Consider the following 121,896-nt stretch of genomic DNA (forward strand, 5'->3'; position numbering starts at 1 on the left):
ACACCCACATTTACATGTGTCGCTTTTGACAGACATAAACAAAGGATAGGCTTTGAGCAGGTTTCCAGAGCTGACTTGTTGTTTTTATTTCCTTTTGTTAACCTCTCCTGTAGATGACAACGGAGCTAAGTCTTATTCGTGGATACGGGGATAGTCTTACAGTATGATGAAATAATTCAGATCAGTGTATAATTTTTCTACACACTGATTATTTTTCTGCTTTTATAACACCAAGTTATATGAATCCCCATTCTGGGTTTGAGGTGTATAGGAAAGCATGAAAAAAAATCCAAAAGAAAGAACATAGGAAACTTTAGATACGGCTTTTAGTTCTGGATGAAGAGTGTCATTTTGTGGCACAGAGCAAAGGTTCTCCCAAACACCTGCTTGTAGCCTATTCATCAATTCATGAGCTGCAACAGAGTGAAGTGTAGATTGAACATGCCTAGCATGAACCCGTTTCCTTTGTCTTACTTGGACAGAAGAAAGAGAATACACTTTGGGTTTGGAAAACCACAAGAGCTTTACAACCTCCATATATAAATATCACCCAGCATAAGCTTCAAGTTAACTGGATCCTCAAAATAGTTTACACGTTTTCCTTGGCATTGGCATCTTGTTCTGCATAGCCATTTATAATCAAATGCAGCAGTTCACATTTAGAAAACATATGCTCATTCCCTCCCCAGAAACTATATTTTATATTGTATTTAAATAAGGTACATTGTTCTTTTGAGATCTAAATCCAGATTCCTGTTAATAATAACCCAAAATATACCTTGGAGTAATAGAATGGAAAACTGTTTTTTAAAAAATCGCAATAAACCATTGAGAATTTTTATATGCCAATTTTCTTAAACACTTACTATCTCTTTTTAAAAATATTGGTGTTTGAATTTAGATATTAAATTAGAGATGACAGGTGCCCTTTCCAGATTATGTCTTTCCATTAATAAAATATTGCTCAAAACTTGTTCTTTTTCCCTACTGAACTAATTGGCAATTTGATCCATAAAGTCTTATCTAAAAATCAAAAGAAAACATGGCAGTGATTCAGGGTTAAACACTGCTTAAGGTTTTAAGGTTCATAAAATCTGTGTTGGGGTCTTAAGTCAACAATAATGACTTTAATACCAAATGAAAAATGCCAATTTTTATGATATTGCTATAGGCTACTATACTAACAATGACTATCCCCCAAAATAAGTTAAAAATAATTTCATTCCCCCCCTCTTTTGGGGGGATGAAATTCCCTTGCATAAATGGTTCAGAGATTTAAACTCACTCTTTTAGAAGCTATATTGAGCTTACTTTTACTATTATGACATGTTAGGATAACATAACAATAATAATATTTTAAAAGACCTGCAACTTTAGCCTATTATAATGGCTTAGCATTACCAGGAAGCATTGAATTAAGACATGGCAAATTAGAAAATAAAACAGCAATTACAAAAGCCTACAGCTGAATTTCAAGCCTATCTGGCACAGGATGCATGTCCCCAATGCATCCTAAAAACAAACATTCATTTTCCATTACAATTCCCAGAAAGCAGGCAAACAAACAAAGAAGAAATAATGGAGTAAAAAGAACACATCCCTTCTTTCTTTGAATCTTAAATGAGGCATTGCAAAGCTCAAACTGGATGAGTTGCAACAGGAAGTTTTGAAAACTAGAAGGTCAAAATACAGGTGTGGATGCTAAAATCAGGAGCTTAAAAGTCAAAGGACGAGCTCATATTGGCCCCTATCCTGAGTTAGACTACTATGGGCAAACAGAAGTTTAAACCCTTTTATCCCAGCTACAGTATTTATTTTCCAAGTCCCCTGCTTTGTTATTCTTCAGTACATATTAAACAAACCACTTGTGCTGAAACAGTTAAAACTTTCAGTAGTAAAAATTCACAGAAAGGAGAAATGCACAAATAGCTATGGACTATTTCTTGTAGTTAACAAGCAGTTAACGAACTGGTACAGGTGGCCTTGAATAATAGCCACAATTGAGCCCAAAATGTATGTTGCTAAGTGAAACATTTGTTAAGTGAGTTTGCCCCATTTTACCACCTTTCTTGCCACAGTTGTCAAATGAATGGTTGTATTTGTTAAGTTAGTCACACGGTTGTTAAGTGAAACTGGCTTCTCCGTTGACTTTGGTTGTCAGGAGGTCACAAAAGCTGGTCACGTGACCTCAGGACACTGCAACCATCATAAATATGAATCACTTGCCAAGCATCTGAATTTTGATCATGTGACCATGGGGGCGTGCTGCAATGGTCCTAAATGTGAAAAGTAGTCATGTCACTTTTGTCAATGCAATTGTAACTTTGAATGGTCACTAAATGAACTGTTGTAAGTCAAGGACTACTTGCATTTTAACATTTTCAAAATATTTTGCTCTGAGTCTTGTTTCAAGAATAGGTGTTTCTTTGTGCAATTGTTTTGTCTTTCTTACTACAGCAAATACATCTCTCTCTCTCTCTCTCTCTCTCTCTCTCTCTCTCTCTCTCTCTCTCTCTTTCTCACTCACTCTCACACACACAAACACACACACTCACTCTCTCTCACACACACTCTCTCTCACACACACTCTCACTCACTCTCTCTCTCACTCAATTCAATTCAATTCAATTCAATTTATTGAGTTTGTATGCCGCCCTATTCCCGAGATACTCAGGGCGGCTCACAATAAAAAAGGGAGGGGATACAAAAAATAAAATAAAAACAACAATCTCACTATCACTCTCTCTCACTCTCTTTCTCTCTCTCTCTCTCCCACTTTATAAGTTCTCAAAAGTTCTTCCAGCTCAGAGTCTTATATACAATTCAAAAACTTGTATTAAACTTTTGGAATTAGTAAAAAAAAAAGTGTCAAAAAACAGTATGCCTGGAAAAGTTTCAAAGTTTCAAAGTTTAATAACACTTGTATGCCGCCCAATCCTGTAGGACTCCGGGCGGCTCACAATAGAAATAAATCAAAAGGCATAGAGAAAAAGAAAAGATAGACTTAAAAACACACCATGCACTCCATTCCAAGTGGGGCTGGACCATATTTTGGGGTCAACAGCCCCAGGCCTGCCGGAACAGCCAGGTTTTAGTGGCCTTATGGAAGGCCGAGAGAGTGTGAAGGGTCCGGATCTCTGTGGGGAGATCATTCCACGGGGCCGGAGCAGCTACAGAGAAAGACCTCCCCCGAGTAGTCGCCAACCGGCATTGCCCGGTCAACGGTACCCGAAGAAGGCCCAGTCTGTGGGATCTTATAGGTCATTGGGAGGTATGTGGCAGGAGGCGGTCCCGTAGGTATCCAGGTCCTAAGCCATGTAGGGCTTTAAAGGTAACGACCAGCACCTTGAAGCGCATTCGGAGACTGATGGGAAGCCAGTGCAGCTCGCGGAGGATAGGTGTAACATGGTTGTACCTAGGTACACCCAATATCGCTCATGCAGCTGCATTCTGGACCAATTGTAGTCTCTGAACACTCTTCAGGGGCAGCCCCAAGTAAAGTGCATTACAGTAATCAAGCCTAGAGGTGACGAGAGCATGAGTGACCATTTGAAGTGCCTCCCGGTCCAGGTAGGGCCGCAACTGGTGCACCAGGCGAACCTGGGCAAAAGCCCCCCTGGTCACAGCCGACAAATGGTATTCTAATGTCAGCTGAGGGTCCAGGAGGACACCCAAGTTGCGGACCCTCTCTGAGGGGTGAAGGGTTTCGCCCCCCAGGCTAAGAGATGGAATATCTGGTCCATTCATGGGGGGCAACATCAAGAGCCATTCGGTCTTGTCAGGATTGAGTGCCAGCTTGTTTACTCGCATCCAGACCCTGACAGCCTCCAGGCACTGGCACATCACTTCTACCACTTCGCTGAGTTGGCACGGGGCGGACAGATACAACTGGGTATCGTCCGCATATTGATGATATTTGATCCCATGCCGACGAATGATCTCACCCAGCGGCTTCATGTAGATGTTAAATAGGACGGGTGACAGGACCAAGCCCTGAGGCACCCCGTATTTTAGGGGCCTAGGGGTCAACCTCTGTCCTCCAACCAACACCAACTGCGACCTATTTGAGAGGTAAGAGGAGAACCACCATAACACAGTGCCTCCCACTCCCACCTCCCCCAGTTGTCGCAGAAGGATACTATGGTCGATGGTATCGAAGGCTGCTGAGAGGTCAAGAAGCACCAGGATAGAGGAATGTCCTCTATCCCTGGCCCGCCAGAGATCATCGGTCAGCGCAACCAAAGCAGTTTCCATGGAGTAACCAGGCCTGAAGCCTGACTGAAAGGGATCTAGATAATCAGCTTCATCAAAGGTCTGTCGGAGTTGGAAGGCCACCACCTTCTCAACAACCTTCCCAACAAAGGGGAGGTTGGACACTGGATGATAGTTGTTAAGAATAGCTGGGTCCAGAGAAGGCTTCTTAAGGAGGGGTCTTACCACCACGTCCTTTAGGGGCAGCGGGAAAGATCCCTCCTGAAGAGAGGTATTAACAATCCTCTGGAGCCAGCCTCGTGTGACCTGCCTGCTGGTCGGAACCAGCCAGGAGGGACACGGGTCCAGTAAACAGGTGGAGGTACTTACAGCTCCCATGGCTTTGTCCACTTCCTCAGGAGTGGCAAGCTGGAACTCGCTCCAGGAAATCCGATCAAGGCCCACTCTCGGCATCTCAGCAGGTACTGTCCAAGTGGAGTCCAGGTCCATCCGAATCTGAGCGACTTTGTCCGACAGAAACTGAACAAATTCCTCGGCTCTTCCCTGCAAGGGTTCACCCGCATCCCTCCCTTTCAGGAGGGAGTGGGCTATCCTAAACAGGGCAGCCAGGCGTGATTCTGAGGATGCAATGAGAGTGGAGAAATGTGAACATTTAGCCACCCAAATCGCCATTAGATAAGTCCTAATGAAGGCTCTTAATTGTGTTCGGCCAGGTTCGGATTTACTGGCCCTCCAGCATCGCTCTAGGCATCTCTTTTGGCACTTCATCTCCCGGAGTTCCTCGGTAAACCAAGGAGCCCTCCTGGATCCACTGCCACGGAGAGGCTGCAAATGCGCAATCTGATCAAGAGCCCTAGCCGCCGCCTTGTTCCAAGCAGCGACCAAGGACTCCGTCGGACTGTGGGCAAGGGAGTCAGGTAATTCCCCAAGCTTCGTCTGAAATCAGGCGCCTGGGACGGAACCATTTAATCGGTTCCCCCTCCCTGCAGTGGGAGAGTAGTTTCAGAAAATCAAGCCTCAGTAGGAAGTGATCTGACCATGACAAGGGCAAGGTCTTTATGCCCTTCAATTCCAGATCACCTCCCAACTGCTCCGAGAGAAACACAAGGTCAAGAGTGTGTCCCGCTGTATAAGTCGGACCCTGAATTACCTGGGTCAAGTCCATGGCTGTCATGGAAGCCATGAACTCCTGCACCCCATCAGAGCGTTCGCCGAGAGATGGCAGTACTATAAGTCTGGGGAACTCAACTGCCAAACCGGCTACTGACTCCAGGAGTGAAGGCAGGGTTGTTGCAACGCAGCTGGGAGGTAGGTACGTTAACAACAAGGCCACTTGACCCTCAAGGTCCAGCTTCACCAGCAGGGACTCACACCTGACAGTCTCTGAAGCAGGGATCCTACGAGATGCTAATGACTTTTGGATGACAACAGCCACTCCCCCACCCCTTTCTTGGTGTCGTGGTTGGTGCAGCACCTGAAACCCTTCTGGGCACATTTCAGAGAGGGGGACTCCTCCCTCATGGCCCAGCCAGGTCTCAGTAATACATGCCAGGTCTGCCCCCTCGTCTAATATTAAGTCCCGGACGAGGAGAGCTTTCTGAATCACAGACCTGGCATTTAGCAGCAGAAACCTGAGGCCAGGGCCCTGGCATCTCTTGCCACCTGGTCCTAGGGTTGAGTTTTCAGGGCCATAACGAGGGATCCCTGTAACATAGCAAGCCCTCCTTCCCAGGTAATGGCCCGCCCTGAAACTCCCATCATACCTGCCTCTCCCAACTATGACCGGAATGTTCCGGCCCGTCCCCGTAGCCATAGACCCCCCCTCCCCTCCCACGGCCCCTGTTCTACCCAGCAGGCCATTCATATCATACACTTTGGGATGAGAGGCGGAACCGGGCCCCCATCCACTTCTGCTTCTGCACTCAGTGGAGGGGGCTCCGGGCCGCACTCTTGATCCCCTCATGCATACCGACCAGACATTCTCCGCACACATACCCCACTAATAATAATAAAATATTAAAATATACAATGATACAGAATAGAAATGGAAAATTTAAAAATTTAAGTTTAAAAACATGTGGGAACATTCTCTCAGCCATCCATACCTACAAACACAACTTCACTCAGCAACAAAATGGGCGCCGTTCTGGAACTGCCAAGCGGTTGAGTGCAGTTTTTAAATAGATAAAGTTCGTAATATAAGAGAAGAATGTCTTTACACTCAGAAAGTTTTCCTCTGCGAGATCTAATAGGAAATACAAAGCTCTAAAGTTTAAAGCGGGTGGGGGGTTGATGCCAGACGGAGGGGAGGGGGACAAACTCCCTACCCAGGTCTTCTTTGTCCTCCGCTTTCCCTTTCTGTGAAGATTGTAAACACAGGGTGGCATTCAGAACTCTCAGCGGAAATGGGAAGAAGGTGGGGCTTAGCAGTGAGAAGACGGAGTTTCAGGCTATTCCTGAAATTCCCCTATTCCGAAGGAATTTTTGGACGGGTCAAAGACCCTAGCTGTCCCGTAGAGACAGTGAAAGGTGAGGGGAGATCCAGTGACCTCAGAGACGATCGCAAAGTCTCTGGGGGGCGTGGAATTAACCCCTCCTGCCAACTCCTTTCTGGATTAGCTGTATGCTAACCGAAACTGCAGGTTGCCCCTAAGAATGGTATGAGTGGATTCAACTGGTAAGCTGATTTTATTACTCAAAGAGAGACGGTCCGCACTAAAATTTAAGCTAATTGGAACCAAAGAACAGAAGAATCTAGCGGCGAATTGGTCTTTTTTTAATGGATTTATGGCTGGTGGTTACCCTATTTCTTAAACGCTTTAAGGAATTCTTCAACTTTTCCCCCTGACTCTTTCTAAGTGGGTTGTAAAACTAACGATCTGACACTTTTATTGCTTGGCTGTGTTGGTCTAAGATCAGATAAGATCGCACAGCTCCCAGCGTGTTTTTACTTGCAAATATCTTAGAGTCTCTAACTACGACACAACATGGCGTCGAATTATATTTCCAAGGGCTCGCTTCATACACTTTTTTCTGCATTTCGAAAACTGTTTGATTCTTATCAAAGATTTGAAAAAAAAATTGGATTATTTGACATTAAAACTTGAAGGAAAAGGTGAGAATGCTGAATGTTTGAATGTTCCTGAAATACAAATGAAAAATGTGAGAAATGACGTCTGTTCTATCTCGGAGGAAGGAAGAAATGCTATGCTGGAAAGGGGGGGAGCTAAAAAAACTACACTTTATGAAACATCATTGGCAGATTCCATAATTCCACCTTCGAGAATTAAAGTCAATTTGAAAAGTTTAACAAGCCTGGGACAACATTATCTCATCAGAGACATTCTGAGCAAAAAGGTGCGAAGATATCCCTGTTTGGACTTGCTTATAAAAACATTTGGTAAATCTATTCAATGAATGGCAATAGGACTGAAAAGGTTTTGTTATTGGAGAGACATAGGCTGACAGATGGAAGAATACAACTTAAAATTAGCTAAATCTAATTACTCTTATTTGTAATAGATATAGCTGAATAATAACTGATATTGATAGTAATGTATATAATGTGGAGTTGATATGATAAATAATAATTGGATATGAGAAAGGAAGGTTAGAAATACTTTTGGACTATATATAAAGGTTATTAATTACAATAATTACCACTATTAAAAAATAAAATAAAATATATACAGTTAAATATTAATTAATATGGGGAAAATGTTATGATATATGATATAACTACATAAAGAAGGGAGAATGATAATAAACTATACTGCATGGAAGATGGACTTTTTGGTATTAAATATTATGGATGCTCAGCTAAAATAGGATATGAGGATTTGATGTTAATAGAGGATTTTACAAATAAGTAAATGAAATGTCAGCATGTGGTTATGGACTAAATCTTTGGCATAGTTAAGGTTAAAGGATGTTTGAATAACTGTAGTTAACTAAAAGTGGAGGTATAATGATTTCAATATGGTAAACATTTGAGTTAAGATATTTGAATTAATATGAATTAATGGAAGAGATGCACCAAAACATGTTGTAACCAGCTGATACACTTTTTTTATATATATAATATATATCTGTGTTGTTTTTTCTTTTTTTGTTTTTTGTTTTTTCTTTTTTCTTCCCTGCCTTGTCCTTTGTTCTTTTTGTCTTTTTTGTTTTCTTTTGTTGTTGTTGTTGTTTTTGTTTTTTTTCCCCACTGGTGTGGGCATGTATTGTTTAAGAGTATTATTATTATTATTATTATTATTATTATTATTAATATTTTAAAATAATAATTACAGTCAAATGAAAATGGATATATGACGATGGTGATATGTATGAATATCTAAGTTAAAACACTTGAGTTAACATGAGTTATGTTTGTTGACTGTAGAGGAGATGTACGAAAGTTTATTTGTGACCGACTGATACACTTTCTATAGCATGTAAAGAAGGATGTTGTACTTGTTTTAAATTAAAAATTTAAAAAAATTTAATAAAAAAAAAAAGAACTCTCAGCGGAAACGGAGGTCTAAGGATTCCATGGCCAAACCGCAGCAGGCTGAAATGGTGAGGGGAAAACCCCCATGTCCGCGTTGTTAAATTAAGGGTTTATGGCGAGGGAAAGGCGACAAGCGGATTAATCTCACCCGTCCAGTTCTTTCAAAAATGGTGGTCTCAGAGGCGAAAGTGGGAACGGTCAAGATGGAAGACCGTCAGGGGCAGTGTCGTCCAAAAAGGCATGCCTGGGGTTAATCAGGGATGGCAGCAGCAATAACAGCGAGAGTCGGGAGGGCCAGCCACAGAAGCCGGAATCCCAGCAGTCAATCCGCAGCAATGGTGGTCAGAGCCCAAGTCAGGAAAGCCGTGATGGAAAGGGTGGGGGGGTGCGCTTGGGTTAGTGCTTGACTCACCAACCCCCACAAGGCGGCAGCAGGGCTCAACGGCGTCTCGCCAAGAAGAAAAGCAGGCCATAGCAATCCGAGTACAATCAAAGTTCAAGCTGAGAATGCAGTCAGTTGGGAAATTTGCCGTCCACAGGAAAAAGAGGGGGGGCGCTGCTCAAAGGCCACACGACACCGCCCGACACCGCCAGAAACAAACAGGTGTATCATTCTTAGCCCCATGTATATCTTGAATTTATGTATAAGTTTCAGGAGCATTTTTATGTATAAAAATTATCTGAGATTTTAAGTCACAAATGGAAAATGAGACAAAATCTAAACCAGTCAACCAAAAAATGAATTCTCTGGGCATTTGATCAAATATAAAATGAATTCTTTGAAATTTTAGTTATTCTTTGCATATGAAGGCTTCAACCAAAACAGCCTCCAGTGCCTCAAAAAGAAATCCCTCAAAGACCATCTATAGAATTCAGTGGGATTTGTGGGTTTCACATCTGAAGTCAGTGTCTGAAATTGCTATAACAGATGAACACACAAGCTTAGCGAAAATAGAATTTCCAAGAAACTGAGCATGGGGAAAATAAGTTAATGGAATCCTTGTAAAACTGAATTGATGGCAACATGCGTGCAAATTATATTCATCTACAGATAGACTTTTAAGTTAATATGGATTGAATCTGCATTTATCAGTAGTGAAGTGATTTCTGCCACAGTTTGTCTAAATATTATGCTATGAATAATATTTGTTTGTTTCTTTATTGATCAAATGTGTATGACCAGCTGTTTAATCATTGGAAGTCTAGGTGGGCAGATACAGTTTTCCATTTAATATTGTAGTTATTTGCACCATTTGGAGATCATAACAACAATTCTGTGTTAACCAGAAAACTACAAACACCTGGAAGGAGGGTATATATTACAATCTGGGAGCTGAAATGGCAGAACACCCCTCCAAAATAAACCCAGAAATCTATCCCAAAAAAGATGCATAACAGCAATTAAATTGCTGGATTCACACATTGTGCTAAATAAAAGCACGGCATGTTTAGTTTGGTTTTAATATGTTATTTGGTTCCATTGGTTCCTTTACTTTCTCTCAAGTGTCAAGTGTTAGATTGTAAGGCAGAAAAGACCATCCAAGGCACTTCATAAAAGGCAATCTATGGCAATGGTATAGAGTTAAAAAACAGCAAATTTTAAGAGGAGGAGAACATGAGATACTATTTCACCCTGAGAAAATAAGTATGCTTGAACAAATGTCAATTCCTCCATCTTACTTTTCACAGATGACTATCTTTTTATATCTTACCATTTCATTTTATTTATTTTATTTATTTATTTGGTTTGTCAAACATGTACAAGATAACAGGTATAAGTATAAACATGGACATGAACAAAGGAAATGAGTACAAATAAATGGGGACGGTAGGACAGGGATGGTAGGCACTCTGGTGTGCTTATGCACACCCCCTTTACGGACTTCTTCGGAATGTGATGACGTCCACGGTAGATAGTTTGAGGTTGAAGCTGTGGGGGTTAGAGGATATAACAATGGAGTCAGGTAGAGCATTCCAGGCATTGACAACTCTGTTGCTGAAGTCGTATTTTCTGCAATCGAGTTTGGAACTGTTTACTTTGAGTTTGTATCAATTATTTGTGTATGTATTATTGAGGTGAAGCTGAAGTACTTGTTGACAGGTAGGACCTTATAGCAGACAATTTTGTGTACTATGCTTAGGGATGGTGGTGGTGGTGGTGGTGGTGATGATGATGATGATGATGATGATGATGATGATGATGATGATATATTCTCTGAGAATAAAAACCTGCATAAATTTAATTCAAATTTTAATCCACCATAGTCTTTGGTTCCCCCTCCCCCAACATTGAAACACTAGTGTTTGGCTTGTTGGAAGAGAACAGCCCTAGAGACACATACTCTACATATAAACTATTCATTTCAGGTTTACAGAGCTAAGGGGCGTGAATATGCTGGAATTTTTATATGGATTATGTTCTCACATTGTGGTGGAATACTTCTAGAAACATGGCAATTTAACAAAAAATGAGTAAATTGAGCAGTCTGTCATTTTAAATAAACTCAGTCATATGGTAGGGATAAATCTTCCAAATGCTGGACTTTTTATAAACTGGCTCTTTTGACTTCATTTTTTAAACACCTGAAATAGACTTCCTTGCTGGTGAATGGGGCTATTGTGTATGTTAATCCTCTGTAGCTTTCTTTAAATAATCTAATTGTTTATTAACATTGGCTGTAAAATGACTTGAGGGTCCAGGAATAAGCTCATGAGATAATAATATACAAATAAATGTATTCACAGAACATAGAAGCATAACATTTGAAGAAACCATTTAGGCCATGAAATCCACCCCACTGCTCATGTAAGAATTTAAATTAAAACATCCCAGATAGATGGCTATCTAGTTTCTGGTTGAACCCATCCAGTAAGGGGAATATGTTACCTCTCTCAGTAACTGATTTCATTGTTAAATTGCTTCTTTCTTTCTTTCTTTCTTTCTTTCTTTCTTTCTTTCTTTCTGTCTTTCTTTCTTTCTTTCTTTCTTTCTTTGTTTTATTCTATTCTATTCTCTTCTATTCTATTCTTCAAGTGGTATTTACCTTTCTATAACTTTATATATGTTTCTGAATTAAATGATCAAGAGCCCATGGTTTCTGAATGAAATGATCAAGAGCCCACTGCTGGAAAATAGTTCAACTTTTATAGTTTTAGAATTTAAGTATCTATTCATGTCTTTCCCAACCTAGATTCTTCCTGATTTTTTCCTGTTTTTTTCATTAGCTTCAGCTATCATGACTAAATGTCAGGGATCATGAAAGTTACAAACCAAAACATCTGTATAAACTATGAAGGTACCATCACTTACTATATTACATGCCTGACTTTAGATACTTTCTTACTAAAGGTAAAGATAAAGGTTTTCCTTTCCAGTCATTTTTGACTCTAAAGGGTTGGTGTGCATCTCCATTTCTTAGCTGAGGGATCCAATATTGTCCAAAAACATTTCTCTGGTCATGTGGTCAGTATGACTAGATGCCAAGGGGCATGAAACTAGTGCAGACTAAAATTACTTCTATGATCATGGGGGTACCTAGGTGCTCCCATGTTACACCCCCTTTTTGGCGGCCTGCACTGGTTGCCTGTTGTCTTCATGGTGCAATTCAAGGTACTAATTATGGCCTTTAAAGTGCTCCATGACTTAGGCCCAGGATACCTGCGAGACCACCTACTGCCACCAGTAGCATCCCACCGATCCCACAGAGTTGGCCTCCTCAGGGTGCCGTCGGCCAGACAGTGTCGGCTAGCGACCCCCAGAGGGAGCCTTCTCTGTGGAATGAGCTGCCCCCAGAGCTTCGCATAATCCCTGACCTCCGGTCCTTCTGACATGCCCTAAAAAGTTGGTTTTTCCAGCAAGCCGGCTTGGCCTGAATAGAATAAAATATAGGATTAATTTGGTTGTTAATTTTAATTTAATTTTAAAATTTTTATTGTAAATATCAATTGGGGTTTTTTTGGGATACTTTATTTGATGTCCCTTTTAATTTTTGTAATATGTGTTTTCTTTTATGTTGTACACCGCCCTGAGTCCTTGGGAGAAGGGCGGCATATAAATCCAATAAACCTAGACCTAAACTTAAACCATGAATCATACTATCATCCATTTTAATTAAGAATTTTATTTTCCACAGAATCACCAACAAGGTTCACAGATAAACCATGATGTAATTTCCTTCGTCTAATTTTATGGATGAATTTTGGTGGGAACATGTTGCATCTGACTTGCTCATCCTGGTTCTTGTTGATCTCTTGGTGGTATTCTTATATACAATACAATACAATAGCAGAGTTGGAAGGGACCTTGGGAGTCTTCTAGTCCAACCCCCTGCCTAAGCAAGAAACCCTATACCATTTCAGACAAATGCCTATCTAACATCTTCTTAAATACCATTGATCATGTATCTCTTTGAACTGCCTTCAGAGAATAGGAGTGGAAAGCAGTTTTATGCTGGTTCTTTCTCCAGGACAGTTATGAGATCTGTGTCTATATAATTGATTGACTAATTGAATGAATCAATCTGTTCTTCATTAGGCTAGCAGGAAGGATGAAAACAGCAGCAATTATTGCTTTTGGTTATCCCCTAACAAAAGTGGTACCAAATGTTTATTGATATACAGGTAGTCCTCGCCTTATGACAACAATTGAGCCCAACATTCTGTTACTAGGTGAGACATTTGATAAGTGAATTTGTCCCATTTTATGACCTTTCTTGCCACAGTTGTTAAGTGAATCATTGCAGCTGTAAAGTTAGTGTCATGGTTGTTAAGTGAATCTGGCTTCCCAATTGGCTTTGCTTGTAAAAAAAGTCACAGAAGGTGATCACATGACCCTGGACACTGCAATCATTATAACTATGAGTCAGTTGCCAAGCACCTGCATTTTGATCTCATGACCATGGGGATAGTGCAATGGTTGTGAAGCCTGAAAAATAGTCATAAGTCACTCTTTTCAGTGCTGTTGTAACATTGAATATTCACAAAATGAACTGTTGTAACTTGAGGACTACCTGTATAGAAAGTTAAGGCAGAATTAGTCCCTACTTTAGAAAATGCAATGGAGGATGATTAGGCTAAGAATGCAAAATCATCTGAGCATTACTAATTATTACCTTTAAAAGCCCACGGACTGGGAGTTAAAAACACATTTATATTCATTAATATTTTCTGAAAAATTTCAGTCAAAACCTGCAACAAGAAAATATAACATTGGAAAACTTCTCTCTCCTCACACCCTCCTCCCAATATCTGTTTGGCTGCTAATAATGTAGCTCCCATTTGGCACCCCCATTAGACAATTTAACCCACATAGATTATGTTATCTGTTCACAGCCCACTTTTTAAAAAATATTCTCATTGGACTTAGGATCAAATCCAATTTTAACAAAGTCATTACTGAATTGTGTGCAATGCTTGGATGAGAAAACGCGATAGGTCTTTCAATTCTTACATGTTTTATGATGGCCTCCATTGTTCACAATGCCTGTTAGTAAGATCTCAAATTAAGCTTAATAACATGTTTTGCTCTTTAAAATAAGTTTAAGTTTAGAATAAGAAAGTGACATATATAGCTGGGACCGCTAGGTTTATTTTTCTTCTCCTTAGCTCGGGCCCATAAGAGGCCAAAACTTTATCTGAGCTTAACAACTCAGAGCCTACATTACATCCCTGCACATTCTACTTCTTAGTGTGACAGAATTTCTTAATGCATACATTTGTTAACTGAATTTATGGATGTAGAATCATAGGGAGAAATGAAAGCTACAAACAAAAATAATACATCCTTACTTCCCCCCCCCCCCCTGGTAAGCCCCAATTATATATATATGTTATATTTGTGCTAATAAATAAATAAAGGGAGACTAGTATAGATCTATTTCAAGCTATTTAGCTCTCATCAGCTAGCCATACCCTTACTGGGAATCGAACCTGTGCTGTATTGCCTCTTAGGCAGATGTGTTAACCACTGAGCTACAGAGCTCGACTCCTTATCAGCCAAGCCAGGGTGAAAGGTATATATTTAAAGTCACAACCCTTGGTATGCCCAAATATGGAAGGAAGATCACTACTTCCATTCTCTGTCCTTCGGCTCGTCACAAGAGACCATCCAGACAGAAACCCAATATTTTTTACTGTTGCCTTTTTGTTACATTTGTTATATTTGTGCTGATAAATAAATAAAGGGAGACTAGTATAGGTCTATTTCAAGCTATTTAGCTCTCATCAGCTAGCCATACCCTTACTGGGAATCGAACCTGTGCTGTATTGCCTCTTAGGCAGATGTGTTAACCACTGAGCTACAGAGCTCGACTCCTTATCAGCCAAGCCAGGGTGAAAGGTATATATTTAAAGTCACAACCCCTGGTATGCCCAAATATGGGAGGAAGATCACTACTTCCATTCTCTGTCCTTCGGCTCGTCACAAGAGACCATCCAGACAGAAACCCAATATTTTTTACTGTTGCCTTTTTGTTACATTTGTTATATTTGTGCTGATAAATATATAAAGAATATATGTATGTATGTATGTATGTATGTATGTATGTATGTATGTATGTATGTATGTATATATTTTCATTCTGATCCCCCCTCTGTACGATGAGGCATGCTGACACAAGATTACTGCTGGACAATTTATTCAGTAAATTAACACACCAACAAGACTTTGGCAGCAACCCAGACTTCCAAGATAAGAAATACACCCGAGAGCTTCTCCAGCATTAGTATATTAGTTGAATTCTGCAAACAGCCTCCTCTCAAAGTCTCTCCTTATATACTCTCCTGGGAGGGATCTAATCACAACCACTTGGGTCCAATTATCTCCTTTGTCTCCTTAATTGCTGCCGGCGGTTTATCCGCCCGCCTCTGCTGAGCGTCTGGGACCAATTCCCTCTAAACCTCATCACTGCTCAAAGGCCTGACGTCATGGGCACACTTCCTTTGGCTTTCACTGCTGCTCCATGCCTCAGGTGCCTCCTGGTGACCAACCAGGCTCTCTGGACCCTGCTCAGAGTCTGAACCCTGTCCAGGGTCCTCCACATCTTCCAGAGCCGACTCATAGGGCCCCTTTCTGTCGGAGTCTGTTTGCAGCTCCAACGGCTGCTCCTGGGCCACAACATGTGTGTGTGTGTGTGTGTGTGTGTGTGTGTGTTTGTGTGTGTGTGTTTGTATTACATGATATATTTATCCTCCACCTAAGCTAATGATTCAGTACAATGCTTAATTATCTTTATAATGGCTTTTGAAATGAGTTAAGCTTCAGGGTCAGCCTTCATTACTCATTCTACTTTTGATGAATGTCATATCAGGATATATATTTTTAGAACTCTGCCTCTGTATCTATTTTGGTGAAAATTCTTTATTTATTATGGTATAAAAGCATATCATTTTTCTCTGAAGCGAACACCCATCAAGCCGGAAAGCTCACATTTTGCTGAGACAGTCATAAATATACTGGTGCTTATTTTTGCAAAGATTCTTTTGTTCAAATTTTCCTTCCTGGGCAACTAGAGTAACAATTAACACATTGAAGAAGATATGCTAAATTATTTTCTTCTATATAATCTACCAGTAAGCTTCCGGCACTGGTCTTTTATTTTTTATTATACTTCTAAGCATAAAATAATAATATTTAACACAGTCAAATTATCATTCTGAACTCAGTTGTATCAAGACTTTCACAGGATAATCCCACCACAATAATAGTTGTAGTACTAACTATAACTTCACCAAACATACATTAAGGAAAGAAGGAACTGCATGAATAATTATCTTTTGGAAATTTTATGATCCTTTTTATTTTTTTTCAAACTGAGCACTACCTTATTTATTTATTTAAAGCATTTACATAGACATTCATCTCATAACCAACTCTGGTCAGCTCCCAATTTTAACAGCATAAAAACCCTGTTAAAACTATAAAACTAAACACATTTAAAAACAACAAAAGTCTGGTGCCAAGTCAAACTTCTGATGTGCACTTATCTAATCTTATCCCAGTACTTGAGGAAAAAGCCAGGTCTTCAAAGCTTTACGGAAAGCCAGCAGGATAGAATTTCAGGAGGAAGAATATTTTATATGGCAGGGGATGCCATGGAGAAGGCATGTTTCCTAGCTCATTGAGCCATGGTGGTACAGTAGTTAGAATGCAATACTGCAGGCTACTTCTGCTGACTGCTGGCTGCTTGCAGTTTCGCAGTTCGATCCTGATCAGTTCGAGATTGACTCAGCCTTCCACCCTTCTGAGATTGGTAAAATGAGGACCCAGCTTGTTGGGGACAATATGCTGACTCTGTAAACTGCTTAAGGGAGGGCTGTAAAGCACTGTGAAGTGGTATATGTCTAAGTGCTATTGCTATTATTTAGAGATGTAATCTGCGGCTATCTTAAATTTGTTAGAAACATTTTGCTATTTTTATTACTGACAGTCTTGCTACCACTCTCAAGAAAAACAATTTGATATGGCTTTCCTTCCCAGAGACGTATTCCTTCTTTTAGACCTGCAACATACTTAAACTTTCTCAGTTTCTTCTCTTTTTAAAGAAAATTCCCTGTATTGCTAAATTATGCTCATGAGGTACCAGAGCTATAAATTTATCACACATTTTGTTGTATTGTTTGTTTCATAGGGCTATTAGTCCTAGTTTTTTGTTTGTTTGTTAATTCATAGAATTAATGTATGCCCACTCATCTCAAATTTGATGGCTAGGAACAATTCAAAACTGTATTTAAAAACAAGAAAAAATATTTAAAAAAAACCCATAAACATACAATTAATTAATGGGACTCATCATAATTGGTCAAGGCAATCCCTTATATAATCCAGCCCAATGCCCATCAATGCCCATCAAGAGCTTTATCAGTCATCATCCCTTTGAATTGAAGCACACTGGCAACCAATGCAGAGAAGCAATGTAATATTCATTGATCTAGAGTGCACATAATTCTCTGCACTACTGCATTCTATAGCACATGTAGCTTCCAGATGTTCTTCAATATGAATCACATTGTAGTAGGCCATTTGGGGGGGGGGTGATTGAAGCATGAATAGTTGAGAGCAGAGGCTTCCAGTCAAGGTAGGCACAACAGGTGCACAACATGAAGTTAGCTTCACTTGGTAAAATATCCAGCTTGTACACATTTATTCTACATCAAATTCTTTTCTCTGATTGTTTTCTCCAATTCTATTTTCATCTATGTCTATATTTATCTATATCAATATCTATATTTATACATATCTATCTATCTACACATACACACACACACAAACACATACATATGCTGATAAATGCATCTTTAAAGTTTGACGTGATACCTTGTCTTTAACTTCCACACAACCTATTACTTAAAATGTTTTAAAATATGTCTGTAGATTGCTTTTCATGACAACTGTAGAAGTCTTTTTTCATCCTTTTGACTGGATTTATAACTGAGGCTAAATGGTTTGTTGATAGAGCCATAATGGCCTGCCACATAATCAATAAGCTATAAATCATGGCACAATGGCTAGTTTCATAACCTGCCAAAACCAAAGAAATAATAATAGGATAAGTAATATGAGTAAATCATATTTACAATGTTCTATTGTAATAATCTCTATCTCTAGACCAATTAGACTTAGATTTAGGCTTAGGCTTAGATTTAGACTAGACAGACTAAAATATCTTTACTGTCACTTTAAATGTACACTAATCAGCATACATTAAAATTAAATTTAGTTGCATACAGTTCACAAAGGGTCACCACCTCCAATGTATACTACATAAACATGACAAATAAATTAATAAATAGGTATATACCCACATACAGCATATTATAAGACACAGAGAAACAACATAGTTTAGTTCAGATTTATACATGTACATGGCAAGAAAATTTAATCTTGTGAGTTTACCAGACGGATGGCATAGGGAACAAAGATGTTACAAAGATGTAACCCTGCTAGAAATACTTTGAAACATCCTCCCTGAGGGGAGCAACAGAAACAGACCATAAAGTGGGTGTATGAGGTCTCTAACAATGCTTTGAGCTCTAAACACATAGCGCTTATAGCAGTATCCTGCTTATATATTCCTGGTGGTCCTTACCACTCTCTGTACGGACTTTCTATCTGAGGCACTGCTGCCACCAAACCAAACAGTGATGCAGTTTGTTAAAACACTTTCAATTATGCCTCTGTAAAAAATGGCCAGGACAGAAGGAGAAAGATGTGCTCTCCTCATCTGATACAAGAAATGCAGAAATTGGTTTGCATGATTCACTAAGGATGAAGTGTGGAGAGACCAATTTAGACTGTTAGTTATCTGCATCCCCACATACTTAATATTGTTGGCCACCTCTACTGCTGCATCCTTGATACTGACTATGCCGTCTCTTTCTAAAATCTACAATGATCTCCTTTGTTTTATTGACATTTAGAACCAGGTTACTTTTACTGCACTAGTCCACCAGAGCCTTCCCTATATGCGTGTTTTGGTAGAACTTCAGCAATTATATATTTATTCCACATATCCTTTTTTTTTAATGCAGCTTTAATAGATCATGTTCAAAAAGACTATTCATAATTTCATTGCATCAGCCAGTCCTGCATGCTAGCTTTCCAGGGAAAAAGGCTACGTGCAGGCTGTCTTTGCAAATTAATTACAACTCCTGAGCACATTGTTGACAAAAGATGGTTAAGTGACAATGTCCTAATTTAAGGCAGAAATGCAGATAACAAACTAGTAGAAACCTGGAGGCATTAACCCTGTTCAAGCCAAAAGTTCAAAAAATGAAAAACCCTTTGGCTAGATCCCCTGTTGTGCATTGTGGCAAATGCCCCTAATATGTTTTCATAGTTATGTCTGCATGCAGGCATAACTGGAGTGTTCTGACAGTAATCCCCCTTAAGCACATATATGCCATAGGTTCACAAATCAAATACTGCAACTCCAAACAGGAAGAGGCAACCACAGAGAAAATGTAACATTTTCCTCAACCTCTTCCCCCTCCTTCATCCCCCAGCGATATTTTGCAGTGGGTAAGACTATGTGTACATTGATGTTGAATTATATTGAAATTTAAGACATAAAAATTGTTGATATGTGGTATCCAAATACTCACTAATTGCTGCATTGCACACTATCTCTATCTTTTATAGCCACAGCACTTATATACAGGTGTAATGAACAGAGTTCATTTATTTCCGTAATGCAACTTAAAAGGTGAAACTAATATATGAGATATACATATTACATGCAAAGCAAGATAGTTCAAGCCGTGATTTGTCATAATTGTGATGATTATGGCTTACAGCTCATGAAAATCCCAAATCCACAATCTCAGAAAATTAGAATATTGTGAAAAGGTGCAATATTCTAGGCTCAAAGTGTCCCACTCTAATCAGCTAATTAAGCCATAACACCTGCAAAGGGTTCCTGAGCCTTTAAATGGTCTCTCAGTCTGATTCAGTGGGAATCACAATCATGGGGAAAACTGCTGACCTGACAGTTGTGCAGAAAACAATCATTGACACTCTCCATAAGGAGGGAAAGTCTCAAAAGGTAATTGCAAAAGAAATTGGTTGTTCCCAAAGTGCTGTATCAAAGTACATTAATAGAAAGTTATATGGAAGGGAAAGTGTGGAAGAAAATGGTGCACAAGTAGCAGGGATGACCGCAGCCTGGAGAGGATTGTCAGGAAAAGGCCATTCAAAAGTGTTGGGGACTTTCATAAGGAGTGGACTGAGGCTGCAGTCAGTGCATCAAGAGCCACCACACACAGATGGATCCTGGACTTCAAAGGTCGTATTCCTCTTGTCAAGCCACTCCTGAACAACAAACAACATCAGAAGCGTCTTACCTGGGCTAAAGAAAAACAGACCTGGTCTGTTGCTCAGTGGTCCAAAGTCCTCTTTTCTTATGAGAGCAACTTTTGTATCTCATTTGGAAACCAAGGACCCAGAGTATGGAGGAAGAATGAAGAGGCACACACTGCAAGATGGTTTGAAGTCCAGTGTGGTTTGAAGTCCAGTGTGAAGTTTCCACAGTCTGTGTTGATTTGGGGAGCCATGTCATCTGCTGGTGTTGGTCCACTGTGCTTCATTAAGTCCAGGGTCAACGCAGCCGTCTACCAGGAGATTTTGGAGCACTTCATGCTTCCTTCCACAGACGAGCTTTATGGGGATGCTGACGTTATTTTCCAGCAGGACCTGGCACCTGCCCACACTGCCAAAAGGACCAAAACCTGGTTCAATGACTGTGGGATTACTGTACTCGCCTGACCTGAATCCCATAGAGAATCTATGGGGCATTGCCAAGAGAAAGATGAGAGACATGAGGCCGAACAATTCAGAAGAGCTGGAGGCCACTATTGAAGCATCCCGGTCTTCCATAATACCTCAGCAGTGCCACAGGCTAATAGCTTCCAGGTAGTAATTGCTGCAAAAGGGGCCCAAACCAAGTACTGAGATATATGCATGCTTATGCTTTTCAGAGGTTTGATATTGTTCTATGTATAATCCTTGTTTTATTGATTGCATGTAATATTCTAATTTTCTGAGATTGTGGATTTGGGGTTTTCATGAGCTGTAAGCCATATTCATCACAATTATGACAAATTACAGCTTGAACTATCTTGCTTTGCATGTAATGTGTCTATGTTATATATTAGTTTCACCTTTTAAGTTGCATTACTGAAATAAATGAACTTTTTCACAATATTCTAATTTTTCAAGTTTCACCTGTATACTGCCCTAGTGCTTTTTGCACTTTCTGGGTAGTTTACAAATGGCACCACATTGTCCCCAACAATCTGGGTTCTCTGTTTACTGACCTTGATAGAATGGAAGGCTGAATCAGCCTTAACATGGTCAAGATCGAACTCCAGGCTATGAATAAAGTTTACCTGCAATACTGCATTCTAAATACTGTGCCACCATGATTCCTATGTTTTTGTTTTTGGTGTACTAATTCTTTTGTTAAGTTCTCAGCAGAAAGTGAGAAAATATGTATTAACTGAAATAAGCTATTAGGCTGGAGGCCTGTGTTTACTTGTATCTAAACATAAACACAGTTAGCTCTGTTGTGAGGTTAACAAACTACCAAGATGACTTCTAACGTATACCTGTTTTATGTTTCATATTAATATAAAGCAGGTATACATTTAATTTTTCTCCTAATTATTTATAGTTGTCTAGCAGTCCTTTTGCTTTAGATTAATGCACCTATGGTGTATTAAATCATTACTAGTAGATCTGCTGATCTACAAAATATTCAATACTTTGTTGGACAAAAAAGAAACAAGCATGGATCCTCTGGAGTAAATGTGGAAAAACAAAGGGAAAAATAGCTATTATGGTCTCTGTATAAATAAAGTCCTAAGAGCTTGTAATTTATAGCAAGTTAATCCACTAGCTTTAACTTCTCCATTTCTGTTTCATATTATTGAAGTTCTAAAGATTGATAATTGCAGTGTAATGTAGAATTGGCAGAGATTCAGCTCAACTAGGATTTTATCAGGTTTTCCATTATAAGTATCTGTTTTGAAAAGTGTACACTGTTATTTAGTGGAAATGAAATCCTTAGAGGAATACAGGATTTGGAATTTACATCCATAAATACAAGGCTTTTGCTTGTAGGATATGAAATCTCTTCACCCCGGATCTGTGCAAGTTAGAATTATTGCCTCCACTATGTGTATTACTGGGAGAAATATCAATAACTTCAGATATGCAGATGAGGTTCTGCCACTCTAATGGCAGAAAGTGAAGAGAAACTAAAGATCCTCTTGATGCGGGTGAAGAAGGAGATTGCAAGAGTTGGCCTGAAACTCAACATTAAGAAAACTAAGATCATAGCATCTGGCCCTCTAAATTCCTGGCAGATAGATGGGGAAGAAATGAAGATAGTGACAGATTTTATTTTCCTGGGCTCCAAGATCAACACAAATGGGCAGTAGAGCCAAAAAATTAAAAGACACTTGCTCCTGGGGAGGAATGCTTGGGCAAATCTAGACAGCATACTAAAAACCAGAGACATCACCCTGCCAACAAAAGTGTGTATAGTCAAGACTATGGTTTTCCCAGTTGCAATGTATGACTGTGAAAGTTGAACCATAAGAAAAGGCTGAGCACCCAAGAATTTAGGGCTTTGAACTATGGTGCTGGAGAAGATTCCCACAAGTCTCTTGGACTGCAAGGTGATCAAACCAATCAATCCTACTGTCTTCTCTTTAGAAGGCCAGATCCTGAAGATGAAACTCAAGTTCTTTGACCACCTAATGAGAAGGAAGGACTCACTGAAGAAGAGCCTAATGCTGGGAAAGACTGAAGGCAAAAGAAGAAGGGGACGACAGAGAATGAGGTGGTTGGATGGAATCAGCAAAGCAGTAGACGTGAGCTTAAATGGACTCTGGGGGATGGTAGAAACAGAAAGGCCTGGAGGAACATTGTCCATGGGATTGCGATGGGTCATACACAATTTTGCACCTAACAACAACTATGTGTCTATGAAAATGAGATACTTTTGATGTCTGGTAATTAAACATTTTCATCTGGAAAAATGCACTACTGGTAGGAATAAGGTTACATTGTGGTCGCTGTTTGGTTTTGTAAACCCTATTTATTAGAGCTTTATTCTACTCTCCTTTTTAAAAGCCTACAAAAAATTTTTTGTTTCTTTGGAACAATATTAACACACATGTACTTATTTCAAGTACATGTGTGTTAATATTGTTCCAAAGAAAGGCAGGCAGGAAGAAAGTGTGCTACCATTGTTTCCTGTATGCTTCTGTTTTCATTAATATCCTTTCTTTCCAGTCCTTCGCACTGAATCAAGAATTGCTATTTAATGCCAATTGAGAGTATCAGAATGTAGTAACTATACTGATTAATTTATCAAGAGTTAAGTCTAATTATTTATGTGCAGAGGTGGTATTCAGCAAGTTCTGACCAGTTCTGGAGAACCGGTAGTGGAAATTTTGAGTAGTTCAGAGAACCGATAAATACCACCTCTGACTGGCCCCACCCCCATCTATTCTCTGTCTCCGAGTCCCATCTGATCAGGAGGCAATGGGGATTTTGCAGTAGCCTTCCCCTGCCATGCCCACCAAGCCATGCCCACCAAGCCACCCCCACAGAACAGATAGTAAAATAATTTGAATCCTACCACTGTTTATGTGGACATTCTGAAGCTATTACCCAAACTCAAGAAAATATACTTTTCAGGCCATCAGGCAGAGGACTTCATTGCTAGGCAAAAAACCCATAGATTCTATTCATCTGTTATTATCAGAACTCCAATAGACATCTGGAAAGGTGGTGTTTCAGGGGTATGAAAATAAATCTTAGATTCACTGAAGCCCCATGGATACAGTAAGTATAGATTTAATTGTACATTCTCCTCCATTCCTATGATTAAGGAGGGGGACAACGAGGAAGCAGAAGCAAAAGAAGAATGAAAAAACTGCCTCACTCCCACAAATACAAATAGAATGTCTATTCTGGTTGATAAAAGCTTTATATTTTAAGAAATGCTTATAGAATCATAGAAACATAGAATCACACACCCCCTTGGTTTCTATGCAGAGATAGACCTCAGCAAAAATATTTATTATTTATTATTTAAATTATAGAGCAGGAAGGAACTTTGACAATTTTATAATTGGTCAAGGCGGGAGTCTTATAACATTTTAATCCAATGGCTGTCTGGTCTGTTTTTAAGCAGACGGGGATGGAGCATTCCACAACCCCAGGAGGCAAACTATTTCATTGATCAATTGTTCTCACTGTCAGAAAATGTCTCCTTACTTCTAGTTTGTGTCTCTCTTTGAAAAGCTTACACCCATTATTTCTTTCCTACCCTCTAGTGCCCTAGAGAATGAATCAACTGCCAATTACTTCCACATGACCTATTAGATCTCATCTATTAGGCCTCCTCCGAGTTCCATCTGCTGGTCAATGCGGACTGGCAACCACGCGGAGGAGAGCCTTCTCGGTGGTAGCTCCGACCCTATGGAACGATCTCCCCGTGGAGATTCATACCCTCACCACCCTCCAGACCTTCCGCACAGCCCTCAGAATCTGGCTATCCCGTCAGGCCTGGGGCTAAGATTGTAACCCGCCCGAATGGTATGAATGTTGTGTTTTAATTATGTATTGTCTTATATGTAAAAAGTCTGTTTCCCCCCTTTCCTTTTGGATTGTGAGCCGCCCTGAGTCCCCCCAGGGAAAAGGGCGGCATATAAATAAACCTTCTAAATCTAAATCTAAATCAATCCCATCTTCTTGTGACAGCCCTTCAAGAACTGGAAGATTGCTATCATGATCTCACTACTCCTTCTGATAGGCTAGACATATCTAACTCCCTTAACCATTCACCGTATGATTTTGCCTATGGACCTTTTACCATCTTTGTTGATCGTTTCTTTACACTTTCCAGGGTCTCAACATCTTCTTTTGTATCCTGGAGTACAGAACAGGATGCAGAGTGGTCCTACCAGCATTAGTGGACACTCACTTAAATATGAGCCAGCAATATGGTGCAGTTGCCAAAAAAAAGCCAACACAGTACTAGGCTGCATTAACAGAGGGATAGAATCAAGATTACATGAAATGTTAATACCACTTAATAATGCCTTGTTAAAATCACACTTGGAATATTGCATCCAGTTTTGGTTGCTATGATATACAAAAGAGGTTGAGAAAGAGTGCAGAGAAGCGCAACAAAGATAATTGGGTCCTGAAGGCTAAAATATATGAAGAACAGTTGCAGGAATTGGATATGTCTAGTTTAATGAAAAGAAGGAGTAGGGGTGACATGATAGTAGTGTTCCAATATCTAAGGGGCTGCCACAATGAGGTGGTCAAAATGTTCTCCAAAACACTTGAAGGCAGGACAAGAAGCAATGGATGGAAACTAATCAAGAAGAACTAATCTAAAACTAAGAAGAAATTTCCAGAAACTAATCAGCGGAATGACTTGCCTTCAGAAGTTGCTCCAACAGTGCTCTAATACTGGAGGTTTTTAAAAAGAGATTGGACAACCATTTGTTATATGTATAAGGTTTCTTGCTTGAGCAGGGGGTTGGTTTAGAACATGGTTCCATCCACCTCTGTTACTGTGTTATACATTGTCTTGATGCTATTTTCTGTTTGTGCAGCCTAGGACTGCATTGGCTTTTTGGCAGCACACTGTTGGCTCATACTTAAGTGGTGGTCCACTAGGACACCTAGATCCCTCGCATGATTACTATTATTGAGCTAGGTACCAAATTTTCTATACTTATGCATTTCATTTTTCCTGCCAAGAACAGAACCTTACCTTTTTCACCACTTCTCTTAAATTACCTTTCTCACCACTGAACTGCATCTTGTTGTATAGGACGCAATGCTCAAGTCTGTCAAGATCCTTCTGGATTTTGAGCTTATCTTCTAAAGTATTGGTTATCCTCCCAGCTTAGTTTCATCTGCAAATTTGTTGAGTTCCTCTTCTTTTTCCCTCATCCAGATCATTTGTGAAGATGTTAAAAAACATGGGCCCAAGACTTAACCTTGAGGTATCCAACTGCATGCTTCTCCCCATGTAGATGTAATTCCATTGATGAGTATCACTGAGTGTGGTTAGTCAATTGTGAATCGATTTGGTGGTGGTACTATCCATCCCATATTCTAGGAAGTAGGTTGTGGTCTACTTTGTGAGATGCTTCACTGAAGTCCAATACAATGTCCAAAGCCTTTAGCTAATCCTTCAATTTAATTACATTGTCAAAAAAGGAAATAAGGTTTGTCTTGCATGATCTGTTTTTAACAAACCCATGCTAGTTTGGGATCTTGTTTGGGATCCTTTGTCGCTAAAGAAGCTTATATAAATAGTGAAATTTCAATAATCAAACATATAATGGTAGTTACATATCAATTTTATTATTTCAAGTGCTCTAATGATGAAATGCAGTAATGTCCTAATCAAGTTGAAGTTCTTTATTAAATGGGGAACGTATGCTACTATGAAGATCTCATATATATGCACTTAAATATTAAAATCCATGCTTCTTTTGGGTCATTTAGACAAAATAGATTAAGGAAGTTACAACTGGAAACTATTTGTTATTATCTTTCCAGGGAAAATATTTGAGATGGAGACATATATCGTGGCAAAATCTGCAACATTTTCATTGTGTATTTGTTATAATTCTCAGACAATTCCAAATGTCACTAGGTACAAGGCAGAATTACATATTATGAAACACTAGTAATATTCCATAACTTGATCCCAATGACCATTCCTGGAGTGTTAATAGCAATATCATTTTAAAACATAATTAATTCCCAAGAAGGTTTAATTTTCAGCTACTTGTTTCCCCTGTGCTGATTATCCCAGGTTGCAGAGCAGAGGTGGGTTGCTCCCAGTTCAGCCTCAATCAGGCGAACCAGTAGTAGCAGCGGCAGAAGGGTTCGCCCACCTGCCCGGACGCTTCTGCACATGAACCCAAACTGGTAGTAAAAAAATTGGCAACCCACCACTGTTGCTGACCAATAATTTCAAATCCTACCCAATTATTTGACTGTGCTATATTTTTTCTTGCTCTTTTTTGTTAGGGCATATCAATCATCCAAATCATTTCAGTTTGCTAGTAAGAGTATAATTAAATTTACCTGTAGCAGAACATAAGGAAATGATAGCTAAGCCAAATGCATTGTCTATAAATTACTTGCTCAAGACCAACAGATATATGTAAAACCCAATGGCTGAGTTCCATTGAGAATATCCAAAATAGCTTAATTCTCCTTGCACTGTATTTGCAGTTTACTCAAGCCATCCACCATGCAATTAATTTCTGTGCATCCACAGAGCCATTATTATGTATAATGTGTGTAAAAGTGGGACATAAAGTGTTGGTTACATTCATGGAGAAAAGCTGTATGCTTTCATATCCTTCCACATCCAGACCAGGGAAAACAAATCATCCTCTTTAGTAATAAAGTTTATAATTTCTCCCTAAATTGTATTTTCATTTACTTTAGACTAACAGTTGGCCACCAACCACTATGAGGATTTTCTTATTTCTTTAATTTACTTCTTTACCTTCTTTAAACTGCTTTCTAATTTCTTTAAATTTATTCATTACATATCAAGAATAATTTAGTATCCCTGACGGATAAAACCAGACACAGTAATTTAAAGAATTCCCAAATATGTTGCTGGATTCTTCTCAGATTAGAATAGATATGGCCTGGATGCTAATTTGTTTTTCAACTATGTACATTCTCTGAATAAAATATAACAATAGACCATAACCACAATGTGGTTGAATTTCCATTTTCAAAGACAGAGTGCTCCTGTATAAGGTCTTCTGCCAAATCTTAATAGCTTTTTATCCAGTGGAACTTGAGTTGCATTCTAAAACTCTTAGTATAAATGAAGGGATGAAATATCTCCATTCCAGGATTTAACTGGAAGGCATCTGGCAAATATGCTTTTAAAAGTATCAACTCAATGGTAATTCCCAGGCTTCTAAAATATGTATTTCAAAGTAACATATAAAATAAATCTATTTTGCTCCAATATTGCACTTTATGGCATGGTTAGAAAAATGGAAGAAAAAAAAAACCACCATGTAATCTAAGAGTACACAATTTGTATTAACTGCACTTAAAAAGAAAAAAAAATGCCAGAAATGTAACTGCTTCCCAACTTTAAGTAAAACATGCTAGACAGATCTCTATGTAGCAGAAGCACATTGCCATGGGGTAAAAGTGATATATTTCTATGGAAATGTTTGTGTGTGAGAGAGAGGGGGGAGGGAGGGGGAGAGGGGGAGGGGGAGAGGAGGAGGGGGAGAGGGGGAGGGAGGGAAGGAGGGAGGGAGGGAGGGAGGGAGGGAGAGAGAGAGAGAGAGAGAGAGAGAGAGAGAGAGAGAGAGAGAGAGAGAGAGAGAGAGAGAGAGCTTTCTATGGTCAACTTTTCCCCCCATGAGATATTTTTCCCTGAATGTTACTACATGCGGCCCCACCTCATCCCTCCTGCTCCCTGCCCAGCCACTCCTTGTCACGCCCATCCTCACCTCGCCCAGCTTCTCCTCGACTTATGACCACAATTGAGCCCAACATTTATGTTGCTAAGTGAGAAATGTATTAAGTGAATGCCGCATTTCATGACTTTTTTTGCCACATGTGTTAAGTGAATCACTGCAGTTGTTAAGTTAGTAACATGGCTGTTAAATGAATCTGGCCTCCCCATTGACTTTGCCTGTCAGAAGGTTGCAAAAGGGGATCACGTGACCCTGGGAGACTGCAACTGTTATAAATACAAGTCAGTTGTCATCTTAATTTTGATCATGTTGGGATGCTGCAATGGTCGTAAGTGTAAAAAATGGTCATAAGACTTTTTTCAGTGCCATTGTAACTTTGAATAGTCACTAATGAACTGTTGTAAGTCAAGGATTACCTGTAGTAAAATAGTAACTGTCAGAATAGTTTCCTTTCAATCAGCAATACCTGAAACCTGGAGTTACAAATCAGGAGGGTGCCAGAGCACCTTGAGGAATTAAAATAGTTAAAATGCAACAATAACTATCAGCAGCCAACTCTTGCTCATAAAGTGAAACCCTTCACCAGAGAGGTCATTTAAGCTCTCCAGAAAGTGGGTGGGCATATTTGGGCTACAAAATGCTGAGCTGAAGAGACAAATTAATAAAGTACATAGGGGACCCAGGTTCAAGTCTCTGCCAAGCTTATCAGGATCACAATCAAATTAGTACATGCCACAGATATCTAAATAAATTTGAAGTTGTTTAGGTGCCACCGTATTATACTACTACCATATTTTTCAGAGTATAAGATGCCCACTTTTTCCTCAAAAAAGAGGCAGAAAATCTGGGTGCGTCTTATACATCGAATACAGCATTTTTTGCCTCCAAACCCACGCCCTCTTCACCAAAATAGCCATGCATACTCTTATGGAGGCTTTCAGAGAGCTCCTGGGGACTGGGAAGGGCAGAAATGAGCAAAAAATGGGTCGTTTCCCCCACCACACAAGCCCAGCAGCATTCGATAAGCTTCCATAAGGGTATGCATGCAATTTTTTTGACAAAAAATGGGCACATTTTTGCCCCCCCAGGAGCACTCTGCAAGCCCCCTAAGGCTATTCATGCCTTTTTTTAAAAACGGGCCTGTTTTCGCGAAAAACGGGCCATTTTGGGGAGGTTTCCAGAGGGCAAAAGGTTTTTTTTCCTTTTGGAAAGCTCTTTAACTGATTGATGAGAATGAAATTGTTCAAGTACTGTGCCAGCAAAAACAAAGTCTTAGGTGCTGCAAATTGTCAGTGATTTCCTTCTCTAGCAGGAAATACATCTGGAAACATCTACCTACCTACCTACCTTCTCTCTCTCTCTCTCTCTCTCTCTCTCTCTCTCTCTGTGTGTGTGTGTGTATATATATATATATATACACTTTATTTATTTATCAGCACAAGTACAACAACATACACACGCACACATATACATATACATATACATATACATATACATATACATATACATATACATATACATATACATATACATATACATATACATATACATATACATATATATATATATATCCCTCTATCCACCTACCTACCTACCTACCTATTCTCTCTCTCTCTCTCTCTCTCCATCTACCTATCTATTGTATTTCTCTCTCTCTCTCCTCCTCTACCTACGTACCTACCTACTCTCTCTCTCCCTATACCTATTTACTGTATTTCTCTCTATTTCTCTCTCTTTATCCCTCTACCTACCAACATACATATTTTCTCTCACTCTCTCTCTCTCACTACCTATCTACTGTATTTCTCTCTCTCTTTCTATTTCTCTCTCTATCCCTTTCCCTACCTACCTACTGTATTTCTCTATATATATATATTTCTCTCTCCAGTTGGACCTCGGGGGTCGTGGGTTTGTTACTAATGTACCTACCTCCCAACTGCGTTACAACAGCCCTGCCTGTGCTCCTCGAGTCAGTAGCCGAGCTGGCGGTCGAGTTCCCCAAACTTATAGTGCTGGGGGATTTCAACCTGCCATAGCTTGGCAAACCCTCTGATGGAGCACAGGAGTTCATGGCTTCCATGACAGCCATGGACTTGACCCAGGTAATTCAGGGTCTGACTCATACAGCTGGTCACACGCTCGACCTCGTGTTTCTCTCGGAGCAGTGGAGACGTGATCTAGATTTGAAGGGCATTAAGATCTTGCCCTTGTCATGGTCAGATAACTTCCTATTGAGGCTTGACTTTCGGAAACCAATCCCCCACTGTAGGGAGGTGGAACCGATTAGGTGGTTCCGCCCCAGGCACCTGATGGACCCTATGGGATTTGAGACGGCACTTGGTGGGATACCTGACTCTCTGGCCCACAGTCCGGCGGAGTCCTTGGTCGCTGCTTGGAATACAGCAGCGGCGGAGGCTCTAAACCGGATTGCGCCTTTACGGCCTCTCCACAGCAGTGGATCCAGGAGGGCTCCTTGGTTCACCGAGGAACTCTGGGAGATGAAGCGCCAAAAGAGACGCCTAGAGCAACATTGGACGGCTAGTAACTCTATATCCGACCGAACACAATTAAGAGCCTTTAAGAGGACTTATCTAGTGGCAATACGGGCGGCAAAATGTGCGCATTTTTCCGCTCTTATTGCATCCGCAGAATCGCACCCAGCCGCCCTGTTTAGGATAGCCCACTCCCTCTTGAAAGGGAGGGATGCGGATGAGCCTCTACAGGGTAGAGCTGAGGAATTTGTTCAGTTTCTGTCAGATAAAATGGCTCGGATTCGGACGGACCTGGACTCCACTTGGACGGTACCAGCCGAGTTGCCGAGGGAAGGTCTTGATCGGATTTTATGGAGCGAGTTTCAACTTGTTGTTCCTGAGGAAGTGGACAAGGCCATGGGAGCGGTGAGTGCCTCCACCTGTTAACTAGACCCGTGTCCCTCCTGGCTGGTCTACATGGGGCTGCCCCGAAGAGTGTTCGAAGACTACAGTTGGCAGCTGCGCGAGCGATAATGGGTGTACCTAGATACACCCATGTTACATCTATCCTCCGCGAGCTACACTGGCTCCCCATTGATCTCCGGACCCGCTTCAAGGTGCTAGTCGTTACTTTTAAAGCCCTACATGGTATAGGACCTGGCTACCTGAGAGACCACCTCCTGCCATTCACCTCCCAATGACCAATAAGAGTGCACAGGTGGGGCCTCCTCCGGGTGCCATCGATGGGACAATGCCGGCTGGCGGCCCCACAAAGGAGGGCCTTCTCTGTAGCTGCACCGGCCCTGTGGAATGAGCTACCCGCAGAGATCCGGACCCTTACCACTCTCCCGGCCTTCCGTAAAGCGACCAAGACCTGGCTGTTCCGGCAGGCCTGGGGCTGTTGATTAATATCCAGCTCCACTTGATTGAATGGATGATGTATTAATTTTAATAATTGTATCTTTTTAAATTTCTTTAAATGCTTTTATTTTTGCTTGTGAGCCGCCCAGAGTCCCAAGGGAGTGGGCGGTATACAAATTTTCATGACCCGTCAAAACCACGGTCCACTAAAGCGCGCCCGATTAAAGCGCGTACGTGACGTCATCAGCAGCGTGACAAATAAAATTAAAAATAAATAAAATTAAAATTAAAATTAAATTAAAGCAAGCCGATTCACATAAAGGTAAGGGTTAGGTTTAGGGTTAGGGTTAGGGTTAGGTTAAGGGTTAGGGTTAGGGTTAGGTTTAGGGTTACATTAAGCGTTAGGGTTAGGGTTAGGGTTAGGTTAAGGGTTAGCGTTAGGTTTAGCGTTAGGTTAAGGGTTAGGTTTAGGGTTAGGTTTAGGGTTAGGTTAAGGGTTAGGCTTAGGGTTAGGTTTAGATTTACGCGTTAATTTTAAGTTTACCGCTCACAGCGTGCTGTTTTCGTCACACTGTGATGACGTCACGTACGCGCTTTCGTCGAGCGTGCTTTAGGCTACCGCGGTTTTGTGGTGGAACCCAAATTTTATTAAACTCAAACTCTCTCTCTTTCTATCCCTTTATCTACCTACCTACCTAACTACTCTCTCTCTCTCCTACCTACCTACTGTAATTGTCTCTCTTTCTCTCTCTCTCTCTCTATATATATATATCCCTCTATCTACCTACCTACTTTTTTAAAAATTTGCCTCTTTAAAACCTTGGTTCGTCTTATACTCCGGTGCGTCTTATACTCCGAAAAATAGAGTAAGTCTTATTATCATGAGAGAAGACTAAAATGAATTTGAGGGAGGACTCACTTTCCTACCTCCTTTTTTAAAAAAAATATCTTATTATCAGTGACCACTCCAAAGCAATGCAAGAGGCTTCGGTCCCAAAGGTGTTTTTTCAAGAGGCAACAGGACTTTCTGGAAACCAAAAAAGTACAGTTGCCTCTTGAAACAAGCACATTTGGGTCAACCATGAACTGGATGAATGAAGAATCCCCATAGACAAGAGACTCCTGTGTTCAGTGAAATGACAAAGCACCCTTTCTCACCCAGGAGAAGCAATTAGATCCATTTGCACCACTTAAAAATATCAGCTGGTCACAAGATATCCTAAGGAAATCATCCAGATTTAAGGAAAGATCACATGCCCCCAGAAAGGCAGTAAAAAAAAACACACAGAGTGCCAAGTTTTTATCTTGCCTCTCAGCCATTGCTTACCTTCATCAGCAGTGGTCCAAAAAGATTATCTCATCACTTTCCATTAGGGGAGAAGACCTCCCAAAGCCTTTTTTTGTAACAAACAAACAAAGAAGCCAAAGACTAGCCAGATCACTCCATTTAGAGAAGATTACTGATCCAGGGAAGAAAGAGGCCTGTGAGCAACCCCTCCCATCCTTAATTGGGACAGAGGAGGCAAGGAATGGCTGAGAGGGAATTCAGCCATGTTGGAAATACACCCCGAAAGGACAGAGCCAGGAACCACTAAAGCAGCTTAAAAAGCTTAAAACAACCCTTCCCCTTTAAGAAAGTCAAGTCATAGCAAAAGATAAAAACTCCAGAGAAGCCACTCAGGCTATAGAAAGTCTAGGCGTATTGCCAAGAACCATTAATGGCTGTTACAATGTAACAAGGCTTAACAGCATAGGCAGTTTCGGAAAACACTTAAGCAGGGCAATAAAAATAAGCAGGATTAGGCTAGAAACAACTCACAGAGGCACACCAGGACGCCTCCTTCCTGCCTTCCTGACAGGATTAACCCTGTAAGGTGGGAAAAACAAAAGGCTGTTGGAAGGAGATTTCTTCCAACAGCCAGATCGCTGAACTGCTCAGAAAGTTAGCTACCGGTTCTACAAAATCAGTGTGAACTGGCTGAATCCCACCACTGCACACATGCCATTATGCCCCAACATGTTATTTAATCATAGTGGCAACTGATATAGTACATAACATAAATGTCATTATTATGGTCTCCACCAGAAACTTGTGCTTCTATGAAATGTTTAACATTTATTAAGCCATCTGCAGTGGCTTAATAGAAAGCTTACAAGGGTATGGTGCAGGTATGAAGTAGCTGTACATATGATGGATTTAATGCCTTCTGTTTCCATGAATCAGGTTCAAATTTCTCAACTTACATCAGCCTGGAGATAAACATTTTTATTTCTTATTCATTAATCCATCCAGAAATGGTGTTCAATATGCTCTCATCTAAATAATGCCATGACAGAAATATTCCTACACAGAGACTAAGTCTTGTCCTGTCTGGTTATTATAGAAATTGTCCCCTTATTATATCCAGGTTGTTGAACTAGACAGGAGCTGTTTCTGTGTTGATTTCTATCACCTACATTGACTGCATAGTCTTTTCCTTCTTGTGTCATGTCAAGCAAAGCTACTATATACATTTATAGAATGTTGTACTTTGAGCACACACTATTGTTTCTTTTGATTTATGATTATCTGTTCATGACTTTGAAATATAAAAGCTCACATTAGTTTTCCTTCAAAGAATGTGGGTGGAAGCAGTTTTTGCATGTCTCCCTGTAAAAGGTTGGGTACATCACGTAGCATAATATACCTTAAACCAATGATGGGTTGGGTTTGCCTCAGGCTGGCCTCTCCTCATGCTTGTACTATCTACCCATAGAATGTAGTATAACATTAACTTTGAAGAAAGAGCCTAGGAGGACTTTTAACGGAACAAATGATTTGTCCAAAAACCACTGTGATTAAAGTAGGGTTTTTTTTTCCAATTGACAATTATAGGAGGGACTTCATTCCATTTAGTTTACTATGGCTAGCCTGCAAAAGCACAGATAATCACTTAATAGAAGCAGAGCTATTGACAACTCAAATCATCTAGTGATCATCTGGATAGTTGTAGCTCAGATAAGGTACATCTAATTTTTATCATTATAGTGGTCACAACTGGTAGGCTGTACCCTAAAAATTTCAAGGACTTTTCATTCAGTAGTGGTGGGTTCTGGACGGTACAGCCCGGTACAGCCATACCGGGATTAGTCGGTAGAAGCGGCTACCGTACCAGTATGGTGGCTCATTTGGCCCACCCGCCTGCCTGCATTCCAGGGCTGTTTAATAACGTGACCAGCCCATTGCGCATGCACGCACAGTGTGTGGCACCTGCCCAATCTCTGCAGGGCAGCTGGATGTCACAGGGTGGTCCTGTGCGCATGCACACACAGCACAGGTGCCCATCTAGGACGCCCGACCCTATGCACAGCATACCAGCTGCGCCGGGATCTGGAACCCACCTCTGTCATTCAGGTATATCAGGGGTGGGAACTATGGCCCCTTTATGACTTGTGGACTTCAATTCCTAGAATTCCTGAGCCAGCATGGTCATAAAGGGGGCATAGTTCTCCACGTGGAGGTATATGAATAAAGAGGCAGGCTAGAGTATAGCTCTTCTTCAGGAAGAACTTATTTAGTTACCTGGAACTGTGGAGCATGGGAAAAGAATGTTTGGTGAAAGTCTCTATTCAAACCTGAAGACATATGAGCCCAGAGGGAAAAATAACAGTTATACAAATACCTGTTAAACCAGGGTTAATGTTGCATTTATTAGCATGTTAATGCTGATTTTATGATAGTATTAGCTGGGACCCTCTTTTACCAAATACATTTATTATAATAAAGGAAAATATTTGTAGCACTGATGATGTTAACTAGTTTGGGTAATGAAACAATTGCAAAAAAACAATCAAACTCAGAGCCAAAAGCCCCACGTTTATTTCATTGTATTAGTCCAATAATCACACAAACTGCTAACAGAATGTTGGGAAAATATTATATACATCTGAGTTAATAATAAAAAGTGAGAGATCTAAGACTCTGGTCGTTGTGAGAATTAAAGAAAACATTCAAGAAGTTAATAAGTTGATTACGTGAAAGGAGTGCTTGTTTTTCCTTCATTTGTATGAATTGATCAAAGCAGCAATTGATATACAACAGTATGCATATCTGTTATCAGGCTTATACCCAGATTCTCTTTTGTCATTCTATTCAAAACCTCAAAGTAACATGTTGTATGTAAAGTCCAATGGAGGTAGTCATTGTAAAGCTTCTTGTGGTATATTTCTTCCCTCTAGTGGTGAAAACATCTAATAAAAATATGTTTAGATACTGCTATGTATTTCAGGCTTCCTTCAAAGGTTTACCTTATCCAGCTGGATAATATTCTCTAATTTGTCTCCTGTCAGAACAGGATTTCCCAAAAATAAACTGAAATTGTATTGGTTTTTCATGTCTGAATTCCTGAAGATAGTTGACAGTTTAATTATTTAGTATATGATATGCTGTAAAGAACAGAACTCAATATATCTATTATGTTATTGCTATGAGTACTGAGTACTGTGAGTGCTGTTTCCCTAAAAATAAGACCTCCCTGAATAATAAGTCTAATCGGGTTTTTGACCGCATGTGCTAAAATAAACCCTCCCCCCAAAATAAGCCCTCCCTGAAAATATTGCAACACAGCAGCAGCCATGAAGGCACAGGCTTGCCGCTTCCTGCACCTCAAAAATAATAAGACCTCCCCGAAAATAAGGCCAAGCGCTTATTTGGGTGGTGTCAAAAGAAAATAAGACCCTGTTTTATTTTCAGGAAAACACGGTATAAAAAAACAGAACACCTATTCAGAAATCCACCAGGCAGCAATAATACCCAAACAGCACCAGCTCTCATGCAGTAGCTGTATTGAACCTACTTCTATGCATGCCCTTCAATTCCAGATATAGCAAAATTTGAACTAGGTTAGTACTCACATTCAACTGAATGGAGGTATAAGAATCTTTGGATTGTGAATCCTGATTGTGAACTTCAAGACCATGGGGACAGTTTTACTTGTATTCAAATGTACAAGATAGCAATCAAACTGAAGGAGAAAAAGTCAGAATGCATACAAGGTATAGGTAGTAGCTTGGTCAAAGTATGGCTTCAAAAATTCAGACAAAGGCCCAAGGATTTTACAACATAAAAACTGGTAATTCTATATTACATTTCTTTACATTACATTTGAATACCTCCATGAGCCAGTTTGGTCTAATAATTAAAACACCAGACCAGGATATGGGAGACCAGGGGTTTAAATCTCACCTTACCCATGAAAGTCAGCTGGGTAACTTTGAGCCAGTATTTTCTCTCAGACCAACTCACCTCATGGGATCGTTGTTGTGGGAAATACAGGTACATAGAACATCAGAATTAGACAGAACCTTGAGGTCTTCTAGTTCAACCCCCTACTCAAATAGGAGAACCTACACCATTTCAGACAAGTAGGTATCCAGTCTCTTCTTGAAAGCCTCCAGTGATGAAGCATCTATAACTTCTGAAGGCAAGCTGTTCTACTGGTTGATTGTTCTCACTGTCAGAAAATTTCTCCTTAGTTCTAGGTCGCTTCTCTCCTTGGTTGATCCATCCATTTCTTCTTGTCTTGCCTTCTAGTGTTTTGAAAAATAGGCTAACCCCCTCTTCTTTGTGGCAGCCCCTGCTATCATGTCACCCCTAGTCCTTATTTTCATTATACTAGACCACAGGTGTCAAACACGATCATGTCACGGGCCGGATTGTAATGTATCACGATGTTTTCTGCCTTTGCGGAGCTGGGGTGGGCATGGCCTGCGCATGAGGTATACAGCTTGTAGAATGCCAGTTTGACAGGCCTGTACTAGACTAAGCATTCTTCATATGTTTTAGTCTTTAGCCCCATAATCATATTTGTTACTCTTCTCTGGATTCTTTCCAGAATCTCAATGTCTTTTTTATAACATGGTGACCAAAACTGAATGGAGTATTCCAAGTGTGGCCTTACAAAGGCCTTATAAAGTGGTACTACACTAACACACTTGAAACTAACCCTCTATTAATGACCAAACCTCTGCTCAAGAAGGAGACCCTATATCATTTCAGATAGGCTGTTCTCCAGTATTTTCTTAAAAACCTACAATGATGAAGTACCTACAACTTCTGAAGGCAAATTGTTCTACCTCACTGTTAGAAAGTTTCTCCTTAATTCCAGTTGTAAATTCCAAATTCCAAAAATAGAAGAACTTATCAAATTCCAAATTTGATTAGTTCTCCTTCTATTCCCTTATCTAAATCATTTATGAAGATAATGAAGAGTACCGGACCTAAAACAAAATCTTGGGGTACTCCTGCTTACTTCTCTCCACATGGATGTAGTTCCATTAAGGACTACATGTTGAGTACAGTCACAAATCCATCTGGCAGTGATGCTGTCTATCCCACATTTTTCTAGCTTACCAAGATGTAGGTTGTGCTCTACTTTGTTGAATGTCTTGCTGAAGTCTTAAGTATACAATATATACAGCATTTCGGGAGTCCACTAATTTAGTAGCTTTGTCAAAGAATGAAGTAAGATTTGTTTGGCATTTGTTTGGTATTTTTGACAAACGCATATTAGCTTTTGGTTATAACTTTGCTTGCTTCTATGTGTTCACAGATCTATTGCTTTATTATCTTTTCCAGGATTTCTCCAGGTATTGATGTCAGGCTGATTGGTCTGTAGTTTCCTGGATCTGTGTCCGTCCCCCCCCCCGCTTTTTTTTTTTTTTGAAGATGGGAACCAGGAGGAGAAAGGTGTGTTGGATACGTTTACTGCCTTATTTTAAAAAATAATAATGGTGGGATACAAATCAAGAAATAATAAAAATGTCTCTTCACAAAATATTGCTGAAGTATACTTCTGTCCATAATAACAAATTTAATTAATTAGGTATCAGACATCTCTCGAGATTAACAAGAAGCAGCAGATTTTTCCCTCAGAACTATTTTCCACTCATTTATGTACCTGAATGTTTCTTTACAATGCCAGAATTTTCTTATCTTACGGTCTTTGGGTTAATCACTTTAAAGAGATCTCATTTATCCATTTTTAACTCTAAAACAGTCAGAAGAGGGCACTCCACTAAAGGAGGTAAAAGATTGTTCCAGCCTTATAGGAGTCAGATCAATTCAGTACAGGACAAGTTAGATAAAGCCATGTGAGCTGCAGAATTATTATTTAATTATTTATTATTTATATATTTTATTTCATCAAGCATGAATTACATAACAAATATAAGTATAGACATGATTATGAATACATGAAATGGATACGAATAAAAAGAAACATTAGGACAGGGATGGTAGGCAAGTTGGTGCATTTATGCATGCCCTTACAGACCTCTTAGGAATAGGGTGAGGTCGACAGTAGACAGTCTATGGTTAAAGTTTTGGGGTTTTTGGGAAGAAACCACAGAGTCACGTAGTGCATTCCAGGCATTGACAATTCTGTTACTGAAGTCGTAATTTCTGTAATCAAGTTTGGAGCGGTTTACTATAAGTTTGTATCTATTGTGAGCTTGTGTGTTGTTGTGGTTGAAGCTGAAGTATTCATTGATAGGTAGGACATTGTAGCAGATATTTTTATGTACTACGCTTAGGTCAGACTGAAGACAGCGAAGTTCTAAACTGTCTAATCCCAAAATTTCAAATCTGGTAGCATAAGGTATTCTGTTGCGAGCAGAGGAGTGGAGGATCATCTTCTGTGTTGATTGAGGCTAGCCAAGCAGTGAGTCTATTTCCCTCAGTCTCCACCCCAGTCTTTCCAGCCTTATGGCCATGGATAAGAAAAGAAATTTAGTCTGGAAAGCAGAATGGAAAATTTGGTTTAATCCAAAAAGACAGCATTTTCGAAGGGGAATTTGGACCCTTTTCTGAATAAGGCTGAAAATATCAAGCCCAGGAAATCTCTGACAATTATAGAACTTTTGGAGAAAAACAAAAGACAGCTAAAGAAAAGCAGGCTTTCCTTTCTGCAACAAATTGTGTTTCTAAGAAGCAGGTCATGTATTAGAAAGATCAACAGAAATCTGCTTCTGAGGAACCACATGATAAATGAACAGTTAGTAGATTTGGATTCATGGCCAGTGGAAAAAGTAGTTAAAATAACTTTATCTAAAGAAAATGGTAAATATATTTCATTTTATTGCAATAAATGCATTTAGCTTAACTTTAGAAGATAATGCAATAATTAATTATCATAATTCTAGAAATATTTAATGACTTGGCTGACTGTGTTACAGAAACACCAAATAGCGATCAATTATTCCAGTCAATTAAAGGTAACCCAAAGCAGAATTAATTGCACATAGGTTTAAATAAACTCTACCCAATTGGACTTGTCTGTGAATTCCTTTATAAATCACATGTTTATTTTTTTAGTCCTTTGAGAGATAGAGCAGGAAAGCAAGAAAAGTTGAAAATGCTTATCCCTCATTAGGAATTCACTATCTAAGATTGGAAAAATAAACAAACTTGTCAAGCAAAAACTGATTAATTGTAGCATATAAGCACATTGTCATAAAGTTTTGCCAAAATGAGCTCATGGGAGAGAAAATGGGCAGGATTTGAATTTTTTCAATGGAGCCTTTATACTCATTTAGTCTTTATGTTGTCATAACTCCAGTAAATTGAATTGACTAGTATAGTAGTTGCTGGGTTAAGCATATTATCAATCAGTTATCACTGCCATAATAATATCCGTTGCTAGATTTCCCCACCGGAACTAATTTCCTCTGAATTTCTCTGCTGCTCAGTGACTATTGTCCAAACAATATAAATGGTTTTCACAGCTGCTTCCTGTTCTGTGATCTAGGAAAAGGTCTGAAGAAAAAGTTCAGTTTTATTCTACTAAAGTTAACGGAGAAGCCAGCAGGTAGCTACAAATTACTTTTGCTCCCACTGCTTTTTTTGTCTGCCTATGGACATTCTGGATGTCTGTTTAGATAAGGAAGTATCCCTGAAAAAAATGACCCAATGGATCATGGGTTGTCTAATTTCTTTATAAGAATAAGAAACCGCTATGGTAAATTAACCAAAGTGTCATAAATATAATCTAGTATTTTGATATTTGAAAATTATCAAGATGACACTTTAGGATTAGAGGATTCTAGAAACAAGTTGAATAATGTAGAAGTTGGATGGAGACTACAGGTAATACATTGAAAAATTGATTGGCAGCTGCAGTAGCTATAGCAATAACACTTTACAGAGTGCTTTACAGCCCTCTGTAAGTGGTTTACAGAGTCAGCATATTGCCCCAACAATCTGGTTCCTCATTTTACCGAACTCAGAAGGATGAAAAGCTGAGTCAACCTTGAGCCAGTGAGGATTGAACTCCTGGCAGTGGGCAGACTTAGTCTTCAATACTGCATTCTAACCACTGCGCCACCATGGCTCCTGTAAGACAGACTGTGTATTGTTGAATTTCATCAACAGGAAGATTGGTTGATACATGTAAAAATGTACCAAACAGTTGACACTAGTTAGGTTTTATAGAATTTCTGGGTAAAACCAGGACACCCTTTGAAAAAAGTCCTGCTCTGGGGAAAAGTGTGCTGAAGAGAAACAGTACTGTGGGAGTCCCAACCAGATCATCCTTTGATTTGACTGGGGTTGAAAATGATGGAAGATAAGAACATAAAAAAGGTTGCCTATAAAAAAATAAGTAAGAGTCATCCATCATCTTTTCAGTCTGGGCGAGTTGATAGTGCAGTGTGTTAATTAGACAAGCACTTTGTTTAGACCTAGAGAGGTAAATAAGAGTGGAACTAGGAATTAAGAATTTGGAAAGTACACATATATACAGCATCCATCAGATTGTGTTAAGATTTCCTTTCTTAGAAAGCTTTGTAGAAAAAGCCAAGTCTAAAGAAAATAAAAGCTCATTTTGTTCTTTTACTTTAGATTATATCAAGTTATCTGATGAGAGAAACCATTAATAGTAGAGCCAATGTGCAGCCTTGCTTGACACCTTTCTTAGTGTCAGTGGTACTGGTGAGATGGCCCTGAGGGTTACATCTTACCTTTATTGGGGCTCCGAAGGTCTCATTGTTTTAATGGTTTCTGGATAATTATATATTTTTCTGAGTTCAGGTCTAGTTCTTCCCCAAAGTAACAAGATTCTTGATTTTTGTCATTGTGACTAATGTCCACATAGTTAGATTTTTTTTTTTTTGGCGTTACTTCCAGTAGGGGTATCCATGTAGAGTTCCTGAAAGTATGTCTTTCAGAACTGGGGGAGGGGGGATTTGACAGTCCACCCTACTTGGACTGTTGCTTTGGGAACTGGATGTGATTTTAGAAGGAAAGTTTCAAAATGTACCAGGCAACTTTGTGCATGATCCCTGGAGGAAACATGAACAGTTTCACATGTCTTCTTGCTATGCCCTTTTAATATAACATGGCACATTCAGTTAATTATTTTACTTCTGACTTAGCCATGTATGATCAGACAAAGTGAGAGTTGCTGTTTTTCAACTGACAGATCAGCAAATATGTCCAGAAGGTCACTTGTTGCAATGCAATTAATTCTCTAGTCATCTTGATAATTTGCTTTTCCTAAGATGATTTATTTTTATTTTTATTTTTAAAAATAATTGTTAACAATTCGTCTCATTCTTTACTATATGTCACCAGTGTCAAACTGGCAATCCTTGGGCTGGATGCATCACATGCAGGCCACACCTACCCTGTCTCCGCAAAGACAAAAAACGTTGTGTTATGTCACATGACATCATGTGATGTGATTGAATTTGACACCTGTGCTACATGTGAACTCTTAGTTTTGCCATCTGACTGTAAATTTAATTGAACCATGTTCCAATTTCTATAGCTGCTAATTATAATTTCTTTCCTTATGTTTATATGACTCAATACACTGCATTATACTGTAATTCAGAAAGGATCTTCTGATTCAAGGAATTGTTACTTGTGTATCGATAGCTACAGTTAGCATTTCACAAACGTTATTATTTTCTAAATGCCAATTAAAGGTGGGTTGCTATTTTTTTTACTACCGTGCGCTTCTGCACATGTCCGGGTGGGTGGGTAGAGCTTCCCGTGACCCGACAAAAGCACGAACGTCATAAGCGCGCCGACAACACCGCGGCGCTAAAACCGCGATGTCAAAAGCGCGCCGACAACAGCGCGCCGACAGAAGCGCGATTTAATTTAAGGTAAGGTTTACGGTTAGGTTTAGGGTTAGGTTTAGGGCTAGGTTTAGGGTTAGGTTTAGGGTTAGGTTTAGGGTTCCGTTACAGCGCGCTTCTGTCGGCGCGCTTTTGTCGGCGCACTTTAGGGCTAATTAGTCACTCATTCGGCGTGCGGTTTTGTCACCGCGCTTTAGTCACCGTGGTTTAGTCAGGCGCGCTTTTGTTGTGCGCGCATTTGTGGTGGAACCAGAGCTTCCTGCTGCCGCTACTACAGGTTCACCCAATCCGACTCACCTCTGGTGTGTATTGCATTGTTCAATTCTCCTTAAGATTTCTGTGAAGAAAATTGAACCATTCCCTGGAGGTGCGAAGCTCAGGTTTAGGATCTGATTCAGACATATCAAAGACCAACCGGTTCCCAGATGTTTCTTTTATTTTGTTCAGAAAAATAACAAAAATAAGCACTCTGAGTAACTAAATGAATAGACAATTAGATTTACTTTTCACCACATTTTTACTCTCTCTCTTTTTCTTAATAAAGCCTTATTATTCCATTATTGTGGTATTAAACTAACTCCTAAGGGACAGTTTATTTCTTTCATCATATACAGGTTTAGTGACTACCTTGTTCAGTGAACATTACTAATTATGAAAATGAAAAAGTAACTTCACAACCAATCCTTGCAATTATGAATTTTGTGGGTCTATAAAGCCAAGGAAAGGTGAAGTAACAACATAAGCACACTAAGTTTTATTTAGCCACTAGTTCACTTAATGACCAAATTGCCAGTTCCAACTGTATTCACTAAATGAAGACAACATGTACCTCAAAACTCTAAGGGCCAGAGAGGTATACTTCAGACTTTATTTCATTTTTATCATATTTTTCTGTTCTATTGTCAAATAACATTTTGTTGACTCTGTGGACAGGCTTTCATTATTCCAGAATGATGACACATTAATCCAACAAATAGAATGGCATGCAGAATTATGCCAAAAGCTGGTTTTAGCCCATTGTAGAACACATGCAAATATACCATTCTTAGCTGATCCCAATAAAAGCTGGTACAAACTGGATAAAAACCAAACAATAACACTATGAATCTGTTACACAGAAATGTAAAACTCTCCGTGACATATTTATGATGTTCTATTTTTCAATCCTGTCAGTGATCTTCCACCCCACCTAGTTACAAACAAAACTAGGCATATTTCTGAAAAAAAATATTGTCAACTAATTGAAGGTAAAGCTATGTTTGCGTAATAAGGTCAAGGTTTCAGCAATTGGTGCTTTCCCATTGCTAGACTGAATGCTCTCCATCCATCTTTCTCAGAAGGGCAGATCATTTGCAAATCCCTGTACTGCTTCTGCTGTCTCTTTCCCAAGTTACTGACTTGGAAATAACTCCTGACTTTCCTTCAGATTAATGGGTGATGAATCCTAAAAAATATTTTACTTACTTTTGTCAGCTAACTAAGGTATGTAGGAAACACACCACAATAGTAATGGGGTTTTTTAACTACCCTGACATCAACTCGGAAACAAATTCTGCACCAAGTGGAAGATCCAACAGGTTCCTAACGAACCTAGCAGACAACTTTGTTTCCCAAAAAGTAGAGAAGGGAACAAGGGGATCAGCCATATTGGACTTAATTCTCACTAACAGAGAGGAAATGATAGAAGGTGTTGAAGCCACAGGAACCCTGGGGGCAAGTGACCATGCAATATTAGAATTCAATATTATGCAAACGTAAGTAGTAGAACAAAGTCAAACTAGAGTCTTGAACTTTAAGACAACTGATTTCAATAAACTTAGGGAGAGCTTGGGAAGAATTCCATGGATGAGAATCCTCAAGGGGAAAACAACTCAAAAAGCTTGGGAAATTTTGAAAAATGAGATTACAAAAGCCCAGTCTAGTACAAAACCAATGAAGAAGCAAAATAACAGCTTCCAAAAGAAACCAGCATGGCTGCATAAAGAACTCTCTGACAAATTGAAAGAAAAAAAAGATAAGTATAAAAGTAGAAGATGTTGGATAGCCATTTGTCTGAAACGATATAGGGTTTTCTGCCTAGGCAGGGGGTTGGACTAGAAGACCTCCAAGGTCCCTTTCCATTCTGCTATTGTATTGTACTGTGCTTTAAGGATATATAATAAGTATAGGATATTTTTTTATTATGTTATCTTTCTCCTCATCTTCATTTAATGGATCGCCATCAGAGGTGGGTTTCTACCAGTTCACACTGGTGTGCAAAACCAGTAGTGGTCATTTGGCCTTGGTCACAGAACCGGCAGTGACCCAGGCGGGCCATGACCTGAACTGGTTCCCCTGTCACCGCTGCCATTGCTGGCATTTTTTAAAGTAGTTTTTCACATTCATCATGCATGCGGAGAACAATTTACAGTGAACTGAGCACACAGCAAACCAGTACCAACGCTGATAGGAACCCACCCCAGTAATTCATTTCTGGACCATCCATCTTCCTGGATTACAGATTGAGAACTACTGGCCAGAATGGATCATAGGCATTCAGGTTTGCTTTCAGCTAATAACACTGAGCTTGTCGATCAGAAAGTCAGCAGATCAGTGGTTCGAATCCCTAGCACCACATAATGGAGTGAGCTCCCATTACTAGTCCCAGCTTCTGCCAACCTAGCAGTTCAAAAGCATGTAAAAATGAAAGTAGAAAAATAGGGACCTCCTTGGTGGGAAGGTAACAGCATTCTCTGCATCTCAATATGTAGCCATGCCGGCCACATGACCATGAAGATGTCTTTGAACAGCGCTGACTCTTTGGCTTTGAAATGGAGATGAGCATCACCCCCTAGAAACAGGAACGACTAGCACATATATGCGAGGGGAACTTTTACCTTTACCTAATGTATCAATGGAAGTAGTAACAAGTGTTTTGTGTCACACAATCATTTCAACATAAAATGATAGGAATGATGATACAATATTCAAGCATTTTTGGGGTGGGGAGGGGAAACTCAGCTTCTAGCAGAAGAGATTGTACAGGTTTTTCCTGTTGCTGATCAGCCACCAAGAATCTCTCTGCTTGTCCCAGTTAAATCTCATTATATTCATTTTCATCCCAACTTGGATTTATCATTAAAGTACTGAACTGGCACAATCATGGTTTTTCCTGGTCCCAAGAATAAAGGAAGGGATGTAAGCATGTTCTGGATCCTGGCTAAAGTTGTGGTATAAAGAAGCCTCTATATGACTGTTTTCTTCTCTGCTATGAAGTATGCCTGAAAAAATACAGGCACCCATTTGATTCAAGTATATTTGGGTTTTTTTTTAACTTGACTGATTTTTTTTGTCTGCAATAAGTAACATATTCTTTTGGTCTTCCTTATTAAAGTTCAAATCTTGCCATTGTACACAAGAAATAGCAGGCATTAAAGTTGTAGTTCCAGGTCACTGTGACCTGAAAGCATTAACTTTGAGATATGTAAGCTTTATTTTGTGAAATACTACAAATCCTGTAATAATATTTGATAGTTCATTGAAATTTAATTAAAATTGATTTTTTTTTGCATTATGGACAATTGTTCCATTATGTGATAAAAATACTGATTGCCAACAATAAAGTGAAGTTTATGATGTTGATCTTTTTATTTAAAAAATTGGATTATAAAATAGCTCATGATAGTTTGGATAGGGATTATTCAGGACCACCATTTTGGCTCAAATTTAAGGGAAATTTTACAGTTGATGTTTTCTGGATGTTTTCGAAGTTTTCTTCCCTACTTACCGGTAACCTCTGTTCCAGTTCATGGATATGAATAAGCAATGGGAACAAATACCAATAAAGTATATACGCAATACATTTATCTTATAAATGCAGTCCAACAATGGTGATAAATTCATTTCAGGCTTATTGCTAGACAAGAGACCAACTGTTAACCAGAATGCTTTTACCAAGGAATCAAATTTAGACATACATTGCAGGCAGCAGATTCTGGTTGTCAGAAGGGATCCACATTTTTTTAACTTATTATTTTATATTTAATGTGAAAGATAAAGGGAATGTCTATAGTAATTTCTGGTTCTTATACCAAAATACTTTGTTTATTTTAATGTACTTTCAGTGTAAAGCAGGGGTATCACACTCAAGGTCTGGGGCTGGATCTGGCCTGCTGGGTGCTTACATTTGGCCCATGAGGCCGCCCTGGAAACAGCAAAGGACCGACCCGCAGTGCCTCTGCCAGCGAAAACAAGCTCTGTTTTTCCTGACAGAGAGTGTAGGAGGCCATTGCAGTCGAAAATGGAGCTTGCCATTTTCACTGGCAGAGCACTCGGCCACCTTGGGCACCTGCAACAAGAGTGATGGTGATCTGGCCACTCCCATCCTGGCCACGCCCATCCTGGCCCCCTGAATTGAAATACAACCCTGATGTGGTCCTCAATGAAATTGAGTTTGACACCCTGGTGTAAAGGATTCTTTGGTTACTTTATTGTGGAGAGAAACACCTAGACCGACCCCGATTATAAAGTTAAGGGAAATTTCAAAAGCGATGCAGAAATTTGGAAAATGATCAGTCAAGAAAAAGATCATCATATGCGGTCGCCTTAAGGAAGTTTCATAGCTTGCATAACGTGCTTAACAGAATACAGATGATGATTACGAAGTTGTAAATTAGTTGTGCTAATTTATTTTAAATTAGTTCCAGGATTATCTGGAGTTAAAGTATTTAAATAATTTAAATGATGTGTTCTATGTATCAAAATATTTCTTCTAGTAGATTTGCTGCCGTTGAGGTTGAAGACAACTATAAACCAGAGACTTCTTCAGCGAATTGGGGAAGTATTGAGATAGGTTCAGCTGGTTTACAAGCTACCACTCACTCACTCTCCTAGCATCAATCCAAGGAATTTCAAATAATAAATTTGCTTCAGCTGACAATTCAATATTTCAACAAAGATTAGCAAGGTCAGTTCAAAATATTCTTGTATTTCTCTGGTACATTTCAGAATTGCTATATTTTACAAAGCAAACTTACAAGCCACTGCAACTAGATCATTATGACCAATCATTATAAGGAAAGAAAAATAGTGAACAAACACCTTAATTACTTCATATACAACATCCTACAAATAGCCTGTTTTATCTGTCCCCTCTATTCCAAAGGTTCTGTTTCAGGAGGCAACTGGACTTTCTTATTTTTTTCTTTTGAAGAAAAAAAAAATCCAAGTCTAGTTGCTTCCTGAAAAAGGACCTTTGGGACAACCATGACCTGGATGACTGAGAATCTCTACAGACTTGTTCCTTCCATTGTAACAATGGTTTGTATCTTGCTACAAAACTAATTGTTTGCTTAGCACTTTAAGTGGGATTAACAGGGAGGGAGAGGGTTGTTGGCAGCATTCCTGAGACGTACTTTGCTCTCTCGCTTCCTGTAAAGTGAGTGTTGTAATATCAGTCTAGGATCTATTACCTGTCTACTTAATTCAAGACTTATACAAAGGATTTTATTTCAGTTCAAAATTACTTTTTCTCCTCTAGGCATCTGAAAATGTTTTTCTTTTCTACTCTTTAAATCGAAGTCAAACAAGCTTTCCAGCCTTTTAAAAGAATACCTCTATTCTCAAATAGGTAAATTATGTCAAAGGTAAATTGTTTAATTCCAGCATAAATGTCTCTGATCCTCCAGGCAAGACTAAAGAGAAAGACTAAAATAGCCACATCTATCCTTTTGAATGCAAATGAGACACCATTATTACAGCAGCCTTATTTGCATTCTGGTCCTGCAAAAATGTCACAGCCACATAGAGAAGTCTAATTGCAAAAGAAAAATCCTCATTGTCATTGTTTTCTTTAAAACTCCCAAAAAGCAGCCTAGTGTTTACAAAAATACAGTCATCCAGCAGAAAAATATAGCTACATTTAAATCAGTATATAAATAACATAAATAACAATTTTCTTAATCTAGGCACTAATTACAGCTAAAAAGAAAACTCTCTCTCTCTCTCTCTCTCTCTCTCTCTCTCACACACACACACACACACACACACACAAACAGAACCATGACCCAGCATAGGCACTGGATATATTATGACAATGAGTTAAACTGTTATATGTTATTTTTTTTAAAAAAAAATTAAATTACATAGACCTAAGATAGCTGACTAAATCTTTGGCTCAGGAAATAAGTGGAGGATGACAAGATTAACCTATGAAAAATTTAGATTATTATCACCCAAGTTAAGACAACCATCCTAGGTGAATGTACAGAACATGTGGGCTATCATGAGGTAGAATATATTTAGGGTAGATATGTTTACTAGATAATTAAGGTACATTATACTGTATTTCAGTGGGACACAGTGGCTCAGTGGCTAAGATGCTGAGCTTGTCAATCAGAAAGGTCAGCTGTTCAGTAGTCCGAATCCCTAGCGCCACATAACGGACTGAGTTCCTGTTACTTGTCCCAACCTCTGCCAATTTAGCAGTTTAGCAATAGCAATAGCAGTTAGACTTATATACCGCTTCATAGGGCTTTCAGCCCTCTCTAAGCAGTTTACAGAGTTAGCATATTGCCCCCACAGTCTGGGTCCTCATTTTAGCCACCTAAGAAGGATGGGAGGCTGAGTCAACCCTGAGCCGGTGAGATTTGAAACGCTGAACTGCAGCTAACAGTCAGCTGAAGTGGCTGCAGTACTGCACTCTAACCACTGCGCCACCTTGTAAAAGTGCAAGTAGAAAAATAGAAATCACCTGTTGAAAGAAATGTCCTTCTGGGTTCAGCTCCAAGTGGGGAAGAAGACACTGGAGACATGGAGGCTGCTTGGAAAGATGGTTTATTGTTGGACAGGGCCACATGGCTCTCGGGTTGCCCAATCCAGTTCCTCCCTCCGTAGTTTTGAACCTGGGAGGAACTGGATTGGGCAACCCGAGAGCTCCGCCTGATGCCCGAAGGGCTTTGCAGGAAGAAACGCGACTTGAGGCACAAGGACAGTCCTGGCTGTGGGGTGCAGGCCCGATAAAAGCCTCCCATTTGGTTCCCTCCTCCTCCTCCTCCTTCCACAGCCTGCACGATGCTGCAGCCATAGGCCAAGAGCTGCCGCCGACGCTGCTGCAGACCTGAGGGAGGGAGAGCGAAAGCAGAGGCAGGGCGCCAAGCTTTGGTTAAAGCAGGCAAGGGAAACTGCGAGCCGAAAGGAAGTCTTGCTGGGAAGACGCGGCAGCAGGGCTTTAAAGGGCTCTCCCCTCCCCAGCCAGCCAGCCCACCCAGCCCATTCCTCCCCCTGCCACCACTGTGTCCAACAGGCCAAGTTGCTGGGAGGAGAAAGTTTGGGCTGCAGAGCAGAGTTTGAACTGCCGAGTGACGTGCAGTGAGCTTCATGGCCAGTGAGGGTCCCGCTCTATGGTGGACGCAGCGCCGGGGCTTCGGCGGGGTTTTCGTACTTGCCTCACCGGCCATGAAGCTCACCGCACGTCATTGGCAGGAAAAATGCAAATAAGATGTTCTGGAACCCAACAAACATCTTGTCTTTCAGGCCAATAAAATGAATGAGGAGGAATCACAGATACATAAATGTTTCCAACGCATCATTTTGTTTGATCAAAATTACAATGTTGCCTATCCACCATTTTTTGTCATAAATGCAGGCAACGTAACAACCAGGAAATATTCTCAGCCAATTTTAAATTCGGATCGACAGTATTGGACAGTTTGGCCACAAAGTTAATTGTGTCATTTGAAACTTTGCTAACAGTTATCGAATTTGACTCAACTGGCACAAACTGGTGATGATCTCTCGTCCCAGCTGTTCTGCTGCTAACTTTCCATCTTTCTTCTTGCAGCATCCTAGTTTCTTCTATTTCTTCCTTTGGAACGAATATATATTTAATTCTGTGAATGTTTCTGCCCCAAAAGTTGAACAGATCTGTTGGCATCAGTATTTGATCGGTTGATGGTCACTGGAGGCTGGCTCAAGCAGACAAATGTTTAGTTGTACTGCAAACTCCGTCACATGGTGAAACATTCACAGGAATTTATATAAATCTACAAAAACATACATATATACATATACATATACATATACCTATACCTATACCTATACCTATACCTATACCTATACACATACACATACACATACACATACACATACACACACACACACACACACACACACACACACACACACACACACATATATATATATATATATATATATATATATATATATATATATATATATATAATTTCATAGATTTGTTTTCGTAGATTTTCACGGGTCCCATAAAGAACAGCCTTTGATTATGAGGCAATGTTTTAAGTTCATTTACAGGAAAGGTTTCATTCTTGCATTTACGGTATGTCTTTTAAGTGGTTTTATCTGACTATTTAGCCTCTGCAATGTAAACATTAGTGTCTTTTCAAACCCAGCCTGCAAGCTATCCACTCCATCTCTCCATCTCTTATCCTCTGTTCTCCATTCCTATGTCAGACCAACAATGCCTTTTCTGGGAGGATCACCCACAAATGGGCAGGATGTCCCTATTCTCATATCTTTGAGCCCTGTACAGACAACTCCACAACCTTTGGAAGCAGAGCACATTGACCCAGACGCTGCTTCCAGGGGAAACCTTCCATTTATTTAAGCCAGAAACTTGGGTTTGGATCCAGCCATCCTCTAGAAAGTCACCATGCAATTAGAGGGAAACAGGTCTTCCCAGGTCCTACAGATTACTCAGATGCCTGTGAACGCTGCAGAGAAAAGAAGGACTTAGGGATCCAGTGGCCCCCACGTAAAGCTTCAGAAGACAACTGGAAAGACTGGGGGGGAGGGCAGAAACCCATTGTAAAGTTTTTTTGTTTCCTCATTTACCTTGAGGTAATTAACCAGTTAAGGTGGCTCAGTGGCTAAAACATTGAGCTTGTTGATCAGAAAGGTCAGCAGTTCGGCAGTTCCAATCCCTAGTGCTGCGTAAGGGAGTGAGCTCCCATTACTTGTCCCAGCTTCTGTCAACCTAGCAGTTCGAAAACATATAAAAATGCAAATAGAAAAATAGGGACCATTTTGGTGGGAAGGTAACAGCGTTCCGTGCACCTTCGGCATTTAATCATGCCGGCCACATGTCCACAAAGATGTCTTTGGACAGCATTGGCTCTTTGGCTTTGAAGCAGATCAGCATCGCCCCCTAGAGTCAGGAACGACTACCACATATCTGTGAGGGGAACCTTTACCTTTAATTAACCAGTTGTACAGATTTATGGATAGCTGCACACACACCCCATTCAGAATCCCCTTCACCCACTCAGGCTAATTCTTGCTCTTGCTCATACCTCCCTGCCAATTTCATGGGAGGGGCATGCCCCTCAGGCAATTAACATGCCCCACTGAAGAGGTAGCAGGAAAAAAAGATTTCCAACCCCCTGCCCCAGATGTGGTTGGTGGTTCTGCTTCATCAATAAAGAGAACCTTTCTTCCCAATCAGCCTCCAGCCTCCATTTTATCTCTAGTGTCTTCCTCCCAGCTTGTAACTGAATTAGATGGGTATTTCTTCCAGCACCATAGTGGTGGGTTCTGGCCAGTACAGCCGTGCTGGAAGTAGTCAGGAGCAGCGACCACCATACCGGTACGGTGGCTCATTTGGTCCACCCGCCTGCCTGTGTGCCATATCTGTTTTTGAAGCAACTGGGCCAATTGCACATGTGCGCACAGCATGCGGCACTTGCGTGACCTCTGGCGAGCAGCTGGGTTTTGCAGGAACGGTAGAGTGCGCATGCATGCATAGCGCACATCAGGCATGTGCACAGTGCACATCCAGCACATGCACAGCACACATCCAGCACATGCACAGCGCACTTCCGGCATGTGCACAGCACACATCTGGCACATGCACAGCGCACATCCCATACGTGCACGGACAGACCACAAGCAGCATACCGGTAGCGACGGTAAGAGCAACCCACCACTGCAGCACCATGATATAATAATGTACCTGAGTTGGTATTAACTAGAGTTAATTAGGTTTTAAAGCAGTGGGTCTCAACCTTCCTAATGCCGCGACCCTTTAATACAGTTCCTCATGTTGTGGTGACCCCCAACCATAAAATTATTTTATGTTTTCCGTATTTTTTCAAAAATATGTGTTTTCCGATGGTCTTAGGCAAGCCCCTGTGAAAGGGTCATTCAACCCCCAAAGGGGTCCCGACCCACAGGTTGAGAACCACTGTTTTAAAGTAATATTGTGCTGAACTGACCCCAATTTCTTTACAAAATTCATGGAAGAGCTGGCATCTACTACATGAAAATCTCTTATTATTCTTCTCCTTTGAATTACAAAATAAACATTGGATAATTTGTTTTGGAAAAAAATTATATAAAATAGGATTGGGCATTAGTATACAAACACTGTAGTTTCAAGAGTTTGCAAACACTTATGAAGAATCTTGGTTACCATGAAGTATAATTAAATGTAATAAAGGCATGTCACAACTAAGTGTAAGAAGCAGGAAAGAAGGCATCATAAAATTGTATGCCTAATTACAATGATATTCCAAAGATTCTTTTAAAAAATAGTTATGTTTGTAAGAAATCCCACTGGCTGAAATGCTGCAAAGCTTTCTGTTTCTCCTATAACAGTTGTTTTGATTTCTCCTAGATGAAAAGCTTTGAAAATAGCTCATTGTGCTCATTCCTGTTTTGGAAAGACTTCAGTTAAAGGATGTGACGTCCTTTTTTTGGAGACTGGGGACTAGCCATTATGCCGCGTGAGCCCGAACTCTGAAAAACATCTCTGTTCTCTGATCAGTTCCATATGGGCAGCCGAATGTTAACTGATGTAATCAGCAGGGTTCAGGGTTGAGAAAGGAAGCAGAGGTACGCTTGTAGAATTCCCTACATCACTTACGTTAGCTGCTCCCCCCCTCCCCTGAAGGCTTACAATTACGCATGAGCAGATGGGATTAATGTGAGGAATTCCTTATTGACTTTCAGAGAGTCTGATGAAAGATGCTACACATGTGAATGTAGTTCAGCTTTCTTGAAAAAGCAGGAATAAAGTTTGCTCTCCAACCAAGCTGTCTAGTTGCTATTGTAGCTGCTGCTGCTTTATCTCTTCAGAGATTTCTCCAGGTAATATATTAACTCCTTTGGGGGGGGGGGATTAAATATAGAAGCAATTTGAAAATCCAAATTATTTCTGGCACTGAAAAATAAACTTGTGTGAGAGTTTAAAATAGACTGGTTTGATAACATCTATTACAAGCTTCTCTGCACAAAATGTTTCTTCTAAAATGCTTCTTTGGGCATGAATGATAAGCCTGCATGAACTGCTTTTTTAATGCTGCTGTTTTAATGGCTAATTTAATTCTTTAAAAATGGGGGTTACTGTTTCTTTTTTTATGACTAATGTAACCTTAAGGTGCCTTGATATCTAAAAGTTATCTAAAAAAAATCATGCTTAGATTGATGCAAACATTTTTGGAAATGAGATACCATAAAAAGAGCTGTTCATAAGACAAAGATCTAACTTAGTCATCAGTGTACTACATAGTTCATAGGGCTGTGCAAAAAGGTAGATTGGGTTGCTGATGAACTTCATCTCTCAAAATTACACCATCTACTTCTGTGGAGGGTCTGTTTTATTTCATCAAAGGGGATTCTGTTGCATGCATTGCCCATACTGTATGCAGGAGCTACTGTTAACCAGACTGGCTGATTGAGGTAGATCATTCCTGAGTCCAGTGACTCACCTGCAGGCACTTCCCTGTCAGCTTTGAATGGTAGGTCGTTACATTAACAAAATATTGTGTTTGAAAGTACATTTCTCCTGCTCTCACCTTTGCAGTTGATGGCACTGCTGCGGGTCCCTTCTGAGACATTTGCCATATCCCCATTTCTTCTATAGACTCAACTGCCTCTGGTATGTTATGGTCTAGTCTGCGACTCTTCCACCTGTCATCCAAGGACATTCCCACCTACCATTACAACTTCCCCCTATTATTCATGTATTCATAATTTTATATACATTTCAAAATATATAATTTTATAAACAATGTGTCTTCATGTGAGTGTTTGTGAGAGAGAGGGAGAGAGAGAGAGAGAGAGAGAGAGAGAGAGAGAGAGAGAGAGAGAGAGAGAGAGAGAGGAAAGTGTGCAGCATTCATCTGTTGAAATATCTCTGGAACTTCTCCAATGTGTGCCTCTAACTTTTCCTGGAGATTTTAGTGACATCTAACTTAGCCTTCAATAAATTAGAGGGCACTGGATTTTTTTGTCTTAATCACTTTTTATCACAAGAAAGCACCTTGGTGTGGATTGTGCCTAACAGGCTATGCATTTAGGCAGGTATGACGTGGAATTGCCTGTGTGTGTTTGTGTGCAATCATGTTTTATGCATACATTGTTGACATCTGACTTCTAAAAGCTTGGTAACATTTATGAATAGAGATTTGGACAGCAAGGACTTTTACAATTAACAGCACATTTCAGTGCAATGCCTATCAATCTTTTTAAGTCTACTTTTAGCCATTCCAGGCAGCATGAGGAATGATAGGTTTTATTGTCAAACACAGTGGTAAGTCATCAATCTGAAAAAGGGGCAGCACTCTAAAAGTCTGAGTAAGTTGAAAAAACATTGACATATGAGGAAATATGAAGTACTCTGTTTTTTCTGAGCAAAAGCATGGTAAAAGAACGTAATCCCTCTTTTACCATTAAAAGTTATCTGTAAGAAAACAGAAAGAAAAAAACCTTAGCTTTCAAATGAATTTTATTGACTGCAAACATCTGTGAACAAATTTTGAAGATATTCAATATTTATCGCATGTCAATACAATTTGCAATTATCTGGATTTTCTTTAATAGTGTCTTGTTTTTCTCTAGTCTGAGATTCCTCATTTGTCTTCAACTTGATTTTCCTGAAAGAGATCATGGAGTGTTGTGCACATTTCTGGTAAATGAAACAAACATTATTTCTTTATTAATTTACCAATGTCTCAATAAAAATGTGTACAGTAATTTGGCACAATTGTATTTTTATGAAGATTATATCTAATACTTTTCCATTTATGACAATCCAGTGTCAATTAATATGGAAACCAGCAAAGAGGATGATTATTCACCATTAACTCCTTTTACACCTATAATTCCAAGAAAGCTGCCCATAGTGATTATAGAGTTAAGTTAGGAAGTGCTTGATTATTCATTTTGTTTTATTTCACTAGAACCTAATTATATATAATTAGTTTTTATTCTCTACTGACTGAGTACTTTAGAGGTAGTCCTCAACGTACACAGTTCATTTAGTGACCTTTCAAAGTTACAATGGCACTGAAAAAAAGTGACAGGATTATTTTTCACACTTATGCCCATTGCAGCATCCTGATGGTTACATGGTTCACATCTGGATGCTTGCATTATCCCGGAGTCATGTGGTCCCCTTTTCTGACCTTCTGACAAACAAAGTCAAAGCAGAACCTAGTGTCACTTAATTGTGTTACTAATTTAAGGACTGCAGCAATAAACGTAACAAATATGACGAGAAGGGTCATAAAATCTTCATGGAGATCTACATGGAGGGAAGTATGCAGTGGAGTACCCCAAGGCTCTGTTTTAGGCCCAGTACTCTTCAACATCTTCATCAATGATTTGGATGAGGGAATAAATGGGGAACTCATCAAATTTGCAGATGACACCAAGATGGCAGGAAGAGCCAACACTGCAGAAGATAGGCTTACGATTCAGAAGGATCTTGACAGACTTGAACATTGGGTACTATCTAATAAAATGAAATTCAATGGTGAAAAAAGTAAGGTTCTACATTTAGATAAGAAAAATGAAGTGCACAGGTACCTTGCTCAATAGTAGTAACTGTGAGAGGGATCTTGGAGTCCTAGTGGACAACCATTTAAATATGAGCCAGCAGTGTGCAGCAGCTGCCAAAAAAGCCAACACAGTTCTAGGCTGCATAAACAGAGGGATAGAATCAAGATCACATGAAGTGTTAAGACCACTTTATAATGCCTTGGTAAGTCCTTGGAATACTGCATTCAGTTTTGGTTGCCACAACATAAAAAAGATGTGGAGACTCTAGAAAAGAGTGCAGAGAAGAGCAACAAAGATGATTAGGGGACTGGAGACTAAAACATATGAAGAACGGTTGCAGGAACTGGGTATGTCTAGTTTAATGAAAAGAAGAACTAGGGGAGACATGATAGCAGTGTTCCAATATCTCAGGGGTTGCCACAAAGAAGAGGGAATCAAACTATTCTCCAAGGCACCTGAGGATAGAACAAGAAGCATTGGGTGGAAACTAATCAAGGAGAGAAGCAACTTAGAACTGAGGAAAAATTTCCTGACAGAACAATTAATCAGTGGAACAGCTTGCATCCAGAAGTTGTAAATCTCTAATACTGGAAGTTGTTAAGAAGAGATTGCAGAACCATTTGTCTGAATATAGGGTATAGGTATAGGGTTTCCTGGCTAAGCAGGGGGTTGGACTAGAAGACCTCCAAGGTCCTTTCCAACTCTTGTTATTCTATTCTATTCTAAAATGGGGCAAAATTCACTTAACAAAGTTTTCACTTAACAACATACATTTAAGCTTAATTGTCATAAATTGAGAACTACCTGTATCTGCATCCACTTTTAAAAAAATAATACAATGGGGAGAAAGAATATGAACCACTTGTATAAACCATCCAAGAAATGAACCTCTTGTAGAAACCAACCAAGCAACAAAACCGATGATGATCTCATAGGGCTTAAGAAGAATGATAACGTAAATAATAACAGTGTTCACAGAGAAGCAAGCCTCTGGAGTGGGACATGCAGACTGAGAGTGAGGCTTAACTAGCAGCAGAGTTTTCTCTATATGGAAAATCCTCCATATAAGGAATTACAGAGAGAGCTCCTGAGCTGCCTAGATTCAGTAACTACTCAGGGCAGCTGCCATTTGTTCAGCTGTTGCAACCACTTCAGAAGGCTGTTAAGAGATTCTTAAAAATGACAATATTAAGGACTTTGTATCCAGGCAAAGCTTCCTGACAGCCCAGACTGTAATTTCAGACCTTTGAATATTTAACTGCAATAGAGAGAAAAGTGGAGTTTCTGAAATATTTGATGCATTCATGTCTAATTAGAAGAAATTATTACTGCACAATGTCCTTGATCTAAAAATAAGCTGCTTATAGGTAGTCCTTAACTTACGACCATAATTGAGCCCAAAATTTCTGTTGCTAAGTGAGATGTTTATTAAGTACATTTGTCCCTTTTTACAACCTTTCCTGCCACAGTTGTTAAGTGAATCATTGCAGTTGTTAATTAGTGACCTGGTTGTTTAATGAAACTGGCTTCCCCATTGACTTTAATTGTCAGAAAGTCACAAAAGGTGATCACATGAACCCAGGACACTTCAACTCAGAATATTACCGTATGAGTCAATTGCCAAGCATCTGAATTGACCATAGGGATGCTGCAACAGTCGTAACTGTGAAAAATGGTCATAAATTTCTTTTTTTCAGTGCTGTTATAACTTTGAACAGACTGCTGTAAGTCAAGCCCTAACTTTGTTTATCCAAAAGATCGATCCTAATCTTAACAATGAATCAAGTGGGAAGGTGGCAGTGGCAGGTGTTGGTATGGCCAATGATTTGTGTTCCAATCAAACTGGTGTTGTTTACTATCAGTGTGGTTTGAGATCAGGGGTTTTTGGTCATGCCATTTAACTGCTAACTGATGACATGAACCTTTGTGTTCAATTGCCTTCCTGTGTCTACTTTAAACCAAGTAGAATAACAAGCAGTGGCTTCTGCCTTTGCCAATTCTGCTTAGGAAAAAGAATTCTTTATGGAAATATAAAACATCATGAAAATATTGAACACAAGTCATTTGATTGAAAACTTCAAAAACTCTCTGTCTTGGGCAAAAGTGCAGAGAAAAATGGCTGCTTGAAACTGCACTGTTTCATGCTAGTAGTGAAGTCAGAAGTTCTTGACATCTGTGTCAGCAATCCACAGCTGAGACTCAGCATGCATTATTCTTTGAATGCTTAAGTTCAGATGGAGGGGGTTCTGCCTGATGTGGCTTCACTGCTTTCTAATCTGATGCATTCTGATTTCAGTAGGAAAATGTGGGACAACACCTTCTGATTACCTTCGGGCAATGCAAAAAACAAAACAAAACAGGCTCTTTCTGTTCACATTAATGTCCTTGAGACTGAAGAACAGCATATTCCTCTCATACAATCTAGTCCATTGTTGACTTCTGCAATTTTATAGCCATCTATAAAATAAAAGAGCCGAGGTGGCTCAGTGGTTAGAGTGCAGTACTGCAGGCCACTTCAGCTGACTGCTATCTGCAGTTCAGCGGTTCAAATCTCACCGGCTCAAGGTTGACTCAGCCTTCCATCCTTCCGAGGTGGGTAAAATGAGGACCCAGACTGTGGGGGCAATATGCTGACTCTGTAAACCGCTTAGAGAGGGCTGAAAGCCCTATGAAGCGGTATATAAGTCTAACTGCTATTGCTATTGCTATCTATGAATGTTAATGTGTAGGAAGAACAGCCTTCCTTGAGATCTTGCTAAAATGTCTTACTGTTCTGTCCTGTTTTTAGGAAATACCCAGTTTTAGTTCTAATTTTCTGCTTGGTGCTGAAGCCAAGTGGATTGGATGCTTCGAGCAGCTATAAGCCCAATGTTGTCATCTTATTAGCTGATGATTTTGGCATTGGAGATCTAGGCTGCTATGGAAATACTACAGTGAGGTAAAGTATTTCATATCAGTGCTCTATTTTATTCATTTGTTTATTTCATAGATCCAAGCGCAGGAAATATTTGGAAAGTTTGTAGGAACATAACACATAATTGGAAAAAAGATCATTGAATAATCATGCCCTTTCTTATACACAGCAGATGAGTAGATAATACTGATAATGTATTATCTATAATCTAAGAATAGATATATAAGAAAGTATTTTTAAAGTTATATGCCCAGTAATACTTATTATAAGACTATTATAGGTATTTCCAAGATTTAAAAAATGTGTTTTTCCCCTCTAAATTTTAATAGTTAATTAAATTATTAATTGGAGCTGGCCAGCTTTTATCCCATGATGATAATAGAAACAGCTATTGAAACAGCTGTGCAGTGTTTCAGATCCTTCAGGGGTTTCTTATATGGTATCTGTCTGCACTGCCTTCATATCCAAAGATCACCAAATATTAGCCACTGCTTCCGAAGGTGTATAATTATAATTGGCTTTTTCTGTTGTATGGAATGTTTCTCTCTGTTTCACCTCCATGATCCAAGTTCTCCCTTTGCTAGAAGAATGGTCCAACAAACACTTTCATACATGTATGTTTCTAGATTTAAGTGAATTTTGACACAGGCAAGAATGCTCTGTTTTACAATGGTTAATTGTTTGCTGTTCATCCCCCACCAAAATATTACAATGAAACATGTATTGACATCTTTCTTAGGACTCCTAATATTGATCGGTTAGCAAAAGAAGGGATAAAACTTATTCAGCATGTTGCTGCAGCTTCCCTTTGCACACCAAGCAGAACTGCTTTCTTAACTGGAAGATATGCAATCCGATCAGGTTTGTTATCATATTTAAGTATCAAGTGGAAACTATTAGACATAATAGTGGAAAATGATTTTTATATGGAATATTAATGTTTTGTGGTAAGTAAAGCTTGGGCTAAATAATTGGTTGAGCTCTACCATATATTCCAAAAGCGGAACAGTTTTCCACCTTCCCAATGTTTTAGAATTTAGATTATAATTCCAAAAAATGTAACCCAGCCTATCTGGAAGGGTGTTGAAGTATAAATTTACTGTTCTTCTCCTTTCCCATTAACTGCTTAGTGATTAATTTTTTAAAAAATGTCACTAGTTGCATAGAAAGTTGGACCGTAAGAAAGGCTGAATGCCAAAGAATTGAGGCCTTTGAACTATGGTGCTGGAGAAGATTCCTGCGAGTCCCTAGGACTGCAAGGCGATCAAACCAGTCAGTCCTAGAGGAGATCAACCCTGACTGCTCTTTAGAAGGCCAGAGCCTGAAGATGAAACTCAAATACTTTGGCCACCAAATGAGAAGGAAGGACTCACTGAGGAAGAGCCTAATTCTGGGAAAGATTGAGGGCAAAAGAAGAAAGGGATGACAGAGAATGAGGTGGCTGGATGGAGTCACTGAAGCAGTAGGCTTAAATGGACTCCAGAGGATGGTAGAGGACAGAAACATCTGGAGAAACGTTGTCCATGGGGTCATGATGGGTTGGACACAACTTTGCAAATAACAGCCACAACAAAGTTACATACTGTAGATGGTTGACAGATTACAGTCCACAGACATGGACTGGTTGTCTTGTTTTTAATGTATGTGTTTAAATTTAGGTATGGAGCAAACCGCTGGTTATCGTGTCCTTCAGTCAGTTGCTAATTCTGGTGGTCTTCCTCCAAATGAGACCACATTTGCAAAGATATTGCAGAAACAAGGCTACAGCACAGGTTTAATAGGTAAGGATATTATTTGCCCGGAAATATTAGAAAGAAAAAGCAACATATATGGCTTTCATTTTGGATAATTTTAATCAGAACTGTCCTTTCCACTGATATCTTTATCTGAAGTTTCCAAGCATAACAGAAGATTTAATTCAAGCTTGTTTGGTAAGAAGCATTTGCTAATTTTTAATTTGAGAAAATATTGCATTCAATTTAGGATTAACTAAATACCCGGTTGTAAAATTAATTTGCTTCAGTTGGTGAACTGAACTGAAATTATTCCATAAAGGTCAAGAGGAAGTTAGAAATTGGGGTTATTCTAGATAAAGGACAACATGTTATCTTAATACTGAACAAATGTTTCAGTAACTACAGCCAGCCAATCACACAACCCGAAATCAAGCCAGGACTCAGAAAGGTATTTAAAGGTCAGGGCTTCCCCAGACAAGCACAGTCCAAAGTGCACTGAAGATGTCTCCTCGAATGGGGATGAAACATTTGCAACAAATCGCCAAGCTCAGAACTCAAGCCAACAATATAATAACTACCAACCCGAGCTACTAATATTCAAATCCTATAGATTTTCTCAGTTTGTTAGAAATTGGTGGACTACCTCCATATTTGGTATGGATCATCAATAGAAAAGGATAATGTTAGGAATAATGATTCGTATAAATTAAATAACAATTCCATCTTATATGTACTAGAAATAATAATTCCATCATATATGTACTATGATTGGTAAATACATGTTAGGTTTCCAAGAAAATACGTTCTTGTCTAATGTCTTCCTTCTTTTGAAGATCAAAATGTTTAATCTTAAACAAGACTTATAATATTTTAATGTTTTGATTAAAATGAATTTATTTTAATTGAAAGATTAAAGATTGTTAGAAGTCTTGTTTAGACAAACCTTATCTGTAATAACATTTGTTTTCTGTGAAAGATGCCTTTTTTCATATTTTTAATCATTCCTATATAATTATTATGGCTGATCCCACAGTCAGCTAGATGTTTGCCATGCCATGCCTCTTTTCTAATTTTCATTTGGTCTTTCCTGTAGGCCAATTTGGTTATTATGTTTTAATTAATAGTTATACATTCTTTTGGGTTAATGATGTAAAGCAGTTGGTACTTTTTAAGAGTACATAATAAGTAATAAAGAATACACACACACACACACACACACACTAAAAATTGTATATATACAAGAAAATTGTAGCTAATTTTCACTTCTGATTATGCAAAAAATATATGGTTTAAATGAATTATGAAATATAAAACAATGTTGTTAAACTAAGCCGGTCTTTGCTATCAGTTACTGATATTCCTGTCTCCTTTGCTTCTTTTTTGTTTTGTCTTGTTTTTTCATTATGTATTTCAGGAAAATGGCATCAAGGTTTGAATTGTGAAACTCGTAACGACTACTGCCATCATCCATTAAATCATGGATTTGATTATTTTTATGGGGTACCACTTTCACTAATAAATGACTGCCAAATCTCGCAAACCTCTGAGTTGGATCCGGCACTGCAAAAGAAACTCTGGCTTTATACTCAAATAATTACCCTTGCTCTACTGACCTATGTAGTAGCAAAATTAACTCATCTTGTTTCTCTCAGTTGGAAAGCCATTTTCTGTTTGGCTTTGTTTGACTTATTCTTCTTTATTTTCTGGTACTCAAGATATGGCTTTTTGAGATATTGGGAGTGTATTATAATGAGAAACTATGACATTATACAGCAGCCAATGAAAATAGAAACAGCTGCACCTCTTATGCTGAAAGAAGCCCTTTCCTTTATTAAAAGGTATGCTATTTTTTCTGGAAAAACTTTATTTTTTTAATTTAATAATTCAGAACAAGGAAAAATATTAATAAAAAGAAGAAGAGCATTACAATTGATTATTTGCTTTATCTATATGTTGGATATCCCATCTAGATGTAGATATTATATAGATATAGATTGCATGGATGAATGATAGGATGATAGATAGATAGATAGATAGATAGATAGATAGATAGATGATAGATAGATAGATAGATAGATAGATAGATAGATAGATAGATAGATAGATAGATAGATGACAGATAGATTTATGCAAAGATTCAATAATAGCCATTATTGTTCTATACATAATCTACCTCTGTAATCCTTGCATTCATAAGTTACAAGTAACTTATTGCTCTTATTAATGAAATTGTCATTCTTTTAGGGGTAACCTATTGGATGCTGTACAACGATAAGTGAAATTGAAACAAAAATTAGGTTGGTCACCGATAGCTACTTTTAACAGCTTTTTCTCTGTTTTTCTGAAGCATCAAGAAAATTAACATTAGCTCTCAGCTAAATATGGACTAATTAATTGTAAAGATATTTTGAAAATCAACCAAGGGCTGTGTGAATCTAAGCTGAGGACTATAGTATAGATACTATGCCCCTTATAAAGCAAGCTTTCTTGAAATATTACAGAAACAAGGAAGCATGTTGAACTTTTATAAATGAGAACACAGTGTTATTGGTGGTTTGGTTCAAAGCATCAAGTACTAAGAGTACAATTATTTTGCAAAATATTAATTGCCCATCCCCAAATAATAATTTCATGAATAATTATTACAGGCAAAATTTTCTTATTTTTTTAGAAACAAACAAGGTCCATTCCTCCTCTTGGTTTCTTTCTTGCATGTTCATACTCCTCTGGTTACTACAGAAAATTTCATTGGCAAGAGCAATCATGGATTATATGGTGATAATGTAGAAGAGATGGACTGGATGGTGGGTAGGTACATCTTAGTTATATTATTGGTTTTATTTCTAGGCTGTCATATACCGGTATATCAAAAATACTTCGAAGTGGTGTGTCTATATGTGTAACTTTGATTAATAAACAAAGCAATTAAATCATTCAAATATTATTATGAAGAATAAAAATTATATAATATTTATGTAAAAACTTACAGTATGTTAAATGTGATCAGCAAGGACACTCTGGGGGAGAGATGAATATTGTTAGTAGGGATGCATTAAGATCTTATACATGCCTACAGGTAATCCTCGACTTACGATCACCATTGAGTCCAAAATTCCTGTTGCTGAAACATTTGTTAAGTGAATTTTGCCCCATTTTATGACCTTTCTTGCCACAGTTATGAAGTGAATCTCTACAATTGTTAAGTGAATCTGGCTTCCCCACTGACTTTGCTTGTCAGAAAGTTGCAAAAGTGTTGTGACCCCACAACCATCATAAATATGAATTAGTTGCTAAGTGTCTAGACTTTGATCATGTGACCACGGGGATGCTGCAGTTGCTGTAAGTGTGGAAAATGTGTGGAAAATGTAAGGGACCTACATAGAATCAATTTACTTTCTCTCAGTTATTGAAATAAAACTAGTGTCACAAAGCAGATAAAAATTAATGAAATTAAATTAATGAGATAAAATGAGCTAATGTGATAAAATAGAATTAAAAGTAAAATAAGGTGACAAAGGTAAATAAAATTAGAATTAAATCAAAATGTTCCTGGCAAGAGTCCTGAAACAATAAAAATATTGCCAGCTGTTACTCATAAGAATGTATAATATTCTAATTCATTATGAGATTAGGTAAAGTAAGAAGAATCAATACAAGTTGAAACATGAGTTAAGAAAAGTATACTAAGTTTCTATCATAGTTCATGGTATGATTGATGGTAAAGATGTACAGGAACTTTTGTTTCAATAGCTCCTAATTTGCAGGAACAAAGGTGTTCATTTTCTGGCATCTTCTTTGAAAACCTCAACTTGCAATTCGTTGCAACATCCCAGGATTAAAACTAAAAACATTAATATAGCAATTTGATTGAAATATCAGACAAAATAGCAATAGCAGTTAGACTTATATACCGCTTCATAGGGCTTTCAGCCCTCTCTAAGCGGTTTACAGAGTCAGCATATCGCCCCCACAGTCTGGGTCCTCATTTCACCCACCTCGGAAGGATGGAAGGCTGAGTCAACCTTGAGCCGGTGAGATTTGAACCGCTGAACTGCAGATAACAGTCAGCTGAAGTGGCCTGTATTACTGCACCCTAACCACTGCGCCACCTCGGCTCTCTGTCTGTTGACATGAGTATCTAAATAGACATTGCCAGGGATTATGCTAGCCTCAATTTATTGTTCCATGTCAAATATGCCTTCTAAAATTACAAATAAAGGTATGGATAAATAGTATGGAGCAAGTGATTGTTGGAAAGAAACAGAATTCATAGTCTGAACTGTGGGTCTTTTAAAGAATCTAGGAGTAAAAACATGCCCTTAGGCTATCTTGTCTGCACAATTCTTGGGATTATGTTATGAAAATTTGGTTTTTAATTTAATGAAACAATGTAACAATATTAGCATCATGCATAAACTAATCAAGATCACCAAAAATAGATGTATAGTAGAATTTTGCCTGACTTAAAGTTAGTGATACATAAGTGATGTTCTCTTTGCAGGAAAAATTTTGGATACTCTTGATAAAGAAAATTTGAAAAACAGTACTCTGACATATTTTGCTTCTGACCATGGTGGACACATAGAGGCTTGGGAAGAAAATAGTCAACGAGGTGGTTGGAATGGTATATACAAAGGTGAGAGTAACCCTCATATGTTTCTTTAAAAAAATTGTTTTGTTTAGATGTTTAGATGTTTAGATGTTTATTAACATTTGTAGGCCGCCCTTTTCCCTGAGGGGACTCAGGGCGGCTCACATAAAATCAGGAAGGGGGAAAACAAACAATGACGTAGACACATATAATAAAAGTAATAAGCAACATACATTCATCATTCGGGAGGGGCGGCTATCCTTGTCCCCAGGCCTGACGGGCTAGCCAGTTCTTAAGGGCTGTGCGAAAGGCCTGGACGGTGGTGAGGGTACGAATCTCCACGGGGAGCTCGTTCCAAAGGGTCGTGGCTACTACTGAGAAGGCCCTCCTCCTTGTAGTTGCCAGCCGGCACTGGCTGGCCGATGGAATACGGAGGAGGCCCAATCTATGAGATCTAATTGGTCGCAGGGAGGTAATTGGCAGAAGGCGGTCTCTCAAGTATCCAGATCCACTACCATGCAGGGCTTTATGGGTGACTAATAGCACCTTGAAGCGCATCCGGAGATTGACAGGTAGCCAGCGCAGCTCGCGGAGGATAGGTGTTATGTGGGTGAACCGAGGTGCACCCACAATCGCTCGTGCGGCCGCGTTCTGTACTAGCTGAAGTCGCCGGATGCTCTTCAAGGGCAGCCCCATGTAGAGCACATTGCAGTATTCCAGCCTAGAGGTCACAAGGGCCCGAGTGACTGTTGTGAGAGCCTCCCGATTCAGGTAGGGTCGCAACTGGCGCACCAGGCGAACCTGGGCGAATGCCCCCCTGGTCACAGCCGTCAGGTGGTGGTCAAACGATAGCTGTGGATCCAGGTGGACTCCCAAGTTGCGAACCCTCTCTGAGGGGTATAAAATTTGACCCACCAGCCTGAGTGATGGAATATTGGTCGAATCTTTGGGAGGGAAGCACAACAGCCACTCGGTCTTTTCTGGGTTGAGCACAAGCTTGTTAACCCTCATCCAGTCCATAACGGCCTCAAGGCCTCGGTTCATCACGTCTGCCGCTTCATTGAGTTGGCACGGGGCGGACAGATACAACTGGGTATCGTCCGCATATTGATGGTATCTGATCCCGTGCCTGCGGATGATCTCTCCCAGCGGTTTCATGTAGATGTTGAATAGTAGGGGGGATAAGACCGAGCCCTGAGGCACCCCATATGTTAGGGGCCTAGGGGACGATCTCTGCCCCCCCACTAACACCGACTGCGACCTGTCCGAGAGGTAGGAGGAGAACCACCGCAACACGGTGCCTCCCACTCCCACCTCCCGCAGTCGTCGCAGAAGGATACCATGGTCGATGGTATCGAAAGCCGCTGAGAGGTCAAGGAGGACCAGGATGGAGGAATGTCCTCCATCTCTGGCTCTCCAGAGATCATCGGTCAATGCGACCAAAGCGGTTTCTGTGCTGTAACCGGGTCTGAAGCCTGACTGGAAGGGGTTGAGATAGTTTGCTTCCTCCAAGGACCGTTGGAGCTGGAAGGCCACCACCTTCTCAACAACCTTCCCAAGGAAGGGAAGGTTGGAGACTGGGCGATAGTTATTAAGAACAGCTGGATCCATTTTGCATTTTCAAAGCCATGATATGCTATTTGAAATATAGTTTAAATATGAAACATTGAAATTTGGGTTAAGCAAAATCTAGTAGATCAATGAAGCATGCATCTGCAATCATAAGATGCAAAATAGGAGTTTAATTCATGCAACTTGCTAGAATGAAAGAAATTAGCAATTTAATAGAAAATATGAACTTATCTATGGAAAAGGCAAGTCTTAACAGAGTTTGTTGCACAATCTACAGGATGAAAATATGACTGTTAAATCTCTTGGTTTTCTTTAATTTTCTCCTTTTACTATCCTTTTTTATTGGGTAGTTAGGATGGAATGTGGACCAAAGCATTTATGCTTGAAGAAAGAGCTGTAATAATAACTTTATGAAGTCCCACATAGATCCATCTGAATTAATACTGTTGCTGTTGATATCCTGGAAAGATTTATTTTGCAAGACCTGATGATTATAAGTCCCCTGGGAAAAAACAAAGCATTAATAAGTACTGTTATATGTATATATCAATGTGCTTATGAATGCCATCCTGACCATTTGCTTGACTTACTCATCATTTGTGAGACTATTTCTCCCTAAGAATATCTACCACCCCACTAGATCAGATAAGGTGGGCTTGCTCAGGTCCCACCAGCAATTCAAAAGATCTCCTCCCTTCTAGCCTTTTTGAAGGCCCTTTAAGACCTAGACTTTTACTGGGGTGCTGGGATTGTATGAGTGCAATGAGAACAGTATGGCATGGGGGTTGCTTGGGGCATCCCAAAGGGAATAATTATCACTCAGAATATTTGCTTATTTTATTATTTGTATTGTTTTATTTATTGGTTTTATGATTGTTGTGAGCTGCCCAGAGTTGCTTTAAGATAGATAGTAAGATATTCATTTAAATAAATAAATAATGTATTTTCATTTTTCTATTTGTTTCTTTTAGTTGACAATCTAAATAATTGTCCATGGATTTTTGCTCTAGGAATCTGATGTCCTAAATGATGTTCTATTGTTTATAAGACTTTTAACCCCACAATCTAACTAAGATAAAAGTGTTAGAAGCACTGAGTTCTGCCTGAAAATTCTCTGTGTTTGCAAAACTTTTCACAAACACACACTTATGAAGAAATCAGCAGCAACTGCAAGACTAAGAAAAGAGGCCTGTAAGAGGGGAGAAAATGAAGGGGAGGAGGAGAACCCTCAAGTTGTTGTCAACTCTTAGCAACCACATTTCTCCCTAAAATCTGTTTGTCGTCTATTCTAATAGCTCCTCTATTCCACTCCTTACTATTGTCTTTATTCATTTATCAAATTTACATAGCCACCCATCTCACAGGAAGAGACTCTGGACAGCATACCGTGTCTATGCTGCTGGTCATTCTGTTCTCTTTCATCTTTTCCAGCATTTAGAGTCTTCTCCAGAGAGCTAGTTCTTTCCATAATGTCAGAGATGGAGGAGAGAAAAGAGAGAGAGAGATAGAGGGGGGGGAGAGAGAGAGAGAGGGAAGGAAGGAAGGAAGGGAGAGAGAGAGAGAGAGAGAGAGAGAAAGAAAATATGAAATGTTTTGTATGTTATTTTAAGGTGGAAAAGCCATGGGAGGTTGGGAAGGAGGAATCCGTGTTCCAGGATTATTTAGATGGACAGGAGTGCTGCCAGAGGGCAAAGAGATTGCTGTACCAACAAGCTTAATGGACATCTTTCCCACATTGGTTCAATTGGCTGGTGAAACAGTGCCACAAGACAGGTATGGATGCTACAGGACTTAATACCTTAAACCTGGTGATCCCCAAAAGTAGTGAAAAGTACTTAGTGGTACAAGCCTGCTATGATTCTGATTTACTGACTTTCAGAATATTTCAATCTGTTCCTTCCATTCTTCAACTATGCTGATTTTATTTTAAAAGGGAAAAAAAAGATGGATGAAGCAATGGGAAAACTTGGGAGGTTTCAAATTAAAGAGTAAATGTATTTTTCATAAATGTTCAGAAATGAAGTAAGATAGTTGCATGATCAAAAGTAATATAAGCAGAATGTATTTGTTCTGTATTTAGGAACACAAGTCCAGATGGCTGGGTGAATGGATGGGAAGTTTTTTGATATTGCTGAATTGCTATTCTTCCCATGGAATAGCACTTACAGTGTTCAAAATAATCCCAGTACACTAGTAGAAAGTTTTACCAACATATTGCTACAGGTATGAACCTGTAGCAATATAATGGAAGAAGAATATTTTGGAGGTGTTTGAGAGAAAACTGAGTATTCTTGTTCTCATATAAAGATCTCATTAAAAATATGGTTGACTCCTCATGATTTCATGAACATGAATATGGAGTCTTATTGGCGGCAATCCAGACATCCAGAAGTGTCTTTTTCAGGAATTTTTTTTAAAAAACAAACATTTTATCTCACAGTTCTGACAGTTTATGAATATTCCCATCTAAGGAAGAAAAGAATCCAAAAATAGCCTTTTAGTTGATATGTTTAAAGCAAACAATAAAAACAGATTAATAAATTCATTAGGGTGAGGAAGAACTGTTCTGCCTTGTTTAATATAACATAGGACTGTGATGGCGAACCTATGACACATTTGCTACAGGTAGCACACAGAGCCATATCTGCCTCCACAGCAGCTTTCGGCAGCCTTCGGCAGCCCTCAGCTCCGGCAAACATGCGCACACCAGCCAGCTGATTTTCAACCTTCTGGAGAGCCGGGGGAGGCTGTTTTCACCCTCCCCAGGCTTCAGGAAAGCCTCCGGAGCCTGGGGAGGATAAAAATCCCTCCTCCCATGTGGGGATTGCTCGCAGGTGGCTAGGCACTTGTACGAGATAGCACGGACACACACAGTTTTGGTATACCTTTAGAAAAAGGTTACACATCACTGACATAGGAGAACTTAGGAAATGATGTTCTTTTGCTATAAAGTCTCTTCCACTCCTCTTGTAAGAACTAATGAATTAAGATAGCATACAAAGTCTGTTCCCTAGTGCTCGATGAGGTTAGTATTTTGTACTCAGAACATCATCCCAACCAGAAATTCCAGTTCACTTTAATGAACACTGCAGGTCTATCATAATAATTTTTAGAAACTATAGAAGTAAATAAAGAATCTTTTCTGCCTGTAGAATTCTGCATATATTACAAAAATTCACATGTACAAGAATTTGGAATTTCAAGTGATTTGGACTGTATTTATATATAGCAGATGTAGCAGCTATATTAATGCAGTGCATTAATAAATGTTCAGTTGTTGGACTATTAATGCAAGGCTCTGAATTACTCCAAATACATCTGCTGAAACTCTGTGTCCTTTTAGGGTAATTGATGGCCGGAATTTGATGCCTTTGTTGCAAGGATTGGTTCATCATTCAGAGCACGAATTTATGTTTCATTACTGTGGAATATACTTACATGCAGTGCGGTGGTACGAGAAGGAGAGTAAGTGTCCAGGGTTCCTTCAAACAAAACCTAATTTTCCTGGAAAAGCACTGTTTCCTTAAAAGCTTATTGGGTTTCATCGTGCCGGATTATGTGTTGAAATGACTCAAAACTGATATGATTTGCATTTTAATTTGACTTTTCTCAATTGGAACAAAATGTATCCTTCCAATTTTACCCCTTTCCAAATGTAGGGATGCCCTTAAACTACACCACTACTGGCACCAAAAGTTATACCAAGCATAATTAATTTCAAAAGGCTAATTTTAGCTCTAAGTCTTAAAACATGGGCAGGATTAATTTTGATATCATAATTGATTTAAAATTGCAATTGAATTTACAATTCAGAAAATTGTATTATTCTGTAAGAATTAACATGACATTGACATAGCCTTTGATTGTAGTGCAGTTATATCATAAAGAAATATAAAAAATCACAGAGAAAAAATCTGTAAGTAATATGGGTAGGGAACAATAGAGAGGTGAAGCTAAATTATAAGCAAATGCACTGCCTCTTTAATGTATTAAAAAAAATAAAGGAATGGAACTGTTAGATATTGAGACCAGAGCAATAGGATCCACCAAAGTCCTCCATTTCGGAGGGAAAATACTCAAGCTGATTGGCTGAGCCATCTCTCAGAGAGGCCAGCGCTGGATCTGTACATAGTTTGCTGAATAAAGAGCTGTTGTTGTCACTGAGCCTGAATCCTATCTCATCCGTTCACCAGGGTTGACTCAGCCTTCCATCCTTCCGAGGTGGGTAAAATGAGGACCCATATTGTTGGGGGCAATATGCTGACTCTGTAAACCGCTTAGAGAGGGCTGAAAGCCCTATGAAGCGGTATATAAGTCTAACTGCTATTGCTATTGCTACTGCTATTGCTATCTAACAGGAACAGTAGCATATTTCTTTCTTAAAAGAGAATGCAGCTGATAGGCAACATAACAAGATTGCTTGTCTCAACTGCCAATGTAGAATTAAAACAGTTCTATTGCAGGAAACTAGACTCTTTAAAACTTGTTCATAGTTTGCTTCCATTTTAATAAATCAGATTGTTTCCCATCAGGCGGAAATGTGTGGAAAGCCCATTATGTGAGCCCTGTTTTCCAACCTGAAAGATCTGGAGCCTGTTATGTCAGTAAGTACTGTCCATGTTCTGGAGAAGGGGTCACCCATCATGATCCCCCTCTACTGTTCCATCTCTCAAAAGACCCTTCAGAAGCCAAGCCTCTGTCAGCAGATAGTGAACCACAATTTCACACAATTCTTGAGAGAATGAACAAAGCTGTAGAAGAGCATCGCAAAACTCTCACTCCTGTCCCACCACAGCTGTCTCTCTACAACGTCATTTGGAAACCATGGCTCCAGCCATGCTGTGGGTCATTTCCATTTTGTTACTGTGACAAAGAAAAGAACAATATGTAATATGGTCATCATTTCTGAAGTTGTTTGTCTTTCGTGCTTTATAGAAAAAGAAGCCCTCTAAATAATGTAGCACTCACTGGATGAAATAAAGAGGAGAGTTTAAAATGTGTTGTGTTGCGAAGAAAAACTCCATCTCAGGTTACATGTGGGTTTCGGTGTGAGTGTTTACATTTCCAGGATTAATGACATAAATAAGAAAAGCAGATTGCCAAAGGTCGAATGGAGATGAAGAGCCTTTCTAAAGGAGGAAAATGGATAGAGAGCTCTTGATGGAACTTGGCCAGTTCACTTTACTTTTTCAAGGGTATAGATAAGATTTAGCCACCCACTCAAGTTACTATTTTAGTACCATTTCTACCAATCTTTCTCTGCCTAGACAGACACCGTGTTCAGTTGGCTATAATCATCCACCAGATGAGCAAGTACATCACTTCCTGTTCTTCCAGTTAGGTCCTGATCTTCCTATCAGGATGCCTGCTTCTCCTTACTCTACTCTATTGCCTGCCAAAGGTTGCTTCGCCTTATCACAGTCTTTCACCTTCCTGCTAGCAGTACTATTTCAGCTTTTGCCAGCCTGCCTGATCCTTGTTTATATACTCAGATTAATTTGATCTGGGGACAAATAAGGTACCAAATAAATAAATCCATGGATTACCTCCTAATATCTCTAAGGCAGGATACCTCATATATGTAGAACAAATGTATGATAAACACTGTTTTATTTTATTTAGATAAAAAGCCTATAGCTATCCTTTTCAGCTCAAATCACACATGTTGCTTTTCATAGTGTGTGCATTTTCACAGTCTTTTTTAAACATCAAATGAAAAATACCATAAGGCTGGATTTTGGAACATATTTTTCTTGTTTTTGTTTAAATTTCACTGAAATTCTACATATAAAATAAACATAAAAATGCAATACATAAACATGTATAGAAACAAATGTGTAAATTCCAAACTCAATACCTAACTTAAAAATATATAGTGTACTTCCACATTTCTCTTTCCTCACAGCTCATTAATCATTATTTATTAATTTTATACCATTCTAAACACTATTTAAATTTTCCATTATCTCCCCTTATTTAACCCTATAAAACCCTGTATCATTCCATTATTTTATCTACTTTATTTTATCTACTTTAATCCATAAACAAACTTTGAGAAAAACCTCTGAAAATTTCTTTCTCATTAGTCATCTTTGTTTTTCCACATCTGCCAAGACTTGGATAGCTAACCTTCAACATTTGCAGTTTCTTTTTCCCTTTATGTACATATAATAATCTTGCCACAGGGTTTATGTACAACAATAAAAGTGTTTGTCCAAAAATGCTTAAAAGTAAAGTTCTGGTTTCATCTGAAAGGTGATTGCTGTCGTTTTCACCAATGTCTTGTGGATCACCAATCAAAAATTGGGGGGGGGAGCACTTCAAAAGTCTGCCACATATGGTAATAATCCTCTTTTCCACAATTCTAACATTTACTTGAAATGGCTGAAACCAGAAGCATCACAGCGAGAACGGCTGGGAAAATAGCAAGCTCCGTGGAGCCTCATGAAAAACCCAGCAGGCAAACTATCATCGGGAGGTCGTTGGACCAGAGCCGTCCTGAAGGGATGGTGAAGAAGGAGATGCGTTTCAAATGACCATGAGGAGCAAGGCAAGCTCCTCGGCAGGTCGGAAACAAGCTCCTCAGATTGATGGTGGTGGCCATCTTTCAATGACCGCTCTGGAGCCTGGGCAACCGGACCAAGTTTGGAGCAGGAGCAATGTTTAGACAAAGTGTTGGGACTGGAAGAAAGGCTGGCCAACCCCAGGGTAAAGAAATTTAAATTTGGAGCTTAAAAAAATTATCCAGAGTTTAAAAGCAATGGCTAATTAATACTCAGAATACGAAGGGAGGGGGGGAACGGTAACTGTCCAAGAAGGTTTTGGCTAATATAATTGGAATTGGAGAAGTTTAAAATAACAAAAGGGAAAGATTTGGAGAAATCAGGATAAAGTCTCTGTATGGATTTAAAGTTTTTGGTTTCAGGATATTTCGACAATTTATTGATTGATTGTATTGTGGGATCATAAAAGCCATCTACTGGAAGAAAGAAAGTACAGCAACATCTTAAAACAAAACCCAGCGACGAAACTGACCTATAGTTTGACTTTGTTTTGCCACAGCTGAGGAAGAAAGTAAAAAAAAAAACTTTTGAAGTGGACTATGCTTAAGGTGACCATATTTCTTGCCACAGTTCTTAAGTGAATCTTAAGTGAAGATGTTTTATCTTAAGTGAACCTTAAGTCTTAAGTGAAGATGTTATACAGTAGAACCTCTGGTCACCAATGCTTCTGACCAAAATATTCACATTCTCCCCCCTCCCCCCCCCCCAGCTGCTGATTTCCCCTTCTGCACCATTTTTTTTGTAAGCGCCAAATTTCTAAAATTAGGTTTGATTCATGACCAAATCAGTTTGTGACCAATGTTATGGAACGAATTATGGTTGTGACCAGAGGTTCTACTGTATTCATGCCTTTACATACTCTATATCACCTCAAAATGTTGCACATAAGTTTCATAAGTTTCTAATACAAATAAAATTAAATACAACATCAAAACCATAAAAAGTAAAATTAACCTGGCTGGAAAATCCTATGCTTGTCTTGCTATTATTATTGACACACTTGCTGCAGTATTTGATGGCTAAAAGAAAAAAAAATATTGTTAAAGTGTGTATTATGTTCACTCCCATGTCTTGTCTGCTGCGTTGATTTTGAATTCATTAAAAGAGCTTATTTTACATCAAATCCCTCTCATATTATTCTCCTATGTTCAATAAACCCTAAGAGACAGCATACTATACATGAAATTCCTGTAACTGTATATTTAGTAAATTGTGGAGCTGAGTTTATCCAATTAACTCAGTTTTTGGACTTGAGTAATCACATACAATAAAGGGAATAAAACTATTTAGAATGAAGTGTAGTTGGCTATTTGTGATTAAAAGTGTCATGCAGAAACAATTATAGTTTTGATCAGGAAAATACCCTAAAAAAACCCTTTTGTTCTTTCAGTTTTTTTTTTTAATGATTTTTCCATGGCACATCACATATTGTTTTGAATAAAAAAAACAGCAGCTGCACATTTTTAAAAACCTACATTATTTTAAAATGCATTAAAAAATAAAAGAAAAAAACCCAGCACACTTACCAGCAGGCAGAAACTCCGTCAATATTTAAACTTTCCCACCATTTTGGAGAGTCCTCCAACCTCTGTGCCCCTCCCCTCCGGAAAATCCAGGAAGTAACACTGGCGACCTCTCTAGCCATTTCCTGCAGTTCTATGGTACTAGATCATTTTTTTCTTATAAAATGAGGTAAACGCGACGGGGGGGGAGGTCCGTTTTGTTGCTTTAATGTTTTAATATCTTCAATGAAAGTACTGAGACAGAGAGAGAGAGGGATTAGACAAGGTGTCTTTTGTCTTGCCCCGGTTAGGATTTCTTAGGCAAATCCACTGGGCTTTCAACATGAAGCCAGAAAATCGGGACTTTTTTAAAAGGCGGAGGGACACAGGAAAAATTGTTATAAAGCGTGCTTGTCATGCTGAAATCGGTACGTCTGGTCACCCTAACTATGCTACTTTGGGACCAGATATTAAAGCTGGAAAAATTGAAAACAAGAATAGGGACTTAATTAATTGTGGTAAAATATAAAGGTGTTAAAAGTTTGTTAAATTTGAACATGGAGTTGGGATGTATCCAGGGATGTATGAAGAACTACTTGCAATGTTAAACGTTGCATGTGCAACATTAAAATGTATTAAAGAACCACAAAAACCATTGAAAAACATAGAGCAGGAAGTAGGAGAGGAACTGACAAAATGAGGAACACAAATGAGAAGCAAAGAACTAATATTGCAGAAAGAAATGCTGAAAATAAAAACCAGTTAGACAACTTTATCGAGATTTACGAGACACAGAAAGAGCAGAGAGGAAACAAGGGAAATGGTATCCAAAAAAGGAACAATTCAAAAACAAAGAGAGCAATAGTGGGAAATGAAAAAGAGAAATCCTGGGAAGGGTTACTCAAAACAATCTATCGAAGAGGGATAGAAAAGATTCAGAAGAAATGATATAATACATTTTAAAAGAAAAAAAAGGGAATCTAAGAACATGAGATAAAAGAGCAACCAGAACATTGATGAAAAATGGAATATTAAAGAGAATAAGATGAACTAAGAGAAAATTGTTAGAAAAAGAAGGGATATATTAGTAGAATAAAATGAAATATGTTAACACTGTTAATGATATGTAGTTAATAAAATGTGAGGGAATTATATTAATATTGTTAACTGGATAATTAAGTAAAATGATTATTATATAAAAATTGAATTTGAAGATATATGCTACCTATAGAAAATAGAATGACGCATGGAAAATGAAATGATAGATTTGGTTTACTTCAGAAGGGGCAAAAATGATATATTTTATGTGTTAAGAAAAAATTAAGTTTAAGATGGAAATATGGGAAGAAAATAATATAGCTGAAATTGGGAATGGTAATATGATGTAAAATGAATTATGTATATGAGAGAATGTAAAAGGGGGAAAACCCGGACAAAACTTTGTTTATAAAAATAATTTAAAATGTGTAACAAAAAACAATAAACTTTATTTACAAAAAAAATATTTACTTGAAATGCTTTTATATATTTTTCACAGTTTCACAGGTACAATTTTATTAAATATTTTCTCTCAATTTAATGTACAGAATAAATTTAATATTTAAATGAATATTCAAAATATTCATGCCAATACTGCATTTAGTATTCATTAAATGTATTCTTTAACTCATTCAGCTTCTGTATCCTATTTTAATCACAGTATCTATATTCCTGCTATTACATGTTTGTCACTTTGCATAATTCTATTTCAGATTGATTTTTACTCCATCTTTTTCAATTTGGGTCTTTATTTGCGCATAGGGAAACCAAGCCAAATATAAATCTTTTGTACTTAATTGCACTCTAGTCTTACATATAGATTTGCCTCCTATATAGGTAGCCATCAACTTATGACCACAATTGAGCCCCACATTTATGTTATTAAGTGAGACAGTTGCCAGATGAGTTTTGCCCCATTTTAGACCTGTCTTGGCACAGTTGTTAAGTGTATCACTGCAGTTGTTCAGTTAGTAACATGGTTAGGTGAATCTGCCTTCCCCATTAACTTAGCTTGTCAGAAGGTCACAAAAGGTGATCACATGTTCCTGGGACATTGCAACAGTCATAAATGTGAAACATTTGCCCAGCATCTGAATTTTGATCATGTGACTATGGGGATGGTACAACAGTTGCAAGTGTTAAAAAAAACTATCATAACTCACTTTTTTCAGTACTGTTGTAACTTTGTATGGTCAATGAATGGTTGTAGGTCAAGGAGCATGTATACATGAGCAAATCCTCACAATTTAACCATTGTGGGATAGTTGGAAGCTTGGGTTTTAATCTGAATGGAAGTACAAAATGTGAAGCTTATATCATTTTTTTCCCTTTCTGGCACACATTAATAGAATTGTGTTAATGTTAACAATTGTGACACTTTTTTCCATTTACGATCCTTCAGAAAGTCTAGTACAGTAATCATGCTCCTCCTCTCTGATTCGGCAAGAGTACTCTTGGCCTCCTGGAGAGACAACCTTTCCACCCAAAATAAGTAACCTCAAAAAAGAAAGTGAGGATAAAGGATTTGAAAAGACAGGTGTTTCCCAGATTTCTTTCTTCCCTCAGGAAATATGTGACATCTTTTCCCAGATATTTTTCCCTCCTTAGCCAAAGTACTCTTGCCAAAATAACAAATTTACAAAAATACTGTTCTCTTCTTTCAAATAAAAGAAACAAAGGAAGTATCTTGATATCTAGGGCCAATCCTGCCCCCGCTTCCTCTCTGGTTACACAGAGGTTGCAAATAAGTTACTTTAGAGCCACAGAACTAATTTGACTGGTTCTTCATGAACCAGGATTCTGAAAAGAGGACATGACCATTGACCCAATAATCAACTTTTAGAAATAGAACAGATTTATCCATTTACCCATTAATGCCCAAACCCTATTTTCTCTGAATTTAGCCTTTCTTGAAAAATACATTCACTTGAAAAGGCAGTGTGAACTCTTCCTTATATATAAAACAGGCATAAACTTCATATGAACATGTTACACAATTATTTCAGGTAATATTTAATCAAGTTTTTAAAATGGTGCCAGTTCTGTGTTAGCTTGTCATTAGAAATGAAAAGTTTGGAGGTAATGGCAGGTAAGCCTTTCTTTGGGTAAATGTTTAATGAGTTTTTCATAGGCAAACTACTTACTTGAACAAAAGTCTCATAAAGTTATTAAAAAGACATACATAGTATTGTATCCGTATCAGATTGTATTCAGATCTGAGTCCTAGTGGACAATCACTTAAGTAGCCAAAAAAGCCAATGCAATCCTAGGCTGCATTAATATAGGACAGAATCAAGATCACGTATCACTTAACAAAGTCTCAGTAAGATCACATTTGGAATACTGTGTGTAGTTTTGGTCACCACAATATAAAAAAGATGTTGAGACACAGGAAAGAGTGCAGAAAACAGCAACAAAGATGATTAGGGGGCTTGAGGCTAAAAACCTATGAAGAACAGTTGTAGGAATTGTATATGTCTAGTCTGGTGAAAAGAAGGACTAATCCAAGGAAACATGAGAGCAGCATTCCAATATTTGAGGGCTACCACAAAGATGAGGGGGTCACCCTATTTTCTGAAGCACTAGAAGGCAAGACAAGTAACAATGAATGAAAACTAATCAAGGAGAGAAGCAACCTAGAACTAAGGAGAAATTTCCTGGCAGTGAGAACAATTAACCAGTGGAATGTCTTGCCTCCAGAAGTTGTGGGTCACTGAAGACGTTTAAGAAGAGAGTGGACAGCCACTTGTCTGAAATGGTGTAGAGTTTCATGCTTGAGCAGGGGGTTGGACTAGAAGACCTCCAAAGTTAAGGTGACCAGATTTTCAGATTGGTAAAGAGGGACACCTTTGACGGGGGTGGGGGAGGGCTTGATTAAAAATTGTATACGGAGCAACAAAAATTTTCATATAACGCAAAAATAGTATTGTAATTTTTTTTCCACATAACTGCAATTTACAAATATAAATTGTAACTGTTGCCAAACATCAAAATTTTGATCACATGACCATGAGGATGCTGCAATGGTCGCTAAGTGTGAAAATGGTCGCTAAGTGTGAAAAATGGTCATCAGTCACTTTTTTCAATGCCATTGTAACTTTGGTCACTATACCACCTTTCTTGCCACAGTTCTTAAGTGAATAACTGCAGTTGATAAGTTAGTAACATAAGTGAATCTGGTTTCCCTATTTGACTTTGTCAAAAGGTGATTATATGACCCCAGGACACTGAAACCATTATAAATACGAATCTGTTGCCAAACATCAAAATTTTGATCGCGTGACCATGAGGATGCTGCAATGGTCGCTAAGTGTGAAAATGGTCACTAAGTGTGAAAAATGGGCATCAGTCACTTTTTTCAATGCCATTGTAACTTTGGTCACTATACCACATTTCTTGCCACAGTTCTTAAGTGAATAACTGCAGCTGGTATTTTGTATTTTGGATAGAATCTTTTTTTAAATAGTCTAAGACAAATTAAAAAAAGAATCCACACAGAATAAATTGAAGTAAAACATTTCAAACTATTCCACACAGAATAAATTGAAGTAAAATTATTTTTAAAAATTCTATGCACAATATATTTCAAAGTATTGCGCATAGAATTTTTAAAAATGGTTTTACTTCAATTTATTTTGGATAGAAGACAATTTAAAAAAAGAATCCATACAGAATAAAACTTTTAAAAAATCCTATGCACAATAAATAAAATATTATTTTAAAGAACATTAAAAAACGCCCCGGGACACGGGAAAAATTGTTATAAATCGTGACTGTCCCGCTGAAATCGGGATGCCTGGTCACCTTATCCAAGGTCCCTTCTAACTATTATTCTTGCTATGTTCTATAGTTTTCCCTCTGGTCCATTGACTAGGGGGCGCTGTCCTCATTCCTGATTGGTTACCTGTTTGACAGCGGGTATATATAAAGAGCTGTAAAACAGGGCTCAGCTGTTGCCAGTTAGCTGAGATGCACGAATTGTGCAGTGCCGGTTTGGCAACCTGTTAGCATTAAAGCTGTTAGCTTTCTGAAGTCCTGGCTCGCCTCCGTTTGTCCACCCGTATTTTCCCAGCTAGAACAATTCTATGTTACTATATTCTATGTTCTTAAAAAGAGTTGGAACTTAAACTAAACATTGGAACAAATAAATTTTCCTCTGTGTTTCTTGCTCTTGTTCAATTAAAGCCTAAATCAGAATACAGAAAAAATTAAGGAAAGCTATATAGGAAATGTTTGTTCCAATGAAAAATTCAGAACAAACAACTAAACAAATAAGACTAAGCAGAAGATTTGTGTATCTGTGTATGTGCGTGCGTGCATACTCGTACTGCATACTCCAGCCTACATTGAATCCTGGTAGTTGCCAGAGGAAGTTCCTGTAGTTTTCTTTGCTTTCCAGAGCTGAGAGAGAGAGGAACAGGCCCAAAGTCACCTAACTGGCTTTATACATAAAGTGGGACTATAATTCATGATCTTATTATTTTTAGCCTTATGTTTTAACCACTAGACCAAATTGGCAGTCAGCAAGTTACCGTATCAAACTCTAGTTAAGAATAAACCAAAAATATGTTGGCAGACTCAAATCAACTGTACACATCAGCCAGTGCCTCTGCTTTCCCCTGCCAACAATCTCAATCAGAAAAAAACTAAGGTGAATATTTGGCTTTTAAACTTCTTGCCAATGAATGAAGTATGCTGTCCACAGAGATTTGTGTCAGTTTTATAACATTGTCATTAAATCACAGCCTATAAAGTAATCCAAGGGCGGGGAAAGTGATTTTAAAATAGGATGAAAGGACGTCCTGAAATCCCTTCCAGTTCTGCCTCTGGTTGCACCAAATGAAGCTGTTTAACAAGTTCAGTGGAGGAAATGCCAGGTAAGAGAAGCTGTAACAAGTTTGCTTCTGATACTCATTTTGAAATATCCTTTTACCACAGGATTGCTTGATTCTTTAGCTGTTATTTCTAGCTGTTTTTGTAATTATGTCTATGAGTATTTTTTCATATAATGGTGGCTTTGAGTGTCCTTGTAAATAATGATACGTAAGAACTGTAGGTTGGGTTGACAATTAACTTTCTAAGGCTTTTATATTCACCCAACTAGCCATAAATGCAGCTCAAAAGACTTTACATCTTCATAAACAGGGACAGGATTATTGTGGAATTTAATTATCTGAGAAAAGTAGGCAGTTTTTCAGCAATCTGGGGTTGGGACCTAAGACTGAAAAGCTGAATTCTTAAACAATGATTTTATAAGTGATAAGTTTAGCATATTGTGAGAATGATTAGGTTATGATTCAACAGACAATGATATCTCGGTGCAAAGTCTTTGCCTGCCAAAGATCAAATTCTGGTGCAATTTATTTAATTGCATAGCAACATTAACAATAGCAATAGCAGTTAGACTTATATATTGCTTCATAGGGCTTTCAGCCCTCTCTAAGCAGTTTACAGAGTCAGCATATTGCCCCCAACAACAATCCGGGTCCTCATTTTACCCACCTCGGAAGGATGGAAGGCTGAGTCAACCCTGAGCCGGTGAGATTTGAACAGCCAAACTGCAGAACTGCAGTCAGCTGAAGTAGCCTGCAGTGCTGCATTTAACCACTGCGCCACCTCGGCTCTTATTGTTATACAAATGACTGAGTAAGGAAATTCTGTGGTCCTAAAACTGCTGCCAATTATCTAAAAATAAGGTCTGATGCCAATTTTCTTTGAGTTAGCCAGGGAGGAACATAGCAATTCTGTAAGAAAAAATAAATTTATTATAATGAATTATTTTTTGTAATAGTATGAAATATAAGGCATTTTGTTTGGGAAATATTTTAAGTTTGTAATAAAAGGAAGGGAAAGAAGGAAGATGGGGTAATCAGATGGTCTTCCCATTCTCTGCCAGAAATCAAAGTATTCATTGCTGCTATTTTCTTCTCCTTCTCCATATGTTTTCTTTTTCATTCCCATGTCATTTTTACCGTTTTCTTTCTCATTTTCATGACTATCAATTCTTCTAGAAGAGCCAAGGTGGCGCAGTGGTTAGGGTGCAGTACTGCAGCCACTTCAGCTGACTGCTGGTTCTGCAGCTCGGCGGTTCAAATCTCACCGGCTCAGGGTTGACTCAGCCTTCCATCCTTCCGAGGTGGGTAAAATGAGGACCCAGATTGTGGGGGCAATATGCTGACTCTGTAAACCGCTTAGAGAGGGCTGAAAGCCCTATGAAGTGGTATATAAATCTAACTGCTATTGCTATTCTACAGTCCTTGTTTAAAGTTTTATTACTACATTTCATGATATTTTTATTAAATTTAGATATTTTATTTTAAACAGCCAGCTTTAAGTTGGCTTCTTAAATAAGAACAATCCCTTTTTGTAATGTTGATATTACTTTTCTAATATAATTCTAAAATAATTAGAATCAAGTGTACAATTATATATCTACATTCATTCATTCATTACAATAATTTTACTATATTTTGGAATGTCAGGAATCGAAGACTTATACCTAAGAAATTAAAACAGAAAAAGAAGAAAAGAAATACAGCTTCTTCCCAAATAAAACTTTTATTTATACTTACATGAAACTGGGTGGATCAGATTTATATCAGTAGAAACATTATTAATAAGAAATCAACTGAATATAGATTATTGATGTGTATTTACTGAATTTGATAATGTTTTATAGTCAAATGGATATAAACCAGACATTTTGCATAAATGTTTTGCAAATCCTATTCGCCACAAATGGTCTATAAAATTTGGGTAGTGTGTTTCATATAGTTTTGTAGCCACCAATAGACGTCCAAGAAAAACTGCTTACAGAATTGTAGTAATATCTGATATTCATAAATTTGATTTGATTAATCTATAAAGACAACTAAATATAATAGAATGTATTGTAAAAAGATCTTCATGGCACATATTCTTATCAGAATGTTTAAAAATGTATCTATACTCTAGTACAATTGACTGAAATTGATCAATAGTATATTATTAGAATATCTGACCTTGCTATATTACTATTAATTAATTATATTTATACATTCTCAAGCTCTCAACAAATAAAAGTTCACAAATAAAAAAAACATTAAAACCAAATAAAAATGAATAAAAATAAAGAATAGAAGATGGCAAAGATGACCCTCCCCCCCCCAAAAAAAAATGGTGAAAAATCTGCACAATTCAATTAGGTGAGGCACTCTTGCCAAAGGTTTGTCAGTAAAGCAGACCCTTTGAAACACCAGCAAGAGGAGGGCCATTCAAATCTCAGGGGAAACATTCCAATAAGTGCTATAGAGGAGGTACATTTCTGGGGACCTGATAGATGGCATTGTTTAATCAAAAGAACCCAGAGTCCATCAACCCTACCAGTTCAAATTGGCCAGGTAGATACTATGGGAGACAGGCAGCCCCTCAAATAACTAGGCCTAATACCATATAGGACTTCATAGGTCCAGCAATGACCAGCACCTTGAGTCACGTTCAGAAGCAATGGTGATACATGGTAGTCCTCAAACGTTGTAGTATGTCACAGTAGGTCACATGACGGAATCAAGTTTTATACCCATGGGATGGGCAATTCTATTACTAAGCGATGCAGTCATTACATGAGGTTTACATAACCATGCCAGACTTATTATATCATTCAAGTAAATGAGGACAGATACGATATTGTTGCCAATACAGAAACTTGATGGGATGAAACCCACAAATGGAACATAGAACTAGGAGCATTTAAATTATTTAAAAGAAATAGACCAAATAAAAGAGGAGGTGGAATTGCACTATATATAAGGAATAACTACATTTGTACAGAAATAGAGCACAACAATGATGAGAACTATCTTGAATGCATTTGGGTCAATATTAAAGGTTGGGGGGGGGGAATGACATTGCCATAGGTCTATACTACAGGCCACCCAACCAAGCAGAGGAAGTAGATGAACTTTTTGCTAGTCAGCTAACTAAGGTATGTAGGAAGCACACCACAATAGTAATGGGGTATTTTAACTACCCTGACATCAACTTGGAAACAAACTTTGCACCAAGTGGAAGATCCAACAAGTTCCTAATGAACCTAGCAGACAACTTGGTTTCCCAAAAAGTAGAGAAGGGAACAAGGGGATCAGTCATATTGGACTTAATTCTCAGTAACAGAGAGGAAATGATAGCAGGAATGAAGCCACAGGAACCCTGGGGGCAAATGACCATGCAATATTGGAAGTCAACATTATGCAAACACAAGTAGTAGAACAAAGTCAAACTAGAGTCTTGGGCTTTAAGAGAACTAATTTCAATAAACTTAGAGAGAGCTTGGGAAGAATTCCATGGATGAGAATCCTCAAGGGGAAAACAACTCAAGAAGCTTGGGAAATTTTGAAAAATTAGATTACAAAAGCCCAGACTAGCATAATACCAATGAAGAAGAAAAATAACAGCTCCCAAAAGAAACCAGCATGGCTGCATAGAGAACGCTCTGACAAATTGAAAGACAAAAAAGATAAGTATAAAAAGTGGAAAGAGGAGGACATAATTAAGGCAGAATATCAGCAAATAGCCAAAGCCTGTAAAGATGAAGTGAGGAAAGCTAAGGCTCACGATGAAGAAAGGCTTGCCACAAAAGTAAAAAATAACAAAAAAAGTTTCTTCCAACATGTTAAAAACAACAAAAAAGTTAAGGAAACAATTTGTCCATTGCTGGGAGAAAGTGGCAAGAAGGTGACAAGCAACAGGGAGAAAGCAGAACTATTTAACTCATTTTTTGCATCTGTTTTTACACAAAGGGATAAAACAGTCCAACCTATCAAAAACAGCACCACAAAAATCAGATTAGGAACACAAGCTGAAATAGGGAAGAAAATGATAAGTGAGCATCTGTCTACCCTAGACGAGTTCAAAGCACCAGGACTGGATGGATTATACCCCAGGGTTCTGAAGGAACTGGCAGACGAAATCTCAGAACCACTGAACTATATCTTTCAGAAATCCTGGAGCACTGCCAAGGGACTGGAAAAGAGCTGATGTAGTTCCCATCTTCAAAAAAGGGAAAAAAATAGATCCAGGAAACTAACAGACCTATCAGCCTGACCTCAATACCAGGGAAGGTTTTGGAAAAAATAATCAAGCAACGAATTAGTGAACACCTAGAAGTAAACAAAGTAATAGCCAAAAGTGAACATGGGTTTGTCAAAAACAGATCATGTCAGGCTAATCTTATTGCATTCTTTGACAAAGTGACAAAATTAGTGGACCAGCGGAATGCCGTCGATATAGTTTACTTGGATTTCAGTAAAGCATTTGAGTAGGTAGACCATAACCTACTATAGATAAAGTAGAAGAATGTGGGTTAGACAACATCACAACCAGATGGATTCATAACTGGCTGACCAACCACACTCAAAGTGTAGTCCTCAATGGAACTGCATCTACATGGAGGGAAGTATGCAGTGGAGTACCCCAAGGCTCTGTTTTAAGCCCAGTACTCTTCAACATCTTCATCAATGATTTGGATGAGGGAATAAATGGGGAACTCATCAAATTTGCAGATGATACCAAGCTGGCAGGAATAGCCAACACTCCAGAAGATAGGCTTAAGATACAGAAGGATCTTGACAAACTTGAATATTGGGCACTATCTAATAAAATGAAATTCAGTGGTGAAAAGAGTAAGGTTCTATATTTAGGCAAGAAAAACGAAATGCACAGGTACAGTATAGGTGGTACCTTGCTCAATAGTAGTAACTGTGAGAGGGATCTTGGAGTCCTAGTGGACAACCATTTAAATATGAGCCAGCAGTGTTCAGCAGCTGCCAAAAAAGCCAACACATTTCTAGGCTACATAAACAGGGGGATAGAATCAAGATCACATGAAGTGTTAATACCACTTTATAATGCCTTGGTAAGGTCACATTTGGAATACTGCATTCAGTTTTGGTCACCACGAAAGAGAATGAAGATAATGTATAACTATATTTTCAATGTGACAAGAGAGAAAAATAACTAAATACATGGGAAATAATTGACTGCCTTTTTAAATAATTTTTAATATTTTACAAATACATTTAAATTAAATGACATATAGTCTTAATGTATACCTGCCTACTTTTTGGAATACTGTCCCCATTCAAAGTCCTCTATCTGAAATGCACACCAATTCTAAAATTTCAAAATGGTTTTTATAGCTTTTCTGAGCATGCCTCAGTTTGTACAATCAATATGTAGATCTTGTAACGTCTGGGACCATGTTTGATTCTTACACGGGAAATTGATCATTTTGATGAAAGTAATGAATTTGGCCAAGATGGTAAAACTGGTCGTTTTAAATTGAGAGAAGAATTTATCTAGTTTTGCTTCTACATGGAAACACTTTTGGACTTTGCTCTCAAAAAAGTAAATTTTGACTTTAGGTTTTGAACATTAGTATGACTGTTGTTACAGAAATGTCTTGAAATACTCAAGAAATTAAGGCAAAAAGTGGGGCTGTAGCCTTTTTTGAACCCTGCTAGATTGAAAAAAAAGTCAGAAGTCACTATTTTTCCCTTTCTTTTTCTCTGCATCTCTCTTTTTTCTCTTTACTTTTTCTATTTTTCATACAAAAATATTTGTATTGTATAGGATTGCATCTTATAACAATCTTTAATAAATATTAGATAAATAATAGAAGCAGGTATGGTAAACCAGAATGGAATTTAAGATCACAGTGGAATTTAAGATGGCATTCATAACTGTCACAAATGAATGTGAATATACATGTCCCAGGATAATGTTGCAAGATCCAGTCTGGGTTGGTCATTGGGACCAGAGGTTTTGTCTTCTGAGCTTTCGGACTTGTGCTAGAGCCCATCTTCAGGAACTTCTCTCTAGCAGAAGTGTGCTGTTCTCTGTGTGGTATTTATATGGTCCCTGTTGTATGTGGCTTTTTAGATGTTGACTGGGATGTGTTGATGGCTGGCTTTTAAGACATTAGCTGTCTTTGCTTATGCTGCCCAGCCCTCACCTTCTAAGTACTTGATAGGCTGGTGGTAAATCAGCATTCTTCTTGACTGACAAGGGGCCTGTTTCCCAGGCTTCAATCAGTTCCTTGGCTGTGACTTTTATCTTCTCCAAAATACAGTTCACAGTGGAGGACCAAACAGCTAGGCAATTACCATTTTAGATGTATTTGTCAACAGACAAAAGGGTGGAAGTCTAGAAACCACAGTTTATCCCAAGGCCATAAAAATTCCACGCATTCTGAATTTCAATAGCAACCATCCATTGTCACACAAAAAGAGTTGCATCAGAATACTGTATTGCAGGGTGAGAACCCACTGTAGTACCCAGCAAGCCAAACAGCTGGAGAGCAGGAACAATTCAAGCAGAATGGTACCCACAATCATTTGTCACAAGATGCTGCGCAATATGGAGGAGAGGAAGAAACAAGGTACAAGACCAACCACACATCACATCTTGCCATACATCAAAGACTTTTCAGAAGCTGTAGAACGCAGCCTCTGAGATCTGCAAATGGTCATCGCACACCACCCAGAGCTACCATACAAGAACAAATTGTGCATTGCAAAGATTGGAGGTGGCAGATGCTTCCAATGTAATCTACCAAATCAACTGTGACTGTCCCTGTGACTATGTAAGGACAGATGGGGAGGAAGCTTACCACCAAACTACAAAAGAACGCAAGCAAGCGGTCAGACAAGGAGACCCAAACTCATTGGTAGCCTCACACTACCATGAACAAAGACACACATTAATTTTGCAGCTACTAAGATTGTTGGATGAGCAGACACAAAAATAGCTAGGGAAAGGATTAAAGCCTGGGAAACAAGCCCATCATCAGTCAACAGGAGTGCTGATTTACTATCAGTCTATCAAGTACTTAGAAGACAAGGGTGGGCAGCACAAGCAAATGACAGCTAATGACGTAAAAGCCAGCCATCAACACACCCCAATTTCTGAGTCCTCGATTTGTGACAGGTCCTAAAGTCCTCGACTTACGACCGGCTGCAAGTCCTCGACTTACGACTGACAGCCAGCAACAGCTCAGCCATGCCTAATTGGCTAAGGTGCGGCTGGCTGAGCGCAGGCTGTCTAAGCATTCCTATTGGTCGCCCTGTTTGACAACTCTAGTATAAATAGCTGTCAAGCAGCGCGAGGTGCTGAATCTCTGTACATAGTTTGTTGTTGCCATTCTACCGAATAAATAGCTGCTCTTCTTACCTCAGCTGCCTCACGCCTCTTCAATTAATAATGAATCTAACACTGGTGATGAAGGTGGGATGCTGAAGGTTCCAGCCTGAACAGCTATGAGAAACGGAAACTCAATTAATTTCATTTCCATCTACCAAGCAAAAAAATTTTTTTTACCTTAACTCCACAACAGCTATGACTTTGCTGCCGCCTTTTGCACCCTTCGGGACCGCTGGAGAGTCCTGGGCTGGTTTTGCGTGTTTTGAGTGTTCCTTGTCACAAATAATAACCACCAATTACCCTCAGACCGCAAATGCAGCTTTTTCTTAAACTCATGTTAAGATGTTTAACACAGCTAGAGCTCTCACTTCACCTTTGGCCATGTACGAGCTCAACTGGGACACTCTAATCAGCAAGCTGAGAAACCGCTATGCCCCAATGCCATCTAGAATAGCCTGACAGTATGCGTCCAGGTAGTGCGTACAAAAAGACACTGAGACTGTAAGCCAATTCTTACAGTCTCTCCGAACAGCGGCTATTCAATGTGAATTCATCGACCTTGACGATTCCTTGGTCGAGCAGTTCGTCTGCGGGGTTCGCAATCTCCACCTGAAGCGGAGAGTGCTCGCCCAAGCAGACATCACCCTACAGCAGGCAGTGGAGGAAGCTACAGCCACCGAGCTTTCTGAACAATCAACAGCTGAGATGCACCGCTACCAACAACCGCTTGCTCCTCCCCAGAGAACCTGCCTCATTGATGAGCTGGTTCCCCTGGACTACCTGGAGGAGGACCAGGTAGACCGCCTCCGTGCTCTACCCAGATGGCTGCTGCCTCAATCGGCCAGCCGTACTGCTGCAACTGCCTCTTTGGGCTGCGGGCAACCATGCCCGCTCCGCTTGTCCCTTTAAGGCTGCTATTTGCCGCCAGTGTGCTAAGAAGGGCCATCTCGCCCAGGTATGCTGTGCCACCCTGCCACCTGCGCCTCAACCCAAGTACCGGCCACTACTTCAGCCTTACAGTCAGCCGGCGCAACCGCACCTACAACAGCAACGCCATCAGCAGCAGCAAAAGGACAACTGCTATACCATAATTAGGAATCCACCTGCAGTGTTGGTCACCAAGGCATAGGCTGACTCCAAAAAAATCATGGTGTCTCTGCTGGTCGAAGGGTCGCCCTGCACCATGGAGGTGGACTCAGGATCCTCCCACTCCCTCCTCTCCTGGACCGCGCTGACCAAGTTGTGCCCGGCTGTCTCCTGTGACCAGCTGACGCCACCTGATACGACCCTAAAAGACTACCAGGGAACTCCAATCAACATATAAAAATCAACTTACAACAGGCACTATAAATACCATACAGAGGCAGCACACACTCTGCTAGAGAGAAGTTCCCTGAAGATGGTCCATTTTCTGATTAAGAAAGGAGGCAACCAAAAGTTGAAGAAGCTACAACATTTCAAGTTGAAGAAGCTACAACATTTCAGAAGGTCTTTCATTCTGTATCTGATTGTATTAAAGAAATCCTCTATCTGTGACAATTGTGGGACATTTCTTTTTTGAAAATTCTAAACTACTGGTAATATTGCTCTTATTTTTACAGTTGTTCTCCAACTGTTTTGCTTGTTTCCATCTTATTTTCTCAAACCTGGGTAACCAGCATGTCAAAACCTAACATTTTGATCCTAATGGCAGACGATCTTGGAACTGGTGATTTGGGATGCTTTGGAAATGAAACTATGAGGTATATGTTACAAATTTATCTTTTTAAAACTAGGTTTAAAATAGTTTTTTAAACACTGTTCAAGAATAATGCACTAATTTCTAATTGGGGTATAATAAGAAAGCTAAATAAAGTGACAGGAAGATGTTGTCTATCAGTGCAAAATATCTAAGAAGCCATATAAAGAATACATATACAGTTAGGACTACAATATGAATCATAAATGCCTTGTACATGGCTCAGTGACATCACATGCATCATGATTATTACATAAGCATGCAGGTACCTAGGATATAAATAGATATTTCAATTTAGAAGAGTGGTCTCTTGTATTACTATGCCTGTTCACTTAGAAAAACACAAAAATAGAAGATACACAACACAAAACCTTTAAGAAAAATCCATAGGTCATTCTTGTAGTCAAATTTTAGCCAAACAAGGCAAGAATTTTCATAAAAAATTGATAAAAGAAATCATAGTAATTTGACTAAGTTATCCAATTATGCCTTTCCAGCAGACTTCAAAATGAACATTAGTTTTCATAAGGTATCAGATTCCCAGGCAATTCCATTCAATTTTGCCCTCTAGTGGCAACAGCAATTGCTGAGTAACATCTGACTTGCAAAGCTAAATCAGCCACACAACATCTTTGAGTTGAGGGAGAAAAAAGAAATTATATTTCTGTCTAACCCCTTTCTTTCTAAACATCATGTCTCCTTTGTGTGGCAGAGAGACAGTCATCCACTGATGAGTCCGCACAGCCTTGACATATGCAACCCAGATGCATGCAGGTGATTTATGAATGTACATGCAATGCATTTGGTTCCATATGAGCCAAAGTAGCTTCTATCTTGCAGAAATTCATATTCAATGCAGTATCTGACACCATGGATATATGGAAAGGGAGGGTTTCTCAGGAATGTTTATATGGTAAGTGCTTGGAATTAATAACAACTAAAGAGGAAAGATAGAATTGATTCAAATTCATCTTACCATATAGTTAATTACAGTTAAATTAGCAACAAGTTAAATAAAATCAATAATTTCTAGTGTTAATTTTATATAAACCTTAATTGTATATGATAGTTTAATTGTATTTGGCAATTTTGTCCCTTTAGCAATGACTAACTGCAAAAGAAGGATTGCTTTGATAGCTACAACCCTAGAAAACTGTTTTGAGATCAGCATTTCTTACCTTTTTAATGAAGAACCTAGACAATTGCTACTTTGTTTTTCCCATTCTGTCCCTCCATGCTTTCTTCACAGTAATTCACTGGCCAGAGAAAATGATATTTAAGACATTTTGAAAACAATTGTGCTATCACAATCCAATCTCTTAGGGCTTGAAAAGCTTTATCAGGGAGTAAAGAACTACACAGCTACAAAACATGAGATTCGCATTGAATGGTAGATGCTCTGGACTGGGGGTGTCAAACTGGCGGCCCACCCAAACACATCACATGCAGGCCACGGACACCCCAGCTCTGTGAAGGGGGGAAAAATTACAAAACATCATGTGACAGCAACATGGCACTGCTGGTTTGACACCTGTGCTCTGGACTAAGAATCTAGAAAGAAATAGGCATCAGAAACACCTGCCCCAAACACTGCTCCAACAAGAAATCGACAAGCTATGATCTCCTACATCAACCCTTCCCCCTCCCCAGATACTATGAATACCTGTGTGTCAAATAAAAAATACCAAGTCTTCTGCTGAACAATTAAGGATGTGAAAAGAGCAAATTTAGCTAATCCAGAAGCTCTGGGTACTATCTCATTTAAGATAGTACCTCCTCCATCCGGTAATGAATGCAGACACAGGTTTAGCTGTTTGCCACTCTTTATTCACAGCAATCCTGTTGGCTGAAAGCCCGAACACGACTCACTGGCAAGAAGTTGGCAGCAACCCAGACTCCAACAGACACGGGAACACAAGGCAGAACAGACAAGGAGTTCTCCAGATTACTACGAACGGTTGTGTCCTGCAAAAGGACTCCTCTCAAAGTCTCTTCTTATATACTCTCTTGGAAGGGGCCAAGCCACAACCACCTGGCCTTGATTATCTCCTTTTTTATCGTGACAAATATTTATTTTTATTTCTTTAAAAAAAAAACACAAATATTTCGTCATTTGTCAATCATTAAGACATTGAAGTACAATTTTTTGTGTGTGTGCCCCTCCCTCCCTCCACCCCCCCAACCCCCTCCTCCTCCCCCCTGACTTCCCAGAACCCGTACACGGTATGGATTTTTAACTAACACAGTCTAAAATCTATTGAGAAAAAAGAGATAAAGAAATTAATGACATTCTACATTGACCTTAGCTTTTGGCAGGTCCACCATATATGATAATATGTAGCATCGAGAAAACCACACCTCCCTTCCTTAACCTTTGTATCGTCTGGGTTCATTGTTAACTCCAGCTCTTTTCTCTTAATTTCCTCTTCCAGTTCTGTTCGTTTTAACCCTTGCTTATTTCTATGTGTTTTATTTATGTTCATCAAGACTCCTCTCATATACGCTTAGCTTGCATCCCATACAAATTCCATAGATGTACCCTTATTCATATTCGAAACAAAATATTCAGATAGTAATTTTTTACAATCATTAATATACTTTTCACATCTAAATAAGTTTTCATTCAATCTCCAAGACCTTCTTGCCTGCACTACCCTTCCCAACTCCATCCAAACTGGGTTATGGTCCGAAAGGACCCTAGCCGCAATCTTTGTCTTCTTGACCCTAGAAAGCAAATCATTAGTGGTTAGAATAAAATCAATCCTTGAAAGGGATTCATAGGAAGTCATATTCCTCTGCATTTCTTTCTCGCCAAATATCTCTCAATTCAAAGTCATCCATAATGTCAAAGAAAGGTTTGGGTAACTTTGCTCGCATCTTAGTATTTAGGCGGGAAATCTTCTTATCTCTCTTAGTATCTATCACTCCATTCCAGTCACCCAATAGTATACAGCTTTCATATCTTTTCTTAACTATACAACTATACCATTCTTCTTTTCCATAGCGGAAGCTACAAAATGTTGACCAAGTTTTGAGTTGATCAAATATTTTTGCCCCAAATATATTTTTATTCATTTTCACATTCAATTTTTTACAGTCACTTATATACTGGATATTTGCTATAAGAAAAGAAATAAAATAAAATAAAAAAGAAAACACAACTCATCATCATTCAGCATAAAACAAAACCCCACCTGACACTTCCATCCTCCATACACCCCATCTTCCCCCTCCAACTTTCCTTTCCTCCCTCTAACACTCCCCTTTCCTACTTCCCTTTCCCCTCAAACCTTCCTTTCTCCCCTTCCTCACCCTAGCATTCCCCTTACACCCTCCTTACATTCCCCTCTTACTCCCTCCTTGCTCCTCCCTCTTCTTTCCCTCTACCTCTCCCCTTGGTGTATTCCTTTATTCAACTCTTATTTATTAATATTGAGCTATGAAGATAGAAAATAGGAAACAAAATATGATTAAAAAAAAAAACCAAGGAAAAAAATATAAAGAAAGAAAAAAAAAGAAGAGACAACCATATACAAGTGCATTCTTCTTCTTATTGAAACTATATTACCACCCACCCACCCACCCCCAGTAGGTCCCCCTCCCTAGTCCCCCCCCGACTTCCCAGGGCCCACACCTGGCACTGCCCTCTGTCAAACCCCTTCTGAAGTATCTTGTGATCCTATGGATTAAAAATAAAAGTAATATGAGAAAAAAATAAATAAAAAGAAATTACAAATTATAAAAAGGAAAAGAAAAGAAAAAAAGAAAAAAGAAAAAACTCTTTGTATTAAGCTCAGCCCCCCATCTTTATTAATATTTAAACAGTATAAATCATTCTATATGTATTTTATTCTCGTCTCTTGCTTCTTTGTTATTTACCCCATCTTCCTGTAGACTCTCCAATTCATCTTCCTTAACCTTATATTCAAATAAAAATTTATGCAGATTTATGCAGAGATCAGTTTACGATCTAGCTCGAAATAATCTCACCAAACTTTCCCTTCTAGTAGGATTTAAGCAGTGTGGATCATTCCACATATTCAAATAGTAATTTACACAAGAATCAATTTCCATTCTGTCTCAAAATAATCTCACCAAGCTTTCCCTTCTAATAGAGTTTAAACAATGTAGATCATTCCGCGTGAATTTTACCCTCGTCCCTTGCTTCTCTGATATTTACCACTACTTCCTGTAGTCACTCCAAATAATCTTTCTTAACCTTATTTTCGGATAATAATTTACACAAGAATCAGTTTGCCTTTTAACTCGAAATAATCTGATCAGGCTTTCGCTACCTCTCCACCTACCCCGCGTTACCCAGCTCCCTTCCTCCCAAACCAAAGTTCAGTGAAGTTACCATCTCCACTCTCTTCACTTTAAAGTCCTGGACAATTTAAATTAAAGTTCAAACATATAAGTCCCGTGAAATATGTGTTCAGCATCCGCTCCACGCAGTTCAGTCCCAATATCACACCACCAGTATCCAATTCCGCTTTTTCTACCGGAGAGAGACCGCAAACCCCCATTCAATCCACAACTTTGACAAATATTTTGGAATGTCTAATGGGAAAACATCGTAGTCTAGAGACTGAATGTCTTGCAAATTGTTGGGTCTAGACAGGATTACCGTATCTTAAACCAGACAAATATTTTAAAGACATAGCTAAATCCTCGATCTCCGCTCTTCTGCTTCTCCGGAAGGGGGAGAGCTACACCCTCCGTCTTGCAACCATGTGGTCTGCTGCTTGCCTTCTCCTTCGCCTTGTCTTTCCTCTTTTCCGAGTGAGTCAGGAAGTCCCGCCTTCAAAGTCTTATAGTAGAAATCTCGAGCTTCCGAAACAGAATTGAGACGAAATCTTTGATTCTCAAATGTGACCGTGATGCCAACTGGCGCTTCCCATTTATACTGTATCTGGTGGTTTCTAAGCTCTTCAGTTAGGAAAGTATAGTCTCTTCTTGCTTTTAACATCTGGGATGGTATTTCTTTGAAGACAATCAAATCCTGCCCATCAACTCGCAACCTATTATTGTAAAACTTTTGTGTGATCGCATTTCTGGATTCTTTTGTGGAGAAATATATGATTATGTCCCTCGGGAGCTGTCGCTGTTCTGCTACCAATGAATTCTGGCGATAGATTTTTCGAATCTGCCAATCAAAATTAAATCCCGGGCTTCCCACCGCATGGCTGAAGGCCTCAACAAAAGTCTGTTTCAAATTCTCTCGCTCCTTTTCGCGCAATCCTCTGACTCTTATTGCAAATGCCTTCCTGTTAAAATTTATCATAACGAGCTCTTCTTGAGTATCTCTAATTTTTTGTTGTAGTGTTTGGATGTTAGTAGTCAAATTAGAGTTAGCCTCCTCCAAGCTTTCCAATTTATTCTCCATTTCAGCGGTGTAATCTGTCAGAGCAGACATGGCTTCAAACATATCCGCCTTCATTTGGGCAATCTTAATCTCTAGATTATCATATAACTCCAATACAAATTCTTTAATTTCCTGTTTAAAGTCATTAAGCATTTGAGAAAGAAATTCCTGTGTTAAGAAATCTCCAGTAGAGGGCGTAGGAGACAAGGGCAGCGATTTTGTAGCAGATTCTTTAAGCACATTCGTAGAAAGACGCTTCGGCTTTGACCTGGGAGCCATTATAAGTAAAAGCTAAAGATAAACAAATAAACAGCGTTCTCGCTCCCCTCAATTTCCAAAAAAAAAAAATTGTTTACAGATTTTGGGTAGTTAATGAGGAATAGTCTCCAGGAAGGCAGATCCGGTTAAGTACATCCCCTATCAGTCACCAACGGAGAAAAGTCGCCATTTTGTAACACGTTTGAACAAAGAAGCCTCTAGGATGAACGAGGCTGGTGTTTAAGATAGTAATAAAAGTAAAACCTCTCAGGGGTGGGACCCGCTCGTATTATTCATAAATAACTTCAAACAACTTTGCTTTGTCCTGAGGGGGGAGTCTCCTGTCTGGAGCTGCAAAAAAGGCAGCTGAGAAGAACTGGCTGGAGATAAGAGCTCAGCTAACGCTGGATCTAATCTCCGTCCACAGCCAAAAAAAAAGAAGAAGGCTGTGAACTACGAATAGACCCTAGCCACTGAGCTTCTCCCTGCCCCTTTCTTGCCAAAAAGGGGTGATATCTTTGATCTTATTTAGATATACAGACCAGATCTCTGAGAGGAGCTCCGTTGAGCCCCCTTCGGCGACAGGCTCCACCCCCGGAAGTCCTGAGTTGATCAAATATTTTTGATCAGTTGACTTGATATGAATTTCTTGCAAACAAATTACATTGTTCTTAAACTGTTTGAGATAATGAAATATTTTCTTCCTCTTCTGTGGAGAATTCAGTCCGTTGACATTCCATGTTAAAATCTTAGTTGTCATCTTTGGTTGGTTGAAGCATTTTTAGAGCTTCCTGCACGGCCTATTTAACCTTAGATCTAGCTCCTCCCACTGCTTCCAGATTTGTTATTGTAGTTCCTTGATCGATGGCCGATGATTGTTGACGCTGTTGCTTTTTAGCTTGTTTCTCCATACGTCTAATAGTCATATGGCTAGGTTTTTGTTCCTTGTCTGGTGGTTGTGTAGTTTGCTGTCTATCCTGTCCTTCTTGTGGTCTTTCTCTAGGTCCAGATGGTGCAGGGTATCCGACCTTCAATATATTATAATAAAAATCTCGGGCTTTCCATACAGAGTTGAGGCGGTACCTTTGCTTATCAAATGTAAATATGATGCCAAATGGTGCATCCCATCTATACTGTATCTGACGATTTCTGAGTTCTCCAACCAAAAAAGCGTAGTCTCTCCTGGCTCTTAACATTTGAGGTGGTATCTCTTTCAAAACAATCAGGTCTTGACCGCCAATTTGAAGCTTAGTATTATAAGACGCTTGCAGTACCATATTTCTAAGCTCTCTTGTAGTAAAATATATAACGATGTCTCGAGGAAGCTGCTTCTGCTTTGCCAGCCAGGAGTTAACGCGGTAAGCTTTGTCGATTTGCCAGTCAAGGTTGATCCCTGGTCTTCCCATCAAGCGATCAAAAGCTTCCGATAGAATCTGTTTCAGGTTCTCCTGTTTCTCCTCACGCAGCCCCCTTACTCTTAATGCGAACTCCATTTGTCGGTACTGTATCATAATAATTTCTTTTTCAGCATTTTCCACTTTTTGTTCCACCACCTCTGTTTTCAATGTCAAGTTAGCATTGGCATCATTAAAACCTCTAGAGTATCTTCCAGTCCAGAAATATGTTCTGTTAATACAGTTACAAGTCTCAGCATTTCGTCTCTAATTTTATCAACCTTAGCGTCAATTTTCTCATACAGCTCCTGTTTAAGTCCTTTTATTTCACTTTTGATTTCTTCTTTCATTTCTTTTATTTCCTCTTTTCTCTCCTGCTTTACCACCTCTCTATTATCTCTAAACTTATCTTCCATTTTAATTGTCTGTGCATTAAGAGCCTCGCTTAGATTGCTCAGGAAAAATTCTTTCGTTAACACATCCCCAGCAGGGGGCGTAGGAAGCAGAGGCTGCAGCTTTGTGCCAGGCACTGAGGGTGTGCCCCTGGAAGTAGAGTGTGACAACTTTGAGTTAATATTTGGTTTTGAAGCCATTTCAAAATTTATCTGCCTGCAGTTAATAAAACTCTATTGCCTGAATATGCAGCTTTAAGTAAAGAGGCTGAGTTCCCCTTTTATTTTGAAGTTAAGGCTTGGCAAAACTTTCAGTGAGTAAACATTGTAACAAGACCGTTCAGCAGTTTCATCACCATTTAACTTCCAGATAAGCAAGATTAATGAAGGAGTGAAATTCTTGTAAAAGTGAAACTAATTAAAAAGCTTCTGCTGGCCTATTGTGAAACCAAAACAAATGATAAGCAATCTCTTTTGTTTTGAATTCTTGTGAGAATTAACAAAAAGTGTTCGTTATTACCGGAGAAACCAGCCTGCTCGGCGCCATTTTAAAAGCCTCTAAGTAAATAATTTTTCGGAGGAGAAAAAGAAAAGAAGCTAAAATGTTGATAAACAATTATTGTCCACGCAAACGGATTCAGCTCGTGATAAGATTAAATCAAACAAAACTTTGAACTGAGTGGGGGAGACCTACTTTGTCCCGCACAAGGCAGTTTGAAGTTCCCAGCATGGACAGCCGTTCTGCCTTGGGCTAGCCCCCCTTTCCCTGCAAGCACAAAAGCTGCAAAAATTGAAGAGCATTTGCCAGCAAAACACTTTCTTCTTTCCTTCTTGCCTGAAGGATAAGAAAACCTGATAAGACGTCAGATGGAAGATCCTCTAAACAGGTACGTAGCCAGGAATTCGGAGGCAGCTGATTTTTTTGCTGCCACCACCAGCAGGCTCCTCCCAGGAAGTCCCTGGCCTTGATTATCTCTTATGAGTCTGTCTCCATAACTGCTGCCTCCGTTTCTCTTCCCTATGTTGCCTGGCATCAGGGACAAACTCCCTTTGATCTTCCCCACTGCTCCATGCCTCAGGTGCCTCCTGGTGGCCAACCAGCCTTTCTGGTCATTGCTCTGAGTCTGAACCCTGCCCAGGGTCCTCCACATCTTCCATAGCAAACTCATAGGGGTCCTCGCTATTGGAGTCCATCGGCAGCTCCAATGGCTCCTGCTGGGCCTCAACAGTAGTTTAGGCCTTATTCTGAAAAGAAGCATTAATGTTTTCCTTTGTTAGGATTCTTGAAAACAAGACAGACAATTCTATTTGGGTATCATTTTCGCTCTCCTTTTTAGGACACCAAATATCGATCAGCTGGCAAAAGAAGGGGTAAAACTTACTCAGCATATTAGTGCATCATCTCTTTGTACTCCAAGCAGATCTGCTTTCCTGACTGGTAGATATCCCATCAGATCAGGTTGGTAGATTTTTGTGAAGATAGCAGACAAGAATGTTGATTTGCTGTGGATATACTATTCTGCTATTCAAAATTGTATTAGATGGAAAGAGTAGCCAGACCTTCATATTGCAGATTAAATATATTTACTGTATAACTAATAAGGGTATTTTTTTAAAAAAAAGATTACTCCCTAGAAAGAACTACAGTACATGCCATTTAGCATTAGGAAAAGGACATGCAGACTTAGTATCAATTCACAAAGATTAAATGCTAATGGGCAACAGATGGGCAACAGATGAACAATGCTGTGTCCTAGCTGTACATCTATATTTTATTTGTATCCTAATTCTGTTACTTGTCAAGAAGCACAAGTTTATGGCAGGTCTTACTCATATGCTACACTATACTATACTTATTCATACGCTTTTAAGAAGAGATTGGACATTTTATGAAGTGGTATGGTTTCCTGCTTGAGCAGGGTTAGACTAGAAGACCTCCAAGGTCCCTGTACTGTTCATGGTTCCTGTGTGAAAAGTCTGAACTCAAGGTAGTATATTAATCTCCAAAATCAGGCTGAAGTCTTATTAGGGACACACTTCTATGTCCTCCATGTTAATACAATGGGGAGAAGCAGATTTAAGAAATGCCAAGCTACCTTCCCCTGCCAATTTTTACTGATTACATGAAAGAAAGAAAGCATAGCTTGATATTTAAAATGGATTGTAAGATGAACTGTTTTGCCTCTGGTGAACACTACAAAGTTCATATGGCAGTGATGTATAGTATCATTTCAACATCTATGTATACTGTTGTATACTATTTATACAGATTCATCCCCTATTCAGAATTGATACTTGCTCTCTCTCAGGTTGTCTCAGCTTGGTCTCCAAAGTTTTGGTCTTCTGCCTTCTTGCCAGAGCCTCTTTGCCAACTGATCTGCCCACCCTGGTCCCAATCTTCACCACCTGATCAATTGCCAGGATTGGTTCTATTCATCTGGCTGGCTAGGCAGATGTCCCCCTTCTTCCCTCACCACACCATGAGGAAGAGGACAACCAACCCAGACAGAAGAAGTATGCAAATCTTCAGTCAAGGGTATATGATAAATTGCATTCCCCTGCGAGACCCTTCAAACAAGCTCCATCTTCCTTTGCCACTCAACTCTATTAATTATCTTCTATGAGAAAGCCTTACTTTGTTGAACAAAGTTAAGTCCTACTGTCAGCTTTTGCTTATTAGCTGACTATAACAAAGGGTTTGGAAGTCTTGTCTGTGTTGGAATTACACAACAGCATGGCCTCCTGTAGCCTGTCACATCACTCTTACTTACACTACACTCACCAAAGATTTTCCTTGTTTACTTCCCAATGAATAGAAATGTTGGAGAGTTTCTGAAGGCTAGAATGGATATTCAGTTTGGTGGTCTTTGCTAAAGTTTGCAAAACTGTTTTCACAGGTTTGTCAAAAGCTTTAAGAGCATGTTGTTGTTTTTAAATAAATCATTCCTCCAACATGGATTGTATTTCTAATTCTGGGAAGGACAAAGAGGGCATTCATTTATTCTCCTGTTGATATTTTAGGCATGGCAGCTACAACTGAGAGGCGTGTCAAGGCTGGGCCTGGTACCACAGGAGGGCTGCCTACAAATGAAACCACATTTGCTACCTTATTACAGCAGCAAGGTTACACTACTGGCATAATAGGTAATATGAATTTTTCTCTATGTGTATTCATAATGGCAGGTATCAGGGTTCAACCTCAATTCAGATTTTAATTCCTTTCTCCAAGTTTTTCAGATGAAAGAATAATATTTCAGGATAGAATAAGCTATATTTCTTTGGACCCTTACAGCTTTTACTCTTCATTTTTGAAAGTATAAAACTACGCTTCCTATTCTTATTCCAAACTTTAAACCAAAAAAATATACATATTTTAGGTTAATCATATCAAAGTAACATACATTTTATTGACCCCAAAGCAAAATGCATAATAACACTAACTATTTTAGGCATAATATGTTATAATCTTGTCTTTTCATTCCTAGCAGCAAGAATACAATTGTAACAGAATACAAGACTGGTTAGTGAAATAACCAGATTGCTGCAAAAAAACCCCACTCTTTTGCTGGCCCAATGCTAGGTTGGTTCTGCTTCCATGTGTTTTCTAGAGTTGAAAAGTCAGGATTCATGGTTTCTATATTTTAAATAATTCATTTCTAACCAGGCACAAAACTGGGCATGTTCACTAGGGGGAAAATTGCATGGAACTCAGTAAGATTTCTACTTGGGTCTGAACTGACTTACACCAGACTGGAGAACATGGATCTCAATTAAGAGATCTGGATTTGAGTTGCCAGCATCATTTAGAATTGGCTCTATTAGCTGTAAATGATAGGAATAATATTTCTACAAATGATCTCTAATTCACTACATTATTTTTTTCTACTCTTGAGCCTAGGTCCTTTATGGTAAATGGTTCTCAAATTGATTATTAATCCTTGTACATAAATGTTGAATCTCTTTTTGCTGAGCTGTTATCAATCATTTTTTTAATAAAAAATTTATTAGTTTTATTACAAACAAAAACTCACACGCACACACAAAGCATCATCTGTCATTACATCTTGTAGAAAGCGTATCCATTGGTCACAGGTACATTTCGTGCGTTCTGTCCACAATCACATATATTCCATTCAGTCTAAATTGTACATGTTAAAAATTTATATATTTTACTATCACCATATCACAGTTTTCATTTGGTTAAGATTTCAAAAACACAGCCACCTGTTGGCATTTTTTCCCCTTCCCCCAGTTCCAGTCAATATGCCATATCTCTATATCTTTATAACATGTTCTAAAAATAAAAAAATAAAAAAATAAAGAAAAAATAAAGTCAATTAGTAGGACATCTTATATTTCCTCTCTCTAGCATATCTTTGTTATTATTATAGTTAACTAAGGGTTTACATTTTTCTCTCCTCTTCTCTCCACAAACACAAAAAGCAACGATCTCTGAAGAACAATCTATTAATATATGTTAATGAAATGACCATTTAAAATCTAAGACAATCTAAAGAAAGAAGAAATAAAAATATTGACATTTCTAATTAATAATCACCAAAGTATCAATCATTTCTGTGTTTGTATTTTCAGGAAAATGGCATCAGGGTTTGAACTGTGAATCCCGCAATGACCACTGCCACCATCCATTAAACAATGGCTTTGATTATTTCTATGGTGACCCTTTCACTCTTGTGAACGATTGTCTAAGTTGGGAATATTCAGAGCTTGAGCCAGGAAATAAGAATCCATATTATGTTCAAATAGTTGCCGTTTTGCTGTTAACTCTTCTGGTTGGAAAAATTATTGGTTTGGTTTCTTTGAAATGGAAAATAGTTTTCATCATTATATTGTGTGGAATTTTCTATATTACCTACACTTTTGTGCATTATTTATTTCGGAAATCCTGGAACTGTCTGATGTTCAGAAATCATGAAATCGTTCAACAACCACTGAAACTAGAGGATGTGGCTTTTAGGATAGTGAGGGAAGCTGTCTCGTTTATTGAAAGGTAACTAATATCAAACTTCAGTAGACTATTCTCACAATATTGAACATATGCTTGTTTCCATCCATCCATCTATTCATTTGTTTGTTTATACATTCATTAATTCATTCAGTATATAAATCTGCCTATCTCAAAAAAGTGATTCATAGAATCATAGAATCAATTAAGAAACTGCAACCACAACTTACAAACATAATACTAAAGATTAAAGACATATAACAGGTGAGAAAAATATCACAATCCATAGATATTAAATATAACAAGAAATGTGATCCTTCACACACTTGGGACCCCAGGCACATAACCAGGTCCCCAAGGCCTTACAAAAGGCCAACAGAACCAGGTCACCCTACTCTCTGAAATGAGGATGTTTCAGAGGGCAGGCACAATGGCAGAAAAACCACACTTCCTGGTCCCAGCGAGCTGATATTCCTTGGTTGACAGAACTTGGATCATGCAATTTGCAGACTGGATTGGACTGGGAGAAAAAACTGGGAGAAAACAGTACCATGGGTAATCTCTCAAGCCATGAAGGGATTTAAAGATGACAAATAGCACCTTGAATTTCACCAGAAAGATATTGACAACTCACAAACCAGTGGGACTACATATGCTGAGTAACTGACACCATTTACTACTCCTACAGCAGCTGAAGCTTTCAAATGTTCTTTAAGGGCACTAACACCACTGCCCATTGCAGTAATTCAGACAGGAGATTTCAAGGGCATGAGTGACAGTGAGCCGAGCCACTATTGATGCTATTTTCGTTGCTCCATGTGGAAGAAAATTCAAAATGTGTCCTGTAGATATCTTGCCACAAGTACCATACCCCCTCTATTTCAATTCAGGATCACAAATATCCATATTAACTAATCCACACTACCCAAACTATCTAAGGTTGTTTTGGCAATTCTTCTTTAAAACACTGACACTGCTACCCAAAAACAATAATGGAGCCGGTGGTCTTAGATTCTCTGGTTTTATGCATTAACACGTATGGATCGTCTTGATTTCTGTGCACAATTTTAACCAGGTTGGCTATAAAATAAGGTATTTAAAATAGCTCCATGAATAATATTAATGAAGGTAAACATACACGTCCCAGGATAATGTTGCAGGATGCAATCTGAATCAGTCACCAGGACCAAAGGTCTATTTTTCCAAGCTTTCAGACTCAGGTTGGAGCCTACCCTGAGTCTGAAAGTTTAGAAGAATAAACCTCCTGGTCCTGGTGACGAACTCAGATTGGATCCTGATAATATTAATAACCATGAAAACCGTATACTAATAATACCATACTTTTCAAACAGCAGCACCCAACAAACTACCATAGTCTTTGCATTTTTGCATATTCCTGAAAGCCGAACATTTCTTGATAAGACAGAGATAGGTCCTGTATATAGATCTCTCTAGACCCAGATTTTGCTATGGGGAAATTAGTTTTGATGTAATATTAAGGATCAAATGCTTTAACAAATATATTGGTACACTTTGACCAAAGATGTTGGTATAGGTATAGATGTTTATCTATACATGTAACAAGGATTAAATTGAATTTGAAATATGGCTTTATCTTGCACTTTCCATGGGAAAAAAGATATGGAAAACCTATAATCTTTATCTGTGCAAATGTAGTCATAAGTTATGTATTACATAAATTTAGTTTGAATCAGAATCAGCAATGAGAATAATTAATGCTTAGTTTAAGTTTTTATTAGTTCCTCCACAGCAAGGATGGATCCCTATGGTTATGTGAACAAAATTCAGACACTTGGCAATTGGTTGCAGTGGCCCATGGTCATGTGGTAACCTTTTGTGACAAACAAAGTCAATGAGAAAACAAGATTAACATAACAATTCTATTATTAACTTAACAACTGCAGTGATTCACTTAACAGCTGTGGAAAAGAAGGTCATAAAATGGGGCAAAATTCCCTTAACTGTCTTGCTTAGCAATGAAAATTTTGGGCTCCATTGTGATCATAAGTTGAGGACTACCTATACCTTTAACGGAAACAGTGAGGTGATTTAGTTTATCTTTGTTTTTTTTCCCAGAAACAAAAAAAGGCCATTCCTTCTTTTTGTTTCATTCTTACATGTCCACACACCATGTTATAGCACTAGTCTGTTCCATGGAACAAGCAAGCATGGCTTATATGGAGACAATGTTGAGGAGATGGATTGGATGGTTGGTGAGTATTTAAAATTGTTAACTTTCTTCAATCCCTTTTCTTTTTATTGATCTTCAACGTCTTTACCATAGCCAATTGTTTTTAGTTTTGTACCTTAACTGCCAATAATTAGGGACAAAATATATAATTCCTCTTCTATACATGATTTTTAAGAAAAAATGTTTTTGTATAATGTTCCATATATCAAGTTATTTCTGTTAAGGACTCATAAAGTCCTCATAGTTACGACCTCCCCTCGATCCTCTAAAATTTCCTCTCAGGGAAAGAAAGATATATATAGCTAAATCTAGTTTTTGCAGAACAAATAAGAGGAGAAATACCAGGAAATGTTAGGAGCTGGATGCTTCATATTCTTTGGTCTATTGATATCGCACTGTGTATTGCATTTATCATACTTAAGAAAGAAAATATAGCAGATCCAGTTAATTACCCTTCTATTTTCTCTACAACACTCTCAGTTGCATGCCAAACCTTTGCATTGATGTTACAGGAATAAATAAAGGAGAAAAGGTACTATCTGAAGAACAGGAAGAATTTGAACAGTAGGATCAATTATAAATCAGCCCAACTGTGTAATGCCAATATCTCCAAAGGGTTCCCCTATGTCCGGGATGGTGAACCTATGGCACACGTGCCACAGGTGGCACGCAGAGCCATATGTCAGGGCACGCGAGGTGTTGCCTGCGCACTGGCCGCTGACTTCAGCCTTTTTTAAAGCCATTTTTTGCCCTTCCCAGGCTCCAGAGGCTTTATAGGAGCCTGGGGAGGGTGAAAAGAGCCTCCCGCAGAGGCCCTCCAGAGCACAAAAAAACAGCCCTATGGACAAACCGTAAGTTCAGGAATGGACTTCCGGTTTGCTCGTAGGGTCAGTTTAAGCCCTCTAGTAAGGTGACCAGATTTTCAGATTGGTAAAGAGGGACACCATTGACCGGGGGGGGGGGGGGGGGGCTTGATTAAAAATTTTATATTTTGTCAAACATGACCCCAGGACACTGAAACCATCATAAATACGAATCTGTTGCCAAACATCAAAATTTTGATCACGTGACCATGAGGATGCTGCAACGGTCGCTAAGTGTGAAAATGGTCGCTAAGTGTAAAAATGGTGATCAGACACTTTTTTCAATGCCATTGTAACTTTGGTCACTAAATGAACTGTTTGAGACTTGCATTATAATGCCTTATGCCAGCTTACATTTTCAAGAGAGAGAAGCTAAACTCCTTGTTAGAATTGAAATAGAAATGAATAGAGTAGAGTAAAATAGAATAGAATAGTTTATTAGCCAAGTGTGATTGGACACACAAGGAATTTGTCTTTGGTGAATATGCTCTCAGTGTACATAAAGAAAAATAAAATAGTAAGATAGTGGGATCCTTGCTGCACCAAGCCTTCACTAATCCTCTCACTTTCATCAAAAACAGTAAAAATCACTCATGCTTTTTTATTTCTATTTATTATTTTGCTATGGCCACATATGAATATATATGCACATTCCAAATAGATTTTCTTACTAAACAGCCACCATTTCATTTCAAGTATGCTAACTTTATTCTATGCCTTCCCATGCATTACATGGCTTGAATGTTCGCGGATCGCCACCAAATTGCACAGGTGGTTGTTCTACCAGATGGACATCCTTACTTTTTCTCGAAAATGGGAGAGAGGCTGCCTTTCCTAATCTAGCCCCGTAACAACAACCCTACGAGGTAGGCTGGGTTTTAAAAAAAAGCGAGTGTCGGGGAATTCTGCAACTGCATCACCTCTTCGCTGCTCTCGCTTCCCAGGGAGCTCCCTTTCCTCTCACCGAGCAGCCCGTTCTCGGAACAAATCGGAGAGGCTCAGAGGTGGATACGCCTGGCAGTCGGTGGGGATGGTGCTGAGAGGGGCGTGCGCTGGGAAAGGGAGCTTGCACGGTCCGCCTCTGAGCCTCTCCGCACAGTCACCCCCTTCCCTGTCACGCCCCCCACCCCAAAAACAAACCACCAGCGCTCCTCCTGCTCCCCCACTCCCCAGGCCTGCAGCGCCTTTTCTTCCCGTTCGGCTCTGAGCCACCGTCACGGACCTCTTTTGGCTCCGCTCTAGGCACCGGCCGCCGCGCCGCCGTCCTCCCCTCCATCATTCCCCCTCCTCCCAGAGCACCACCGGAAACATGCCAACCTCAATACGGATGCAAAGGCGTCACATCGCCGCTACCCATGTTCACGAGGCGCCGGGCATTGCAGGGCGCAGAGGAAGCCAGCAGACAGACGGGAGACTTGGGGAGGGGGGAAGGAAGAGATCCCGTCCAGGGTAAAAAGAGGGAAAAGCGGAGAGCCTACCCTGGACGGGATCTCTTCCTCCCTCTCCCCCCCGGTCTCCCGTCTGTCTGCTGGATTCCTCTGCGCCCTGCGATGCCCGTCTGGGTTGGCTTCCTTGGACACTCAGCTGCCACCCCCACCCCCACCTTCCCTCCGACCAACTGTCAGTTTATTCTTTCTGCACGTGAAAGCGCTTTAGTCAGTGGAGTGTGTGCTGGGAGGAATCTCTCTTCTCCTCCCTGCACGGACCCCACGGTGCCTGCATCAGAGCTCGGGCGGGATTCAGGTGAAGGAAAGGACTTTTCTTTTGCCGGCATCAGAGCTCGGGCGAGCAAAAGCAAGTATTTTAATCAGTGGGCTATGCGCAGGAACGAATATATCCCCTCCTCCCTGCACGCATCCACTGAATAAGGTGCTTCCTCTGGCCCGCCTGATCTCTGCTGCGGGCGAAAGGGAGCTGGGAGGACGGGAGATTCCTCCCTCCATGTGAAAGCGCTTTAGTCAGTGGAGTTCGTGCTGGGAGGAATCTCTCTTCTCCTCCCTGCACGGACCCCACGGACCCCAATTCCACTTATGGCCTCAGGTCTATTTACCAGTTAGAGGGTCTGGAATTGATTGTTGCCAGTTGGGGGGCGCAGAGGAAGCCAGCAGACAGACGAGAGACTTGGGGAGGGGGGAAGGAAGAGATCCCGTCCAGGGTGAAAAGAGGGAAAAGCAGAGAGCCTACCCTGGATGGGATCTCTTCCTCCCTCTCCCCCCCCGGTCTCCCGTCTGTCTGCTGGATTCCTCTGCGCCCTGCGATGCCCGTCTGGGTTGGCTTCTTTGGACACTCAGCTGCCACCCTCACCCCCACCTTCCCTCCGACCAACTGTCAGTTTATTCTTTCTGCACGTGAAAGCGCTTTAGTCAGTGGAGTGTGTGCTGGGAGGAATCTCTCTTCTCCTCCCTGCACGGACCCCACGGTGCCTGCATCAGAGCTCGGGCGGGATTCAGGTGAAGGAAAGGACTTTTCTTTTGCCGGCATCAGAGCTCGGGCGAGCAAAAGCAAGTATTTTAATCAGTGGGCTATGCGCAGGAACGAATATATCCCCTCCTCCCTGCACGCATCCACTGAATAAAGTGCTTCCTCTGGCCCGCCTGATCTCTGCTGCGGGCAAAAGGGAGCTGGGAGGATGGGAGATTCCTCCCTCCACGTGAAAGCGCTTTAGTCAGTGGAGTTCGTGCTGGGAGGAATTTCTCTTCTCCTCCCTGCACGGACCCCACGGACCCCAATTCCACTTATGGCCTCAGGTCTATTTACCAGTTAGAGGGTCTGGAATTGATCGTTGCCAGTTGGGGGGCGCAGAGGAAGCCAGCAGACAGACGGGAGACTTGGGGAGGGGGGAAGGAAGAGATCCCATCCAGGGTAAAAAGAGGGAAAAGCGGAGAGCCTACCCTGGACGGGATCTCTTCCTCCCCCACCCCCCGGTCTCCCGTCTGTCTGCTGAGTTCCTCTGTGCCCTGCGATGCCTGGCGCCTCGTGAACATGGGTGGTGGCGATGTGACGCCTTTGCAGGTGCCTCAGTTGATCGTGGGTGGATCTCAATTGATGAGGAACTCAATAATGCTGGCATATAAAGCTTTTTTTCCCCCTCGGAAACTGAAGCTCGTTTAAAGAAAAAGGGAAGGGCGGGCAGCTTCACGTGAGTGAGTAACTCCGGTGGTGGGAATCGGGAGGCTTCGGCTGGGCAGCGGCGCTTCCCTTGCAAACGGGGATCAGCGCACTCGCCGCCTCCCCCTCCCCTGGGAGGAGCTCTGCAGCGGGACAGACGAATGGAGGGGGAGATCACCCCTTCCTTCTCCGAGCCCCCAAACCCCGTCTTCCCTGGCCTGCACCCCTGTGCCCAGGCTCCTTTGGGTTTGGGGCTAATCCCAATGGGTGGAGCAGGGGATCCCCAGGGTGGAGGCCTCCCGGGGCAACGGTCTTCCGCAGCTCCGGAGCTAACCTTCGCCTTCCCGCCCAGGATTGCAAGGCTGGAGGCCTTGGCAGCAGCCACCCCCACCCCCAGCCAGCCAACCCTCGCCCGTACCATGAGTTTACCAGCCAGGTATCCATTGAGCTGGAGGGCAGGCACCGTGGCTTCCTCGTGGCTAGTCTCGCTGCTGTCCCCGGGCTCGGCTCCATTTCCTCCCCGCCCATTTTCGCTCCCTCGACTGAGGCCTTCGCCCCGCCCAAACCTACCTGCCAGCGGACCCTTGCTACGAACCTCCGCAAGGAGAACCGATACACGTGGCCGCCTCTTTTCCCTTCCGCGGCCACTTCCAGCCTGCCTTCTCACATGCTGGTCAAGCGCTTCCCGCCCGTCCTTCGCTTTGGGGATCCTTCGCTTGCTCTCTTCGGCGTGCTTTGCATTTTAGCCCTCACTTCTCATCTCTGCCTCCCCGGCTCAGCTGCGCCCTCGCTTCCCCCACCCGCCAACGATCATCCCAGAGGCTGCAAGCAGAGACTAAAGGAAGACCGCATTTCAGTTAGCGCACCTCGGAGTCACCGATGCCGGCTTCCCCGCTGCGACTGGCGGGAACGGCAATGAAAGCTCAGGCTTCACTCCTCCGTCTGGGGCTGCGGCTAACAGGGACGGCCAAGCGCTTTCCTCAAAAACCCCGCCTTCCACACACACCCGGCTTCCAAAATCTGGGGAGTTGCGGGGAGGGACGATCTTCTTCCCCACTCTCAGGTTGCCCAGTTCCCCCACCCAGTTCCTCTCATGAGTAGCTCGCAAGGGAAGGCCTTCCCTTCCCTTGCTAAAGGCCACCGCTGCCCACCCGAAGCGGTGAAGCCTCCCGATTCCCACCGGCACCGGAGTTACTCACCAGGGCAGTGCAGCAAAAACAAACAGCGAAGGCGAAATGAAATGGAGACTCGTGAGAGTCACGACTCGCGCGGCGTGCTTAAGCGGACTCCAGCCAATCAGTGAGCTGGCTGGGATGGAAAATTTTAAGCACCCTCGTGCGTGCTTAAAGTTTTCCATCCTAGCCAGCTCACTGATTGGCTGGAGTCCAGGCCAATTAAATCAGTGAGCGGCAGGCTGGGCTGGCTTAAATTTGTAGGTAGCATAGAACAGAACGATGAGCCAGCCCAGCAGCTGATGGGCGGGAGCTGCGAGCACCAAAAAAAGCGTGCCTTTTAAAAAAGCGGGCGGGACGCGGGAAAATGTATCAAAAAGCGGGGGTGTCCCGCCAAAAGCGGGACGTCTGGTCTCCTTACCTCTAGGGGATTCAGGGACCTTCAGGAGGCTTCCATGAAGCCTCCAGAGGGCTTAAACCGGCCCTATGAGCAAAGAGGAAGTCACTTCCGGTTTGCTCATAGGGGTGTTTTTTGTCCTCTGGAGGCTTCAGGGAAGCCTCCTGAAGGTCCCTGAAGCCTCCGGAGGGCCTCTGGGGGGGCAGGGGAGACTGTTTTCCCCCTCCCCAGGCTCCTATAAAGCCTCTGGTGCCTGGGGAGGGCAAAAAAAGCATGCAAAAAATGGGGGGAGCACCTCTCATGCGCACATGTGCACTGGGGAGTTGTGCATTGCATTATGGGTGTGGCAAGCCCACGCACAACTCCCCTGCACTCCCCCTGCTTATGGCACGCGAGCCAAAAAAGGTTTGCTATCGCTGCCCTATGTGATAGATATTGACTGATTTTAGAGCTGCTTTAATTCAAAGCCTGGGAAAGATATCAGCACATTGTATGTATGTATATATTCATGTATGTATGTATGTAGTTTGGTTTTTTGGCTATCCATGTCCCTCAGAGAATGTTTCTGCGTGGTGTACAATTTAATCAATAAAATTAGGCATAATAAAACTGTTATTATTATAAAACTGTTTAAAATTATAAAACAACATTGTAAAATTTCAAAAAGGTTGGAGAATTCCAAGAGGCCAACAGTTGTTAATAAAGGCAGGTAGGATTCTTATGGAGCTAATCAGCCTCATTGTTCTGTGGGTTCCCCCGTCCCCCATGTAAGGCTACTATTTTTAATAGCACCTTGAGTAAGATAAAGGGAAGTGTCTGCCACTTATACAGGCCTTGAAAAATGGAAAATGACGAGATATTTTGGTCCAACACTGTTTAATCTTTGTAGTAAATCCTTTATTGAACAAATGAATGGTCAGCATCTCTATCTTATGAGATTGCAGATAAATACTGTACCTAGTGGTTTTCTATAAGGGATGATTGTCCAGGTAGATTCTCAGTAAACACCATTTGAGAAATAATAATTTTAAAAATGATGACAGTTATTCTTGTAGGGTGGGATGTACTGAAGGAATAGGACATATCTTCAATTCTCTCATTGTCCCACTTCTTCCTGATGTCTCTTCCTGATGTTTCCAAGATGTCACAGAAACTTTGTTTCTTTTGTTCGTTCGTTTTTTTGCTTGTTCATTATAATTAGCCATTATAATGAAGCCAAATTTTGCACAACGGTCTGTGAAATCAGAGAGGAAAAAGGTTTCACTATCTCCATAGGCAGAAAGCAGTTTCCCTAATTTCTTTAACTGTGAAATAGAGACAATTTTTCATTGTGATTTTAGGACTGAAGGTTATGTCATGTTTATTTAAATGTGAACATACAACCGATATGTTTATGATCTGGTAATAAAGCTAACATGTGTGATACAAATGACAAATTCTTTTTGTTTGTAGAGAAATTTATCAATGGGAAAAAGGATTAAATAAGTTACTTTGATCTTTAATATAGGCATTAAAATGGGACTCTTATTAGTACTTATTGGCAACTGTTCTCCACTCCCTTTTTTCTTAACTCCAATAAAAGAAATCCTTTGCAGGAACAAGACACTTATTTTAAACTAATGAAAGACAAGAATCTTGATACGTACAATAGATAAGTGTATTAATTCTTTTTATTTCTTCAGATATTAATGTTACTGCTAAAGCTCATGTTTTATAATAAGCTATATTTTATTTAAACTCTGCAGGAAACATTCTTGCTGCTCTTGACAAAGAGGGATTGAAGAATGACACTTTTACGTACTTTACTTCAGATAATGGAGGAAAAAGAGAAGTGTTTCAATGGGGCGAACGGCTAGGTGGCTGGAATGGTAAATATAAAGGTAAGAGTGTGTGCTGCATAACTTTCAGCACTGATTGATCAAGTACTATTTGTGAAAAGTACTTCTTTAAAAATCATTCAGAAGATATTTTACAGTACTTTGACACTTGTTTATAATATATTATGTTCCATAAAGTAACAGCCAACTCCTGGTGGCCCTAAAGATAAAAGCTTTCCAACTATCCTGCCTCTTGCCCCTGTACACAATTCTTGTAGGTGCTTAACTGTAGCTTCCAGTATTTCAGTTATCCACTTCATGTGCTATATATCTTGCCCATCATTATCATCTTTTATACCAGTGCATCAGACCTCATGATGCATCCTCTCTTCTCCCTCAAATGCAATGACACCTAAATTGGACTTCTTGTTCAGATTTTTGAATGCTCATCCCATCTTTGGTTAACATTATATTACATCATTACAACCTATTTATGCTTGTTCATCATGATACTGCTGTTGAGCTCTCCCAAGATCATCTCTGGCTTGTAACATCTTCTTTCCTTAGCTATTTCTGTGGCTTTGTTTGATTGACAAAATATCCATATTTCTTACTGTTTCTGATCATGTGCTTTCCAACTTCATTTTTACAATCATGTATCATATTTCCACACTGTACCCTTAGATGCAGATCTTTGAATCTATTTTGAACCTCAGCCTTACATGTTTATTTTTCACAATATGTTTGAGTTTATACCTCAGTGGGATTGAATGCTTTTTAATTTCTCTCAGTTTAATATGATTCATTCTGTGACTCATGAGTTGTTGATCAATGTTGACTGTATGGAGTTAGGTAAACCAATATTCTGATACAGGGTGAGAAACTTCAGTGTTAATATATGTTCAGCAGATAAAAGGAAGAAGGCTTGGTCCTATTCAAAATGAGAAATAAGAAACATGCACAATCATATCTATATTTGAATTATAAAAGAATACCCTATTGCAAAGATGATCAGAAACGTGGGCAAGTTTTTATTCTAATAAGATACATTAGAAGGTAAGACAAGAAGCAATGGATGGAAAATAATCAAGGATAGAACCAATCTAGAAATAAGGAAAAATTTCCTGACAGTTAGAACAATTAATCAATGGAACAATTTGTCTCCAGAGGTTGTGGGTGCTCCAACACTGGAGGTTTTTAAAAGAAACTGGACAACCATTTGTCTGAAATGATTGAGTTTCTTGCTTGAGCAGGAGCTGGACTAGAAGACTCCAAGGTCCCTTCCAGCTCTGTTATTCTGTTAATATGTTTGCAATTAAACATCTTAATTGAAATTAAAAAGCAAACTTGCTTACTTGGCGGCTGCTTTCATTGGTTTGTATGTGCAAAAAATTTCATATTCAGAAGGAGAAAGAGATTGGAACTAGTGGTATCACTTCTCTTCCTTTTTTCAGCTGTACTTGGGATCTAGGCTATATTATTAATGCATTATATATTTGAAAGGAGAATTGTAAGACTGTAATTTAAATTTAGATTTAATAATGCATTTTTCCTCCACTGCAGGTGGAAAAGGCATGGGAGGTTGGGAAGGGGGAATCTGTGTGCCTGGAATAGTTAGATGGCCAGGAAAGGTCGCTCCTAATACTGTTCTTGATGAACCCACAAGCCTGATGGATATTTACCCCACTGTGGCTCATTTGGCTGGGGCATCAGTGCCACAAGACAGGTATGCAGTTTTGTTCTAAAAGTGATTGAGAGATATTCAATTTTAACTAAAGCAAATATATAAAGTTGCAAATTTTATTATTGTCATCAGAGATTAGGTTAGTGTAATCTATATGCACTTAAATCTATATTTTTCCCTTAATAATGCATCACATTGTTCTCAGAGATGATGTACCAGTATAAGCAAAATGTGTAATATTATATTTTTGTTCTGATCTTGTGGTCAAGATATCACTGATCAAGACTGAGATTAAATCAACTAATGGCCTTAAATTTTATTTCTTCTAAAAGGATAATTGATGGCAAGAACCAGATAGAATTATTGCTGGGAACTGTTCAGCATTCTGCTCATGAATTTATGTTTCATTACTGTGGGACACATTTGCATGCAGTCCGTTGGCATGAGAAGGAGAGTGAGTATAAAGCTTCTCTCCCCCACCCTATTTTAATCATCAATCACTTATCATCAAGTCACTTCATTTGATATGAGTGGACAGGTACATTTGCTAGTAAGTAAGTAAGTAAGTAGGTAGGTAGGTAGGTAGGTAGGTAGGTAGGTAGGTAGGTAGGTAGGTAGGTAGGTAGATAGATAGATAGATAGATAGATAGATAGATAGATAGATAGATAGATAGATAGATAGATAGATAGATAGATAGATGGATGGATGGATGGATGGATGGAAAAAAAACTTCCATTACAAATATAATAAAATAGCTTGGTAAACACTGGCAAAATACAAATACAATATTGCCTTTTGATAACTTGATTATTCTTAAATTACGGCAATTTGTGCATGAAACCGATACATTTTCATTGAAGTGCTCATGCCCAAGATGGTGTCCTGTTGCGTTTGAGGAGAGCTTTGGGGAGATGATTGTCCTTCTCGGGGCTTGCAGGGAGTACCCTATCCCATCGTTGGTTCCAGGTCCATCTATGAGAACTTCCTGGGACCTTGGGGATACCCTTGAGCTGTGGTTTCCTGCCTCATAGCTGGAATGTTGTGAGTGAAACAGGGCGGTTGGCAGTGAAAGGAGAATGAAGACCGTTGGCAGCTGCTGGCGTGGGTATGGTCAGCGGCAGCAGGACACCTGGCCTGGGGTCTCTGCAGCCAGCATGGGTGTGGCCAGCGGTAGCGGCAGCAGCAGCGGAATGCCCAGCTTGGGATGTCTGCAGCTGCTGCTTCCCACACCCACACCGTGGTGTTATCCCAATTGCTCCCCCCTCCTCCTTGCTTATGGACATGATAAATTGGATCAGAGGGGAGTGGCTAAGGCAGCTGGCACGGATATTGATTACTTCGGTAGTTGGCATGGGTGCAGTTGGAGTGGGGGGGTCCTTTGTTGTGGCCCCCTCCGGTATCACCGCCATTGCCTGGGCCACCGTACTGTGTCATTTGGCCATTTGACCCCTACTCTTGTGACAATATGGACTGGGTCAACGGAGTGATGCCCTGGCAATGGATGTGAGCGCAGCTAACGTGGATGGAGCTTAGCTGCTGGAGTTGTTGAAGTTGGAGCAGCCGCTGCCACCACCGCTGTCCTCATCACTGCCATTATTGGCCGTTTCACCACCTCACAATTCATCATCTGCTGCGATTTTGACATCTGGCCGTTACTCTTACATATTGTCCTTAACAACGACCATTGTTATGATGGACATAAGCTTCCCGCTACCCCCTTGAACACTGTAAGCTGCCCCCCACCCCCCGTGGACATGTCATCTCTTCATTCCATCTCCCCATGATGTCACCCCGTTTGGTTGATGCCACACTCTCCTCTATGTTATACTGCGACAGAATTTTATTTCCTTCGGGCACTTCCCCTTTCCCGGGGATGGCCTTCTTGCCTATCAAGACACTTCCTTAATGACAGATCTTGAGATCCTGAGAGGTGGCATGCAAAGAAGAGACTTCTTAGGGGTTTTTTACAGGGGTTTTTTAATCAAATTTTAAGGTGGGGTTGACTCGGATGGCTCAGACAGGTTTGGGAGGGAGTCTGCCAGGGCACAGGCCAGAGCTAACTAATGGGCATGGGTCGGGAGTGCTGGGAAGGGTTGGGATTCCGGGGGAGACATTAAGCCATTCCATTGGGGGGTTTACCATCTGTACTGTTTGTGGGAGGGGCAGATATGGTGGGACTAAGGGCCAAATTATGTTCGGGGGACACGGGTTCGCTGTTTAAGAGCGATCGCGTGTTCTGACCCTCATCACCCTTCTCACACCCTCGGGTGCTCGGGATTACAGGACCCTGGTCTCCGGTTAGTGTCGCTTAATGCCAGGTCCGTGGTACATAAGGCTCCCCTCATTTACAACCTCATAGAAGAGGCTAGAGCGGATCTGGCGTGCATTACGGAGACCTGGTTGGGCCATGAGGAGGGTTTTCCCCTTAGTGAATTATGCCCACCTGGCTTCTGGGCGTTTCACCAGCCGAGAGCCCAGGGCAGGGGCGGGGGGGTGGCGATGGTTATTAGGGAAAGTCTCAGACCTCATGAGGTCACTGTGCCTCAGATAGGCAGGTGTGAATCCCTTTTTGTGAAATGGGGCCTTGGAGTTCAGGGGGCCTTTTTTTATGTACCTGTCTCCCTGCTACATTTCATTGGCCCTGCCAGAGCTGCTGCATGTGTTATTGGCATTGATTTCCCCAGGCTTATGATCCTGGGGGATTTCAATCTGCCTTCCATTGGCGGGACATCTGAGTCAGCTTGGGAGTTCATGGCTTCCATGACGGCTATGGACCTAACTCAATTAATTCAAGACCCCACCCATAATGGGGGACACACGCTCGACCTGATTTTTGTCTCTGGGCAGTGGATGAATGATCTAGGTTTAGGGGATATTTCTATCCTTGTCATGGTCGGATCATTTCCTCATCAAGCTTGACTTCCACACTGCTACCCCTCACCGCAGGGAGGTGGAACCGACTAGATGGTTCCACCCCAGGTGCCTGATGGACCCTGAAAGGTTCCTGATGGAGCTTGGGACTTTTCCTGAATCCCTTGCTCACAACTCAACTGAAGCCCTAGTTTAAGCCTGGGATAGGGCAGCCACTGGGGCCTTGGATTGTGTTTTGCCTTTGCGGCCTCTGACAGTGTCGATCCCGAGTAGCTCCCTGGTTTACCGAAGAGCTTTGGGAGATGAAACGCCGGAAAAGACACCTAGAGAGTGGTTGGAGGGCCAGCCGGTCTGAATCTGATCGAACACTAGTTAGAATTCATATTAAATCCTACTTAGTGGCGATAAAAGCGCCAAAGCGGCAACATTTTTCTGCTCTTATCGCATCCGCAGATAACTGCAGATAACAGCCGCCCTATTTAGGGTGACCCGCTCCTTACTTAACCAAGGAACTGGGAAGGACCCCTTGCAGGATAGGACTGAAAAATTTGTTCAGTATCTGCAAGATAAAATCGCTCAGATCCAGACAGGCTTGGACTCTGACTGGGTAGATTTGGGCGAGTTGATGGGGATGAATCTTGTGGAGACCATCTGGGATGAATTTGACCCTGTGACCCCTGAGGGCATGGACAGGATTATGGGGAGACTCAGTGCTGCCACTTGTGTGCTGGACCTGTGTCCCTCTTGGTTAGTCTCGGCTTCCCAGGAGGTGACACGAGGCTGGCTCCAGGTGATTACCAATGCTTCATTGAGAGAGGGGTTCTTTCCCACCGCCTTGAAGGAGGCGGTGGTGAGGCCCCTCCTTAAGAAGCCTTCCCTGGACCCAGCTTCTTTAGCCAACTATCGTCCAGTCTCCAACTTTCGCTTTATAGCGAAGGTTGTTGAGAGTGCGGTAGCACATCAGCTTCCCCAGTACCTGGATGAAGCTAACGGCCATGACCGGGGGGGGCTTTTACCAGATTCACCTGGTACATCAGTTGCACCCCTTCCTGGATCGGGATGCTCTGTGCACAGTCACTCATGCCCTCAGCCTTTCTCGCCTGGACTACTGTTACACCCCTCCTTAAGAAGCCTTCTCTGGACCCAGCTAACAACTATCATCCAGTTTCCAACCTCCCATTCGTTGGGAAGGTTGTTGAGAAGGTGGTGGCCTTTCAACTCTGGCGGACCTTGGATGAAACAGATTATCTGGATCCCTTTCAGTCGGGTTTCAGGCCTGGTTACGGCACTGAAACTGCTTTGGTCGCGCTGATCGATGATCTCTGGCGAGCCAGAGATAGAGGACATTCCTCTATCCTTGTGCTTCTTGACCTCTCAGCGGCCTTCGATACCATCGACCATGGTATCCTTCTGTGACAGTTACGGAAAGTGGGAGTGGGAGGCACCGTCTTATGGTGGTTCTCCTCCTACCTCTCAGACAGGTCGCAGTCGGTGTTGGTTGGGGGACAGAGATCGACCCCTAGGCCCCTCAAATATGGGGTGCCGCAGGGTTCGGTCCTGTCCCCCCTCCTATTTAATATCTACATGAAGCTGCTGGGTGAGATCATATGCTGGCACGGGATAAAATATCATCAATATGCAGACGATACTCAGTTGTATCTGTCCACCCCGTGCCAACTCAGCAAAACAGTGGAAGTGATGTGCCAGTGCCTGGAGGCTGTCAGGGTCTGGATGGGAGCGAACAAGCTTGCACTCAAACTCCACTCAATCCAGACAAGACCGAGTGGCTATTGATGCTGCCTCCCAAGGATAGTCCAGACATTCCACCTCTTAGCCTGGGAGGTGAAATTATACACCCCTCAGAGAGGACCCGCAATTTGGGTGTCCTCCTGGATCCACTGCTGCTAATTTAATTATGTAACAGTTATTTTATATGCAGGCCACTTTTTTCACAGACAAGAAATGATAGGTGTTGCTTTGATTATAATTGAGAAAAATAATTTGGATTATTCATTGAATGTATCACATTAGAAAAATACCTTACTTCTGTTATTCACATAATAAATAAACATGATGTCAAAAATATATCTATAAAATTGCATGTTAAATTAAATAAAGATTTGCACTTCCTCAGCTGACCTGAAAATGTCTGTCAATGCCATTCATTTATTTAAAAAAACAAAAAAAAAAGATGAAGATGTCACGCATAGGAAATAGGAGAAAGTGGGGAAGCTGCAGGAATAGAAAAATTCAAGAAAAGAATTATGGGGGAAAAAGCAGAATTTAAAGTTTCTGAGTTCCTCCTGAACTCTGAGTTTCCAATATTTTAATTAAAATTGGTGATATGTAAACAAATTGATGCCTGTCCAGAAATACATCAAATTATGACATAACATACTAGTGACAAACCAACATATAATACAGTATATAACATTTTATTTCAATACAAAAACATACTTCCTTCAGAAATCCACCCTTTTAAGAAAATGATATAAACTCAAAACAGATAGAAACTGATAACGGTATAGCAAATTAGGTTTCAAAAATGAGAGATTTTAGATCAGTGTTTCTCAACCTTGGCAACTTGAAGATGTCTGGACTTCATCTCCCAGAATTCCCCAGCCAGCAAATGCGTTGAAGGGAGTTGAAGTCCAGACATCTTCAAGTTGCCAAGGTTGAGAAACACTGTATTAGATAGTAGTTCACAGGCCTATATTGTGAACCTTGAATAGTTTTCATTATGTGTTCTCTGTCCCCCCCCCACCCTCTGAAAAAGAATATTTTCCTGTTTATTTGACTTAATGAAAGATCAAAGTCAAAATGTACAATTATTATTTAGCTGATTATTCAGTTTTTGACATTAACTCTTTCCTGTTTGCTTCTCTTAAACATGTAAAAAATGTTTAACTCCTATTCTTGGAGTTTGTGAAGCTATAGTTTAATTTTTAAATATATATATAGTGATTTAATCAATAAAGTTACTGTCTGAATAACTTACATTTTTCAATTTAAGTATCAAACATACTTTTATAAACAAATCAAAGAAATTTTTTTTTGTGATGAGTAACAACGAGATATATTTCTGTAAGAGGAAAATGTGCAACTTTCTACTTTTTTCTATGAAGTTCTTATGCATCAAACTTTCCAGGTTCTTTTTAAAACCTCTCTGTGTTATTATGCCTAAGAATATTTACCCATGTAGTAGGACTGTATTAGTGTTATCCTTCTCATCTTTCCTATTACCTTCTTCTATAGGTATATTGTGATTATTATTTTGTTGTTTGTTTGCTTATGCACCAGAGACAAATTTCTTGTGTGTCCAATCACTTGGCCAATAAGAATAAAAATACAAAATACCATTCTGGATATTTAAAAAACCTATTTGGAACAGACGCATTAGTATCTTACTGCAACAATCAGACACCATCTAACAATATGAACAGTATTTTTATAGCCAATACATTCTTGAAGTGAAAAAAGTGGAATTCTATTGTTCTTTAGAGAGAAATAATTCAAAGTGTGATTTAAAATAGAAAAGATTTAGGAAAGCTGACATGTTTAATCATGCTAAATTTTTATTTTTAATTGTTTTTCTCTCTTTCTCTGTTTCTACACACCCACACACATCGGATAAAAGGTGGAAGTCTCTGGAAGATTCATTATGTGACTCCAAACTTTCAACCAAAGGGGGCTGATGGATGTTATGGAAAGATCATGTGCCCATGTTCAGGAGACAATGTCACCTATTATAACCCTCCTTTGGTTTTTGACCTCTTAAGAGATCCCTCAGAATCCACTCCACTTTCTCCAATTTCTGAACTACATTTTGACATCATTATAAGCCAAGCTGAAGAAGCAGTGAGAGAACACCAGCTGACTGTCACTCATGTCCCTAATCAACTGGATCTTCCAAGTAATCAATGGGAAAAAAATCTGCAACCATGTTGCAGAATTTTCCCTTTCTGTTGCTGTGATAAAGAAACCAATTAATTTGTGATAAAACTGTCAAAGAAGCAATGTTGTCTATCTATTAAAACATTTTAGATATCTTGAAATCATGTTATCGGTGGTTATTGAGTGACTTAAAAATTACTTTGATGAAGAGAATGAAAAAATAATATTTTATTTTTAAAAAACAGATTATATACTGAAAGTGAATTAATAACATTTAAATTTTAAATGGAAGAGGGATCAATGCTGGTCACTTTTAGCATCAGAATTTAATTTGCTTACTGTGTTTCATATTTGCTAGTTGTTCCCGAATCTAGGGGGTGATGCTCATCACGGTTTCAAAGCCGAAGAGCCAGTGCTGTCCGAAGACGTCTCCATGATCATGTGGCCGGCATGACTAAACACCAAAGGCACATGGAACGCTGATTCCTTCTTGCATTTTTATATGATTTCAAACTGCTAGGTTGGCAGAAGCTAGGACAAATAACAGGAGTTCATTCCGTTACTTGGCACTAGGGATTCGAACCGCTGAACTGTCAATCTTTCTGATTGAAAAGCTCAGTGTTTTAGCCACTGAGCCACTGCATCCCTTAAGCATACTAAACATACTAAAATATAAAAAATTACATCTTGCAAAAAGTTAAGAAGTCTTGAAT

The 121,896-nt window shown here is 39.8% G+C and overlaps 2 protein-coding genes and 1 long non-coding RNA gene across 9 annotated transcripts; 2 read left to right on the forward strand and 1 right to left on the reverse strand.

Moving 5' to 3' along the window:
- The first annotated feature begins 53,917 nt into the window (after nucleotides 1-53,917).
- Nucleotides 53,918-72,818, forward strand: LOC116514852 (arylsulfatase D-like). The gene is made up of 12 exons (XM_032226640.1): nucleotides 53,918-54,009; nucleotides 54,127-54,264; nucleotides 56,017-56,086; nucleotides 59,747-59,896; nucleotides 60,612-60,733; nucleotides 61,531-61,653; nucleotides 63,023-63,446; nucleotides 64,280-64,416; nucleotides 66,110-66,244; nucleotides 69,382-69,544; nucleotides 71,115-71,236; nucleotides 72,304-72,818. Exons 3-12 carry the CDS (start codon nucleotides 56,064-56,066, stop codon nucleotides 72,660-72,662), a joined length of 1,758 nt encoding a protein of 585 aa, XP_032082531.1. The 5' UTR covers nucleotides 53,918-54,009; nucleotides 54,127-54,264; nucleotides 56,017-56,063; the 3' UTR covers nucleotides 72,663-72,818.
- An 8,728-nt stretch (nucleotides 72,819-81,546) lies between these two features.
- LOC116514888 (arylsulfatase H-like) lies at nucleotides 81,547-121,439 on the forward strand. 7 transcript variants are annotated; one of them, XM_032226700.1, is made up of 10 exons: nucleotides 81,547-81,751; nucleotides 90,653-90,793; nucleotides 99,536-99,657; nucleotides 101,220-101,342; nucleotides 102,792-103,209; nucleotides 105,262-105,398; nucleotides 112,662-112,796; nucleotides 114,297-114,459; nucleotides 114,750-114,871; nucleotides 120,927-121,439. In XM_032226700.1, exons 1-10 carry the CDS (start codon nucleotides 81,714-81,716, stop codon nucleotides 121,277-121,279), a joined length of 1,752 nt encoding a protein of 583 aa, XP_032082591.1. In that variant the 5' UTR covers nucleotides 81,547-81,713; the 3' UTR covers nucleotides 121,280-121,439. The 7 variants fall into 7 exon arrangements, with proteins under 7 accessions (XP_032082591.1, XP_032082592.1, XP_032082595.1 ...); XM_032226701.1 differs by lacking the exon at nucleotides 90,653-90,793 and having other exon boundaries at nucleotides 81,548-81,751; nucleotides 120,927-121,437; XM_032226702.1 differs by lacking the exons at nucleotides 81,547-81,751; nucleotides 90,653-90,793 and adding an exon at nucleotides 99,051-99,085 and having other exon boundaries at nucleotides 120,927-121,437.
- Nucleotides 111,776-121,565, reverse strand: LOC116514890. The gene is made up of 2 exons (XR_004256169.1): nucleotides 121,523-121,565; nucleotides 111,776-112,150 (listed from the first exon to the last, which is right to left on the reverse strand). It is a non-coding gene; the product is annotated as an uncharacterized LOC116514890 (long non-coding RNA).
- Nucleotides 121,566-121,896: the final 331 nt, after the last annotated feature.

The sequence above is a fragment of the Thamnophis elegans genome, chromosome 11 (assembly GCF_009769535.1).
Source record: "Thamnophis elegans isolate rThaEle1 chromosome 11, rThaEle1.pri, whole genome shotgun sequence".
Taxonomy (NCBI): domain Eukaryota; kingdom Metazoa; phylum Chordata; class Lepidosauria; order Squamata; family Colubridae; genus Thamnophis; species Thamnophis elegans.

Coding starts and splice junctions, on each gene's coding strand:
- LOC116514852 (XM_032226640.1), top strand. CDS start 56,064: ATGGAGTGTTGTGCACATTTCTG. Junction 66,245..69,381: donor TTGGAATGGTATATACAAAG/GTGAGAGTAACC, acceptor TGTTATTTTAAG/GTGGAAAAGCCATGGGAGGT. Junction 69,545..71,114: donor GAAACAGTGCCACAAGACAG/GTATGGATGCTA, acceptor GTGTCCTTTTAG/GGTAATTGATGGCCGGAATT.
- LOC116514888 (XM_032226700.1), top strand. CDS start 81,714: ATGAAGCTGTTTAACAAGTTCAGTGGAGGAAATGCCAG. Junction 99,658..101,219: donor TAGATATCCCATCAGATCAG/GTTGGTAGATTT, acceptor TTGATATTTTAG/GCATGGCAGCTACAACTGAG. Junction 105,399..112,661: donor GGAGATGGATTGGATGGTTG/GTGAGTATTTAA, acceptor TAAACTCTGCAG/GAAACATTCTTGCTGCTCTT.